We start from the raw sequence: 144179 nt of genomic DNA, 5'->3' as shown, positions 1-144179 counted from the left end.
TTATGGATGAGTAGTATTCCATTGTATATATGTACCACATCTTTATCCATTCATCTGTCGATGGACATTTAGGTTGTTTCCATGCCTTGGCTATTGTGAATAGTGCTGCTATGAATATAGGAGGGCATGTATCTTTTTGAATTATAGTTTTGTCTGGGTATATGCCCAGGAGTGGGATTGCTGGATCATATGGTAATTCTATGTTTAGTTTTCTGAGGAACCTCCATACTGTTTTCCACAGTGGCTACACCAACTTACATTCCCACCAACAGTGTAGGAGCGGGTTCCCTTTTCTCCACATCCGTTCCAGCATTTGTTATTTGTAGACTTTTTAACGACGGCCATTCTGACTGGTGTGAGGTGATACCACATTGTAGTTTTGATTTGCATTTCTCTAATAATTAGTGATGTTGAGCATCTCTTCACGTGCCTATTGGCCTGTATCTCTTCTTTGGAGAAATGCCTCTTCCGGTCTTCTGCCCATTTTTTGATTGGGTTGTTTGTTTTTTTGTTGTTGAGTTGTACGAACTATTTGTATGTTTTGGAAATTAAGCCCTTGTCGGTCGCATCATTTGCAAATATTTTCTCCCATTCTGTAGGTTGTCTTTCGTTTTGTTTATGGTCTCGTTTGCTGTGCAGAAGCTTGTAAGTTTGATTAGGTCCCATTTGTTTATTTTCATTGCCTTGGGAGACTGACCTAAGAAAACATTGGTACAATTTATGTCAGAGAATGTTTTGCCTGTGTTCTCTTCCAGGAGTTTTATGGTGTCGTGTCTTATGTATAACAAACATTTTAGAGGGAAGCTTGATAATATATGGGGGCTACATAGTTTTCCAAAATTATTTTGGGGAATAGTCAAGCAAAAAAAGAAAAGTTCTGAAGACCTCTCTTAAGTATCGGCAGAAGAAATAGAGAAAAAGGGTTTTACTGAAGAGTATTCCAACTCTGAAGGCTAGTAATTTGACACTAGCAGAGAGGAAAGTTAGAAAGAAAGAAGTAAAAAAAAGAAAAAATGACAACCTGGTTCTAACCTGAGGGGGATGTTGTGTGGTTGATGGTATTGCCACCAACCAAGCTCAGAAATACAGGAGATAGAGCAGACACGGGTGGGAGAGAGGACAACAGCTCAATGTGGATTATGCCTTTGGATAAAAGCATGGAAAGAAGCAGTTATTATTTTATGGGGTTAGAGTTTGTTTTGTTTTGGTTTGGATTGGGTGGAGATTTTTCTTTCTATTCACTCTTTTCATTTTATGTGTGTGTGTGTGTGTGTGTGTGCACACAGGTGCACTGAAAGGTTACTTTATGTTGGATTGTTTCTTCATATACAAATTGATGTTTGACTCAGGCTAGTAGTAGAGAAGTTTGTGTGGTGTGATGGAAAAGCAAAGACGGGAAACATGCAGGTATGAAGTATGAATCCCACCTTTGCTACCACTAGCTGAGTGGCCTTGGGCAAGGTACCTTACTTCTCTGAACCTCACTTTCTTTGTGTGTAATATGGTAGTAATAACACCTACTTGAAACAGGATATTAAATGGGATATTTTTCTCATGGAACTGCAACCAAGGACAAAGGGCAACAAGTACCCCCCCACCCCCACACACACATTCTAATAAGAGAGGCTAGATAGATCCAGATAAGTTTGCTTATTTGTTTATGCCAAGTGAGTTATTAAGTCTAGGAGAAGGACTCTAGGATACTAAAGTATAATTTTCAAAACAAACAAAGTACAAGATTACACACATATAAATAGAAGATTACCCGTACAAACTCATTGCTAAAACCCTGGCACTGAGAGAGGGAAGAGCTGGGGAGTGTACCTAAGGCCATGGTAGGCAGAGAGGAAAACAGTCCACCTGACTGACTGTCCCACTGATACCTACATTCCTCCTATCATTGCCCTTGACGGCCGCCAGCCCTCCACACAGCCCCGTGGGCATCTCCAGGGACCTCTGGCCTCCATCTGTCAGATCTATGCAGGTTACTCTGTGCCTGCCTTACGTGTCAGCCATGGCCCCCAGGGGCTGCAGGCTCTCTTTCTGCTCTCTTCCATCACCCAGTCAGAGAGCCACTGAAACTTTTGGGTGCTGTCTCACAGTACTTTGAGGGATGACACTGGGCCTGCTGGAGGCTCCATGAACTTCCCCTGGTCTACTGGCCTCAAAGAGCACACACTGGACATGGAGTTTCTTCCCAAGGCCGAACTCTGGGAATCAACTCACAGGGTCACTTTGCTCTGGGACCACCAAACCTACTGGGGATATTGGTGTCTCCTCTCCAGGTCTGGCCCAGGAAATACAAGGATAGGCTTGGGTTCAGAGTCCTCCCTCGCCTCAACAACCATCACGTGCACAGTCAATTCAAACTCTTGTTTCCTTTCTCTCATTAACAACTCCTTCCCCCAGCCTAGGGCACCTCTGTCTAGTGGGGGTGGGAGATGAGGTGGTACTAGTTGTGGCTGATTTTCTCAAGCTCCTAAAATACCTGAACCCAAGGCTTTTGAAATTAAGAGCTGAGACCTTGCTGCCTTTGTTCTCCAGCTCGTTCCTGACACTCCTCCCCAGTCTGGGGGACAATGCCAGGCTCTGGTCTCAGGCCAACTGGCAAGAGCATTGTGGTGGAAAGAGGTGGACAACCCCAGTTAATACTTCACGTCCTCTTACCACATTCATTTTATATGACATACACCTTAGGTGTGATCTGCGATATTCCAGTTTTCATTAAGACCTGGCTGGCCCAGAGTCTGATTGCATCTGGCCCTGAGTCATCTTCTAGCCGTGGGTCTGCGGTGAAGCTCATCTGAGCACATTAAGGCTAGCTCGGGAGGCCATGGGCACAGACCACAAACCCCTGGCCTGAGACAAGCTGCTTGGCTCCCACTGGGAGTCTCAGAAACCCAAGCCTACTGCACAGCAGGGGAGCAGGAAGGGAGAGTGAGAGCGAGGGGAGGCTGGTCTCCTGTGCTCTGTCCACATCAGGGCAGAAACCCTGCCAGGATCAACAGCCTGGCTCCTGGCAAAGCCTCTGCCAGGCTCCCTCAACACTGTGGTCACCAAAGGCCTGTGTTTTTTCTGAGATGTGGATTTTGAAAATGACCTCCTGAGGTCTGGCAAACAACTGAGTTCTTAGAGGAAAGAGGACAGGGAGGTGACGCCTCGCTCCAAGGGGTTATGAAAGCAGAGCAGGCTGTTACTGCGTGGGAATGGTGCTACAACAGCATCAGTGAACGTTCAGCGTTCACCTCCGTAAGACAAAACTGCAGCCCAGGACGTGGAATCAAGTCACGGAAATGTACACCCCCAAAAGAGACCACTGGAGATGAGTTCTAAAATGCTGTTTCCGCAGTTCAGGGGTCAATACTGTTCCTCAAACCACTTCACCTGGCTCATCTCTGAACTCCTCTGCTTGAGCATGCAAAGTCATTAGCTTACCCTGCCTCCTGCCTCTGCTGAGAGATGTTCTCTTGACTCTTCTTCCTGCCATTTTTCCTACTCTTGGTCTTCTGTCTCCTCTTGCGATCTCCTTTCCTACAGAGGAAGCTGACCTTCACATATACTTTTGACCAATTATGGAGTATCTTACACTCGGTGCATTTAGATCCATGCAAGAGAGCCCCAGCCAGGTCCTGTGCTTTGTGTGCCCTGCCCTGACCGTCCTCTGCTGTGCTCCTCTCCATGCGGTGGAAAGTCTGCAGGGTCAAGGGAGCATGATGACCCAGAGCCCTCAAGCCACCCACAACTCAAACATGGTCCCCAAATTTCCCACCCCATTGGCCCCTGCCAGCTTCTAGAACCCACATCAGCTTCTTCTCTGGGTCCTTCCTCCAATGTTCATAAGGCCCTAGGGGTGGAGGGCAAGGGGAAGGTGTTTGTGAGAAGAACGGATAGAATATGGACACGTGGAATGAGGTGTGCACACCCATGCACATAAGGTCTCTTAAGCAGCCCAGGAGTTGGCTCTCCCTGTGTGTTCTAGGGCAGGACCTTGAGGGCAATGAGAACCCAGACTCCTTCCATGACATTAGGAAGGTATACTTGTCAACTCTGGATGATAGAACATATTTTATTCAATAGCTTTTAGCTTGATTTATAACGTTAAAATGAGATAATACGGTACAGGGCTTCCATTTGTACTCTTGCCCCCGACCTTGTAAACACGAGGGGTGGGCCGGTACTCTTGTATCAGGTGTGGGGTTTGTATCCATCCAGATTTGTCTCCTTTCCTATAAAGACTCATAAACTGTCTTGAAGTAAATTAAAGAATATGTGGAGTGGTTTGGTTGGCCTTGACTGCATGTTAAAAAGCATGAGCAAACCCCAACTAGGGAATTAGATTGGCACATTTTTTCTGCCTCTCCAATCTTTCCAAAGTCAAGATATTCCAAAGGCAACTTTTAAAGGGCTTTTTTTTATACTTTGTTCATTGTGCTTATCTGAATTGTAACTAACTTCACAAGTATGTACTCAAGGAATTTTGTACTATCATGTTGACATTTAAGAAGGATTTGATTAGTTCTAATCCTTCTGATTAGTTCTAACTTCACAAAGGAGGTACATGTATTCTGTACTGTGGAGACTCTGAATGAGCTTCCCTGTACTGGTTGTGAGCTTATCCATTGTTACCTTTAACCCCACAGTGGAAGGTTATTGCTTAGTGTCACTGTGGGAAAAGTGTTTCCTTGACGTGAATTTACACTTGAGTAGAATGATTAAGAAACATTTTTACTGATTTATGAGATGGGCGGTTTGTGAAAACTTATTTTTGCACCACATAGCTCTTTTGAATTGGCAACAATATCATTAAAAAATAAGCAGGCAGACTTTTCAGTCCACAGTGCTATATATGTATGTACTCACTCACACCTACACCCACACACAAACTTGATCTGATTGTTTTGGGTAGGATACACGAAGTTCTAACAATTAAGAAAAAAGTATTTCCTCTAACCCCACAAGCTTCTTTATTCCCCATTCTTGAGATTTACATATTTATATATCTCATATATAAATTTTGAAGGTTCATTCTGAAAGCAGCAAACTTGTCTTTATCTTGACTGGCTTTAGAAAAAGTGAGATAAATTCTTTTCATAGTCCAGGGAAGTTAGTAAAAAGTCAGACAAGCTTATAATTGAATCCTGACCAATCCAGTGACTAACTGCAAAACCTCGGGAAAAAATCCTTAAACTTTCTGAAAGCCTCCTCTGTAAAATGGGAGTAATACCTACCTTATAGAGTTTTCTGAGAATTACATAATGGCAGATGTAAAATACTTGACACGCTGCCTGGCTCATAGCAAAAACTCAATAAATGGTGGATCTATTTGTAATTACCATTTCTTTTTTTATTTGTTCCTGAAATTTACTATCATAGAAGTGTATCAACTCTACAATTTGTCTACCATTTCTTCCAAACAAATATCTGGAGTACTTTTTTCAAAACTGGTAATTTGATAGATTTTCATCATCTCCTGACTTCTTCCTTTGATGAGCATCTTGAAGGTCAGAGCAAATGGCCCGGGGTTAGGGTAAATTCCTTCCTTACACCTACTACTCTGGCCACAGCTTGGGATATAAAAGCACAACCTCAAAACAACAGAAAGATATAAAAAGCTAATAAAAGTTGAGGGAAACTCTCTAGCTTCTAGTGGGTACAATGTGTGCATTTCTAACACAACTGAAACGACACTTTAAACCTAGATTTTAAATGTGTTTGCCTCAGTTCACCAGCTTCTAACAAGCAGCTATTTCCCCCCAAATTAAGGGCAACGTCGCCATCTACTGTTTCCATTTCATAATCACTGAAAAGAAACTGCTTGGTCTTAATGTAAAGCTCGGAAAAGTTTTTTTCCTTATATAACTAATAATGCAGTCTCTATTTCAGCTTCCAGAATAAACTCCGTTTTACAGAGTTTCACTGTTGAAAATCTCTTGTTGGGGCCTGAAGGTGGCTCGATGTTGAGAATGGGTCTTGGATAAATTTAGTTAAATTTCTTTTCCCAAATTTTGTACCATGTGTACCTGTCCTCAAGCCTACACCCTCAATTTAGTTATACTTAAAACTGACGAATGGGTGGCAAATTGTGTGTGGTTTGGTATGTCTGCCTTGAAAATTGTACAGGCAGGGAGCACTGGGAGGTGGGAGAAACCTGAGAAATACTGAGAAGCCAATCGGTGGTTACTGCTCAAAAAGTAGTTACCCTTGCTTGACAGATCCGCGTAAGACCCGGGAAGAGTGGAGTCAGGTATCTAGATCAGCTCTGTGGTGCCCTAGCACCAGATCTTCAACCTGCCCCGCCCCACAGACAGTTGACAGCCATGTCATCTCCTGGGTGTAACTTTTTCCTCTGCCTCTACCATGATTTATTACTGCATACCAACAAACGGCTAATACAGAGCTTTTTGTTAACTGTAAAGTGGTTTTGGAGACAGTTTGTATGAAAGGCACTTTGCAAAATCAAGTCCTAAGTACTTCATGAAGCTGGAGAAAAGGTACCCTTTCCACATTTATGTACATACTTGTCTGGCGTTTTGTTTTTCCATCACCTCACTTGGCCCCGGGAAACACCTTTCATCTTCAAATGGCTCTCTTCCACGCTTCGGTGTTAATTCAGTCTCTGGTGAACTGTTTCTGCCCCTGGGTGTGTTCCTCAGACACCAAGACTGTAAGATTCCTGTGTAATACTCTGGAACGTAACAGTTCATTTTCCACAAACAATAAAATAATATAAAGTGTCTTTACCTCCTACCGGGATAAACTGCACACCCCTCACAGAGAACAAGGACCCCTGTTCACATCCTGGACGGGAAGCAAAATGATTTAGAACAAGTGGAGTTTTGCACGTTTTTGGAAGTGTGTTCGTCTCCACCACCAGACTGGATTCTAGCCCTTAGATTCCAGCTCTTTTTGGGATCATTTCCCTCCTGAAATTGGGATCAAAGTGGACAAAGCCCATGGCCTGGCCAGGGTATACACCCCGGAAGAGGAGGCTTGGTTTACTTTAGTGCAGACAAGGGGCTTTCCAAAACTAAAGTTATTGGGAAAAGCAGAGGGAGAAGGGTTGGAAACCCACCCACACACCCCCCCGGCCCCGCCCCTGCTGTTCATAATCACTCACAGACTGGAGATGTTTAGGAACAGATTAGGTAACCTCAGCTTCTATAGTCCCTCAAGACACGAAGCCACAGAAACCTCACCTCAGATCCTCTGATTCTGGTTTAACTGTAATTATATACACTAATTAGTTTTGGGTTTTTTCCTTACCTTTTGACTCCCTTCACCCATTTCTCCCACCCCTCACCCCACCCCACACTAATAAACGATCTATTCTCTGTTTCTATGAGCCTGTTTTTTTGTTTTGGTTTGGTTTGGTTTGATTTTTTTAGACTCTACATATTGCTATCCCGAGACAATTATAAATTAGGCTCGTAGAGTTTTTTAGACCACATTGCAATTTGTGTTGCAAATCCTGGTTATAGGTTGTTTTCTGCTTGTTTGTTTTCCTTTACTCTACTGAAGCGATTGTCATTATACCCCCCAGAGAAGGGGTCCCCAACCCCCGGGCTGCTGACCAGTACCGGTCCATGGCCTGTTAGGAACAGGGCCGCACAGCAGGAAGTGAGAGGTGGGCGAGCGAGCGAAGCTTCATCTGCCACTCCCCATCGCTCACATTACCCCCTGAACCCACACCCACCACCCACCGGTCCGTGGAAAAATTGTCTTCCACGAAACCGGTCCCTGGTGCCAAAAAGGTTGGGGACCGCTGCCCTAAAGTCAGGAGTTTGGACACATCAATTTCCAGATGAAATTTACTTGATAGTGTGAAGCTCTCTGAGGTTCTCAGCATTTTCTGAGATCTTCTGCTAGACTCCCACCCTGAGTGGGCCATGACCTTTGTCTGCTGTCCCATGTGCCTCTTGAGGCCCTAGAACTGAAACTCATGTTGAGCAGATAGGGAAAATGCCTTCTGGGCACTGTGGTTTCAACTTTTTTGGTTCCCACCTTCACTTAGATATTGGCCCAATAATTCCTTACTATTCAGCATTCTGCTGCTTTTAAAAAATACTTTTTAATATTTTATCATGGAATTTTGCTTTTTTTTTTCGCTGGGAAGGCAGATCCAAATACCTAGCCCACCTTATTAGTTGAAATAGGGACCATTTCAGTTTGAATCAATAGTTGTCATAGTAAACATGAATTTTATAGTGTAACTTTCTTTGCCTAGAAGATAGATATAAACGTTTGACTTGTTTTCACTAGCAAGAAAATAAATTATTAATGCAGTGTATTCAAAGCCACTCCCTTTCCTCCACTGGTTAAGAATTCCTTCTTTGCCAATTCAGTTCCAGGACCTTTAATTTGCAGAATTGAGAGAATGAATGAGGAGGAAGAATGAAAAGGCTTTGGAACATGCTTGAGTGGTTTATATTGGAAAGGGCTTAGAGTTACTGGCAATAGAAAAAGAAAATTAAGAATGTGAGAAAGAAGGGATGAAAAGATAGTCTGTGGGACTGGTCTTGGGGTCAAGTTAAACATGTGGAGGAAGGGGGAATAGAGGCTTCCCAGGTAGCTAACCATCCTCTGAGACAGTAAGAATAAGATATAAAGAAAGATAATCTTAAGAGCTTTTACTGTGCTTTAAGAATGAAGGAGTTCTTGGGACGTCCCTGGTGGTCCAGTGGTTAAAAATCCACCTTCCAGTGCAGGGGACTCAGGCTCAATCCCTGGTCAGGGAACTAAGATTTCACATGCGACAGTGCAACTAAGTCCGTGTGCCGCAACTACAGAGCCCACACGTTCTGTAGCCTGTGCACCACAACTGTAGAGCCCTCATGCCACAACTAGAGAGAAGCCTGCGTGTCGCAACTAAGACCCGGTGCAGCCAAATATAAATAAAGATATTAGAAAACTGTTTAAAAAAAAAAGAATGAAGGACCTCTTAATAACGTTTTGAGAGCTCTCAGAAGAAAATTAGATTGATTCTCTAATAATTTGTTAGATTTCAGAGTGATATTTCTTTGAATGACTCTCTCCATGGAATCTATGTTTACAGAACTGCCTAGCTTTATTCTGATTACATCATGTGCCTTACAAATGTTCATTTTTAACAACCAAATAATGTGGTATAAAATTTAAAAGGCATGATTTATCTAATAATTCCAAAATTTATTGAACATTTAGAATGTTTCTAATTGTTGTTAAAATATTGGAATGAATATCTTTTTTATTAAAAAATACTTCTAGCATGAATGTTCTTTTGTCAAATCTTAACATTTTTTTGACATATTGTTTTAGATGTTTTGTTTTTAAGAAAAAGAAAATTTAATGATATGGTAGAAGGCCCATTCTTGATAAAATACTCCCAGTTCCCTCCAAGAGGTAATCAGTAATGTGAATTTGGTATTATTCCTGGGTTGAATTTATACTTTTAAAAATAGATGTGTGTGTCAAAAAACAATATGCAATATTAGTTAGCATTTAAAATTTTTCATAAATGTCATCCTATTGTATGTAAAACTTTGTTAATATCACATTTTTGAAATTTAGCCATGTTGACACATGTAACTCTAATCCATTTAGATTTTCAGGTAACCAATGTAAATGGCACCTCAAATTTGCTTTAATTTGTATTTCTTTGAATTTGCACTGGAGAGACCATTTTTCCTGGATAAATATTTGCATTTCCTTTCTTGTTATAAACGGGCATTTAAAAATTTTTGAGAGATCTTTATATTGGCTTAGACTTTTGTGATCTTTCAGGAAAATGGCCACTGCTACTTGAACTGAACATTTTTCAATGGCCAAATAGACACTTAATCCACACTCAAGTCCTCAGCTAGAGCAGGCAAGAAACAACTTCTTCTGGATCTTCAAAAGCAGAAACAGAGAGGTGGACACTCCAGTAGAAAAAACTACCACAAAACCACCCTGCATTGTCACTACCGTTGAGGTAAACAGAGCCACAATTTCAGTAAAATGGAATGCAGATTCAATTCATTTTAACAAAATCCACTGAGAATCCATTTGGGGCAGGAACTGTCTGTCCTAAGGCAAGGGGGAAGTAGGAGCTTACACTCTTTGGTGTATGGCAGGAGAAAGAGGAGGATGACCTAGGGAAAATAAAGACAGATGCTTTTTTCTGGTTCCTTTCCCAGCCCCATAAGATAGAAGCGTGATAGAAAGGGAAAGGGAGGAGACCAACTAGGGGCTGGCTACCTCCCCTAGCACTAGTGAAGAAGGGAGTTCCCCAGTGGTGGTAACTGGGGTCTGAGCTGTTCTGACCCATATCCAGCAGTAGCGCTGTCCTCCACAGAACTCTCAGATGACAGCAAGCTGGGAAAGCATTCCAGTTTGGGGGCCTTCCTGGAAGCTTTTTACCCACTTCGTTGAGTGTCACTGTGACATGGGATAGTGATGGTAAGGAGTATATACTGTATTTGCCATCCTGTGGACTGAGCATGGGCTATTTTTCCTACTTCACCTTTCTCCTTTGAATGCTGGACCTCTTCACTTAGTAGATCGTCCCTCTGAATGCCAGCTTGGCCTTCAACTTGGGTTTAACATTTTTATCTCTGCCTTCTCTGCCATCATCCTAAATGGTTCATAGATGAACATGTATCTACACATATTTCTAAATAATACAAAAAGCTTTCTTCTTTGTAATCTTCATATGCAATAATCCGTACTCATAAACAGGATTTTTAGTTCTCAAATAGAGATGGAGTCATTAGAAAATATTTTTAGTTGTAATAGGGGAGGACTCTAATGAATGAGGAATTTCCTAACCCCTCCCTACTACAAATTATTATAAAACAGATTACAGCCCTCCACCTCCATCACTACCACTCCTTTGGGTGAGCCACAAGTAGACCGCATGCCAGTTGTGAACCATGCCCTTAACAGGAGATTTGACGACCAAAATAGTACTGTTGGCACTGCCTACTCACTTTCCATCACTATCCAACATGCACACCTGAATGCACAGATGAATAAGGATGAAAAGAAAATGCATTTATCTTTTAAGTGGAGCTATTTGATTTTGACTCAGTTTAGAGCAAGATGGAGAATTTTGAAATAATTCTTCCCTTTTAAGTTGACACTATTAATGCATATAAGTATGTTTGTCGGCACCCTACTGACGTGTGAAAACATGGTTGAAACAGTTTTTAAGTAAAAAAATAATGACCTACAGCGGAGAGCAATTACAAAGAAATTTTTCAACACTCAAGCCAAGTAATGGACCTTCCTCACTGGCCCTAACTTGGTGTTTAGATACATGCCAAGTACAGCACACACTCTACTTAATTTCCTTTGCTTCAACTTTCATTATAATTGTGTTTCTTTTACAAATGCAATGCCAAATTGGCCTCCTTAGATGTTGGCCTTGCAGTTTAAAGAGTTTGTATAGTTCCTAAGATAGTAAATTATCTACCACAAATATTCCAAACCATTTGGGGGGGGGGTGAGATTTTATTTTCCATACTTTTTAGAATTATGACTTTAAAAAAACGTTTCTGTGGTTGACAAGTAATCATTTTTCCTTAGGGTGGGCACTAGAATTTAATCGTCTCCTGGTTCCAGATATGCCCCTTTACTAAGGTGAAGTCTGGATTAGTCATTTAGCCTTTCAAGCCTCAGTTTCCTTACCTTTAAAATGCAGATGAAAATATCCACTTTGCACACCTCCCAAGGTGAGCAGGGATCAAATAAGGTCATGTAAAAGCTTAAATATATTTCTACATCCCAACCTTTGGGGAAGCCAATTATGGCGTAATCTAGAGAAAAATATTGGTTAGCGTTCTTTCAGTTCCAAGTACTAAAAGTACAATTTAAGCAGGATTAAGGTTAACAAAAATATATTGGTTCAATATGCAAAAATGAACTGAATTTCAAATACTGGCATACCTTGTCTTATCATGCTTCACCTTATTGCACTTTGCAGATACTGCACTTTTTACAAATTGAAGGTTTGTGGCAACACTGAGTTAAACAAGGCTATTGGTGCTATTTTTCCAACAGCATTTGCTCATTTTGTGTCTCTGTGTCGTATTTCAGTAACTTGCAATATTTCAAACTTTTTCAGTATTATTATATCTGATAAGGGATTTGTATCTAAGATACATAAACACTCTTACAACTCAATAATAAAAAGGCAAATACTTCAATTTAAAAATGGGCAAAGGATCCAAGTAGATATTTCTCCTAGAAAGATATATAGTGGCCAATAAACACAAGGAAAGATGCTTGACATCATTATTCACCAGAGAAATGCAAATCAAAACCACAATGAGATATTACTTCACACACCCACTCGTATGGCTAGAATTTAAAAGTCAGATGATAATAAGTGTTGGCAAAGAAATGAGAACACTCACTGCTGATGAGAATGTAAAACAGTGTAGCCACTCTGGAAAACAGTTTGGCAGTTCCTCAAACAATTAAACAGTGTTATCATATAACCCAGCTGTTCCACTCCTAGGTATATATACTCAAAATAAATGAAAACATAAGTCTACCCCAAAACTTGCACATGAATGTTTACAGAAGCATAATTTATAATAAGCAAAATCTGATAACTCAAATATCCATCAACTGATAAGTGGGTTAACAAAATGTGGTATATGTGTACAACGGAATATTATTTCACCATGGAAAGAAATTATACATGCCATAACATGAATTAACCTTGGAAACATTATACTAAGTGAGAAGACACAAAATACCATATATTATATGATTCCATTTATATGAAATAATCATAATGGGCAATTCTATAGAGACAGAAAGGATTCATGGTTTCTTAGGACTGGGGAGAAGGAGCATGATAACTAAAGGGGATGGGGTTTCTTTTTGAAGTGATGAAAATATTCTAAAATTGACTCTGGTGATGGTTGCACATATCTCTCAGTGTACTAAAATCCACTGAATTACACGCTCTAAATGGGTGAATTGTATGGTATCTGAATTATGCCTCAATACAGCTGTTTAAACAAAGATAGTGGCTCACATACTGAACAGTTTAGGGTCCAGACCCACTCTCTCTCCCGTTCACAGCTCTTCCTTCCTCTGTTGGCCTTCACTTGGCGGCAGAGATGATGACCAGTGGCTCCCAGCTGGTCTTTCACCACTATGTTACCCAGTTCAGGCTGCCATAACAAAACACCATAGGCTGGGTGGCTTAAACAACAGAGATTTATTTCTCATGGTTCTGGAGGTTGGGAAGTCAAAGAGAAACGCTTCAGCAGGATTCAGTTCAGGTAAGGACTCTCTCCCTGGCTTACAGATGGTCACTTCCTCTCTGTTTCCTCCCATGGCCTTTCCTCAGTATGTGCATGTGTTGGGGGCTGGGGGGAATGACACATTTTGGTGTCTCTTCTTCTCACAAGGACCCTAATCCTATAGGATTTGATGTCCACCTTTATGACCTCGTTTAAACTTAGTTACTTCCCTAAAGGCCCACTCTCCAAATACACTGGAAGCTAGGGCTCCATCATATGAATTTAGGGGGAGGCACAGGCATTCAGTCCACAAAAACCCCTTTTGCAAGCCCAGGTGAAAGACACACTTTTCACCCAAAGGTGCTAGTGAAACCTACAGCTGCCTGCTATTCGCCCAATTTGGACCATAAGCTTGTTTTTCTAACAATCACTTTGACTAGCCAGGCCAGAGTCAGGTGTCTACCCCAAAAGCCAGGATGGGGTCAGCCCCTCTAAAACAAGACAAGAAAAGAAGGAAATTATAAGTGCTCATCAAAGAAAAGGGGCAAACTGAGGCCAAATAAATGCTAATGCCTACCCCACAGTGCAAGGCTACAAGTCAGAGAGTCTGCATGCCAGGCTTGGGTGGGGCAGAGGCCGTCTGTGTGACCAAGGGCAAGTCATTAAACCTCTCTATGGCCTTAGCATCCCCAGACCAGAGCACTGAAGATAAGGGGAGACAAGACGTTAAAGTCCTTAAGAATCAGAAAATCAGAACTCCCAGAACTGGAGGGTTAGGAGGAAACGTAGTGATGCTCTCACTTGACAAATTTTTCAAAATCTACTATATAAAAGCAGATGTAAGACAGCCTGATATGAGAATCAAAATGTCTTTCACATCACTAGACTTAAGAAATCCATTTGCTAGTTGTAATAATTTTAAGCATGTCACTTCATCTCCCTTGGCCTCACTTTATGAATTAACTCATAATAATAATAATAATAATGGATGTATTAATTAACTAGTTGGGGAGAATCCCTTCACAATGTTTATCAAATCATCACTGTGTACGTTTGAGATATCTTGCAATTTTAGTTGTCAATAATACATCAGTAAAACTGAAATAAAAAAAAACTCATAAAAACTATTCTTGAGATGAAATCTGCAAACGCAACACACTTTACAAATGCAGAGGCAGAAGTGACACATTCACACATAACTCACAGATGAGCCATACAGATATAAGGATATTGGAGTTGCAACATAAGGAAATTTCTCTGGAATGTGACATCTCTAAGGAGAAGAAATTGAGCAGGAAATGCTGCCTTCTTGTAAGTGGTCTCATTAGTGCAAAGCTCTGGACTTAGGTCACAGTTTGGACCCTCGCTACATCATTTTGAGACCTTGTGCCTCTGAGAATCTTCTTCCTTGTCTATAAAATGGGGATGGCAGTGTTCACTTTGGCAGCACATATACTGAAATTGCACGGATACAGAGAAGATTAGCATGGCCCCTGTGCAAGGATGTCAGGAAAACGCCACATTTTTTTATGTATAAACAACAAGCATATATTATACAGCACAGGGAATTACAGACATTATCTTGTAATAACTTTTAATGGTGTATAATCTGTAAAAATACCAAATCACAATGCTGTACACCTGAAACTAAAATTGTAAATCAACTAAACTTCAATTTAAAAAATGGGGATGACGGGGCTTCCCTGGTGGCGCAGTGGTTGAGAGTCTGCCTGCCGGTGCAGGGGACACGGGTTCGAGCCCTGGTCTGGGAAGATCCCACATGCCGCGGAGCAACTAGGCCCGTGCGCCACAACAACTGAGCCTGCGCGTCTGGAGCCTGTGCTCCACAAGAGAGGCCGCGATAGTGAGAGGCCCGCGCACCGCGATGAAGAGTGGCCCCCGCTTGCCGCAACTAGAGAAAGCCCTCGCACAGAAATGAAGACCCAACACAGCCAAAAATAAATAAACTAATTAATTTAAAAAAAATAAAAATAAAAATGGGGATGACAATTCCTACTTAAGATATTCTAAGATTAAATAATGACGTAAAATGCCTGGCATCTAGTGGGTATTCAGTTAATCGAGGTCTTAACCTCCCCTTTCCCTCATCCGCGTGACAACAGCAGCCTTGGGGTTTCCTGCGGTAATTCTACCCCAAATGCTTTCCCAGGCAGGAGTTCAGTTACTCGAAACTGGATGTTACTGAATTCCTCTGCCAGAGTCTACATTAGTCTGAGAAAACCTGGAAACTTTTTCTACTCTGAGAGAGACAGAAATGTGCTAAGAAGAAAACAAGAGTATCTCCTCTGCTCCGGAGGGCAAGACCCTGAACATCCTCCATCCTCAAAAGAGAATGCAAGTATAAACATTGAGGTCACAGACTTTACCGTCCACAGGAGCCACACGGGGGAGCCCCTGTCAGGGCAAACACGGATTCCGCGGCCCCAAGCCCTCCTCTGCGGTCGAGGCGCGCGCTGCTCAGTGAGGTGCGGTCTCCACGCGAGGGCGAAGCGAGCGCTGCCTTGTGGGGCGGGGCCTCCACGTGAGGGTAAGGCGCACGCTGCCACGTGGGGCGGGGTCTCCCCGTGAGCGCGAGGCGCGCGCTGCTCAGTGAGGTGCGGTCTCCACGTGAGGGCGAGGCGCGCGCTGCCTTGTGGGGCGGGGCCTCCACGTGACGGTAAGGCGCACGCTGCCCCGTGGGCGGGGTCTCCCCGTGAGCGCGAGGCGTGCGCTGCTCAGTGAGGTGGGGTCTCCACGTGAGGGCGAGGCGCGCGCTGCCTTGTGGGGCGGGGCCTCCACGTGACGGTAAGGCGCACGCTGCCCCGTGGGCGGGGTCTCCCCGTGAGCGCGAGGCGTGCGCTGCTCAGTGAGGTGGGGTCTCCACGTGAGGGCGAGGCGAGCGCTGCCTTGTGGGGCGGGGTTTCCACGTGAGGGCGAGGCCCGCGCTGCCTCGTGGGGCGGGGTCTTCACGTGCGGGCGAGATCTGCCTTGCCTCTCCTCTAAGCCGCAGAGACCTGACGAGGGTCCCCCCCAGCCTGTCTTCACTCCGCTGTGACTGGCATTTGATAAAACTGAAGTCAAAATAAGGAAGTAAGATGTTTTTAAAACTAGTTAAAGTTGCGTTATTTTCAAGACCCTCCCCCTCCAAATAAGTAAATGGTGAAATTTGAGAACTGTCAAAAAGAAGACCGAAGGGTACTACCTAAGTCATAATTACACTTGTACTAACTGTGAGAAGAGGGCGCAGACAAGGAGAGAGAGAGAGAGAAAGGAACGAGGAGAGGAGGGTGGGCGGGCGGAATTATCAGGGTTTCTTCAGTTGGTCTGCACCAGAGTTGGGCGTGACCCGGGTTAAGCAGGAAAATCCCCCGCTCCATTTAGGACCTCTAAATGGAGGATTATGTCAACCCTCAGTCTTCTGTCTCAGAAAAAGGACCTCTGAAAAGACTGGAGGTTTAACAACAAATGAGGATTTGCTTCAATTTGTGTATTTTTCGATACAAAGTTTTCTCAAAACAGCGGGTACCTGTGGGACCGAATTGTTCAATAATCCTCAAAGAACAAAAGCTACCGACAAAAGCGATTAAAGGGCAGTTGAGATAACAGCCGGTGCCAGGACTTGGCCAAGCGGGTGACTAATTTCTTAAGCCAAGTACTTTGACACCTAACTAAACACTGGCTCCTTTTCCTCCTCGACTTGAGCATTTCACCCCCAGCCCTATCGCCCTCTGTCAGGGTGGGCTGGAGCCCCAGGGCCGCTCCTGACACGCTTTCCCCCAACTTGCTCTTCGTGCCGAGTTTGGGGGGTCAAATCGCCTGGAATCGACCTTTTAAAAATGCCTTAAAGGAGGGCCCCTTCGCCCAGCTGCCCAGCCCCCGGTGTCCTCGGGTGTCCTCCCGCGTTCGTCTCCACTCCCTCCCCTTACACGATTCTACTCCTTCATATTTACTGAGGACCTATTATGTGCCAAGCACTGTGCTAAGTATTAGGGATACAGCCACCAATAACCACTTATTAAATGACCCCTTCTGCAAATAATGATAGCCTAGTGATTAGCATGAAGGAAACGAAATAAATTCTTGAATTGAAATAGTAGTTGTTGCAGGTTAGGTCTCAAGAATTCAAGCATACATCATGCATATCATTACTGTGTAGTTGTTACCACTAGAGCACTAAATCAAATCACCCATTTCAGAAAGCTCCAGTCCTAATAAGGCTCCCGTGCCTGTAATTTCATTCATCCATTCTCCTGTTGTCATCAGCCTTCCTCTCTATATAATTAATTTTTTCACTAATTAATTAATTCCAAAATCCTATATTGAAACCTCCTAGCTGTTCACAACTGAGATAAGCCACTGGAGATACGAAAATGAGTATGTCAGTTAAACTAATAGGGAAATCAAATATATAACAATGCCAGTGGCCCAAGAAAAAAGATGAGAGGGCTGCAGAAGGAGTTTGGCAACTGGTTTCAGAGAAGTTTCACAGAGAAGTTGACTTTTGAGCTGTGTCATAGAGAAAGCAGGATTTTGCCAGTTGGGAAAAGTCATGATTAATATTTACATAACATTTTCTCATTCATAAAGTATGTATAAGAGCATGGGTTTGGGAGGCAGTTGGTCCTCAGACACTTGACAAGACAAGGCATTGATGGCAGATGCTTTTTCACAATGATAAAACAAATTCGTTCAGTTTTTAAATATTTCACCACTCTCACTTAGTTCCAAAAAATGTACTGATACTACAGTATCAGTAAAGAAGTTGGAATGGAGTGGAAAAGAGAAAGGATGTGAAAATCCAGGGGTAGCCCTAATAATTTGAATATGCGCCATATACTCCTAATAGTATTAATACTTCACCTATCAGTCAAGGTTAAATGGAAAACAAAATAAATTACATGGTCCATAGGGTTCATAAGATAAAAAAACCAGTTCTTTTTTTCATCACGCATTTCATTTATTCAGACATTCAGCAACATTAAGTGCCCACTATGTTGTAAGCCCTGCTTAAAGTCACTGCTCCCAGGGTGCTCCCAGAATGGTGTAAAACACAGAGCAAAGCAAGTAACTCCAGTGTAGGTGGTGAGGCTATGGCAGGGGCAAGTGGGTGAGCACAGAGGGGCACAGCAGAGAGGAGGGACCCCTAATGCAGCCTGGTGGCACCAGAGAAAACTTCCCAGAGCAGTTGATTCTGAGCTTCCTCTTGAAGAGGAAGGTCAAGGACAGACCAGCCTGTGAAACTGAGATGTTCAACTGCTTAGAAGCAAAAGCTTTGTGCAGATGGTTAATCTGGCTGGAGTAGAGAGTTAAAGACACAGGACAGTGGGAGCTGAAAATGAACCTAAAGAGGTTCATTTTCAGAATGATGTGATTAATATGAGAGGCAAAGAGACAAATGAGAAACCTGTTGTAATAACGTGAACTATATGATCATTTTGGCCAATCTACAAAGTCCAGGTCTGAGTTAGAGGACTAGAAGAGAATAAAGATTTGGACTTAGTTTTAAGTGGCCTTCGTTTGGGTGTGCTGAAGAACTAGCAAAGAAACAGTGCAAAGGATACAAGTCAGTGGATGTAGCTCTGAGGTGGCCCTCTAGTTCCTCAGGAATGCACCCACCACGTTCAGGGGATATGGAGGGAGAGAGCCTTCGGGAGAGAGGAGCCCAAAAGCGTGGCCCACATCAGTACCCAAGGAAGGGTCCACCTCCTCCAGGTGCGGGAATCATTCCTCTGCCCTGACTTTATAATCCAGAACTCTTTCTTACCATCACGTTAGGATTAGAGCAGGCCTGACGTGAACAGTCTCACAGTGTTGGAAATAGGAACTGATGTCATAGCTAATCTGTTGGTTGGAGAGAGGTAGAAATTTGAGTTGCTTAGGAGGAAAACATGAATAAGATTGGGTGATGGATTATCCTGAGGGGTGAGCAAGAAGATGGAGTCACTCACGGTGCCCTGAGTGGTTGAGTATCGTCTTCTTATTTCTAATTCGGAAGAGATGGGGGAGACGGAGCTCACATCAACTGAACACTGTCCATATGTCACCTGTTTACATATTTTAACTTATTTAAATCTCACAACCCCTCTCTGAAGTGAATAGTATTATCCTTATAGTAGAGTCGAGGAGCAAGGCTTAGAGGGGCTGTGATCACAGTAAATAGCAGAGTCAGGACGGGAACCCGGGTCAGTCTCTCTGGAAAGCCATGTCTACACTTCTATTTCCTCTCACAAGAGGACCTTCCAGTATATTTATACTCAACTTCCCTGAAAAAATACGGTCTCCTGCAGTGAGCAGAAAATAATATTCCTTTCACTGTACTATACTGGTGACTTTCTTCTTCATCATTTTTTTAAGTTCAGGAGATAGCTCTTGTTTATCAGCTATTCCAGTACAACAAGTTCATCCAACAGAACATGTCAGCTCTCTGTGCAACCTGAGCTCATGTGCAGCTTTCTGCCAAGGAGCTAATGTTGTGCCTTGGTTTTAGAAATAGAAGAGTATCTTTGATGTTTTGGAATACTTAAGCCTGTTGGAGATAGGAGCATGACTTTTCCCTTATCTACATCCTGCTATTTGCAAGATAGTGATACCTTTTGGAAACTAACGATTATTTCCATAGATTTGTATCTTAGTGTGTACTTTTCTGGGATTAAGAGGAAAAAAAACTCATATTCCTTGTGGTTTAGGAAGGGGAGAATTAAATGTAGAGCATTGCTTCTCTATTTTTGTTTCTTTAGCCATGACACCTGAGAAAATTAATGGAAGTGATAAATCCAAAAGTGTGTCCCTTCTAAGGATCAGAAACAAATCCAATTGAGAAAGGAGAAAAAAATGTAAAAAAGAAAATGAATATATCAAGTGTATAAAGTTTGAGATTATCAAATCATGCTCGAATTGCTAGAAATTTCAATACATAGGAATAAACATTTAATGAAGGATTATTAAAACTGACACAGCAAGAAATAGAAAACCTAAGTAAACAGTAACTGTGGAATGAAATCAGCATAATTTAAGTGTTGCTTCTAAAGAAGGCTCTAGTCCCAATTGTATTGGTAAATTATTTCAGTGTTCAATAGCTAATTGTCGTGTTGGGTTCCAGACCCTGAATCTTATCTTTAACTCATGTTCTAAACAGCTCCTTTATCTTCCTCCCACATGCACACCTTCCCCTGGACTTGCTCGGCTTCCTGTTTCAATTTCACCATCCACCCGTGGCCCAAGCCAGAAACCTCGATGTCATCCTCACCTCATCCCCTAGTCTCTCCTCCTAACCACACTACATCCTATTGCCTTTAAAAACTCTTTCTCAATATGTTTTCTGAATCTAAACTCTTTCAATTCTTCCTGCTACTCACTTGGTTCAATACCCTCCACTCCCCTGACATCTCTCTCTCGAACTATTGTAATGACCTTCCATCTGATACCGATGCCACCGGTGCCCACTGGCTCCCTCTGCTGTAGGCTGGGGGTAATGTATGTCTTCTCCAGAGAAGTTAATCCTGCACTACACTTGTTAAATCTTTTGGGGGCTTACCATTGCCTGGGCATGGTTCAAGGGTAACAGGGTGAGCTGCTGAGAATTTAGTGCAACATAGTAGGAAAAATCAAACTGCTTTCAATTTCTTTAGAAAAAGTACAGTACTCTGCCTATTTTGGTGAGGGAAGACTCTACTACCATTCTAAATGCATTTCTAAATGGCTATTGCATTTCTAGATACTGTAGGAAAAGCAGAATCTTCTGTGAACTGGAGCCTACTAACTGAGCTTTTCTAAATTTTCCCATGAGGACCATTGTCAGGGAAAGGGGAAGGGAAAGGCTGCTTCTTGTTCTGGGGTTGGGGGAGGCTGACCCCCCAGTGTGGGCAGGGACTGGGGTGGGAGGGGGTTCTGGAGAGATACTTCCCTAAGGAGAAAGGACAAGATGGGTGTGCAAATGGGGTTGCTGCAGACTAGGGAATCAGGAATCCACTGCCAAATACCCTGTGAACAGAAACTTTGAGTCAGGGATGGCTGGGTTGGAAGACAGGGAGGGGAGTGGATATGAAGCATTTGGCTGCAGAGCTTGGAAACCTAGTAAAGCTGTCAGTGGCTTGGGTTTGGCCTGAGAGCTGTTCACCTTTGAATCAACCTCTGGAACCTGGGCAAGCCAGCACCTGGAGAAGGAACCAGCCACTGGTGTAGACCAAAGAGCTGAGGCCCTTCCCTAATTTCCTGGGCTACATAAACCCCAGACTCCAGGGCAAACCCAAAGAAGAGGGCATGGCTCCTGAAAACTAATGAGGTTATTGTAGCCATCAACATACCACCTTTTTACTACAGTTGTTGAACTACTGGGATTGAGTTGTTTTTTTCAGAAGCCATAGAGCACACTATGCAGTGACAGTCTTACCTGAAGAATCAAGTCAAGCCAAGAGAGGCAAAGGAGAGAGAAGGAAAGGTAGAGACAGAACCTTAGAGTCTCTGCTTTTACACAAACTTGAGTCCCTGAACTGAGCTGTCTTCCTGGACTTCTTTTTCTGTTAGTGTGCTTTAGGTTCTATTCCTACCACTGAAGAAGATCTAACATAAAAGGAAAACACTGAGGAATGTGGAAGGGAGGTCATTATCTGAATTCACAGCTGAGGACATGGAAATAAGTGTACCCTGTGGAAGAAACTTAATAGATAAGGCATGAGTAAAGGACAAAGGCCACCATAAAGAAAGGAGGGTTATACTGAGAAGCTGCATTTGTGAAAGGGAGGAATTTCACTCAGAACAGAGATTGTTTGGCAGGAGCAATTAGGTTTTAACAAACTCTCCAGGTGATTCTGATGCACACTAAAGTTTGAGAACCACTCTTCTAGTGAGTGTTTCAATACATAAATACATCTGTGCTTCCCTATCTTCAATTTTCTGAAAAACACCAACTGTGAAATTTATGTCAAGAATGCTAAACTCACAGGTGCATTGATAGTAAACAAAGGATTATCTTTACTGATGGAACAGCCATAGAGAAAGACTACCTGAAAGAGTTAGGTCATACCTCTGAGATTAGTACCACGTAGCTAATAGGAGATGCTGATTAAAATCAACAGATTTTAAAATTCAGGAAAAAAAAACAACAAAAAAAGAAACAACAAAAACACCTAACTTCCATTCTTCACAATTCACTGTTTCCCAGAAGGAAGAATGAATGCAAGACTTTTAGCCATAAAAGCGATCTTTCACAATCCATGAACCTTTCTTGGAGTGTAACTTTCCATCCTACTACCCCCACCCCAATTCCCAAATAGTCCTTGTCATCTTTTAAATGTCTTGACTAGTAACACTTCTAGGAAACTCAAAGGAGTTTTCATGGCTTAAGCAAAAATGTTGTGTGCTTGAAATAAAAATAACCTGTGTTATATTGTTCATACAGATAAACTCTTAAAGCTCATTCCTTTTCAAATTGTGATGACCTCCTTTTAAAAATGGGTTACTTGGGACTTAATTTTAAAAGAGCAAATGCAATCATATCTTACAGTAGTAGTTGTTATATGCCTTATGTGTACTATATGTAAATCAAAAACACACTGCCTCCTTACTTTTAAAAGTTTTTGCTCTGTTATTAGAGATATGAGCTGGATATGAAATTATCCTGTAAACTACTTCCCTTTTTCAGACTAAGTTAATACTTCCAGAATAAAATCTCCACATTTCTCTACCCCCAAAGCTTAATTAGCAGTATTCTAATGAAATTCTGACAAGTACTGAGTCTGGGACGTCTGTTTTTGCATTCAGTATCCATGGATCACTGATCCTATTCTGTGGATCAAACAAGTAAATTTCATTTGTAGCTGTGGGCAGAGTATCTTGCTAATTGGCATTCATATCCCGGAAAAGTGGAACAAAGGATATGTGTTAAAAAGACACCATCATTTTTGGGAGTGAGTTCCTGATCTGTGAAGACAGCAGCCACAAGTAAGGCTGCAGGAGGAGACATATTCAGAAGTCTTCACATTTTCCTCTAAAACAGTAGTTTCTAACTCTTAACCTTGTCTAGCACAAAATTCAGTTGTAGATTCAAGGGGAAAATGGGCTGAAGTTCTTAATGCTACCATTTAATAGCCTACCTAAAACTCCTATGCCACACGTAAAACAGGTCTATAACCATTGCCTCCAGACTCTATAAGGAGACTGAGTTCTTCAGGTATTTTAGTAGTCTACAAAAAAATGTATGTCTAACTGATTAACCCACCAATACCTTTTATGTATCTACTATCTGAACTAGCTAAAAAGTACTTTCTGATGAGTGCATCCTAGGACTTGTGCTGTCTTTACTCAAATAGTTAAACTACCATCTATTTCCTCTGATCCTACAGACATCCTGTTGATACATAAACAAAGACAGAAGTGTATCAAAGCATTTTATTCCCAGTGAAAGAACAAAAAAACCCTGCTGGCTCAAATATGTAATTACACTCCTGTTTTGAAAACCACTGGATGCTCTGATGGTAAATGCCACGTTCATAGCTGCCTTTGAATTCTCTCTTAAACACCCCAAACACATACACAAAGAAGTGAGCAAACTGGCCTGAACAGCAGCTTATTGGAGAATAAGCAAAAAGCAAAGATCATACAATGGACACTTATATTTGTTTCAGATCTATTAGGTAGCCTGTGGCCAATCTATACTTGTAACTGTAATTTGTATTACCTGAGCACACACTTGCTGGGCAGATAAGTATGAGTAGTTTGGAGATGACCAATCTATCCCAGCCATTAAGTTATGGATCAGGCAGCAGTGAATGTATAACGGCGACATCCCTGAAGATGAAAGATCTGTGCTCTAGGCCAACATCCTTCGTTGACATGACCTTGGGAAACTTGCTACAATGCTCCAAGCTAAATAGTAGAAGAGAGAGAAATAGCCATCCTGAACATATAACATACCTACTGTAATGTTCAAATGATAAAGTGAAAATGCTTTGTAAAACTGTAAATTAGCTTTGCCAAAAATCTTAGGAAGAAAAGAATCAGATTATACTCAGGGGCTATGAATCCATTTTAATCTTCTAGTTTCCTCATTCATAACCATGTGATTTAACCAAAAGACAAATAAAGCAGAATTAGAAAAGTTAAATCATTTCCAAAGTATCAAAATGAGCTGCATCTGATATGGCTCAATCTCACTGTCAATATAACTAGTGATTATTCCAAAGGCTTAAGGATAGTGAAAAATTTCAAACAACTTTTCCAAGGCATGAATATTAAAGTAAAAGCCATTTAAAAAGCTCAGACATCCATGAAGTAAATTGTATAAATGTGGTTAAATCACAAAGTTGACATAGATTTATAAAACAGATAAAATATAAGAGTAGACATTAAATTGTTTTAATGAATCCACTTCCTTTATTGCAGTAACCTCTGTACAAAGCAGCAACTGCAATACTCAACAGTAAAACATTAGAAAACCATTTGTGTGACAGTTATAGTACAGTATTATCAAAATATTACATTTTCAAACTTAGTAGATAAACATCCACCAGAGCTCAAATCTTTAAATTATTTTTCCATAGTCTTTAAAAATATGTAATGTCAGAAAGCATAAAAAAAGAATGTAAAAGGAAACCTAAAATACAAATGAAATAATGTAACAAATAAATATTTGATTTAATTAACTGTTAATAATCACCTTAACACCACCATTCTCTAAACCCACTGAATTTTTACCTATAGAAATAATGACCTGTCATATGCCATTATATAATTATGTATTTCCAAGTTATCACCAATGATTAGAACTTAAAAAATTTTGGCATTAAAATAATCAAATTCAGCATAAATAAAATAGAGTAGAATAGCTTCAACACTAGCTAGCATCTCTAAGAATTAATTGCTGAAATTTATTAGAGCACTACAACAACCTTGAAAATTTTGACCTGGTATCTAGTGTTAAGTGAAAGTAATGCATTTTTTTTAAAGTGAAAAGCTTCTTAACATTATTTCACAGACAATATTACCCTCCCCCATTATGCATATTTAGATATATTTTATGTACTTTATACACATATGTATGATGCATGACATTTGGTTCCCGCAGTATAGATCACAACGATGTTTTCCTGAATGAGAAAAAAAAAAAAAAGTATGTGTACCTGTGCACATTTCAAGATAGCAGCACTCAGTTATGCCCTATTAACCATTTTAAAAGTTCAAACATGATATTGTTTACTGAATAATATGACATTTCTACTGTCTTTCCCTCCAAACACTACAAAACCTCCAATAAATGGTACAATGCTATGAGTTATAACATTGGAAAAAACTGTTAGAAAAACAATTACCTCATTCTCTTAACATTCTGAATTTAAAATTATTATCAGATCTCCTTTACGGTGTTAACTTAGTTCATACTCATGCAGCAAAAATATTGCACTACTGAACAACAGTAGTAATTTTATAGATTTCTATCAAGATTCATGAAAACCTACATAAACTCTTCACCAGTGAAACTTATACCAATGAACACACTGAACAGTACTTTAGATGAAATGTTCTCCATTTTCTAACTGAATGATAACTGTGTGAAGTTATATGCCCTTCAAATGATCACCTTTGTTCTCCATGAAACCTGTCTTTCAATCTGTGAACTCATGTTTACTGAAACAAAAAAATTTAATCTGATGAATCTTGATCACTTTAAAATGCAAAAAACCAGCAACGTCATTATAAATACACATATGCATCTGTGTATGCATATACATATACACACACACATACAGATATGTAGATATATTATCCCTTGAAATGTTTCTAGGAAATCCTTCCTTGAATAAAAAATGAAAAACTTCACATTAATAATTGCATATAAAGCTTTTAGTAACAGTACATAATGCACTGTCAAAACGGTACTAGTAGACTATGATGTCAAAACAGACATTTCAAAAGCACAAACTGGCAGTTTTTCTTAACACAAAAGTTTTAAAGTATTAAGAATGGATTAAATTTAAATGTTCAGAATAATCTGTTCAAACCTGAGTATATTAATTAAGACTATGAACTTGACAATTGAATGAATTAAGCCTAAAAACATTTCACTAAGAAACCAGTGGTCCATTTAACCATTCAATGAAACACTAAATATTTTAATTATTTATAAAAAGGATGATACAGTGATATTCCATGTATTTATTGAAATATTCTATTAAACAACAATGCTTTGTCTAATTTTCCTCCAGGAAAGTCTTCTAGCATTTCATAAAAGTCCCTCAGATTTGAGGAAAACTCTAAATTAGGACAGATCTTTTTTCTAATAAATACAAACGATCTTAAAGATTTTTGTCTAAAGAATGACAATATGTGATTTTTCAGCATGATATATAGAAGTACTGGATAAATCTTCAACCTTCCCTAAGGTTTCAAGAAATAATAATCAAATAAGATATAAATAACAGCCAATTAGAGGTTTAAAAAAAAAAAGTCTATTTGGCCTTTTTTCTCCTAGATCTACATTTATACATATTCATGCAAACCTAAACTTGGGGTCACTTTTTGGTTCCCATTTTTTTTCTTGCATTTTCATTAACTCGCCCTAATTCTCCCCTTTAATATCTGACAGACACCTTTACAAAAGTAATAGAAAACATACAGTACTCAACACTAATTGGTCAATGGAAAAAGAAAAGCAGTGTCCATTTTATTTTAAGGTGAAAGAGACTAGAAATAAAAATAGCTGAAGGCAAAGTTTGACATTCTACAAATTTATAAAAGAGGATATAGTGATGAAATTTGGTTAATTTCAGAAGGCACCTCAAGGCTAAAGGCTTTTTGTACTCCTTTCATCAATCAAAAAATAACACACTTTTATTGCTATTCAAGTAGCAAAGGAAAACTTAACTCTCACAAGCTTCATTCCAACAACAAGGAGTCATCATTCACTAAGATAGAGATACGGAATTGACTAAAACTGAAGTCTCCATACACATAGCAATGGAGCAACTTCTCTGTGTGCTTTCAAATTAATGAAATAGTGAAAATAAGTCAGTTTGCCATTGTGATGTTAACGTGTCATTGAAGATTTCAGTGATAGCAGTTACTTCACTAGGCACTGAAGTACCGTCTGGAGGGCTGTCCACTGTGCAGACAGAACATTTAAGAATAGAAGGTAAGGACACTCTGATGATTCCCACGGACTAGGAGAATTGGTGGTAGGTCCTTGGATAGAGCTTCTAACCATGCCATGTAGAGAGCACTAGACACAGCACCTTTTCGTGCAACTGGGAGACTCCTGGTATCAAAAAAAGAAAGGAAATTAGACAATGCATTTAAGTTGAGAAGAATAAAATGTAGTAAGAATTATAAATTAAGTCACAGTAATAGTAACTAAAAATTACTATAGTTACAGAATATTTTTGAGTGCAGGGAAATTCTGCATATAGTATAGTAACTACTATACTCATATATAATTATTCCCATTTTTTTCAAGTTTGAACAAAATATTTCTCAGAAATTTCTTAAGAATAGCAAATAAATATTTCTATAAACCCTAACACATTTGGTATCTAACATTAAACCTCAAATTTCCCCTTAGAATTCTTTTAGGAGAAAGGGACGTTTCTATCTGAATTTTGATAGTGGTAACTATACATGGACAAATGAAATTCAAACATAATTAATTCTACATATTAATGTTCAATTTCTTTTATCTCTCTCTGGACTCTCATTTCCATTTGTAGATAGTGATAGTATGTCCAGTTGCTCCACAGAGTGTCTCCCTCTAGATTTCTATGTTTTAGTAACTTCCATTACAGATACTTAATTATCATCAGCAAAATCTGAAATTTTCTGGTGTATTAAATATTTGTTGTTAATCAAAACAACAATCCTTTGGCATTACTTTATTTCATCATTTGGCATGTTTCAGAGATCTGAGCCTTCTTTACCTATATAAGGGCCCAGGCTCCAGGACTGAGAAAATTTGGGTTCAAGAAGGATCTAGCTAACCTGGTTTAGTGGAGGAAAAGCCAGAGTAAGCATAAACATCGATATTCAATGTGAAGACAATGCGTCTAGATGTAAATTTTGTGTGTGGAAACTTGGTGGGAATTGAGATAGGAACTACTTTTTAAATTTAATCCTCCACGTAACTTGATGGAGTTATTTCTATGAAGAAGCTGCCTGGGATTGACGTTTTAACTTGCAGCCCTCATACCCCACAAATGTTGATGGCTATGCTGCGGTGTTTCCAAAGCTACGGGATTTTTTAAAAGTGCGAAAAAGGATAAAGGAAAAAATCACAGAATAAACTATTATGATAAAGAAGTACTTAGATTCATGCAAGCTTAAGGTTAATATTTTTGTTTTTCTTTCCTCCTATCTTAAATGATTTCTTCATATGCTTAAAGCAAAGTGTATTTAATAAGTTTTTTTCCTCATAACCACAAAGTCATTATGGATGTTATATAGATATATACTTGGTAATAGAAATGAATCCTAATTGAATGATCATAAAATGAATACCCAAGAAAATCTTAGTATAGGTATTACTTACATGACAATGATATTAGCTGTGTTCGAATTTTCCTTTAATAATTCATTTAACCTGATCTGCCGGTATGTCTGAAATGAAACAGAACAAAGTCATTACTAGACCTTTTGAAAACTGGAATTTACCCTGGTTCATAAAGCTATTAAGTAGACAAAAAGAAACCAAAATCAATTTTGGTATAATAAAAATATCTTTTCCCGAATTTTAAAAAAAATTAATGCTTTGCACTATCCAAATATAATTACAACTTAAAGTAGATTTAGTTTACACCACTGGTTCCTCTCATAACCAAACGCAGTTCTTTTTTATTTTTAACATCTTTATTGGAGTATAATTGCTTTACAATGGTGTGTTAGTTTCTGCTTTATAACAAAGTGAATCAGTTATACATATACATACGTTCCCATATCTCTTCCCTCTTGCAACTCCCTCCCTCCCACCCTCCCTATCCTACCCCGCTAGGTGGTCACAAAGCACCGAGCTGATCTCCCTGTGCTATGCGGCTGCTTCCCACTAGCTATCTATTTTACGTTTGGTAGTGTATATATGTCCATGCCACTATCTCACTTTGTCACAGCTTACCCTTCCCCCCTCCCCATATCCTCAAGTCTATTCTCTAGTAGGTCTGTGTCTTTATTCCCGTCTTGCCACTAGGTTCTTCATGGCTTTTTTTTTTTTTTTCCCTTAGATTCCGTATATATGTGTTAGCATACGGTATTTGTTTTTCTCTTTCTGAGTTACTTCACTCTGTATGACAGACTCTAGGTCCATCCACCTCACTACAAATAACTCAATTTTGTTTCTTTTTATGGCTGAGTAATATTCCATTGTATATATGTGCCACATCTTCTTTATCCATTCATCTGTCGGACACTTAGGTTGCTTCCACGTCCTGGCTATTGTAAATAGAGCTGCAATGAACACTGTGGTACTTGACTCTTTCTGAACTTTGGTTTTCTCAGGGTATATGCCCAGTAGTGGGATTGCTGGGACATGTGGTAGTTCTATTTTTAGTTTTTTAAGGAACCTCCATACTGTTCTCCATAGTGGCTGTATCAATTTACATTCCCACCAACAGTGCAGGAGGATTCCCTTTTCTCCACACCCTCTCCAGTATTTATTGTTTGTAGATTTTTTTGATGATGGCCATTCTGACCGGTGTGAGATGATATTTCATTGTAGTTTTGATTTGCATTTCTCTAATGATTAATGATGTTGGGCATCCTTTCACGTGTTTGTTGGCAATCTGTATATCTTCTTTGGAGAAATGTCTATTTAGGTCTTCTGCCCATTTTTGGATTGGGTTGTTTGTTTTTTTGATATTGAGCTGCACGAGCTGCTTGTAAATTCTGGAGATTAATCCTTTGTCAGTTGCTTCATTTGCAAATATTTTCTCCCATTCTGAGGGTTGTCTTTTCGTCTTGTTTATGGTTTCCTTTGCTGTGCAAAAGCTTTTAAGTTTCATTAGGTCCCATTTGTTTATTTTTGTTTTTATTTCCATTTCTCTAGGAGGTGGGTCAAAAGGATCTTGCTGTGATTTATGTCAAAGAGTGTTCTGCCTATGTTTTCCTCTAAGAGTTTGATAGTGTCTGGCCTTACATTTAGGTCTTTAGTCCATTTTGAGTTTATTTTTGTGTATGGTGTTAGGGAGTGCTCTAATTTCATACTTTTACCTGTAGCTGTCCAGTTTTCCCAGCACCACTTACTGAAGAGGCTGTCTTTTCTCCATTGTATATTCTTGCCTCCTTTATCAAAGGTAAGGTGACCATATGTGCGTGGGTTTATCTCGGGGCTTTCTATCCTGTTCCATTGATCTCTATTTCTGTTTTTGTGCCAGTACCATACTGCCTTGATTACTGTAGCTTTGTAGTATAGTCTGAAGTCAGGGAGCTTGATTCCTCCAGCTCCGTTTTTCTTTCTCAAGATTGCTTTGGCTCTTCAGGGTCTTTTGCGTTTCCATACAAATTGTGAAATTTTTTGTTCTAGTTCTGTGAAAAATGCCAGTGGTAGTTTGATACGGATTGCCTTGAATCTGTAGATTGCTTTGGGTAGTAGAGTCATTTTCACAATGTTGATTCTTCCAATCCAAGAACATGGTATATCTCTCCATCTATTTGTATCATCTTTAATTTCTTTCATCAGGGTCTTATAATTTTCTGCATACAAGTCTTTTGTCTCCTTAGGTAGGTTTATTCCTAGGTATTTTACTCTTTTTGTTGCAATGGTAAATGGGAGTGTTTCCTTAATTTCACTTTCAGATTTTTCATCATTAGTGTATAGGAATGCTAGAGATTTCTGTGCATTAATTTTGTATTCTGCTACTTTACCAAATTCATTGATTAGCTCTTGTAGTTTTCTGGTAGCATCTTTAGGATTCTCTATGTATAGTATCATGTCATCTGCAAACAGTGACAGCTTTACTTCTTCTTTTCCAATCTGGATTCCTATTATTCCTTTTTCTTCTCTGATTGCTATGGCTAAAACTTCCAAAACTATGTTGAATAATAGTGGTCAGAGTGGGCAACCTTGTCTTGTTCCTGATCTTAGTGGAAATGGTTTCAATTTTTCACCATTGAGGACGATGTTGGCTGTGGGTTTGTCATATATGGCCTTTATTATGTTGAGGAAAGTTCCCTCTATGCCTACTTTCTGGAGGGTTTTTATCATAAATGGGTGTTGAATTTTGTCAAAAACTTTTTCTGCGTCTATTGAGATGATCATATGGTTTTTCTCCTTCAATTTGTTAATATGGTGTATCACATTGATTGATTTGCGTATACTGAAGAATCCTTGCATTCCTGGCATAAACCCCACTTGATCATGGTGTATGATCCTTTTAATGTCCAACTGCAGTTCTTGATACATATGTCTTAAGTATTTTTTTAAAAAATCACATGGAAGATTAATGAAAAGGAAGCAGGAGAGAAAGAATACCTTGGTCTTATAAAGTTCAAGCTCATTATCTGTTATTCGCCATGGTTCATCTTCTTTCATTTTATCTGCAATATCTTGTTCTTTATCATCTTCATGAAGTCTGTATGGCTCAATCATTTCATCAAAAGCTACAATACTTAGAAAAACAGAATACAGATGATTAACCTTATGCTGAATTACTTAACAGTAAGATCTTAAACACTAAATTATAACTTGAAAAGTTAGTATAATTATAACTTCAGAAGTTAGTGTTTTCCAACTATTGTGCTCCCTTCCATACTCTGACTATAACAATCACTCTGGCAATTTATTTTGAAAATAGCAATAATAGTTTCTCTAACTGATTAGAAATTTAGAACCATATTCATAATAAAAGAACTGCAATTTTAACTGCTAATGCAGGTTTCCTTGTATCTGCCCCTGCTCCTATACCCCAGCCCGCCAACCTAAATAAATTTCATCACATAAGCCAAAATGATCCTGTTAAATAAGTCTAATTGTGTTACTCCTTTACTCAAAACACTCAATTGCTTTCCCAGTTCAAGTACCACTGAAGAGAAGTAGTGTAAGAAAAGGTACTAGAACATTTTGAAGGGAGGAAGGGGCAGATATTAAACATTTAAGATGCAGAATTAAGCTGTAGGTCCAAAGATACTAAATAGGACAAAAGATAGTAGAAGAACATGAACAGCATTCTAATCCTCTATGAATGTGAAAAACTTATTTTTCAGAATCAGTCTCATACAAATCTCCTAGTGTATATTGTTCTATAAGAGAAAAAAAATGTCTCCCTGACTACAACCTTACAGGGTATACCTTACTGTTTTCTACTTAAAATGAATTCTTTATACCAGCTTCATCATATTCAACATATATCTGAGAGTAATTAAAATTATGTACAGTAATATAAATATGTGTAATTATAACAACTTCCATATACCATTTCCAGGTAGAATAGTCCACGAGTCTACTTTTCTTTGACTCTTGAGAATTCTGAATGCAATTACTATAGGCAAATTCTTAGATTTTTTTTTATCCCCTATTTTAGTAAAAAAACAAAATAGTGGAAAGTATTACCCATGTGGAGTAAGGACTGAGTGGTCATAATGAACAATGGAAATTTAAAGAACCATGTGGAATTTCTGTGGCACTAATGATTTTCAAAAACTACTTGTAAATCAGTAATTGAATTCTTCTCTAAATATTAAAAACCCTTTAGACTTACTTCAATATCTGCAATAGGCATGCCAACTATCTGCTAGATTAAAAACAAGTTGACTTCACATGTAACTAACAGCAGGCAAAATCCCCAGGTAATTAGTTTAAGTTAAATGATCTGTTAGGGTGTCTGAGTATGTCATCCATAAGAATCAGAAATTTATACAAAGCAATTAATCCAATAACTTACTTTTCTTTCTTTGGTTTAGTATTAATATCTCCTAAGACCATGATATCAGAGAAGTCTATCCGGAACTTGCTAAGCAAAGTAGCCATCCTAGAACAAAAGCAAGCATTGAGACACATGAAGGATGTATACAGAAGTATTCTTATTCTATTTAGGGCTGAATCTATATGATTTATAGGAAAAGTCTACCAGGTACTAAACAGAGTCCATCTGAATTAACTTACAAAGTAGACATCTAAATGAGTTACTGTTCATTCACAAAGTAGACATCTAAATTCTGAGTAGAAACTTGTGTTGTATTCTTTTGCTTTCTCTGAATCTCTCCTTAGTATCCAATAATGAATGGACAGAGCAAGACATTAATAATGAAATTTGAATGGCAACTAGTTTTTTTAAAGTTAATTTTAGTCAAATTATATTGGTAAGTATATGTATTTCAGTAAAAACTAGTACACAGTTATTTAAAAATTATTTTTGGATTATTCTTCTATCCACAAAGAATGCATATTTCAAGGTCCATCTCTGACTTTTCGGGCAAAACTGAAGCTATAACTGATGGCAGATTAAGTTCACAGCTTTTATTTTTTTTAAACTGGGACAAACATGAAAAGGAGCTCCAATAAGCCTCTAATTTTTCAGTAAATAAATACCTTTTTGGAGGCAGAGTTGGCAATTAAACTTTGGTGGTAACAACAAAAAAGTTGAAACACACATACAGGAAAAGCAATTAACAAAACAGGATTTTATTTTTAATAAAATGAATTTTCTAAATTAAGATAACAGAAAACAAACAAGCTATAGGTTTAACTTTTAAATTACTAGTATTTCTTGCATAATTCATGATTTGAAATGTATAAACACTTAGCTCAACTCCAGTGTAAATCTACTAAGTGCCTAATATGTGTTGTAGGACCCACAAAACTCAAATCTAAGATAAGAAAATAAATATAATTCAAGCCTCAGAATGTAATGATTGGTATCAAGTATATCATGTTTCAGGAAGGGAATGTAACAACTAGAAAGAAACAGGGAAGGCGTTATGAGGAAGGTGACAATAAGTACTGGGGTTTTAAAGAAGTTATTTTAACAGAGAAGGGAGGCAAGTGAAGAACTATTTGTAGTAGACAGATGAGAGCAGGCAAAGAAGTAAAAGTCTGAAATCATATGTTTGTTTAGAGCAGATGCAGAAATGTGAACTGAAGTATAAGGCGTATTTGGGGGAACAGGAGATATAGACAGAAAGGAAACAGGAGGACAGATTGTAAAGGGCCCTGTCGCCTAGACTCTCTATGGTGTATAACAGAGAAGAAGTTAAAAATATTTGGGGCAGAGGCATCACATGATCAAAGCTTTGCTTTCTAAACGTGAAATTGGGAGCAATATGCACGATATATTACAAAATGTTCAGAGATGAGACACAGTGTACTTAGAGAAGCAATGGAACCAGAACTAGAATTGTGACAGGACAGACAGAAATAAGAAAATGGACAATGCCATCCTGCATTTCTGTTGTCTAGAAGTCTACAAAATATAACACATATATGAATATCACTTATGTGTATTTTTTACCCTGATTTTTTTTTTAAAAAGGCTGCTTAACACTTTGATGCTGGAAGTATTTAATAAAGATTTTCTAAAATGTCAATATATTAAAAAATATTACATATAAGTAAAACCAAGAATCTAAACTTAAACGTTAAGACTAAATTAAAGAGAATGAGGTTTTACTTGTTTAACTAGACTTTTCAGCTTCACTACAGAACAGAGCAACATGACATTTTCTGTGTTGTCTAATTGTTATCCCTATCAAATCTATATTGAAATAATGAACTACTACTAGATAAATGCCCATCAATTTAAAACAGACTTACGCTCTCCGGTCATGGTCTATTCTGTTTATTTTTCCACCAATGAATACTCTGATCTTACAATCTTTCCACTTTTTCTTGGTAGTCAGAAGATAAGGTATCAATAAGGTCAAACCTGAATCATAAAAATATAACAAATCCCTTATTAAAACACTAATTTCTCGATTAAGAACTTTTAATTCAAGTTAGTTGCTAAAAACACCTTTATTATAACTCAATATGAAACAAAATTGTTCTTTCAGTCCTTCCTTAATAATTCAGTCAAAAAGCCACTTGGCAGGCCTGAATAAGGAGGGAGGCCCAGTGGAGTCAGGGCCCATGTGAGGAAGGCAAAGAAATGGGATAGTGGCCTGGCAGGGTAGGGAGACTGGTTATATTAGGACTGAGGAAAAGAGAGTATTCACTGAAGCTAACGGGAGCCATGTTTCTCAATGGAATGAGAAACATAAAAAGGCAGAAGCTGGAGTGAACCCTGCAGTGTTGCAATGGAAGTGGTTTCAATCTATACCTGTATATACAAATAAGTGTGTGTGTGTGTGTGTGTGTTTCCTACATCTGTCCACTAACAGGGCCTGGGAGCAGTGACACCCTAGTAGAAACGGGCATATCTAATGCCCTGACCTTTGTTTCTAAATACCATTCTCCACTAAAAGGAATCAAGCCTCTTTGGATAAAGGGTGATTCAAGTGTTGGTGTAGGTAAAGTACAAAACTGAGCCTGGAACGTCTTATTTTATCAGAAAATAAAGAATGATTGGGACATGACAAATGGACACAGAAGTTATCCTAAAGAGGATACTGCTGGCCAAATCTGGGACAACATCAAAACAAACTATGAGAATGAAAAAATCATAATCCACTGAATAAAATAGGAATCCATAAGTCCACGTAGAAGTAAAGAGAAAGCTCCTCTTTATATTTAAACACCAACTAATAAATGAAGAAATGACGGGATTGGAAAAATCATCATTTGGAAACCACAAACACACCACAACAACAGTAACAGCAAGAATAAATTCAGGCAGAAATATCAATGGATGCTAAAGATGGTGCCAAAAATAGCAGTAATGATGGTATATGTGCATAGTCTCAAAGTAACTCCCCATGCCCCAAATATAATCATAAAAGGGGGTAACGATAACTTTTCGGTATATAAACCTGGGGAAAACCACCTTACTCAATGGTCAAAGCTACCTTCACCAGTGATGAGACAAATCAACACTATGTGCCACGTGATAAGACACAGACAGAAGGGCACAGCATCACTTCTGTGATATTTCTACCCACAGAAACTAATTATGATGAATCATTAGACAGCACTCCAAATCAAGTGACATTCTACAAAATGGTCTGTAATATCTAAAAAATAATGTTAAAGTCATGAAGCTCAAGGAAGGACTGAGTAACTTTCAAATTGAAGGATATTGAAGGGACAGGACAACGAAGTGTGATGCCTGATTCTGGAACTAATCCTGTTGCTTTGGGGGACCTGGCTTAACGGGAATGGGGTCAATGAAGAGTATACACCATTTCCTAGTACTACCCCCACAACTTCAGAAAATTTAAACTTCTTAAAAACATGTGTTAGCAACCTTACCTCCATCATCAAAAAGCCACCAGACATCAATAGTGTTCTTTCCCTGTTTTTTCTGAAACTGTGTACTGGCTTCAAGAAGCTTTTGGTCAGCTACATTTAAAGGCACAGCAGGGCCTTTGGATTCTGAAGGATCAAGCAGAAAAATAAGATATTAGGGAGGAGGTAAATATTAAAGTATATTTTGCTAAATTCCCATAGTTCCCTAACTTTTGTATATTCAAATGTTTATAATGTAGATAGTTGTATATATGACATCAATCATAAGGTTATAGTTGTTTACGATTTAAATATACTTTTAAAATGGTTACAGATAAATAATATCTGTACAATACCTAAACTCATCCAAATTATCTTGCCTAATTTCTAATATTTTGAAGCATTCTGAATGAAAGAGAATCATAAAAGCTACTAAAGAAAATTATGATCGCTAGATTTTGATTTTTGAAAAGCTGTTTCAGGCTAACTGGGCAAATTAAGCTTATGCCCGTTCCATGAACATAATTTCTTTTGTAATCTGGTTTCTCAATAATTTAAAGCTCAAAAAAAAATTTAAATGTAACGTTGTTATCTGTAATATAAAAGACAGAAAGAAATGGGAGACATATCAATACAATCATGCAGTTATCACAATGAAACCTCTCAGTCTAAGGAAAAACTCCCTCATCTTTACCTAACTTTTGTCCCCTCAATATGTGAGGCCCAATTCTAAAGCCATATAACCACCACATCTTTCTTTGAACCACAGAAAGACTGTGGGAACTCCTAGGAAGGGCACCCATCTACTGTAGGTCTAAAGAACAATTTATCAAGGGAGTTCCCATTATGTATCCCCAGGAATTACAAAGGAAGAAAAAAAAAATCAGCACTGACTCTGTGAGCAAGCAAATGACTACAATCAAATCCCTACAGCAAATTTTAAAAGCATAAATCCACAGAAGGAAGTCTGATCACTTTTGTAGAATGTCTATCATTCACTTTTCATGCTGCCATGATGTACGCAAAACATGACGAATGATTTTGCATGATGAAATAATATGGCTACCAAACCACACTGCTCCATAACTCTCACCTCTATCTCCTTCTCATAAAATTCATGTACGTTGACATGACTGTATCTCCCAAACGCAGCAGGACTGTGAGAAATATTGTAGTTTTTGAAATGAGAAATATATTAGTATCAAAATTAAGGACTTGGCTGGGTACAACTGATGGTAAAGAATGCAAGTGACACTGTAAATAAACCTATCTCAGTGTCTCTACTTATCATCTAAACCATGCAGTTTAAATTTAAAAATTAAAATACTGACTTTCAGGATTTGAATATTTCTGAAATACTACCATGATTTAAAAGAATTTGTCTTTGATTTAAAAGAATTTGTCTTTGATATATCACCTTTTCCTGGGATAATTTAATGCTTTAGTTGGCCTAATGATAATTTTTCTAATCTGCATTTAATAAAAAACTGTAACATCACCTCACCATGGAAATAAAAACCAAGGTAAAGAAAGAAAATAATAAGACTGGAGTTAAAGAATTAACAGTATGAGAAAAAGGATTAAAATAAAATGATGAAAAATGCCTGCCTTTTTTCAACAGTGGTTGAGTTGGAGTCTTGCCATCCTCTTCCTCATCTAGATTATGTTTAAAAAACACAAAATATAAGTTAATTGCCTTCTTAATAATAAAATAATGAAAATGTAACTAGAACACATTTATAAATAAAACACAGTGTGAAAAATAATTAAGACTGAAGATATTTTCTACACTGAGTGTTCAGGATTTGAAAAAGCAAACATATTTTAGACTCCTCCAGCAGGGCTACTGAGTAACACCCACCCCTAAATTTCATTCCTGTAAAACTGACAAAAACTTTAGAATTTTTAAACTTTTAAACTTTCATACTTGAAATCAGTTTCTCTGGCTTATAGAGTAGAAATATGATATTATAAAACTGATGTTGCAAGTAATACATAAATTTCAAACATGCCATTGCATCACTGTGTAAATGACTGACAAGTAATTTTAGAAACACTTAATAGATATTTGGTATTTGTAAAAATTAATCACCACTTGAAATATTTAGGAGTTTGATCAGAGACAAGAGTCTTTTGGTTTATATAAAATGCCAGGTTATACAGGAGTGATTTTTCAAATACATAAATTTATATATATACATATATGTATATGTATATATATACACATATATACACGTGTGTGTATATGCATGTATATAGCATATGTCGGTCCATTTATATTTACATATCTATAAATATTTCCTAGGGTTAATAGTTTTCCTAATCTGAAATTTTTTTCGTATTCTAAGCTGTACTATTTGTTTAAGGCACATAAAACTCCCAACTTGGACAGGAAAGAGTACACTGCAGTGGGCTCTGAGTCAGACTTCCAGCATTCCAAGATTACCTCTAACCCTTCTTCTAGCTGTGTGACCTTAAGCTAGTTACTTAACTCCTCACTTTCCTCTTTTGTTAAAAGGGTGAACAATACCTACCTCTTAAGGTTGTGTTATATTGCAAGCATTAATGCACACAGCTCAGTGCCTAGCACAAAACACATATTCAAAGGGTACTCTTTCTGTCCCTCTGCATACTGCATGCCTCAATAAGACAGACATACCGAATATAATAACGATACCAGAATGTTTATAATTCTGAAGACGTTTAAAATTATATAAACTTTCCTATATTTTCTATACTAATTTTGAAAATAATTGGCTAAATAGAAAATAAACACAAAATAAAATAAATGCTATTTTTGAATGCTAGTTTTTATGCCTGTTATGGAACAAGAAACATTTCAATTATTACATTTAATTTAATAGTATTAAATATTATTGTTCATATAAAGTAGGTATTTGATATTATCTATCTTTAATGATAATGAAAAACATTTATAAATATAACTATGGACATTCTGTATTCATTTCAAAGAGCTTAGAAATGTCAAGGAAATCTTGACACTGAAAAATGATTTAAACTAAGTTAAAGGCATTTACACTTTTATAATAAAAAGATGAGTAGAAATGTACTGACCCAGTTCCCTACTCTATAAAAATAGACTTCATAAGATTGTGACATACATTAATGAGCTAATGAATGGATAACATCTACTACAATGTAAGAGGAACAGTAGATGCCTGATAAATATATTACTTCTTCTTCTCCTATCACAGTTTTACCTATTAATTCCTAACAGATTCCGTAAAGAAAGGATCTGTTTTAGGCAAGAGAAAAGGACAACAACAACAAATAAGAGGAAATGAAAGAATGTATACCACAAACTAAAAATAAATGCAGGAACATAAGAAGAGTTATCAGAACCAGTTTATAGAATTTTGAGGTGAAATAGAAAAAAAAAATTACAATCAAGCCAGCAAAGAACTGATATGGAAAGTGGGTCTCAACTAAACTCTCAACTACCACTACTCTAAGCAAACAAGGTAAATAAGGAGGAAAGAAAAAGCAACATTAATGCTTCTAAATAATCTAGAAGAGATTTCAGAGATAGGAGTTATCCAAGGTTATCAATTTCAGAAAAAGAATGGTAATTATTTTACAGGAAGCAAAAGTATGATACGGTTTGATGATTTACAGTGCAGATTTTTCTTGTTGCATGTCAGCTGGGAGTAGGACAGATGGAGATACTAGACTGAACAGAGGTAGGAGAGTGAGGGTGGGAGAGTGAGATTTGGAAGTCATTCCTCTTTCCTTCTCATAAACATGACATAGAGATTTGTGGATGAAATTATCCCATAGTCTCAGGAGATTTGGAAATCTGTTTGTGGCTTAAACCACATTAGCCACCAGGAGTATTTATGTCTGTAATTATGGCCCAACAGTTCAGCAGCCAAACGTAAATTGCTCATTTCTTGGGAGGAGACTAAATTGAGGAATAAAATTGCACTTGAGTTTTTACTACATTGTTTTACCTGAACAATACCAGGTACAGTAGATGTAAAAATATTCTGAGTATCTCAGCACATAAACAAAACCCCTGGTATTGAAGTATCTTGATTTACCAAAAAAGTTATGTAAACTAATTTTATAAACCTCATTCCTTTCAGTGTTATCATATGCTATACACACATTACTCCAAAACTACCATGTTTCTTTCCAAGTTCAGATTAATCAATGCTTCAAATTAAAATTAAGTATAAATAAAAACATACAAGAGCATATTAGTATTTAATTAACTGGCATGGTTTCTGTTCTGTGATCTACTTAATACCTTAAAAATAATTAATCATTTGTAGCCATTTTTGAAAGGCATAAATTTTACCTGAGCAACTAGAAATGAACAATACACGTTTGAGAACTGGTTACTTTGTAAGACGTGCCATATAATAAAAACTATTTCTTCCAAAATTAAAACATTACCATTAATAAAATTTCTTGTTTGAATAAAAATTACCTTTATGTGTAATGGATTTTTCACTAGATGGTTTAGAAGTATCTAAATCTGGTTTTTTACTATACTCCACACTTAGTACCACATCCTTGACACCAGGAGATTTCTCTTGTGATGACAGTAATTCTTCTGTAGACATAAAGTATTCAAAATGTTATCTGAATCTTTTAACCAAAGAGGGCATCATGGTATAATATCAATTAAATGACAATTTTAAGCAAAGTTTATAATGATAATGGTAAGTTTATAATGAATAATTTCTTATTATAAACAAATGTGACAATCAATTTTGAAATGACTATTCAACTAAATATCTTTAGCCACAACTAACTGTCAGACATTTGAATTAGGTGATGGGGAATCAGTAATGAGTAAGATGTACAGAACATAAGAATCTGGTAGACAAAAGAATGATGTATAAAATGTGAATCAACTCTACTCTTAAAGTCATTTACGCATGTAAAAAATGTAGAATGTGACAAATGTTCATTACATATAAGATGACAGACAACAGTGAAAAATTATACCCATGACTATAGAGCCAAAACTAGGGGATAGAGTTCTTTCCTAAGCTCATGGTGAAAGTGCCATCTCTATTTTTAAATCACTTTCTTCATTTTCTGTTTTTTGGGAAGGAGTTAGTAAACATTTAGCTTCTACAATAAAAAAGATTTATCATAAAGACAAACATAATATGAAATTGATCTTCTATCCATAATCCTCATCACTAATATGTGTATATTAAGAGAAATAACAATAGAAAGTATGTAAGCCTCGGTGCCAGCACTATGCTAAGAGCTTCACAGGCAGTATCTTCACAATAGCCCTATGAATAAAGATGAGGAAACTGAGGCTTGGAAGTCAACAAATTTGCCCCAGCTACAAAACTACTAAGAGAAAAAGCTGGAATTTTTAAAGCATATCTGACTCTACAGCCTATGCTCTTAAGCCCTGTGCTAAAGCAAATTCCTGTCTCCAAATCTTAATGATGAATAAGGAGGCTTTCAAAACAATTCTTATGATTATAAACACTTGAAAATATTTTCTTGAACTTCCAATCACATTTAAATCTCAGCAAATTAGAGTATATCATTTATTAGCCAAACTGTGATGTTTTTGAGAGTGAAAGGGAACACTACCAATAATTATGCAGAGTTAACAGGTATCCTAAACCAAAATTACTGTTAGAGCATAACAAGCATAATAAATAGTATTTTGCAAGGCCTACTCCAGAGTAAGAAAATGCATTTTCAGCAGGCCATACTTTCGTGTTACATGGATAAAGACCTCAAAGCATTCCTTTCAGAAATGTACAATACCCTTAAAGTGGTGGAGGGAGTGGGAGGATTAGAACAGTTTAAACACATGACCAGATGACGAAAGTTCATTATATGCCTCTCAGCTATTTAGCCTTAGCTAATTTTGATGACCTGGTTAATTAACTGATAAGGATAAAATATTAGGTATGCAAATTTTCTTAAACTTACAGTATTTTTTAAGCTACCAGGAAATCATTAGAGGGTATGGAATTTTCCATAGTTTTTTATAAAGTTGGCAAAAGTGCTAAGTATACTTTAATAGGTTTTAAGCTTAATGAAAAAAAAATTTTTAAAAGCTTAAAAAATTATATAGTTTGAGAGGAGATTAGTGGGTGTTGGGGTTAGAGAACAGGGAAAGAGTATGAATGGAAGCTATAATGCAGTAGCACAAGGGAGATCTTTGTGGTGATGGAACAGCTCTGTATCTTACATGAAACAACATATGTGACAAGTGAAACAGAACCACACACAAGTGTATGTAAAACTGGTGAAATCTGAATAAGGTATGTAAATTGTCCCAATGTCAATTTCCTGGTTTTGATACAGAACTATAGATATGATGTTACCAGTGGGGGAAACTGGAGGAAGGGTACACAAATTTTTGTGAATCTATAATTATTTCAAAATGATAAAGTTAAAAAATATACTTATAGAGTCTTTTCTGAAGAAAGAGTAAATGATATAACAAAGTTTAGTTTTTCATTATTAATATGCCTCTTTCTACAAAGTATATCTTCCATAAACATGAAAATGTCTAAAATGTTTTCCTCTGATTATTTTATTTATCATGTATTTTTATAACTTTGGCCAAACTACAATCATAACTAATGTTTGTTTCACTTAAACTTAGGATTTGAATTGAATTTTATTCTATTAATAATTACTAGCCACCATTCAGGTTGGTACAAAGAGAAAATATAAACTTTGGTAGAGCCAATCAGATCTGATCTTTAAATGCCATACAATAAGTATATGACACATATTAGATGGTAAATATTAAAATTATTAAAGAATTTGTAGAATTATATATAATTTTCTAACAAAGTAATTTATATTTTTAAGATAAAAAATGTATTTCAAACAAGATTTACCTTGTCCTTGAAGATGAGATATATCCAGACCCTCTTTTAGGCGGATAACTACTACTCCGTATTGTATATCAAAGGCGTCACTGTAACAAGAAAAAAATAATAAAAAAATTTTTTAAATCACAAAAATTTCTGTCTGTCTCCTTCTCTATAAAATGAAGGCAATAGTAGATGATCTCTAAATTAACTTTCAGCTTTAAGTATCTGATTCTTATAATATGCTTTAAAAATTACAGTGACATCCATATGTTAGTTTCAAATCCTACACCATTCCTTTTCCCCTTTTCTGTAATACTGCTAAAATCTACTTAAGTGTAGATCTTTATAGTAGTGATATTCTACCTACAGCAGCTGTTTAAAGCAGTAACTGTAGTTTTATCTATCAGAAACAGACCAAAATTATGGAAAAACAACTTTCAATAATCCCATCATAGTTAATCTAGGCTTATACCTTTAAAGCCAAGAGAAATACATGAAGACAAAGAAGACAGGTTCTGAGAATGAGAGCAGGTTGTAGAATATGAAGGGATCCCTTATCATTTATGAAAGAAGGGTGCTTTTCAAGTAATTCAAAAATTTTTACAAAACAGGTTTAAAAGGTAGTCCTAAGGTTATATATGCATTTGCGGACATGTATTCGCATGCCCTTTTAATTTTTTAAAACACAAACAGGAACATCTTATACACAGGTAAAATACATTAAAACCTTGAAGACAACTCTCAAACCAGACTTAAATTCCAGAAACTTTAGTTAAGATCATAAATCATGTAGACCTAAGTTCTTAAATCTACTGAAAGAATTTCCAATTGTAAAACTTCAGGTTGGGGGCTTCCCTGGTGGCGCAGTGGTTGAGAATCTGCCTGCCAATGCAAGGGACACAGGTTCGAGCCCTGGTCTGGGAAGATCCCATATGCCGCAGAGCGACAAGGCCCGTGAGCCACAATTGCTGAGCCTGCGCGTCTGGAGCCCGTGCTCCGCAACAAGAGAGGCCGCGATAGTGAGAGGCCTGTGCACCGCGATGAAGAGTGGCCCCCACTTGCCGCAACTAGAGAAAGCCCTCGCACAGAAACGAAGACCCAACACAATCATAAAATAAATAAATAAATTTTTTAAAAAAACAAAAAAAACAAAAAACTTCAGGTTGTTCCCTGGAGTGGCAACAGGCTTAGATTTTATCCTTTATTATTATTTTTAATTATACAAGTAATCAATATTCATTATATGCATATAAAAATGATACATTAACCTATAGCTAGGCATATAAAAAGAAAAAGCTAAAAACTAATAAAATGATCAAGTTTTTGCTCCTATTGATAAATAGAAGAATGTGTTTATGGTATAATATGTCATTGTAAAAGGTCTTTTGTCATTGTTGTTTTAAATCACAGGGAGACAATTTTGGCCTGATTCTTCTGTTGAACTTTAACCAAGGTCAAGAGAGATTCACTGGAGAAAAAATTAATAGACATGTTAACCTTCCTCTGCTGTACTGTGAAAGATCTAATTAACTATTAGAGAAGAAATAACTACAAGTATTTTAAAAAATAGTTAATAAAGTAATTGAATCAAAATCAATTTCCTTAAAGAAAATCCAGTGAATATAGCTCTTAGTCTACTTCAGACTAAAAGAGCTAAATGTTTTTGCTATAAGGTATGGAAATTTCTATAATCTATATAATTTCTTTAAGCTATAGAAGTTGATTTACAGTTTCAGACCCTCCATACTGTTAATACATACATAGTAAATAAAGTATACCTCAGCTGTTCAAGGTATTTAAAATCACAACCAGAACATAAGTGTCACAAGATAAAAGAGTAAGCAGTATCACTGCTTTAAAATAGCCATCAACGTCTATGGTTCCAGAAACCAGAGAGCAATATTTTACCTATCTTTAAACTGCTGCTTGACATATAATACTTGGATTAATACTGGACTCTCAGAGCAAACATTTACTTCAGTTCCTAAAAGATCAGTGTCAGAAAAGACTCCTTTCTTTCAGTGCTCCCATTATGACAAACTACAACTAATAATGAGTGAATTATTTGCAAAAATGTCACTTTTTCTATTTTCTAGGATAATTACTCCATCTCACTGGTCTTACATCTTCAAATAGAAAAAGCATACTCTTCGGCTCAAGGCCCACATGATGTAGTCTTTCTTTCACAGTCTCCTTCTTTCCCTAATCCCCATGCATACAAAGTACAGACTACAGAATTAGAAAGGGAGAATGAAGTGCTGTTTACGAAAAAGTTAACAAACCCAAAGCCAAAGACCAGTCACAACCTCTGACAAACCAGCAGAGCTTGAATTTTACTAAAAACCATTTAACAATTACTTGGGAAATCTTAACTATCGTATATTTTACTAATGAATACAAAGAGATTTATGAAAGTAAAGTATGAGCTCTGGTTACTTCCACAAAGATGTATCAAGGTAGCTATGAAAACAAAAGCATTATATGTGATACAGGCAAATAATTATATGGTTCTACCAATAGATACAATAGGAGCTCCAGGAAGGGAAATAACTCCAGTGAGTTAAGGATAAACAGATAAAAATTCACAGAGAAATAGGATTTGAATCTGGTACTAGAGTTATTTTGACAAATATAAATTTTTTTTAAAAAATGACAATTTTTATAAAGAAATACTTTATAAGGAGTGAACAGTTCTATTTCATCAGCATCTATGACAAGAAAACTACTCTTCAATCAAGTATGATGTACTAAGAGGGAATCCTTATCCTCTATAAAACAGTGTGAATGAGATAAAGAGATTTGCTAAATAAATACTAGGAATACTAGAAAAAGTACTTTTCAAGATTAAAAACAAAATATGACAAAAATAGAAAGAAATTTTATTCTTTTTATTAAATAACTCAGTTCCAAAACACCTTTGTAATAGATTAAACAGATACGTATCCAAAACTTAATAACATGGATAGATTAAAATCAGAAAGACAAAGTAACAAAAGGATAAGAACTCATTAGATAACCTGTAAGAAGGAAATTAAAGTGATGTAAATCAAAACTAAGCTGTCTTATAAACATCATTGGAAATACCACTGAAAAGTGAATAGTAAACTCAGAACTTAGTACTTCAAGGGGGTGGAAAAGCAAACATATAAGTGCATTTTAAAAAAAGAAATGTAAATAACTTCCAAATGATTATTTTCATTCTTATGCTTCTACTAGAAGAGACTATATGAGAAACAGACTTCAAAAACCAGTGCAAGCTTTCAAAATTAATATTTTCTGAATCAACTAAGTTACTGAATTAAAAGGATACTTACTGAAATAAGTTTATATACATATCCACATCCCTCATATCTGCTTGCAACCAATCTTTCTTAAATCCAAGGACAAGTGTGTTTGGTTTCATACGCCCAAGACCAGCAGCCTAAAACACAGAAAAAATACAACTTTAAAGATATGCCATTCACAAAATGCTTTTTAAATGACAATATCCTAATGGACAGCCTCTAAACATTTTTATTTTTAATGTGTTTTTATAAATTTATTTATTTTATTTATTTATTTTCGGCTGTGTTGAGTCTTCGTTCCTATGCACGGGCTTCCTCTAGTTGCAGCGAGCGGGGGCTACTCTTCGTTGGGGTGCGGGGGCTTCTCACTGCGGTGGCTTCTCTTGTTGTGGAGCACGGGCTCTAGGCGCGTGGGTATTAGTAGTTGTGGCTCGCGGGCTCTAGAGCACAGGCTCAGTAGTTGTGGCGCATGGGCTTAGTTGCTCCACAGCATGTGGGATCTCCCCAGACCAGGGATCAAACCCGTGTCCCCTGCATTAGCAGGTGTATTCTTAACCACTGTGCCACCAGGGAAGTCCTCTTTCATAATATTTTAAAACACACTAAAAATTCTATTCCCAAGGTTGGGTACAGACATAAGATTTTTTCTATTATGGTAAAAGATAAATAAAACAGTTTGCCATTTTAGCCATTTTAAGATGTACAATTCAATGGCATTAATTACATTCACAGTGTTGTACAACCAACCCCACTATCTATTTCCAAAAGTTTCTCATCACCCTAAACAGAAATTCTGTAAACACTAAGTAATAACTACCCATTCTTTCCTCCCTCCAGGCCCTGATAACACCTAATCTACTTTTGTCTCTATGAGTTTGTTTATCCTACATATTTCCTATAAATGGAATCACACAATATTTGTCCCTGTGTCTGGCTTATTTCATTTAGCATAATGTCTTCCAGGTTCATCCATGTTACAGCATCTATCAGAACTGCTTTCCTTTCTATGGCTGAATAATATTCCATTCTATGTGTATACCACATTTTGTCTATCCATTCATCTGTTGATACATGCTTAGGTTGTTTCTATCTTTTGGCTACTGTGAATAATGCTGCAACAAACACTGGCCTACAAATATCTGTGTGACTCCCAGCTTTTAATTTCGTTGGGTATATGCCTAGGAGTAGACTTGCTGGATATACAGTAATTCCTTGTTTAGACTTTTGAGGAACCACTAAGCTGTCTCCCACAGCAGCTGCATCATTTCACACTCCCACCAGCAAGGCAAAGGTTCCAATTTCTCCACGTCCTCAGCAACACTTGTTAGTTCCTGTTTGTTTGTTTACTTAATTACACACATGCTAGTAGTGTAAAATGGTATCTCACTGTAGCTTTGATTTGCATTGCTCTAATGACTAATGATACTGAGCATTTTTTCATGTGCTTATTAGTTATCTTTATTTCTTCTTTGGAGAAATGTTTATTCAAGTTATTAGCCCATTTTTTAATTGGGTTGTCTGTCTTTTTGTTGCTGCTTTAGGAATTCTACGTATGTTTTGAATATTAAACCTTATCAGATATATGATGTAAAAAGATTTTCTTCCATTCTGTAGATTGTCTTTTCACTTTCTTGATAATGTCCTTAGATGCACAAAAGTTTTTAAATGTGATGAAGTCAAATTTGTTTACTTTTTTGTTTTGTTGCTTGTGCTTTTGGTGCCATATCTAAGAATCCATTGCCAAATTCAAGGTCATGAAGATTTACCTCTATGTTTTCTTTGAAGAGCTTTATGGTTTTAGCCCTTATATTTAGATCTTAGATCCATTTTGAATTAATATTTTATGTCATGAGGCCATACTTAAGTTTTTATAGGTGATATACTTAAATCATTTTTTGTGAAAGATTAAATTAATTCAAATACTTACCAAGTGCTGACCATGTGCCAGACACTGTCATAAAGACTCTGGACAATTAGGGAACACAAGAAATAAGCCTAACCATGTAAAGTTTACATTCATTTTCAAAATGTTCTATCCATGCACAAGTTTCTTTCAAAAAATAAGATTATTTTTTCCACTCTACTATAAATAACGCTTTGCCCTCAGGAGACAGATAAAGAATATTTATTTTTATTTTAAAAACTGTTACATAGCAAGGTAGCCACTAACCACACAACATAATTTTGATTTTTTTTGTGTTTTTTGGTAAAAGAAAACCAAGAAATATCTTCAAGTTTTATTGTTTTTTAATGAAGTAAGCTACAAGATGACCAGCAACTTCTTGATGGTACAAAACACTGTCAGAGTTACACCCTTTCTCATCACAAACTTTGGTCACAATCTTATTATAATTAAAAGGTTTTATTTTTGTAAAATTAACAGTAACATTCTGAGGTACTCTGTGCACTTCTGTTTTCAACTTCATTATCATAATAACTTTCCCTTGAATGACTGAGTAAAGAAATTTCACATCTATCAGTCATCCTAAATCCTTTGTAAATTCTAATCAAAGCACCTATTCAGTTAGAAGTAATGTTTTCAGTTTCCATAAAACATCATGTGTTTTAAAGAAATAACATTACTGAAAATATGTCTTCTCTGGAACATATTCCATTTGGCTCATAGAAAATCAGTTCTTCGTGGACTTCCATAATTGAAACTGATATAGCAAAATGCAGTCATCTGAAGCTTATTACAAATAGCTTCAGTTTCAATCAAAACATTCTCACCGTGTTGTTTTTTTGAATCGTGAGCAATGTTTTCTGTGAATCTTCCACCAGAACTTGCTGACAAGAAAGGCATTTAGTTTGTTATAATATTTTTCTGTGTATCATCATAACCATTTTTACTGTAGCAGAAAGAACAACTCTTTCCCCAATAGTATGTGGCTTTTTATTTCTGTCATGACTATTACATAAAAACATTTCCAAACATCATGGTTACCTAATTTAGTTAAGTACTGCCATGAGATTCATATTTAAGAATCACTAACAAGAAATGAAGGAAACAACAGCAAAGATCAATAAAACTAAAAGCTGGTTCTTTGAGAAGATAAACAAAATTGATAAACCATTAGCCAGACTCATCAAAAAAACAGGGAGAAGACTCAAATCAATAGAACTAGAAATGAAAAAGGAAAAGTAACAACTGACACTGCAAAAATACAAAGGATCATGAGAGATTACTACAAGCAACTATATGCCAATAAAATGGACAACCTGGAAGAAATGGACAAATTCTTAGAAAAGCAGAACCTTCCAAGACTGAACCAGGAAGAAATAGAAAATATAAACAGACCACTAACAAGCACTGAAATTGAGACTGTGATTAAAAATCTTCCAACAAGCAAAAGCCCAGGACCAGATAGCTTCACAGGCGAATTCTATCAAATATTTAGAGAAAGCTAAAACCTCTCCTTCTCAAACTCTTCCAAAATGTAAGCAGAGGGAGGAACACTCCCAAACTCATTCTACGAGGCCACCATCACCCTGATACCAAAACCAGACAAAGATGTCACAAAGAAAGAAAACTACAGGCCAATATCACTGATGAAAAAGGTTGCAAAAATCCTCAACAAAATACTAGCAAACAGAATCCAACAGCACAATAAAGGATCATACACCATGATCAAGTGGGATTTATCCCAGGAATGCAAGGATTCTTCAATATACGCAAATCAATCAATGTGATAAACCATATTAACGAACTGAAGGATAAAAACACTATGATCATCTCAATAGATGCAAAAAGAGCTTTCAACAAAATTCAACACCTATTTATGATAAAAACCCTCCAGAAAGTAGGCATAGAGGGAACTTACCTCAACATAATAAAAGCCATATATGACAAACCCCAGCCAACATCGTTCTCAATGGCAAAAAACTGAAAGCATTTCCTCTAAGATCAGGAACAAGACAAGGTTGTCCACTCTTACCATTATTATTCAACACAGCTTTGGAAGTTTTAGCCACAGCAATCAGAGAAGAAAAAGAAATAAAAGGAATCCAAGTCGAAAAAGAAGAAGCAAAACTGTCACTGTTTGCAGAGGACATGATACTATATATAGAGAATCCTAAAGATGCTACCAGAAAACTACTAGAACTAATCAATGAATTTGGTAAAGTAGCAGAATACAAAATTAATGCACAGAAATCTCTAGCATTCCTATACACTAATGATGAAAAATCTGAAAGAGAAATTCAGGAAACACTCCCATTTACCACTGCAACAAAAAGAATAAAATACCTAGGAATAAACTTACCTAAGAAGACAAAAGACCTGTATGCAGAAAACTATAAGACACTGATGAAAGAAATTAAAGACAAGACAAACAGATGGAGAGATATACCACGTTCTTGGATTGGAAGAATCAACATTGTGAAAATGACTCTACTGCCCAAAGCAATCTACAGATTCAATGCAATCCCTATCAAACTACCAATGGCATTTTTCACAGAACTAGAACAAGAAATTCCACAATTTGTATGGAAACATAAAACATCCCGAATAGCCAAAGCAATCTTGAGAAAGAAAAACGGAGCTGGAGGAATCAGGCTCCCTGACTTCAGACTATACTACAAAGCTACAGTAATCAAGACAGTATGGTACTGGCACAAAAACAGAAATAGAGATCAATGGAACAGGATAGAAAGCCCCGAGATAAACCCACGCACATATGGTCACCTTATCTTTGATAAAAGAGGCAAGAATATACAATGGAGAAAAGACAGCCTCTTCAATAAATGGTGCTGGGAAAACTGGACAGCCACATGTAAAACAATGAATACAGAACACTCCCTAACACCATACACAAAAATAAACTCAAAATGGACTAAAGACCTAAATGTAAGGCCAGACACTATAAAACTCTTAGAGGGAAACACAGACAGAACACTCTGACATAAATCACAACAAGATCCTTTTTGACCCACCTCCTAGAGGAATGGAAATAAAAACAAAAATAAACAAATGGGATCTAATGAAACTTAAAAGCTTTTGCACAGCAAAGGAAACCATAAACAAGACGAAAAGACCACCCTCAGAATGGGAGAAAATATTTGCAAACGAAACAACTGACAAAGGATTAATTTCCAAAATTTATAAGCAGCTCATGTGGCTCCATATCAAAAAAACAAACAACCCAATCCAAAAATGGGCAGAAGACCTAAATAGACATTTCTCCAAAGAAGATATACGAATTGCCAACAAATACATGAAAGGATGGTCAATATCACTAATCACTAGATAAATGCAAATCAAAACTACAATGAGGTATCACCTCACACAAGTCAGAATGGCCATCAACAAAAAATCTACAAACAATAAATGCTGGAGAGGGTGTGGAGAAAAGGGAACACTCTCGCACTGTTGGTGGGAATGTAAATTGATACAGCCACTATGGAGAACAGTATGGAGGTTCCTTAAAAAACTAAAAATAGAACTACCATACGTCCCAGCAATCCCACTACTGGGCATATACCCTGAGAAAACCATAATTCAGAAAGAGTCAAGTACCACAATGTTCACTGCAGCTCTATTTACAATAGCCAGGACATGGAAGCAACCTAAGTGTCCATCGACAGATGAATGGATAAAGAAGATGTGGCACATATATACAATGGAATATTACTCAGCCATAAAAAGAAACGAAATTGAGTTATTTGTAGTGAGGTGGATGGACCTAGAGTCTGTCATACAGAGTGAAGTAAGTCAGAAAGAGAAAAACAAATACGGTATGCTAACACATATATATGGAATCAAAAAAAAAAAAAAACGGTTCTGAAGAACCTAGGGGCAGGACAGGAATAAAGACACAGATGTAGAGAATGGACCTGATGACACAGGGAGGGGGAAGGGTAAGCTGGGACGAAGTGAGAGAGTGGCATGGACATATATACACTACCAAATGTAAAATAGATAGCTAGTGGGAAGCAGCCGCATAGCACAGGGAGATCAGCTCGGTGCTTTGTGATCACCTACAGGGGTGTGATAGGGAGGGTGGGAGGGAGACACAAGAGGGAGGAGATATGGGGATATATGTGTACGTATAGCTGATTCACTTTGTTATAAAGCAGAAACTAACACACCATTGTAAAGCAATTATACTCCAATAAAGATGTTAAAAAAAATTGCTTTAGCATATTATGCTAAATCCATTAAAAACAGTCATTAAACGTTACATTAATTAAAGAATGTTGATGACAATGGAAATGTTTATAATAAAATATTGGCTGAAAAAAAAAAGAATCACTGACGAAAGTGCCAAGTTTTGGCTTCATGTTCTAGATGGTTAGTTTTTAAAGTTGAGCTAATAGTGATGGCTTTAAATTATCATTAGTTAATTTAATATCATGGCATTATATATATGTGTGTATATATATTTGGAAAGGGGCTACAGGACTTGGGTATAATTTATATTTTAAATATTCTTATTGGCAATGTTATTTCGGTCTACTTTTTGTTTAGAAAATTAAAAAAAAAATTGCTGTTTACCTCAAAATGTGGCTAATGAAGAAGAGGAAAGGCTTCAGAAATACTCAGCATATATTACAGGATAATTCTAGACTAGCTTTGCTCAGGAAAAAAGGTAGTTATAGCTACACTAAGACTAAATGAGATCTACTTGATTTAAAGGGCATCATGATGTAATCTGAATTTTTTGTAAAAACAATAGTTTTTTGCTAATTTAAAATGAATGTTTAAAATTGGATTGACAATGAAGTGGCTCCTGCCTTTAAAAAAAAAGAAAAGAAAAGAAAAGAAAAATCCATTTAAACAAAGAAGTTAGCAGTGTTAATGTATTACTGCCAAAGGGCTCCATAAGCAAGTTATTGACAAGACTACCTCTCCTTAAAACAGTGAATCTCTAAATAAATGCTTATGATTATAACTAATAACTAGACAAATGAAGGGACAAAGAAATGAAAAGTCAGAATATAAAGTATAGTAAAACAAACCCATCTAAAACAGCACCTCTAGAACTATAAAATAAGTCACTGTATAAAGAAATCAATGTCCAAAAAACTATTTTGACAAAGATTATAAACCTCTAACAGATATAAAGGCATTTGCCACTTTATGTAACAGGTTTCGAGAAGGTTTGAAGGAAAGAGAAGTACACTCAGTGGCAACTTACACTAAAATTTCAGTGATTAGTTCTAAAGAGGCAATTCACCTATCTGTAAGGATATTTTAAACAGTTCCTCAGACAGCTCTGCCACTGGAATAAACCATCTCCTGGGCATCTTTGTAAAGGGAATAGCACTTGCCAGGTTTATAGGGCAGTCTCAAAATGACACTGTTCTATGCATGCACCCTTTGCCCCACACTGGTGAAACTGTCATGACCCTCGGGGGTGAGTATGTTAGGCAGAGGAGAATGAATAAGGGGGATGGTTCCTAACGCTCGGCCAATTTACGATATCATCATTTATACCACAGAAAACCTCGAGGGCAGTGGTTCTCAAAGTGTAGTGCCTGGACTGGACCAGCAGCAGCAGAGTGATCACCGGGAAACCTGTTAGAAATGCGAATTCTTGGGCCTCACCCTAGACCTACTGAATCACTGTAAAGATGGGGCCCAGCAGTCTGTGTTTTAACAAGTCCACCACATGATTCTGATGCAGGCTGAAGTTAAGAACCATTGCTGTAAGTAAATATTTTCATTTCCTTCATAACATTTATTAAATACATAGAGTAGTTATTAAAGTATTCCTATAAACTGCACAAAAGCAAGCAAGATTTACCCACTAGAAACAACCTTATGAGCAGCGGTAGCATTCCGTTTGAAATATTTATATATTTCACATACAAAAGCGAATAAAGTAATAAATAATCATGTATCCACCACTCAGCTTAAGAAAATAAACTTCACAAATACACATCAAGCACCCAATGTGTCCTTTTCAAGATCTCCTTGTATTTTTACTATATATTCCATTATCTAGGCATATATATGTATGAATTTTTAAGTAACATATTTTTAAAAATTTACAATATCTTCATATTACTCATGTTCTTATTTTAACTTGCTAGTTTCCTTAACATTTCTGTCTGAGGTTTATCCTCATTGATATGTATAGTACCTTTTCACCACTATATGGAATTCCATTGCATGATTATGCCACAATTTTCAATAATGTGATTAATGGCTGTTGAAGTTACTTTAATTTCCTTTTCACTGTAAGAAATGAGAGTGCTATGAAACTTCACATAGCCTTCCTCACATGTGTAAAATTTCTCTGTGGAATACACTTAAGAATGGAATGTCTCAGGATATCCACACTTTTCAAAGATGCAGAATACTGCCAGGTTGCTGTCCCAAGTGATTGTCCAGTCTACATTTACTACAGCAGTGCAAAGATTTCCAAGTGCTCTATACCATTTCTAACACTTGGTATTGGCAGACCTGATTCTGATCAATCTGACGGGTATGGAATAAAGCTGTACTGTGGTTTTAATTTTTACTTCTGTCATTTAGATTTCCTCTTCTTTGCATGTCTTTTGCTCTTCTTTTTTCCTCTTATAGATTTAGTATTTCTTTATATATTGTGGACCATATTCTTTTGCTGGTAACATTACCTTCTTTAGGTCTGTGGCTTCATTTTTTGTTTTCATGCTTTCTTTAGAAGCCCAGCTTTATAAATGTTAACTAAAAAATAATTGGTTTCTTCTTCATAATTCAACTTTTTGTGTCTCATTTAAAAACTTCTTCCCTGGGCTTCCCTGGTGGCGCAGTGGTTGAGAATCTGCCTGCCAATGCAGAGAACGCGGGTTCGAGCCCTGGTCTGGGAAGATCCCACATGCCGCGGAGCAACTCGGCCCGTGAGCCACAATTACTGAGCCTGCGCGTCTGGAGCCTGTGCGCGGCAACGAGAGGCCGCGATAGTGAGAGGCCCACGCACCGCGATGAAGAGTGGCCCCCGCTTGCCACAACTAGAGAAAGCCCTCGCACAGAAACGAAGACCCAACACAGCCATACATACATACATACATACATACATACATACATACATAAAAAGAATGTAAGCAGACAAGAATATCATTAAAAAAAAAAAAAAAAAAAAAAAAACTTCTTCCCTAGTCCAAGATCATAAAATTATTCCATTTTCTTGTAAAAGCTTACAAATATTGCCTTTCATGTCTTTAATCTATCTGGAAATGTTTTTTTGTTTGGTCTTTATAAGGATGTGTTATATATTTTTTTCACATAAATAATCAATTATCCCAGCTCATCTTTTCAATGTCACCTCTGTCATGTATTAAATTTCCTATATGAGTGGCTCTATTTCTACTTAGTTGAATTGTCTGTCTCTACTTCAATACCACAATGTCTTAATCACTATAGTTTTATGCTAATAAGGCTTTATATCTGGCGAAGCAATCTCACTCCCACCCCTTATTATTCCTGAGGAATAGCCTAGGCTATTCTTAACCATGTGCTTGTCAAGTTTTAAAAAACACAAAACAGAAAGGGCCCAGTGACAGCACTGAGTCCCCCACCTCTACTGTAACAAAGCAGCTCCACAATCGACACAGTCAATGGGCTTTTGCTTAACCTTTCTTTTGAAGAAAGAGGTTCCTATAAAAATAAGTTGGCAAACACTGTCTCCCTACAACCTTTAACGGTTGAAGAAACTGAGTTTCTGAGAAGTTAAATAACTTGATTGGTCCGAAATCCATAATAAGGAAGTAGCAGTGCTAGCATTTAAACCTAGGACTGATTCCAAATCCCACATTCTGGTTACTAGGACACACACAAAACCGAAAGAGAAGTCTAAGTTTAGCACCAGTAAAATAATAGAAATATAGTAGGGAATTAGAATTTTTAAAAAATTAAATAAGGACTGCCATTACTTAACACAACAGGGAGTGAATGGGAACTATCTTAGGAAAAGGACAGAAATAGGCTAAGATAATTCACAAAGAGGTTCTTCACTGTCAGCCAACACAACAGTATTTCTGTAACTCTCAAATTATACAAATTGTAGTATTTTACTTCAGTAAAGATAGTTTAAAGATTTATGATTTTTATTAATGTGAATAATGAAACCTGGAATAAAAAAGTTTTCGAAAGCTTACACAAAACTAAAATACTGTCATTTGAAAGATGTAACAAATTTACCTGCATCAAATATTGTGCACCCTCTCTCAAATCATCTGCATGTACTGGAGCATAAAAAGCCTTCATTTTCTTTTTAATAAGCCATCGCTGATATTTAGCTTGATCAATGGACATCTCTTTCATAGCTTGTCTTCGAGGGCCCTTTAAGGTAAAAAAATATTAATAATGTCTTTAACTGAAAGGTAATCTATTCCCCTTTTATAAAAATCCTCCTGTTATCTTGGTTTAAACAAGGTGTCTAAACATGGCAGTGGGGTGAGAAGGGAAGTATAATGATAGCGTTTCATTTTCATGTCAGTGAATTCTTTCCAATAAAGATTATGAAAAGACAGTGTTGATGGAACAAAGACACAGAGGGTGCCAGTAGAAGGAAGAAGAGGAGAGGAAGAAACACAGACTTTGAAAAATAAATGTTTTGATACTAGTAAATGAGAGAAATTATAAATTATTGAAAATGGAGAAGAGATTACACAGAGAAAAATAAGAGCCTTCTGTTTTTCTATGGAAAGTTTCCCATCTTGTTTTTTGTTTGTCTCAAATGTCTGAGTTGTTAATTCTCAGAAACCTAGAAGTATCATTACAAGTCAAAGTGAGCTATATAAATACACTTTTTCTTTGTACTTCTGTTAAATGATGAAATGACACAAGAAAGGAAATGAGCTTTTTCAACTTGCCATTGTATTTTGAGCCTTGTAAGCAACACATAAAATGTGTTACATGTTTTACCTAAAATGTATTAAAAAAAATGTAAAAATAAGATTAAAAGTACACCCTAATTATACATGAATAAGACAAGAAAAAGTACAATTTATCTTTCCTAGTAGAAAAATTTCCCCTTTGTAATTTCTTATGCTCAAGACCCCAACCTGAATTGATCTACGTGGAGATAAACTGTGAAACTCCACAGGTCCTGAGTGGAGTCAGTGTCTCAGTGTGTTCTTCCACTACCCTACATACACACACACACGCGCGCGCACATGCACACTCACACGCACGTGCACGAACACTCACTTTGCTACTATACAAGTAGAAGATCAACTCTAGCAGGGGCTGAGATGTAGGGCATATAACACGCATTTCTAGCACCAAAATAAAATGAACAGTAGAGCCTGAGAGATAAGTTAATCTGGCAAAATACTCCTGCAGAAAAGGTGATCCATCATCTAGTAATTGTTTTCAATAGCCAGGATGCCAAAAACAAAAAACTACTTTTGGATGACCGTTTATCCCTATTTTTAATAATTTCCTTACTCATGAATAAAACTAAAATGAATGGGCAATTAAAGGGTTTGAATTTGGAAATTCAGCATTCACTCTACTCTTCTTACATATCAGATACTAGATCTCTACCATGATTTGTCCACCTCCTCCAGCCTCTTTTTTTTTCTGATAAGTATATGTTCCCAGTATTCTCAGGACTTTATGAGATTTATCAGCAAGAAAAAACACATACTGAATTCCATTTAGGTTCCTTAGTTATCGGGAAGTAATTTTTCTTAGCCAAAGCAATATAGTTTGCTAAGACCTACTCAAATTATTTCAAATCTAGAAAGCTCCACAAATTACAAGTGATATACACAGAGTGAAAAATGTTTTAATATAGAAAACAAAACTAGTACTTACCACATGTACGTGACCACAGATCATCAAACCAACATTTTTTGTGAAATCATGAACAAGATGAAGTAAAGCTGGGCGTGAGTTTGGAGCACCTGTCATAACAAGACACTGTGGCCTAATTTAAGATTAAAAAGAAAGAGAAGTTTAGGGTTTTGATAACATGGACATGATTTTAAGTCGCTTCTCTAAGAATATATTATTACACTAGACACTCCTTTATGCAACTGTCCTCAAGACAGGCCACAAGATTCTCACAGAAGATGACATAACTAGGGTTCCTTGGTACGTGAGAAATGCAGAAAAACAAAACCTTCTTTGAACAACCATCATACCAAATGTCCTAAATTAATAGGTAATATTATACATCAAGATTCTGGGAGGCACTACAGAAAGAAATGACCATGCTGGTTAAAAACATGTAACAACTTTTCATCTTATAAAGGAAATAAATATTCCAGTTCTTCCACAGAGTCCACAAAACTTCCTTAGAGCATGGCCTTGCCTTCATGTAAAAAACAGGTCACTTTCCTTCTTAGCTTGATCACATCATACTTACTTCTACTTTGTAATATCAGCCCTCCCTAAGCTAGCTTAATTTTAATGACGTCATATGAGTAAAACCACCTGTGGTGAAGAAAAGGTTTCTATTTGAACTAAAAGTTCTAATTCTAATTAATTATGATGAAAGCCAAAATTGAATTCAATTGCCTTTGCAAACACAAGACAGTGGCAAGACTTTCATGTATTTTTAACTCTTGATTTTTGTTGACGAGAAAGAAAAATCAACCTTGTTTGAGAAAAAAAAATTCAGGTATCCATTTTATAAATTCAAACAGATTCAGAAAAAAAATTTTTTTTTTAAATTTTGATTATTTTTTAAAATTAAGTTTTATTGGAGTATAGTTGCTTTACAATGTTATGTTAGCTTCTACTGCACAGCAAAATGAATCACAACAATGTGTATAATTAAAACAAACTTCAACAAAGAGCAAACAGACTAAAAATTCTGACTTACCTACTAAATTGTTAGGGTAGTCCCTAACTATACTTATAAAATAAGCAGGGAAAGCTGAATAAAGACCTAAAAATGGTACTAACTCATTCAGAATTTTCGCAAGCTATCTGAAAAGCCAGTTCTGCTTGGGGGAATTGCTTTGGGGCAATCGAATACGAAGTCCTCCTCTAAGGCCCAGACTGCTGGTAGTGCAGTCTCTCCACCTGAGCTTTAGCAGGCTACATGGCTCCCCAGCTAAACGCTGCATTTCCTAGCCTTCCTAGCAGCTACAAGTGGCCCTAAGACTGATTTCCAGCCCGTACGATGTCCCTAATTCCTTGTCCTGTCCTTGGAAAAGGAAGCTGGCCACCCTCCATACTTTTTTCCCCTTTCCTGTAAGCTAGGCCGTGGCGGCGGGCGGGGTGGGGGGGGGTGATGTCTTTGACCACATGGACAGAAAAACACATCCTAGGGAATGGCAGACTGACAGATAAAGGAACGTGTAACTTGAATGACCAAGTGAAGCCAATCTACTTACCAGCCATGAATATCCATCTACCTCTGGACTCTCACATAACACTGATATCTATCTTGTTTAGCCACTTAATTTTTTCAGCTTTTTGTTATGGTAGTTTAACCTATTACTAAAATAACCTATTACTGAGGGAAATGAACTTGTAATCCCTATCTTTACTATCAATAAATAGTAAACACACCACAAAGGCATAATTTGGGTGTAATTTTATCATTCCAAAGAAAGGTATAGAACAAAATATATTAGGGATTGCTTCTAGTAACAATGACAGAGTATGAACATCTGCCTTCATCTTTACTCCCTCCTTAAAAGTCTCCATAGTATGATGGGATTTTTTTAAGTCACCAAAAATATGGAGAACAGGATAGGACACAATAGCATTGAAATTTTGAAAGCCAGAAAGCAGATGGAAGAAAAATAAAGGATTTGACAAATCAGGAAAAGGCTAAATTACAAATGAGCATAAGAGAAAACTGTGAAGCCACCTGATTTTATACCTAAGAATCAAAATGCCTAGGACTTAGAGGCAATAGATGTCTCTGGAAATGGCAGGGGTAATATGTTAAAGAAACTAAAATAAGAAGGACTGATTTAAAGTTCGCATAAGAAGCACCTAGATGAACCCAAATGATGTCCATCACTATGATGGGCAGCTGTCCCTGTCCCTCTCCAATCCTGTTAGGCTAGGGCTTATTTGCTAGAGAGACCTCTGGTCTAAGGGCATAAGCAGCTACTTTAAGTAGGGGAGTTAGGAGAACATTTACTATATGCTGAACCCTGAGATCTCTGAGCTGCCTTCCCACTTGGCTCTCAGAACTCTGGTAGCCAGAACTTCATCAACAAGCAGAAGATTAAAAGATTCTTTCTGGGCTTCCCTGGTGGCGCAGTGGTTGAGAGTCTGCCTGCCAATGCAGGGGACACGGGTTCGAGCCCTGGTCTGGGAAGATCCCACATGCCACGGAGCAACTAAGCCCATGAGCCACAACTGCTGAGCTTGCGCGTCCGGAGCCTGTGCTCCGCAACGGGAGAGGCCGCGACAGTGGGTGGCCCGTGCACCGCGATGAAGAGTGGCCCCCACTTGCTGCAACTGGAGAAAGCCCTCGCACAGAAACGAAGACCTAACACAGCCAAAAATAAATAAATTTAAAAAAAAAAAAAAAAAAAAAAGATTCTTTCTGAGAAATCTAATCAGATCAAAATAGAAAACCTTTAAGATGACTTAAATTTCTTAAAGAACCAGCAAAGCCACATTAATCTACATTAAGGGCTTCACTGACAAGCCCCACCCACCAATGCAGAACTTCCCTGGCCCAGGATCACAGATACTTCAGACAACAATAAATCTAAGAACCCAAATTAAAGAGGCAGGAAATAGTGAGAAAGACACTTCAAGGAAATAGAAACTATGAAGTGAAGAAAACAAAATCTTTTGGCAAATTTGGTGAACGCTGAGATAGTGATAAATAGAAATTTAAACAGGAAAAAAAATTTATTGCCTACATAGAAACAAAAAGCCTGTACAGGAAAAAAAAGCAATCATAATTTACTATATGGCTGAGCTCTTGAATCATGCTTAAAATGTCATAATATAAATATCAAGTCTAATATAATCAAAATAATGACATAAAAAATACCCAGGGACGGTGGAGTAAAGGGAAGGGTGCACATGTGTGGTGGGCATACATGTATGAAAGAAATCAGCAGATAACGCCTGAAGTTAAAACTCAAACAATACAACAAGACAAACACTCTTTTTGGGAATATGAAGTAAATATTACACGATTCAGTTAAAAGTGGTTGCCTATGGCATGAGAGAAACAGGGATTTGAGAAGTGGGGCAATTGCTAATTTTCATGACAAACCTAAGTTTTTCCTCTTTAAACTATGTTCATGTATAATTCTGATAAAAATTTTAAAACACTTATTAGAATAACATTTTTTAAAAATTTCCCCATTACTATAATAAGCCAAAGCAATAGTTTTTTATTAATGGCAAATTAACTCTGACTCTTGGTCATACTCTCAGTGCTGGAATACACTTTTTACATAAAGGAATGATTTCTATTTTCTGCCATATTTGGCATCAACTAGTCAAAATGTTCAAAATGTGCTGCATTTAAAGTTTTCCTCCCAGGGCTCTCATTTCTTTTTCTTTTTCCAGTTTCTCTCTACTCCAAAGCTGAAGATCTGTGGTCTCTGGAAAACTTTCATTCTAGAAGAAAGTTGGCGGCAGAGCGGGGGGGGAGAACCCAAAGAGTTAACAAAAAGATATACAAAGATGTTTCTTCCAGGGAGAAATTTGGTAGAGCACTTCTTTTCTGGCACGTATCCCACTCTGGAAGTTTTCTTTAAAAAAGATTTTGCCTTTTGGTTTACTGAAACAAGGAATTTATTTCTGTGATTACTGTGCAGAAGCCAGTGAGAAGTGATTACTCATGACTGCGGAAAGTCACCTGTTCAGAACCAGGCTTACATGAACAGTATGAGAATGGCTGTCTAATTATCTATTGTCTAAAAATGACAAGCCTACTTTTAGTTTGGTATAAGTAATAATATACAATTTCTAAGAATCTATATAAATAAACAATACTCTTGGATTTACAACAGTGCTTTAGTAACTGAATCTCATCAATTATTAGAAGCATGTTAAATTAAGGAATAGTTTTTAAAATGATAACTGATAAACTATTACAAGATAAAATATAAAGTAATTTATTGAAGAAAGTAAGAAATACTCTTCACTCTAAGGCATTGATTCTTTATCACTAAAACTGGTTTCCAGTACCACAATGAGAATGAAGCCACTAACATGAAAATATTTACTGCCTTAGTAAAATTGCAAAAAGGGGATTTTTATGAATTTCATCCTCAGTAGTTATATAACTACTGAGGCCACAGAGGGGAAAAAAAATGGCCACAGAGGGGGAAAAAAACTTTACTTTATGATACCTACTATTTAAAAGTTTTCAAATGAGAGACCGCCAAAACTTTCACAACATTTTTGCAGGGTAGATGATAATTTATCTCTTTGTAAAATTTTGATAACAAGAAACCTCAACTTTATTTTTGAATAAACTGCTCAAATCAAACCAAAACAAGAAACAATACCCTATTCTTTTAGAGAAATTTTCATGAAATATCAGCATATGAAAATGTTACTGAACAATAAAGGAAGAACTGATTGCCACCTAAGACAAAATGTTTCTATGTTACCTTATGACTTACCTGAAGTTTTTCACATGGTCTTCCACTCCAGAAAGACGAATCGAATGCTGCAGTGCATTCAGGTAAGTCAGGGCTTGTGTGGAGGATCCCCAGTTCACATCTGTGGGAAGACAGTATTCAGGCAGCAGCTTAATACCGGTTGTAACAAGTCATCAATAACAAGTACTTTCACATTTAAAAAGTCAATTGCTAAAATAAACTACTGTACTCAGGACTTTCAATAGTTCAAGTTCATGGCATGAAATTAAGACAATGCTAATCTGAACTACAATTACATTTAAAAAAGAAAGTAAAACTTAGAAAAGACTGGGATGATAGGGCTGCAGACACGCTGTGCGTGCAACTCAAAATGAGCCTTTTACAAATAAAGAAAACATTTAAAAATTACTGCTTATAAAGCCAAAGGTCTAAAAGGAAAGAGGCAGATCTATGATTGTTATAAAGTACTATTTATAGTACTGAACAGTTTAAGTTATTTGAACAGGCAAATTTTACCTCTTACTGAATAAAAAAACAGTCTGGACACAAATGATGATTTTAAACATTTGTTACTTTAGAGACTTAATAAGCATATTAGAGAAATAATTGTTTCTGAGATGGTTAAAACAGTATCTTCTTTGCCCATTTCATTTCTAAAGCCACCATTCTAATCCAAAACTTCATTCTCTCATACTTGGACTACAAAATGTAATTACCTGGTTTTTTGTAGGTAACATAAATGTAAAGTCCAAGAACTATCACATACGTTAGCAATGCAGCCCACCAGTTAATGACAAACATCACTATGCAACAAAGAATTGCTCCAAGTAGTGATATCCACATGTTGTAGTATTTGAAGGCAGGGCGCCATCCTAACAATAACAAACAAAATAGATAAATAAAAGTCACTTGGATACCTCATCTGCTTTAGACAGTGGTACATACGTATGCACAAAATAAATTTCTCTGCGGCTGCTACACTAAAAGGTCTTTAAATGTGAACTATAAGGCTAATTATAACAGTGAAGTCATAGACCATTACTGATCACAACATCATGATTCTTGACTGCCATGAAGTGGGCACATCTATTTATGTCCACATTACCCTATCTTACTAGTTCTGTATTCAAAAAATTCCTTACCAAAAAAGTATAAATCAACTTACCCCAGTGAATGCTAAAAACTAGAGAAGATTAAAAAATTAGGTTTCAAATTGAGTACTTAATAGTGTGGTTTTATTTTCTGTGTTTTAGCAGGAGACACATCTATATCCTAATGAATGTATAAAACAATTCAAACAAACTGTTCTTCAGAATCATTAAAAAATTCATCTACTTGCTAGAAAAACTGTGAGTTGACTATAGAAACATACCTTCCCATTTGGGGAAGTATTTATGAATTAATAAGCTCACTCGAAAAACTGTTGAAGACTGTGTTTTAAATTTTCATTCATAGGTAATTCCAGAGCCCAAAATACTATTTTTAAATCATTTCAATAAAACTTATATTCTTTTCTAAAATTAAACTTTTAATTTTGAGATAACTGCAGATTCACACAAAGTTGTAAGAAATAATACACAGAGATTCCGGGGACCCTTTACCTAGTTTCTCCCAATGATAACATCTTGCAAAATGCTATCACGATATCACAACTAAAATATTAATACAGTCAAGATAAGGAAAAGTCCAACACAAGGATCCCTTGTGCTGCCCTTTTATAGCCACACCCATACCCACCTCTAAAATTTATATTCTTAAAGTAAAAACTGAAGCTAAGATGTTTGTGTCCTAAGTTCCCACACTTTATCTTTTCTTTTCTGAGAAACTTTTAGACCCTTAGAAGGAACAGTGCTTTTGTTCCTTATTTCCTGCTCTGATGTCCAATTGCTATCATGGTTTATAACAAAAAGAGATAAAGACCCCTTATATTAGAACTCCACAGAACTCATTGTGTTAAAAATATTCCTGGATAGGTTTATATCATAATAATGTTCTTAGAACTGAAATAGCAATCAGCTAAATAAATAATAAAAACAGAAAAAAGCAAAGTAATTCTTTCACAGTGTCAGAATTTAAAATTAATGCTATTTTAAATTCTTTGAAGACAAGAAACAGGCATTATTTAGCAATAAACTTCATGATAAAGAGATCTTTGAAGACTCAATTTGACTCAACTATAAAGGCAGAGTGAAGCACTAGTGAGCTAATTCTCCACATGCCATCTTTTAAAATGTGTTCAAGTTTTGTTTTCTTGGGACTCCCTAGTGGCGCAGTGGTTAAGAATCCACCTGCCAATGCAGGGGACACAAGTTCGAGCCTTGGTCCAGGAAGATCTCACATGCCGCGGAGCAACTAAGCCTGTGCGCCACCACTACTGAGCCTGCGCTCTAGAGCAAGCGAGCTACAACTACTGAGCCCACGTGCTACAACTACTGAAGCCCACGTGCCTAGAGCCCGTGCTCCGGAACAAGAGAAGCCACTGCAATGAGAAGCTCATGCACCGCAACGAAGAGTAGGCCCTGCTCGCTGCAACTAGAGAAAGCAACAAAGACCCAACACAGCCAAAAATAAATAAATAAAATAAATAAATTTATATATAAAGTTTCATTTTCTCTAAAATCAGACATTACCACATTTACAGAACTTTTAAAAAAACGTAAGTCACCTGGAGATTTTGCAAGTGATGCATGAAATACTGAAAAATTGATCAATGCATACGATGCAAGGAAGAAGTTAGAGATAATTGGAGCAATGACATTCAGTTCAGCTGCAAAAGAAACATGAAGCATATTTAACTGACATATTAGACCTTTTTTTAACTCTTCAAAATTATGAATTATTTCAAACCTTTAGATAACAGCATAATGAATACTCCTACATCCACAAACCAGATTTAATGAATTTTGCCATATATACTTTATATACTTTAATTTTCAGAAATCATACCTGATGTACACAGTAGAAGCCCCCTTTATACTTCAACTCATCAAAGTTGGAATATTCTTTCCAGTGACATTATTTCATTTTACTACACACATATATGGTCCATAAGCATTGTGTAGCACTGTTCTGGGTGTTTTAAAAGTTACGTAAATTATATCATACTATATTATCATTCTGCAATTTGTTATTTTTACATATATTATATTTGAGATTCATCCATATTAATATATGAAAACCAAGTTTATTCACTTTTTTACTACGGAATATTATTCTGCAGCTTCACTCTTCTGTTGATAGGTACTCAGGTTGCTTCCATTTATCACTATTATAATTAATGACACTAAGAATATTCTTATATATGTGAGTTTCTATAGGGTAAAAACCCCTAAAAAGAACTGTTGGATCATAGGAAACTTAACCAAATACATTCTTAAATATCACATGAGAGTTAGTTTCCAGTAGTATAATCAGACTTTTAATAAAAGTCCAAGGTCTTCTTTAGCAGTGAAAGACCCATTAGCTTCCTTACGATCAGAGGCAACAGTACCTAAAAGTAGATCGGCGGAGGTTCTACCTTCATGAAAGACACTGGAATCCTTTTCCTTATGCTATTATCATATTTGTTTTAGGGACAAGAACCTAAGAGTTCCCTCTAGCCCTAATGGAGAATTAGTGATGGTAAGAATTTTAGCAAATATTTAACAAGTGCTATTATTTGCATTATTTTCTAAACACTCTTTCCTTTGATCAAAAAGAAACTAACTTAGTATTGCAGGCAAAGTAACATTTTGTTTATAATTCAGTGTTGACAGCTGATACTATAAATGCACCAAAATCTACATTAGCGTACATTTATAGACTAACCAATTAAGATGAATCCAAGTGCAATTAAGAATGTTAAGATGTAGCCACGAAGAGGTTCATTATTTTTCCCATAACCTTTAGCAAACATCTGGAAAGCTGGGTAGATGTTGTCCTTACATAAGGCCTAATGAAGAAATGTAAACATTAAAATGAAATATATCAAAATAAGACATACAGAACTCCTTATAGTTACAATAGGTTAATCAGGAATGGAACCCAAGTTTCTAATTCTTGGTCCTCTTTCTTTCCCCTCACGCTGCTTCACCTACAAACTGTAAAGGAGATTCAATCATTTCTAGCATCAGAAAGACAGGAGGTTTAGAATACACTGAAGTTTTTATCCATTTTATTCCACCCCAGGCTGAAATTCTTATATGAATAAAGAGTCAAAGGAGCAGGCATACACATAGAAGAAATGTGGAACCTTGAGAAGTATCACAGACGTGTGACCTATTTTAAGAAAACCAAGTCCAAATCCTAGACTCAAAACAAATGAAAATCCTAATTATAAAACATAATCACCTTTCTTAAAACAATACTGAAAATAATTTTAGTAAATATTCTACACCTCTACTGTACTAACTAGCTACAACAAAAAATTAAGAACAAACAAAAAGAACAAAGGAAATTAAGAACAAAGCTGCAGAATCAATATCTCATTTGTTTTAGTAATAAAAAGTATTTTCTATCCAGTATCAGCCGTTTATTTAATGCTCATTAAAGGGAGACAATGTCTATCATTTATTATTATATCCTGAGTACCTAACATAATGTATAGCACATATTAGACATTCAAATATTCATAAAATAAAACATTAATGTTGGCATTATGCTAATAGGAATAAGATACTTTAATTCTTTTGATTTATGGTCTTGGACTATACTTTTTATCCTTGTTAAGACATTATGAAAATTTATGCTAACAGTATGTCCAAAATGAAAAATTCATCACCACTTCCAGAAAGACAACTCAAAAATTACACCCTGAGAGTAGATATAGGCCAAGTGTTTATATATACACATCCACATTCATATGCATAAAATTAAATATGCCACTCTTGATATATGTGTTTGTATATATGTCATATAAATATCAATACATGGGCTTGATAGAAGTAAACAAATAATTTAAAAATATTAAAAATCTCATATTGAAATGTATTACCTTAACTGCCCCTTTAATAAAATTTGTAACGTGAAAATACTTACCTGAAATATTTTGGGCGCACTCACAAGGGATGCTAATGCAGAAGAAAGAGTGGCTGAAAAGATACCTGCAGAAATTAGTGGTGCAAAGCCTGACACCATGCTCATTACCTTAAAAAAGTGACAAAAATGGTAAAATAAGTCTTACATAAAATTCAAAAAAGAACAAAACACTTCATCTTTATTATTCCTATGAAGAACACTAATAGTAATTCTGGGAGAAATCTGATAAAAATAACAGTAGTAAATAGTAATAATGGTTACGTGCATTACAAACTTCTGAAACTGATTTACCACCAGCCCTAAATGTAAAAAAACTTTTTATTTTGTAAAATGTCAAAGGCACACACAATGGCAGAGAGAAGAGCATACTGAACTACAAAGTATCCATCGCTCAGTTTCAACAGGGCCAATCTTTTCATTATTGCGAATTAAACCCCAGATCTCATTTCATGCATAAATGTTTGTGTGTACCTCTAATGCGTAAAAACCTTTAAAAACTGTAACTACAAAGTCACTGTCACAGCTTAAAAACTGGGTAATTCCTTAACAGCATCAAATACCCAATCACATTCAAAATCCCCAAATTATTCCTCTTTTCTTGCTTTTTAAAAGTTTGTTCAAATCAGGATCCACAAAAGGATTACATTTATATTTGGTTGATACATCTCTTAAGTCTTTTTCAATCTACAGGCTCACCCTTTCCTTTACATTTTATGATTTTTATGTCATTTCTCCTAGAGAAACCCCACGCTCTGGATTTTGCCGATAATCTCCACTGCCTTGTTTAACTTGTTCCTCTCACCTCTATTTCTAGTCAACTGGTAGGTAGGTAGATCTAGACAAGTTGATCAAACTGAGGTACAAGTTTTCTGGCAAGAGTATTCCCAGGTGGTCTGATATACTTCTGTCAGGAAGGTTGTTTCCTTTTTTTACTGTTAAGGTAGTAGATTGGTATTGTGGTTATGTTTTTTGTTTGTCTTTAAAGAGTACTTATTTATTAAAGCTAAAAGTAGAAATATCCAGCTGAAAGGATCTAACTCCAGGATTTGCCTCTAAATAATCTAGGAAGTGGGGAGTCATAAATAAAACAAAATTAGCCATGCGCTGATAACTGATGAACTTGGAAAATGTGTATGTTAGGTACATTATATTGCTTTCTCTATCTTCGTACATGTTCAAACATTTCCCTATGATGAAGTTTAAAAAAAAATGGATCACTAACTTAGACGATGAGAAGGCAATCAAATAAATCCAAACAGAGAAGCACTATACAAAATAAATTGCCTGGACTCTTCAAAATGTCAACATCCTGAAAGGTTAAAACAGGCAGGCTGGGAACTCCTCTAGATTAAAGAATTTTAAAATAACTAAAGGCCATGTGTGACACCAGATTGAATCCGGGATCTGAGAAAAATTGATCTGGGACATTACTGGAAGTAGTGAGGAAGTATGAATATGGAATATATATTTAGAGAACAGTATTTCATCAACACTGAATTACTTGGGTGGGAAAATTTACCGTGCTTGTACAGAATGTTTTAAATACTTCAATCTGATTGTCATGTTGTGATGTCTACAATTTATTCTCATATGTTTGAGGAGAAAAATACTATACATATATATATAAAGATAAGGCAAATGGGGCAAAATATAAACTATTAGTAAATACAAATGAAGGGCAGGTACACAGGTTTTCACTGCACTGTTCCTTGTGAACCTTTGAAATCTGTCAAAATATTAAATTGATTTGGAAGAGTTGTTTAATGGATTCAGGTACTGTCAACTTGATCTATGCATTATAAATTTTACCAGTAGTGAATGATGATCACCACCTAGATTCATTACTTCATTAGTGGAGATTTACCTTTCATTTATATTGACCAAGAACATGCCAACTGAGACCAAGGAGATAAGGAAATCAGGTTTTAGGCTGTTTATTATACACTTGCCTATAATTTAATATTAAGCCTGATGTAAAACTAGCTCTGGGCACAATCCCTGGCCATAATACCTAAGTCTGGTTTCATGTATACATAAACCACCTTGTTTCACTTAAATGTCTCTCCCTGCATCTTTCAGAAGATTTAGGTTTAAACCTGAAGAACATATTTAAGAGTTTTAAGAAACATTAGCATTGACTTCTCTGAGAATCTCCGGGAGAAAAAACTCATTGAAAACATGATTTTCTATTCAGCCTTTTAATACCAATTTAGTAGTTACATACACATGATACATTTTTCATAATCACTATTTTTACACAGTTATTATTTAATGCTAGATTACCTAGCATTGCCAAATCTGTCCTTAGGGAAGGATATTATAAAGGATAGATAAGGTGGACCAAGATAAAAATAAGCAGACTTGACTTCTGTTATATATCAGATAATACAAAATTCCATGTCTGTCTGTAATGCCTTCAAAGTTAAGTAAGTACAAAGGCAGGAGGTAAATGAAGAAAAAAGGGGAGAAAAAAGAATATGATACATTGATAGATTAAGCCAAAACTGACACCAGCAACATTACATATAACCGTAACATTTCACCTTTCATGTTTTGAGGAAAAGATTCATTTTCTTTTCTTCCATCACCTCTGAATTAAGATAAATAATGCTCCATGCTTAGCATCTAGAAACTATGCTTCTATGATTTGCCAAGTTTCCTGTTTTGTAGTTATACATTTATCTAATAACCTTTGTGTTTCCCACCATTTTATGGTAAAATATGAGTAGCAAGTAAATGAAAATGCATTCAAATAATAGTAATATCAGTGTTGTCCAAAATATATAGTGGAAACAAAGATGAAAAACAGAAGATGGTCTGGTCTTTAATAAGGAGGGGATAAAAGACAAAAGTCTAATAAAAGGTAAAAAAAAAAGTGGCAAGTAAAACGAATGGTGAGATTTTGTGTGGGGAATGTGTGTGTGTTGACGATTTAGGGTTCAAAAAAATCTTCATGGAACTGGGTTTGAAGAGCAGACAGATTTGGACATATAAAAAGAAAAAGCCAGTGCATTCCAAGCAGAGTGAAGCACCAAATAAAGCAACAGAGTAGGGTAAGCGTGTGCATGTATACATACACAAACACGTAATGACTGGAGTTCAGTCTGGATAGAAGCAGTGGGACTTAAGTTTGGGTATGAAAGGCTTTGACACAGCAAAGAAGCTCACATTTTGTTTATTAAGCAGTGGGGAGTCAAAGGTTTCAGAGGACATTAAAATGTAGAAATAAGAAACATAAAACTAAAGAAAATTAAACATTGAAGAAAAATAAAGTGACCCTATTATATATGCATATATTTATCAACTATATGCAAAACAGCATTATATAGTGTGCCTTTGTATAGATTTCGTGATGGAGTCTCCACTTACATGCTCCTCAGTTATGTTCTATTCACCATTCTTCATTCTCCAAGTGACAAGCAATTGATAATTTTACAGGATTTTCTTTCCATTCTGTATCGCTTTACAAAGTATTTTTTTTTTAAATTTACTTAAATTGGAAAAGCAGCTTTACGTACACCAAACTCTCACACTTTGCTTGAATGAGTCCATACTTAGACTTGATAAAGACAACACACTTTTGTATTTCAAGGCAACAACACACAAATCTGATTGGCATTTTCAGTCACTGGGCAGAGACCAACATCTGTGCCTTTCATACACAGTATCAATGTCCGAATTGGCCTGAATAATTAGCTGGACATGAATACTTTCTTTCATTCCTACGATTTTGCCTAGTCTTATGACTAGAAAAAACAAACTCCTATTACATAATTTAGTTCAATATTTTTAACCACTGAAAGTGCAGTAAATTGCTTGAAACTATACAAAAGAAAATATAAATTATGGCATTAAAAATTTAAGTTATAAAATTTTAATGTAAAATACATAGATTCTACATAAAATGTCTATATAATGTTCTGTAATACATTAAATCCTCAACTATTCTGTTTATTATGTTTACACATTATTGGAGAAACACTAGGAAGCAAAATTTTTATTTTCCACTTTGAATTAGCAGTACCATCTATTCTATAAATTTACCACAGAATATCTTGTTTTAATCTCCTGAATTTATACCTTTGTGTTCTTTTATTTCTAGCATCCTGAGGCTTATCAAGCAACTCTCAAAATATCCTCCAAATTTTAGTGATTCCTTTTCCTCCTCTATCTAAAACCCATAAATTTTACAAAAATTTCATTTCGCTTTCAGTACCTTATAGAGGTAATAATAAAACTGATATTCTCCAAATACTTGAGCAGTAATACTAATCTTTACACAGTTCATACGTTTAATAGTTCACAAACTTTCAAGCATCCATTAATAATTTTATTCTGTTGTTCAAGAGTGGTTTAACACAGCATCACTATATGATAGCCAGATCTAATTAAATAAGACTACTGATACTAATCAATACTTTTTTAAAAGGGCATTCATATATAAAGCAATTATGGAGAAACCTCAAATTAGAAAACTGAACTCACTTCAATTAGTATGGATTTAAATTGCTGAAAATAAAAATGAAATACTTAGATGTAAGTCTAACAAAATATGTACAGGATTGATATTCTGAAAACTACATAATACTTATGAAAGAAGTTAAAGAAGATCTAAATAAATGGAGAAACGTAAGTGTTCATGGGTTGGAACACAACATAGTAAATTTATCAATCCTCCCCAAATTCATGTACAAGTTTAATGCTGTTCCTATCAAAATTCCAACAAGACTTTTTTGTAGATAAACATAGATTATTCTAAAATTTATTTGGAAAAGCAAAGGAACTAAAATAGCTAAAACAATTTTGAAAAAGAATAAAATAGGAGGAATCAAGCTACCTGATTTCAAGACTTACAACCAACTATAGTAATCAAGAAAGTATGGCATTGGTGGAGGGATAGACACAAAGATCAATGGAACACAACAGAGAATCCAAAAATAGACCCAGCACATATGACCATGTGTGAGATGCTTTCTTGCTTTCTGAAACAGTATACTGTATATTATACCCTATGATAAAAGTGTTGCCCTCTGGGGCCCTTTTGCCCCTGAACAGGCTCAGATTTCATTCTTTCATATTTTTCTGTTTGCCCAATTAGTTGCGTACAGTCTTTATTGATATCTGGGTATAAAGTAACAACAATCCTCCCTTCTAAGTTTTTGCTATACTCTGAATGGTCAGAGTTGATAGCAGTCTGACCTCTAGATGAACACAGAATGTCTGTATAATATAAATTTGATACTCACCTGGAAGTTGTTCATTAGGCCATAGGAACAAGGATAGCTTTCGCAAGATGAAAAGTCAAAGTTTAATTTGCAGGCTGCAGAAGTACAGTTTGTTAGCTCTGTTACAATAGTGTCATTAACGTTCCCCGTAGCATCCCGAACAACACAAGAACCTGAAGCACAAGTGACAATGAGGACAAAAAAATCAAACTAATGCTTACATTCATTTCAAAATTATATACTCCCATAAAGAAATTACAGTGCTGACTGTATATACTTGCTTATTATAGCATACATTGTATTTATAATTAAGAAAGGTTTACCTGGAACAGAATTTGGAAAGCATCATGGTCCCCAGTATTAAGAATTATTTGGAATAACATATGATGTACAACTAACAGTAATGACCCTTCCTTAGAGTTTATATATTCTTACTTTTGAAGCACTTTAACATTGCTTTCTCATCATATATGGGGTAAAAATCACAGGCATTACAACAAAAACTAAATAATAAAACAAAAATTAAGTTTTGAAAGGAAGAGTTTTTTTAATGACTAGACAGTCTGTATACAGTTCTTCATTCTTAAATTTCTTCTTCGAAGTTTCAGAGCAGTGTTTGCAAAACCATCTCCTTAAAGGTACTCCTGAAACCACTGGAGGTTGAGGGCAGAACAGAGAGAGCCCTATCTAACCCTAAAGCAGCTATGCTTTTATATTTCATATTTTGATGTTCTCCATCAGAATTGTCTGGGGAAAAAAGGTTCCACTGCTTGAGCTAGTTACACAATTACTAGTGTAGAGGTGATCTTTACTGACTCCGCTACTGAATAACAGGGAGAAAGGGCTACTCCTGTTGCCCTAGTGTAGACAGAATGAAATGAGTACGAGGGCAAGCATTATTGGAGCGTCAGATAAAAACAGAAATGTTTTCCTGCAATAACAAATTATTTCCCATGAAACATAATCAGTTATATCATTTTTTAAATTAAAAGTAAATTTTCCATAGCTAGCTTATGTATAATGTATATAAACAGCGGTCCCCAATTTTTTTGGCACCAGGGACTGGGTTTGCGTAAGATAATTTTTCCATGGACGGAGTGGGGATGGTTAGGGGTGGGGTGGGGTGGTGGTGGATGGTTCAGGCAGTAACGCGGGCAATGGGGAGCGGCAGATGAAGCTTCGCTCTTCACATGCCACTCCCCTCCTGCTGTGCGGCCTGGTTCCTAACGGGCCGCGGACCAGTACTGGTCTGCAACCCGGGGGTTGGGGACCCCTGTATACAAGCATGCTAGAAACTTTTAGGGGAATACAAAAATATTTTGCTAATAAGTTTATAAACCTAATTCATTTTCTTTTTTCAAAATGAATTTCAGGAATTTATGTATGCATTGCAATGATAAATGTAATCGAGTTACTTTTTCAAATGTTAACATAGCCCACCATGATAATATTATTAGCATTTCTAACTCTTGTTTAGTAAAATTTCAAAATTACATTTATGCAAATTAGCAGCTCAGTTTGTAAAAACAGTTCCGTCATTACTTCCCAACACATGATTGAATATATGGCAAAAATAAAAATTTTCTTACTCAAATATATGGAAAATTTATATTCTGTAGTTGATGAATTTGGAGTTTGTGACTCTTCTGATTAGTACTAGACTAAGATTTATTCTTGTAGTATGCTTAAAAATTTTAACTGTAAAACCTGAATTTTAGAATTTAGATATTAAAGACAATGCTTACATTTTAAGAACATATGTTTTCTGGGTAAACGATGTACTTTCATGAATGTGTACTAAATTCAAGACAAGACAGTATCTACAGTCAATGTATGCAAATTATATGTAAAATCAGTAGTTATTAAATTTTTTTCTGTACTATGTTTCAGTTAAGAACCTCCTATTATAAATAGCCTTTTAAAATTATTTATTTATTTGCTTATAAATAAATAAACACGAAAACCCTCTTTGCCATGAAAACAATTTTTTTAAGGAAGTGCCATTATCATATGGTTGGTAACAAAATCTCTGACCTTTGACTTCCTCATCTATAGAAGATTTAGAGACTGGCTGACCACTTAAGTCCTTTCTTCAAGTTCTAAAATGTTATGATTCCATGAATGTATTAAAGTGGCTTAAAACCATTTTCATTAATTTAATAACACTTTTCATTCAATGTAGTATCTCCTGTGCATTGAAATTAGGTTTTATGGTAAAAAATGCCAGGTATTTCTTAATAGCCTTGAAACAATCTTCATACAACAAGATTACGTAAAAATATAAAATAACAGTCATAAACAAAAATATTCCAAAATTTGTAAAGCTCAGAAAGTAAAATGCATTTACTTCTACATACGAATTACATTTTCTGTAAATATATCTCAGTGAAATTTAAGAATCTGCAGATAAGATTTTTACATAACTTTCTAACTTACTAATTAATAGAAATCCTAGAGGAAAAACCTTAGAGCATTTGGTGACTTAGATAATGTCTACAGAATCACCACTAGTTTACTTAAGTATTTTTGAAAATATAAAACTTTGCATCTTTTTATTGAAATATTTCTTAATTTAAAAGTTAGAAATATAATGTCATGAAAATGAATGTTTGTAGTATGTACATCATTAAATTTCTGAAACACATAACAAATGTAAGGTTATTTACCTACAGATACTGCAATTCCTATGTAAACCACCGTAGTAATTAAAATGGCTAAGAGTGTTCCTTTGGGTATGGCTGACTGAGGATCCTAGAAGACAAGAACATTTTTTAAGTCTACCTTTAAAAATAAATATATGTATATCACTTTTTGTATAAAATCGATACAGCACTTTATAATACTTACTGCAAGATCACCTGAGATATTTGCTCCAGCCAGAATACCAGTTGCGGCAGGAAAAAAGATGGCAAACACAGAAAAAAAGGTCTCTTCCTCTCGAAAATCTGGCCCAAAGTTCTCATTAAATATTTCAGCTGTAGAAAACAAAATATTTTTGGCAATTAATGGATAGCAGATTAGACCATGATAATTTAGGTTAAGAATAAGTGTTTATCTAAGACCCGACTTTTCTTCAGTTCAAGTAACTGGTAAATTCTTGAATATTTCCTAATTCAAGTATGTATTGGTGTTTCTCTTTTCTTATATGAGGGAAACGGTTTACATTCAAAATGATTTGACCTGGTTCATGCCCCACTATTTTTTATACCTTACTAATTATGTTTCAAGCACCTCTAACTTGATTGTTATCTCTCCAAGAGGTCAAAGAAGCAAGAAAGCAGGCAGAAGAACAAAAGGGACATAAAACTAACCTGGAACCACTTTTTTCCTTACATCCAGCTTATATTCTATCTATCTGTACAGCTTTCTCTATTTCCTAGTGGTGACTTGTTTGACTTTTGAGGCTATTCATCAGGCATCCAGATAATTTGTAGCTAAGACAAACCAGGTAAAGGTCCTTTCCATTTCAACAATAATGAAAGCTTCAACTAGTCCTGCTGTTTCCATCTATTCTGATAGGCCCTGACACTGAAACAACCAATTAACGGTCATCCATCCATCCATCCATCCATCCAATATTTGCGTATACACCATGTGCCAGGTCCTGTACTGGAGCCATCCAGTATCTCAAAGAACTGAGAGATCCAACAGCAACAAGCTACCTTCATGGAACTTAAGAGTATCAATGAGGAGCTACAAAATAAGTTAAGAAAAAGGTCACTGCAAATAGCAGTAAATGTACTGATGGAAACAGGGTGTTGTGATAAATAATGAAAGAGAGACAATCTAATTCAATGTGGTTACAGAAGGCTAAAGAGATACAACTAAGGAGCTAACACTTAAGCTGAGACTTTATTGAGCAGGAATCAGCCATGTGATGTTCCAGGAGAAAGAGTACACCAGGAATAACCAACAACATGTAGAAAGGCCCTGAGGCAGGAAAAAAGTTTAGCTCTTTTGAAGAACTAAAAGAATGCAGAGCTCTCACAGAACTAAAAGAATGCAAAGCCCTCACAGTAAGGGGGAGATGAAATGAGATGGAAGGGATCAGCAGGGGTGAGATTACACAAAATTTTAATTTTATAGGAGTTTAGATTTTGTCCTATGCCAAGGTGGGCATAGAACCACACAACTGACATGATGCTTATGTGGATGCTGCATGGACAATGGACTGAAAGCATCAGCATCTGAAGCAGGGAGACCAATTAGGAGGTACTGCAGTGGTTCAATCTAGTGATGGGAGAATAATGTACTGATTAGAGAAGGATTAGTAAGTAAGAGGGCAAGTGGAAAACACTGAGATCCTGGTTTCTTTCACTTACTAGGATGAAGAGGTCTGAGAACGGTTAGGTAGGAGGGACATCAAATAAACAATTGAATGCATACCTATATCTGCAGTTTAAAGGAGAGATGCAGGAATAGAAACATGTGAATCTCTTGAGAGCATTTTGAGCCATGAGAAAAGATATTGCCAAAGGAAAGAATACAGTTAGAAGACACAGGACAACACTCTGTGCAACTCTGACATTTAGAGGATGGAAAGAAGAGAAGGGGTAACAGGAGTAATAGATATAGTGACCAGTGAATCAGGTAGAAAAGAACTCACTAGAACACAGTGTCTGACATCAAATAAAACAAGAAAAGTATTTCAAGGAGAATGGGACAACTAAATATAATGTTGCTGAGAGTCAGAAGACTAAAAAACTGCACGCTGTATCTAGCAACATGTTATCATGACCATGACAGACAGAAGCCAGTTAATAGGGGTTGAGAATGAATGAAATAAGACCATATGGTGAAAGTAACATGGGGAATAAGTTACACACAGTCTCAAAGTATCTCTCCACAAACTACTTATTAATTACAAAGAAGAAAGTGGCAACCTAACAATAGATAAAACTCTCAGGTAGCACTTTCACCAAGTCATGAAATTTAACACCATCAGTGATGGGGAAAACTGACATCATGTGAGTCTCCTGATGTGAGGCTCTGAAGACACACTCTTCATGTAGTGTTCTTGGCAAAAGTGAACAAGTGAATCTATGGAAATCAAACAAAACCAACTGGAGGGAGTTTCTAAAAAAACAAATGGCCTGTACTCTTGAAGAGTGTCAATGTAGGGAAAGAAAAATAAAAGGCTGTGGGGTGGAGTCAAGATGGCGGACCAAGAGGATGCGTAAATCATGTATCCGCACAACTAGGGAACCTACCAGGCACCGGTGAGGGACCATGGACACCTAAGGGGACGGGAGGAACCCCCAGTGACCGGCTTGCGGGATCTTGGTTCCCAGGCCGGAGGTCAGGCCCGAGCTCCGGTGGTGGGAGCTCTGAATCCAAACCACTGGACTAACAGGCAACCTCTGATCCCAGGCAATATTAATTAGAGTGAGGCCTCCCGGAGGTCCTAATCTCAGCACCAAGACCCAGCTCTATCCAACTGCCTGCAAACTCCAGTGCTGGATGCCTCAGGCCAAACAACCAGTAAGGCAGGAATACAGCTCCACCCATCAAAAAAAAAAAAAAAAAGAAACGACAAAAAAATATGTTACAGATGAAGGAGCAAGGTAAAAACCTACAAGACCAAATAAATGAAGACGAAATAGGCAACCTACCTGAAAAAAGAATTCAGAGTAATGATAGTAAAGATGACCCAAAATCTCAGAAACAGAATGCAGAAAATACAAGAAACATTTAACAAGGATCTAGAAGAACTAAAGAGGAAACAAACAGTGATGAACAACACAATAACTGAAATTAAAAATACTCTAGAAGGAATCAATAGAATAACTGAGGCAGAAGAACAGATAAGTGAGCTAGAAGATAAAATGGTGGAAATAACTGCCAGGGAGCAGAAAAAAGAAAAAAGAAAGAAAAGAATTGAGGACAGTCTCAGAGGCCGCTGGGAAAACATTAAACACAGCAACATTCAAACTATAAGGGTCCCAGAAAAAGAAGAGAAAAAGAAAGGGTCTGAGAAAATATTTGAAGAGATTATAGTCGAAAACTTCCCTAACATGGGAAAGGAAATAGTCAATCAAGTCCAGGAAGCACAGAGAGTCCCATACAGGATAAACTCAAAGAGAAACATGCCAAGACACATATTAATCAAACAATCAAAAATTAACTACAAAGAAAATATATTAAAAGCAGCAAGGGAAAAGCAACAAATAACATACAAGGGAATCCACATAAGGTTAACTGCTGATCTTTCAGCAGAACCTCTGCAAGCCAGAAAAGGAGTGGCAGGACATATTTAAAGTGATGAAAGGGAAAAACCTACAAACAAGAATACTCTACCCAGCAAGGATCTCATTCAGATTTGATGAAGAAATTAAAACCTTTACAGACAAGCAAAAGTTAACAGAATTCAGCACCACCAAACCAGATTTACAACAAATGCTAAAGGAACTTTTCTAGGCAGGAAACACAAGAGAAGGAAAAGACCTACAAAAACAAAACCAAAACAATTAAGAAATGGTAATAGGAAACTACATATCAATAATTACCTTAAATGTAAAAGGATTCAATGCTCCAACCAAAAGACACAGACTAGCTGAATGGATACAAAAACAAGACCTGTATATATGCTGTCTACAAGAGACCCACTTCAGATCTGGGGACACATACAGACTGAAAGTGAGGGGATAGAAAAAGATATTCCATGCAAATGGAAATCAAAAGAAAGCTAGAGTAGCAATTCTCATATCAGACAAAATAGACTTTAAAATAAAGCCTATTACAAGAGACAAAGAAGGACACTACATAATGATCAAGGGATCAATTCAAGAAGATATAAAAATTGTAAATATTTATGCACCCAACATAGGAGCACCTCAATACATAAGGCAAATACCAACAGCCATAAAAGGGGAAATAGACAGTTAACACAATCCTAGTAGGGGACTTTAACACCCCACTTTCACCAGTGGACTGCTCATCCAAAATGAAAATAAATAAGCAAACACAAGTTTTAAATGACACATTAAAAAAGATGGACTTAATTGATATTTAGAGGACATTCCATCCAAAAACAATGGAATACACTTTCTTCTCAAGAGCTCATGAAACATTCTCCAGGATAGACCATATCTTGGGTCACAAATCAAGCCTTGGTAAATTTAAGAAAACTGAAATCATATCAAGTATCTTTTCTGACCACAATGCTATAAGACTAGATATCAATTGCAGGGAAAAAACTGTTAAAAATACAAACACATGGAGGCTAAACAATACACTACCAAGAGATTACTGAAGAAATCAAAGAGGAAATCAAAAAACTACCTAGAAACAAATGACATTGAAAACACGACAATGCAAAACGTATGGGATGCAGCAAAAGCAGTTCTAAGAGGGAAGTTTATAGCAATACAATCCTACCGCAAGAAACAAGAAACATCTCAAATAAACAACCTAAACTCACACTTAAGCAGTTAGAGAAAGAAGAACAAAAAAACCCCAAAGGTAGCAGAAAGAAAGAGATCATAAAGATCAGATCAGAAATAAATGAAAGATAAATGAAGGAAACAATAGCAAAGATCAATAAAACTAAAAGCCGGTTCTTTGAGAAGATAAACAAAATTGATAAACCATTAGCCAGACTCATCAGGAAAAAAAGGGAGAAGACTCAAATCAACAGAATTAGAAATGAAAAAGGAAAAGTAACAAATGAGACTGCAGAAATACAAAGGATCATGAGAGATTACTACAAGCAACTATATGCCAATAAAATGGACAACCTGAAAGAAATGGATAAATTCTTAAAAATGCACAACCTTCCGAGACTGAACCTGGAAGAAACAGAAAATATGAACAGACGAATCACAAGCACTAAAATTGAGACTCTGATTAAAAATCTTCCAACAAACAAAAGCCCAGGACCAGATGGCTTCACAGGCAAATTCTATCAAACGTTTAGAGAAGAGCTAACACCTATCCTTCTCAAACTCTTCCAAAATACAGCAGAGGGAGGAACACTCCCAAACTCATTCTACAAGGCCACCATCACCCTGGTACCAAAACCAGACAAAGATGTCACAAAGAAAAAGATCTACAGGCCAATATCACTGATGAACATAGATGCAAAAATCCTCAACAAAATACTAGCAAACAGAATCCAACAGCACATTAAAAGGATCATACACCATGATCAAGTGGGATTTATCCCAGGAATGCAAGGATTCTTCAATATAAGAAAATCAATCAATGTGATATATCATATTAACAAATTGAAGGAGAACAACCATATGATCATCTCAACAGAAGCAGAAAAAGCTTTTGACAAAATTCAACACCCATTTATGATAAAAACCCTCCAGAAAGTAGGCACAGAGGGATCTTACCTCAACATGATAAAGGCCATATATGACAAAGCCACAGTTAACATCGTTCTCAATGGTGAAAAAATGAAACCATTTCCATTAAGATCAGGAACAACACACGGTTGCCCACTCTCACCACTATAATTCAACAGAGTTTTGGAAGTTTTAGCTACAGCAATCAGAGAAGAAAAAGAAATAAAAGGAATCCAAATTGGAAAAGAAGAAGTAAAACTGTCACTGTTTACAGATGACATGATAATATACCTAGAGAATCGTAAAGATGCTACCAGAAAACCACTAGAGCTAATCAATGAATGTGGTACAGTAGCGGGATACAAAATTAATGTACAGAAATCTCTTGCATTCCTATACACTGATGAAGAATCTGAAAGAGAAATTAAGGAAACACTCCCAGCTACCATTGCAACCAAAAGAATAAAATACCTAGGAATAAATCTACCTAGGGAGAAAAAAAAACCTGTATGCAGAAAACTATAAGACACTGATGAAAGAAATTAAAGATGATACAAACAGATGGAGAGGTATACCATGTTCTTGGATTGGAAGAATCAATATTGTGAAAATGACTATACTACCCAAAGCAATCTACAGATTCAATGCAATCCCTATCAAACTAACAATGGCATTTTTCACAGTACTAGAACAAAAAATTTCACAATTTGTATGGAAACACAAAAGACCCTGAACAGCCAAAGCAGTCTTGAGAAAGAAAAACGGAGCTGGAGGAATCAGACTCCCTGACTTCAGAATATACTATAAAACTACAGTGATCAAGACAGTATGGTACTGGCATAAAAAGAGAAATACAGATCAATGGAACAGGATAGAAAGCCCCGAGATAAACCCACGCACATATGTTCACCTTATTTTTGAAAAAGGAGGCAAGAATATTCAATGGAGAAAAGACAGCCTCTTCAAGAAGTGGTGCTGGGAAAATTGGAGAGCTACATGTAAATGAATGAAATTAGAACACTCCCTAACACCATACATAAAAATAAACTCAAAATGGATTAAAGACCTAAATGTAATAAGGCCAGACACTATAAAACTCTTAGAGGAAAACATAGGCAGAACACTCTATGACATAAATCAGAAGATCCGTTTTTACCTATCTCCTAGAGAAATGGAAATAAAAACAAAAATAAACAAATGGGACCTAATGAAACTTAAAAGCTTTTGCACAGCAAAGGAAACCATAAACAAACCGAAAAGACAACCCTCAGAATGGGAGAAAATATTTGCAAACGAAGCAACTGACAAAGGATTAAAAATCTCCAAAATTTACAAGCAGCTCATGCAGCTCAATATCGAAAAAACAAACAACGCAATCCAAAAATGCGCAGAAGACCTAAATAGACATTTCTCCAAAGAAGATATACAGGTTGCCAGCAAACACATGAAAGGATACTCAACATCACTAATCATTAGAGAAATGCAGATCAAAACTACAATGAGGTATCACCTCACACCAGTCAGAACGGCCATCATGAAAAAATCTAGAAACAATAAATGCTGGAGAGGGTGTGAAGAAAAGGGAACCCTCTTGCACTGTTGGTGGGAATATAAATTGATACAGCCACTATGCAGAACAGTATGGAGGTTCCTTAAAAAACTAAAAATAGAACTACCATATGACCCAGCAATCCCACTATTGGGCATATACCCTGAGAAAACCATAATTCAAAAAGAGTCATGTACCACAATGTTCATTGCAGCACTATTTACAATAGCCAGGACATGGAAGCAACCTAAGTGTCCACTGATAGATGAATGGATAAAGAAGATGTGGCACATATATACAATGGAATATTATTCAGCCATAAAAAGAAATGAAATTGAGTTATTTGTAGTGAGGTGGATGGACCTAGAGTCTGTCATACAGAGTGAAGTAAGTCAGAAAGAGAAAAACAAATACCGTATGCTAACACATATATATGGAATCTAAAAAAAAAAAAAAAAAAGGTTCTGATTAACCTAGGGGCAGGACAGGAATAAAGATGCAGACGTAGAGAATGGACTTGAGGACACGGGGAGGGGGATGGGTAAGCTGGGACGAAGTGAGAGAGTAGCATGGACATATGCACACTACCAAATGTAAAACAGATAGCTAGTGTGAAGCAGCTGCATAGCACAGAGAGATCAGCTTGGTGCTTTGTGACCACCTAGAAGGGTGGAATTAGGAGGTGGGGAGGGAGGCGCAAGAGGGAGGGGATATCGGGATATATGTATGCATATAGCTGATTCACTTTGTTATACAGCAGAAACTAACACAACATTGTAAAGCAATTATACTCCAATAAAGCTGTTAAAAAAATAAATAAAAAATAAAAGGCTAAGGCACTGTTTCAGATTAAAGGCGATTGAAGATTATGTGAAGAACTAGTTTTAAAAAAAGGAGATTGAAGAGACATGACAAGTGAATGCGATACAGGATCATGGACTGGATCCTGGAACAGGAAAAAAAAACTCTCCACATAACCTTTATAGAAACAGTTGACTTCCCTGGTGGTGCAGTGGTTAAGACTCTGTGCTTCCAATGCAGGGGGCCCGGTTTCGATCCCTGGTCAGGGAGGTAGATCCCACATGCATGCCGCAACTAAGAGTTCACATGCCACAACTAAGGAGCCTGCCTGCCACAACTAAGACCCGGCACAACCAAATAAAAAAAAGGAAAGAAAGAAAGAGCTGGAAAAATTTGTACATGAAAAATGTTATATATAACATTATGCCAAAGTTAAACTTCCTGAACTGTCCTTTTCCTTAGTACACACTTAAGTATTTATAGGTAAGAAGTCATGATTTCTGCAACTTCTCTCAAAAGGTTTAGCAATCATAGTGATAATAATTAGATATATGAGTGATAAAACAAATGTGGCAAAAAGGAACATAAAAGTGTGATTTTTTTTTTTGTGAATGTAGGTAAAGGGTGCAAGGAATTCATTTATTTTTTTATAAATTTATTTATTTTTATTTATTTGTTTTTTGGCTGCGTTGGGTCTTTGTTGCTGCACGTGGGCTCTCTCTAGTTGTGGCAAGAGGGACTACTCTTTATTGCAGTGCGCGCGCTTCTCATTGTGGTGGCTTCTCTTTGTTGTGGAGCACAGGCTCTAGGCACACGGGCTTCAGTAGTTGTGCTTCGCAGGCTCTAGAGCGCAGGCTCAGTAGTTGTGGCGCACGGGTTTAGCTGCTCCTCGGCACGTGGGATCTTCCTGAACCAGGGATCGAACCCTTGTGCCCCGCATTGGCAGGCAGACGCTTAACCACTGCACCACTAGGGAAGCCTCCAAGGAATTTATTGTATTAATTTTTCAAGTTGTCTGTAAGTTTGAATTTTTTTTTGAAATAACAAGCAATAAATGGGAGGTAAGGATGTGAGAAATTTGTCTGTGAAAGGGGCCTGGAAAGTAAGGTGGTAACTGGAGGAGAATAAAAGACCAGAGATAGTATTTTCAAGGATGGGAATTACTAGAGAAAGTATGTAAGCTTATACAGAGCTGACAGTTTTGATGCAGGGAAGCAAGTAAATTACCAAAGGATAAATGCCTTTGAGAAAGTAAAGGAAATGGGATCTAGATCACAGCAGAGGCACCGGTCTTTGGCAAAAGGAAGATATTTCTCATATCAAAAAGGAAAAAGGAGAAGATGAATATCCCTATTAGGTAGTCGTTTGAACTGACAAGTTTATTAACATAACCTGTTCACTGCAGACACTACCTTAATAATAGGAAGGCCAAGCAGTATCAACTGCTAAAAAGGAAAAGTCATATTCCAAAGTATATTTAAATTTATTTACCTCAGATTGAGATAAGCCCAGATATGCTATTTGAATACAATATAAATTATTACTATACTAGATAAGGATGGATCTGAAAAAAAGGAAATGAAAAATATGGCCTAGCAGATATTTACAGATATTTTTAAATCAATTAAAGCCATAAACAGAAAATACATATTAGGAATATTTTTAGAAGTAATCATCTACTATAATTTTAGAAATAAAGGCTGCAAAAACAAATGTTCAAAAATCTATAATGTAAAAATAATTTAAGTAAAAAAAATTCATAATTAGAAGAAATGTCACAAATACAATTTATGAGAGAACGAAATACAGAAAATTATCTAACTAATAATACTAACCTTCACTTCTGGCATGCCTAAAAGACACCTCTTCCCCTAATTCAGGAAATCATGATTAGACATTTAGTGCCTGGTTTCAGAAGTAGGCATAAGCGCTAGTAACCAGAACAGACATCACACTATCAACCCAGGATGAGTAAGTACAAATTATTGCAGGCAGGTGTTCTTGCTTAAGGTAAGAACCTGGAAACAACTCTTATGTGAAAACTGCCCAGCCAAGTCAGTGTCAGACATAGGCCAAATCAGTGCTACTCATATATGTTCCAAGGACGGTGTGGTGTTACCAGTCGGCAATTAGATTAAGGAGCTTACCAGAAGGTAAATCAACTAGGTCTCTAGGATCCAGAATTTAGTCAACTAATTTTTTTCCAGTAAGACTTTCTGAAGGAAGAAGTGCATTGATTTATTGTACATTCTGCATCTTTTCACAAATCTGTATGCGTAGCTCTGGGCTAAACAACTCAGGAGAACTGAAACTAGTCTTTTCCTTCTAGGGCTTCAAGACAAGGAGTTTTTGTCAATTTAAGACAGACACACCTATTACCCTAAGTGATAAGCACCTCTGATGCTACTGCAACTATTCTTTCTGGCTTCCATTCTACCTTGCAGAGATAGGTTCAGAACGGCTGCTCAATGGAGGGAGTGGGGAGAAGAGGAGATGCAGAAAGACACTTTAGGAAACAATAACTGACAAATAAATTTCACCTGTAGTGAAAATTAGATGCAGAATGAAAGAGGTTATGGAAGATAAAAACTGGAAAATTCTCACACAATTAAGAATGTAAACTGTAGAAAAACTTATGTTGCAATTGTACCAAGAAACTAATATTTCTAGTTGCTTTCACAGTCTTAGGCACTTTTAGATTGTTGTGTTTAAATACAACTAAAAGAATGAAAAAGTGATGTTAGAACAAAACTTACAGTTTCAGTAACAAATTCTCCAAATGAGAAGAGAACAAAAGCACTTTTCCTCAGTAGCACTGATTTCTCTACATTCTATCACCTTTTGTTGCTAGTAATCAGAAATGAAAGATGTAAATAAAAGTAATTTTTTTTACTCCAATTACACAACAGACATAGAGGAACCAAACTAAACTGGACTGTCAATTACTGTTAGTCACTACACCAAACTCAATTACATTACAAACTATGTAAAATGTACTAAATTTATTTAACACTAGAATGCTATAATATGCACCTTTAAAAAAACATTCTATCTTTCTTACTTACACTTATAACCAAAGAAACCTTTGGGTTTCTTGCTCTCCAATGGGATAAATGTTCCTATGACGAAATCAGCAATAGCAAGTAGTAGAATCACCAAAAGAACAATCTGAGCCTGAAATTTTAAACGTTAAAAATCAAAATCAAATATATCATGTCTATACATTAATTCAGTTCCACTAGAATATAACTTCCATGAGGGAAAGCTTCTGTCTTGTTTCCCTGGTGCCTCACACAATGCCAAGCACAAAGCAGGTGCTTAATAAATTTTTGTTAAATGAACAATCTTTAAAGAACTATCCAAAATGAATAGCAAAAGTAGGATCAGGCCATATATTTCTGAAATGAATTAAAGATGTGCATGTCCTGCTAACAAATAACACAAACTTTAAAAATATAGAAAAAAAATCACAGTACTTATATTACCTTTACTAAATCCCTCTGACATACCCTATAATTCATTTTTTTCCCACATACTCTGATTACCTCTTAAAATGACTGTTATCTCCAAATCCTCCCTATGTCGCCAAATAGAAAATGACCTTATACGTGAACTTCTTTGAAAATGGCCACTCAGGAACCTTCAAAATCTGAAAATATTACTACACCTTAGAACATTCCTAAAACACAAGGTCTAAAAGTTTGTACATTCAACATTTACAGCTGTTCCAATGATATCACTACTTACTTTTGCCTCCCACTCCATTCCAGCTACTGAGATACCTAAAAGGATCACCACTGTAATGGCTCCAATAATTCGGATATCATTGATTTCATCTATCATAAGTATGGAATGTTCCTACAAAAAGAAAATAATAGGATGAGCAGTATTAGTTCCTTCAGATAAATTCTTCAATTCTTTTTGAAAGTTTTAGAACTATCACAGTGCCTCATATGTAGAAGTTGAATAAATGCCTACTTAAGGAATGAATAGAGAGACCTAGGGAAAAGGAATGAATTACTGTTTACTATTAAGGTATCATTCAAGCAACTGAAGACATCAAAAATATGATCAAATTATTAACACTGCTGTATTTTATACAGACTCAAATATAAGAAAGAATTGCTAACAAGCAAGGAAAAAAATCATAATATGTCTAAGTAGTACTAATAGGATTTTTTAAAGTTACAAAGCTGAAATATATTTTGCATTCATCGTGGTTAGTGAGCTCATTCTTTTAATGGTCTCTTATGTTGCATAAGGAAAAGAGATGAACACACTATCATGCAGCTGTCCAAATCACACCACTCCATTCTAAGAGCAAAATTATTTGTGGCTAAATATCAATGACATCAAAAACATATACTAAATTAAACAATGAATGAATATGAATTCTTAATGATTACATTGCTTTCTTACTTCCTTTGCTCTGTCTCTTTGGCCTACACAGCTAAGGTCAATGCCAATGCAAGAGTCAGTCCTTTCAGATGTCACACTAGTAACATACCACGTACTACAGTAGATGAACAGTTACAACCTAACATGAACAACTACAGGTGTCACTCAAGGTTCCTCTCATTTAATAATATTGAATCCTATTTCACTTGTACTGCTTTAACTACACACATATTAATTACTCTTTTCAAACAAGTTCTCTTCCCAACTCCAGAGCAACATTATCAACCACTTTCTGGCCAGCTCTACTTAGATATACTACTTAGATATACCAAATTAGACATCCAAAACGAAAATGTTCTGCATTCTCTCTCACAGTAAATGGCATTACTATCCATCTAAATCTTCCTTTCTCTTTCTCTAATTTCCCACATCTCATTCATCAAGTCCACTTACTCAACTTTTTAAAAATCTCTCAAATACACCCACATCTCTCCAGCCTCACTGGTCACTGGTTTAATATTAGCCGCCATCTCCTCTCTCAGGACAGCTACAACAACCTTTTAAATGGTCTCCATCTCCCCAGTTGTGATCCCTCAAATACATTCTCTATACTGTGGTCAGATATTTCTTTAGGCCCCAAGTCTGATTATCATGGATCCCCAACTCCAGTCAAGATAAGATACAAATTTAACAGCAAATAAAACCCTTCCTGGCATGATCCTTTTTTCTCCCTCTCATCTTACATCTCTTGCCACTTAGTGCTCCAGCCGTACTGAAATATTCCGTTTTTCTTTTTTTCTTTTTTAACATACCATACTCTACTTCTTCTAGGTCTGTTTCCTTTTCTTCCCTATTCCCCTCATACCATACTTTACCCACTCCTATCTGCCTGCTAATGGCTAGACTCCCTTCCTTGGAAAACCCTGCCTTGACTCTCCTCTGACACCCCACTCCTGGATGGTATACTAAGTCATCCCCCTCGTGTTCCCCCGGCCCCCTACAGTTAGCCATTTCTGACACTCTATAATAAATTTTTTTGTCTATCTCCCATAACTAAATGTCTTGAAAGGCGAGTTTCATGTTCCTTGCTGCTTTCCTAGCATCTTATATGGTAAGAGGCACATAAACCCTCAATAAAGATTTGGGAAACAAATGACTGGAAAAAGGTGAATTACCTTAAGCAACTCCACCACAGTTTCGGCAAATCCAACCACATACATAGCAACTGCAACAGCATTGGCAAAAGCAAAGATCAGGCCAATTGCACCGCCAAATTCTGGCCCTAGACTTCTAGATATTAAATAATATGCTCCTCCTAAAGAAAAGGGAAAAAAACACACCGAAAGTACTAATGTGAGAATTTAGAATGTCAATCCTTTTAATTACACAAGAGTTCACAAAGCACGTGCCACCAGTGAACACAGCAGTTAAACTCACAGGCAAGTGGGTGAGCATATTTTTAGGAAGAAACACCCAGAAAGAATTCTTTACAACCCACTTCATTCATAACAGTTCTGAACATCCAGAGAATTCTCCTCATGTTAAATATAAAATCATCCTGCTATTTAAATCTCTTTCTCTTCTAAAACTTAGATTAAAATGTGTAACAGCCTCTTCCTCATATTCAGAGACACCAAGATCATTTTCCCAATGATTTTCTAAGTAATATTTTTAATCTTAATGTAACATTTAAATTCACAATCGACATGATTCCAGTCACTTAAATTAGTGTGGTAATTTGCTGGTAACGTGAATACTAAGGCAAAAAAGAAAGTATCACAAGAAACTTAAAGAATAGCACATACTGGCACCCTTAACAGGTATATTAATAGTTTGTATTCTAATAAATCCTGCCTAAATGGCAGAGTAGACAAAGACATTAAATAAGCTATATGAAGCAAGTATTTTTCTAACTTAAAAAACAAATCAGTATGATGATTTTGAGTCAGTCTAATGCTTAGTTGAAGTCACTAAGAGCTCTCCTAAAATTCTAATTTACTTCTGGCCTCTAGGTCATAATCAAAACTTAGTTTTAATAATAATGAAGTTACAATAAGTTATATACATTTTCTAGACACTGATGAAGTATTTATTCTTAAGACCATATAATGAAATGCCATTAAACAGCTTAATATTTATTTCTACTGCTTTCCCAGTATAATGAAGACAAACGCAACAACAGATTCTACAATTTAATGAAGTACTAAATGTGCAAACTTTATTTTGGAAATATCTGTAATAGGTTTTGTAGTTAATTTTTATCAAGTTTCTCAAAATATTATGTACTTTAAACCTATCCACCAAAACTTCCTTAGTAATTCACTTTACTAATTAATAATTTTTATCATCTTGAAAATTCTGAAGAAAAAGAATTGCAACCTGACCATTTAGTATTAGTCTCATTTTTTTTATGAGATGAAATGACTTAAAAATTTCCCCCAAATCTTTCTGAACACTAAAAATTCTAATGGACTTATATAATGACAATTTTAATTAATCACAAGGAAAATCCCTGGAATATAATTAATCACAGCCTACATTTAACAAACATGTTTTCAAAATTCATGTAAATTATTTCATTTAATCCCAATACCAATAATGAATTAAGAAAAGTATTATCTATCCCGATTTTATAAATAAGAAAATTAAGTCACAATAAAAGGTTAATTGAAATCAGTCAACCATTCACGTGTTTCAGTAGTTGACAATACAAACTTTAGAATGAGAAATATCACCAAGAGAGCCTATAAAAGCACGGAATTCATTTGTTATGTGTTTAAAGTTTTGATTTTATGAAATTTCAAATCTATTACTAAAAAAATATATCTTCTTTTTTAAATTTATTTATTTAATTTTATTTTATTTTGGCTGCATTGGGCCTTTGTTGCCGTGCACAGGCTTTTGTCTAGTTGCCGCGAGCGGGGGCTACTCTTCGTTGTGGTACGGGGGCTTCTCATCGCGGTGACTTCTCTTGTTGCAGAGCACAGGCTCTAGGCGCGTGGGCTTCAGTAGTTGTGGCACGTGGGCTCAGTAGTTGTGGCTCGTGGACTCTAGAGCGCGGGCTCAGTAGTTGTGGTGCACGGGCTTAGCTGCTCTGCGGCATGTGGGATCTTCCCGGACCAGGGCTCAAACCCGTGTCCCCTGCATTGGCAGGCGGATTCTTAACCACTGCACCACCAGGGAAGCCCCCCAAAAATATCTATATTAAGGGGCATTTAACGTGGGTAAAGATAAATGGGAAGGGAAATATGAATATTCTTTATATGAATAAAGATAATGGGAAGGGAAATGAATATAAGTAACAAATTCTGACATTTCAGAACTATTTAAAAATCTTCTACCAATTGGGATACCTAAACTTAAAATCTAGGACCCAGTTTCATTACTTTTTAAAAGATTTTTATTTTTTTTTAAGAATAAAAAGTTACACATGAAGTATCGTCCTATACTTTAAATTCCTGATAAAAAGCAAAAGTACTCTGCCCTATTTATTCTCACTTCCATTGCTGCATCCTAGAGGTAACCAGTTTTAAGAGCAGCTTTCTCCCCCTTTTTTTCCTTAGTAACAAAATAGATAGTATAAAAGATCTACTACTCTGAAAGACTGGTCTATTTACTAGCATAGAGTGGTATCTTAAATTAAAATTTTTATTAAATTTAAATTTTATTAAACTTTTAACTTAATTCGAGCAAGTACAATTGACTCTTGAATGACACAGGTTTGCACTGTGCAGGTCCACTTATACGTGGATGTTTTTCAACAAATATATTGAAAAACTTTTTGGAGATTTGCAACAATTTGAAAAAACTCACAGACGAATCACACAGCATAGAAATATTGAAAAGATTAAGACAAGGTTACATATGTCATGAAGGCATAAAATATATGTGGATACCAGTCTATCCTTACATAGGTATGAGTTGAGTGATATTTAATATAAAATTAATGTGTTAATTTTCTTAGTGTTTTATGTAACTTTGCTCTCAGAGAATTAATTACTGTTCAGTATGTGCCACATTTCCCCCCACCCCTCCTAATTACAGAAACTGACTATCATCACAGATAAGTGTTTTTTTAAGAATGTTACAATATTTACAATACTGTATTATGAATATGACTGTACTGTTATATGGCATAAAAATTTTACAATGATTCACTCAGTGTATAGGCTAGGCTATCCTGACACAATCGTATCATTATACTGGGTTACAATAAAGCAATCATATTGCTGCCTCTTTGTTATCAATGTATGAATTGTTATACCTGTAAATAAATACAAATTTCTTTTTTCACATTAGCCTCTCTTTTTTTAATGTTTTTTTAATTTCTAATATTTAAAAAAAATTTTTTGTTGGAGGATAGTTGATTTACAATCTTGTGTTAGTTTCAGGTGTACAGCAAAGTGAATCTTTTCATATTTATCTCTAGTGTTAGTAATATGTGTAACATACACTACACACTGTTTTGTATCGTATAAGACAATATTGATGTAGGTAGTGACAGATGATACATCTTGCAAACAGATGATGTAAAACTTATGGGATCAGTACAGTACTGTAAATGTACCTTTTCCTCCCTAGGATTTTCTTAATAACATTTTATTTTCTCTAGCTTACTTTATTGTAAGAATACAGTATATAATACATATATACAAAATATGTGTTAATTGACGGTTTATGTTATCTGCAAGACTTCTGGTCAACAGTCTATTAGTTAAGTTTTGGGGGACTTCAAAGTTATACATGGATTTTCGACTGCACAGGGGTCATCAGCACCTCTAACCTATGTGTTGTTCAAGGGACAACTGTACTATTATCATTCCCATTTACATATATGAAAATTAAAGCTTAGAGAAGTTAAATAACTTGACCAAGGTCATGCAAATAGTAAGGGAAGAAGTAGGCTTAAACTCAGGTCTCTCTGACTTGTGTGCTTACTCGGTACAGTAGGTATAATTAAATTAGCTTTTTTATTATCATTGAATAAGCTGAAGAGTATGAAAAAAATTATGATGAATTAAGAGGCAACAACAGAAAAAATAACTATTCTATTTACAAAAAATCTACTGCTCAAGCAAACATGGGAAGTCAATATGGAAAAAATATCCTCATGGACTCTTATAATTTGGCCATAAAATGCCCTGTCTCCTGAGTGTAGAAGACATCAATGAGTCAGGTACAAGAGATACTTAAGTAGTGACAATACTATATACACTCGGTTCCATTATTACTACACATTGATTTGGGGACACATGCCCCTGAAGCTCTCACTAGATTTCAAATCAACAACCAAAACACTGACTAGGTTAATCAAGAGCCATATGATTACTGGCCATAAAATAAGTACTATAAATTTCAAAAAATTGAAATGAGACAGTATTACTGACCACAACAGTGTTAAATTAAATGTATGGACTTCCCCTAAATATTTCTAAATTATGCAACACACTTTTAAGTAACCCACTAGTAAAAGAATAAACCACAGGGAAATTAAAAAGCATTTTGAATTGAATGATAATGAAAAGAAAACATATCAAAATTAGTGGGATATATCTAAAGCAGGAATTACAGGGAAATTTATAGTTTTAAATTCTTATATTAAAAAAATGAAACTTCAATTAAAAATAAATAAGGTGAAATCAATGATCTAAGCTTCTACATTAAGAAAGCAGAAAAAAGTAAGTAAAACTAAAGTATAAAAAAATAATAAAGAGTTAAAACCACTGATGCAGAAAACAATAAAGAAAAATCAATAAGGCCAAAACAGGCAAACTGCCTGAAAAATCTGCCAAAACTATAACAAGAACAGTAAACTGAAATAATCCTATAGCTATCAAAGAAATTAAATTTGTAATACACACACACACACACACACACACACACACACACACACACACACAACCATAGGCACAGGTAGCTCCACTGCTGAGGAAGAAATAAGATCAATTTTACAAAAACTGTTTCAGAAAACTGAGGATGAAGGAATACTAGCCAACACCCCTTACGAGTTGAGCATAATCCTAACACCAAAACCTGACAAAGTTTATTACAAAAAAAAGAAAATTTTAGACAAATATTCCTCATGATCATAGATTCAAAAATCTTTAACAAAATGTTAGCAAGTAAAAAGTAGCAGAAAGCATAATATCTTTGACCAAATATATCTTTGATCTTTGTGGGGTTTACACCACAAATGCTAGGTTATTAAGATTCAAAATATCATATCACTTGTGATAATAACAGAATAAGAGAAGAAACCCATATAACCATTTCAACAGATGTAGAAAAATCATGACAAAATTCAACATCCATTCATAATAAACACTGTCAGCAATTTAGAAATAGAACTGTCTCAATCTGACAAATGACATCTTCCAAAACTCCATAGTTAACATCTTAATAGTGATATATTGAACTCAATCCCTCTAAAACTGGGAACAGGCAAGGATGTTTATTCTCACTACTTCTATTCACCATGGTATTGGAGGTCCTACCTAATTGAACAGTGTGAAAAAAGAGAGGGAGAGAAAAAGGGAGAGAGGAAAATACTAAAGATTGGAAAGAAAGAGTATAAACCATCTCTGTTCACAGATGACATGACTGTTTATGTTTAGCAAAGTCACAGAATAGAGAACCAAGATATGCAAGTCTATTGCATTTCTATACACAATCATAAAAAAAATGAAAAATGAAATTTACAAATATCATTTACCAGATGAAAAACATGACTGATGGGTAAATTTAACAAAACATGCAAGACCTGTATACTGAAAATATACAACACTACTGAGAGAACCAAAGATCTAAATAAATGGAGAGATATAGCATGTTTAGAGATTGGAAGATTCAATATTGTTAACATGACCATTCTTCCCAAAAAGATTTTTTAAGAGTGAAATTCCAAAGCCCCAGCAAGGCTTTTTGTTTTTGTAGAAACTGATATTGCTAATTCAAAAATTTATATGGAAATACAAAGAACCTAGAAGAGCCAAAACAATTTTGAAAAAGAACAGAGTTGAAAGACTTAGGACTTATAAAGCTAAGCAATCAAAACAGGGTAGTCTTAGAATAACTGGCATAAGAGAATAAACAAACAAATCAGTGGAACAGGATACAATACAGACAATACACAGAAAGCTGATTTTTCAACAACAGTACCAAAACTAATTCAACATGGAATAGAGAGTTGGTTGACCAATGGTGCTGGAAGAAGTGGCTATCTATATGGGGGGGATAAGAGTAGGGGAGAGAAGCACAATCTCTGTCTCACATAATGTGAGGCTATTCATAGTTAAAAATCTAAAAACAAACTATAAAGATTCTAAGGGAAAACATAGGGAAATATCATCACGACCTTGGGATAAGCAAAGATTTCAAGACAGAACAATAAAAGCACTGGTCAATAAATAATATAAATAGATAGATAAATAAATCTGAGAATCTGGGCTCCCTCAAAATGGTAAACGTTTCCTCTTCAAAAGACATGATTTAGAAAACGATAAAAAAAGATGATGCAAGTCACACACTAGGAAAAATATACACAATACATGTTAGACATAAGACTTGTATCCAGAATATATTTTTTAAAACTCCTCCAAATCAGAAACAAAAAGATAACCCACTTTAAAAACTGGCCAAAGATATGAATATATTACAAGATAAGATATACAAGTGGTCACAAGCACATGAAAAGATGCTTATCATCATCATCATTAATCATCAGGGAAATGCAGTGGCGGTAAGACACTATTAAACCTCCGTAAACACAGCTATAATTAGAAAGCTGTAACAAGTGCTGGCAAGAATGTGGAAAAACTGGTAGTCTCATATATTGCTGATGGGAGTATAAAATGGTACGACCACTGTGGAAAATCACTTGGCAGTTTCTTATAAATGAAAAGTATACCTACCCCATGAATCAAGAAGTCATTCCTAGGTAGTGTCCCAAAATGAACAAAAACATACAAAACCACAAAGACTTGTACAAGAATGTTCATGTCAGCTTATTCATAATAACCTCATACTAAAAAATAGCCCAAATGTCCATCAATAGGCACTAAATAAACACATTTCTTACTATTACAAATATTATAGTGATAATATGGAATACTACACAGTAACAAAAATGAACAAACTACTAAAATGGATGTATTCCAAAAACATTATGTTAGGTGAAAGAGATGAGACATAAAAAGAGTACCTTCTATATAATCCAGCCTGGGCTACCAGTGAGGAACTGATTGTCAAGAAACTTTCCAGTGTGATGGAAATATTCCGTATTTTGATTGAGCTAGATGTTACGCAGGTTTACATGCTTATGAAAACTCACAGAACTGTAAACTTAAAATCTGTGCATTTCACTACATGGGAATTTTACTTCAGTAATGCTTATTTAATAAGCTATAAATCAACTGTCAACAACTAAGATTTTTAAAATTGTACCATAGTCAAAATGAGATAGCAGGAGGTAATCATATGTTAGACTTCAAAAGAAGATTTGTGGAAAGGGGCATTATCAGATACAGCTTTCACGAATACTCACAACAACTGACTTCAACTCAAACTACATAGAACCTTTAAAGTAATATGCACAAAGATAAAAAACCCAAACAACTATACGCAGGAAGGTAGGAGCAGTATTTACTAAATTTTGACCAGGGACTCTGGATGTTTGTCTAATAACTATGCCACAAAACAGACATTTCTTAAACCACATGTGGCTCTTAAAAGTTCTCATCACAAAGAAAAAAAATTTTTCCCTTTGGTATCTATAACAGATGATGGATGTTCACTAAACAATGTGGTAATTATTAAAATATATATAAGTCAAGTCATTTTATGCCCTATAAACTTGTACAGTGCTGTATGTCAATTATATCTCAATAAAAATAAAAATAAATCACACATGGCTCAATTTAGCACCGCATGGCTCTATGTGCTAAGATAGACTAAATGTTTCATATTAATGTGAAAAATATTTGAATTTTTAGAAACACTAACAAACCTGTTTAACTCCAAGTTAATTTCTTTTGGACTATTTCATCTTCATTTATTGTAACTAATGCTCACTCTTAGACAAAAGTTGGACAACAAATCTTTTTTTTTTTTTTTAATGAGGATCTTGAATCAGATGCGTATGTTTGATTGATTGATTGATTGATTGATTTTGGCTGTGTTGGGTCTTCGTTTCTGTGCGAGGGCTTTCTCCAGTTGTGGCAAGCGGGGGCCACTCTTCATCGCGATGCGCGGGCCTCTCTCGTTGCGGAGCACAGGCTCCAGACGCGCAGGCTCAGCAGTTGTGGCTCCCGGGCCCAGCCGCTCTGCGGCATGTGGGATCTTCCCAGGCCAGGGCTCGAACCCGTGTCCCCTGCATTAGCAGGCAGATTCTCAACCACTGCGCCACCAGGGAAGCCCTGGACAACAAATCTTACTGTCCATTGTGATGCTGAAAAATCACAGCAAGCATGTGGTCTAGGACATCCTCAGTGAGTCAAGGTTGTGGGTAACAATCTCTGAACAAAACCAAACTTTGACACACATTTTCTATCAAAATGAATTTCTTTCAAAGAGTAGCTTGAAGGCAATTCAATTTAAAATACAAACTACAACTACGAGGTAGAAAAATGAACACATTTAAAATTTAATAAAGTCTGAAAGCTAATAAACTCCAGTTTTAAACAGTTAGTTTTGCGAAGTGACAATGTGATGGTTAATTTTTATGTGTCAATCTGGCTGGGCCCTGGAGCCCAGATATGTGGTCAAACATTATTCTAGATGTTTCTGTGAGGGTGTTGGGCTGAGATTTACATATAAATAATTCTTTCTACCTATGTACACTTCCTATTGGTTCTGTTTCTCTGGAGAACCCAGACTAATACATACACGATACAAGGTAAAATGCAAATCATATACCAACAAAGGTCTTGTATACAAAATATATAAGGAACTCAAAACTCGATAGTAAGAAACCACAATAAAATAAGCTCAATAAATATCCTCCAAAACACTAGGCAAAAGATTTGAGTATAGAAAGAAAACTATTCAGCAATTACTGTTCAGAGTTCATCTGGTAAGATTAGCAAACACTCCAGAATCCTTTATTTGTCAGAGCGGTAAGCTACCTACTTCTGTACACTCACTTAACAGTTTATTCAAAGACACCTTGTATAAAATTCTGAGGAACAACTTTAGGAATGCTATGGGGTGACGATGGATCCAAATGGATTCAACATCCATTTTAGTTATTGTTCTAGGAAATATATCCTAATACCCTGGTTAACAAATACACAATAAGGAATCTGCCTGTTAACATTCAGTAAATTTCCTCTATTCCGTTGCCATTAAGAAGCCAAACAGGAAAAGGCGAAGTGACAAACATAATCTTCAGACCATAATTTGGTACTATGTTATCATTGTGACCGATCACTTGAATACGTTAAACTTTAAAATCAAAGACATGTAGCTCTAATTCTGCAGCAGACAATTCGGGAACCAAGTTAAAGTATTTTTAATCATTAAAGACTGGCAAAATTGAAAGGTCACCAAATGAGTCAAAGAGAAAACCCAAGCCAAATTATTTACAATTACTTGCCAGATTCACGTTTGAGTTACTTGTGGTGCATAAGTAGTGCTTTACTGAACTGAAAACACAATGTTATGCTTAAGTCTAATAACTCATAATACAACAGTTATAGAACTGCTTTTATTCTTTTTTTTTTTTTTTTTTTTTTGTCCACATGGCATGTGGGATCTTAGTTCCCCAACCAGGAATTGAACCAGTGGAAGTAAGGAGTCCTAAGCAGTGGACCGCCAGGGAAGTCCCAACTGTTATAGAACTGCTTTTTACAGCTTCTTCAAACATTTCACTGATCTGAAAAACTACAATTTGAAATAAATTAGCAATAAAAGGAAAGAACTACAGAGCTGAAATCTAATTTACAACTCCTTGGTTGGTAATGATAGGAACTGATAAAGTTATACAATGGGCTAAACAAAAAAATCTGACAATCAATGATAATCTGATTTTTTACCAATACAGAGAGTACTTTCTGTCACTTACAAGATGTAAAAAATGTTAGTTTTTCCTCACTTCCAATGGTTTGGCTTTACCTATATACAAAAGTGAGGAGGTCAATTATTTCAGAGAAAAGAAAAAGATACCAGTATGTGAAGGTAATTCTGACATACTGCAGACATTTTAAAAAGATTTACCAGTAGAATTTGCATAAAATTTAATTTTGTTTAAAAAAAAGTATGTTTCATTTTTGCATAATGCAACATCAATGTTGTATGACATCAGACAATGTATGTCAAAGACCATGGTACCATGCCTAGCAGTTAGATCTAAAAAAATAACTGTCCCTATTATCTGAACATAAGCTCCAAGAAAATAGGGTCTTGTCTGGCTTGCATTGTTACAAACCCAGTGCCTGACACAAAGTGCTCAACAATTATCTGTTGATTGAATGAAATACAAGGAATATAAAAATTTGATCTTAGTCACTTATGCAGATTTCTATTGACTTTAGATTCTCAGAACTGCCCATCACAAATTTGATGTAGCCTGGGCTTTTATGTGAAAGTGCACTGACCTCTGTTTTTAATACTCCAAACCAGAAAGTGGTTAAGAACTGTTCCCTTCTATTGCTCAGTTCATATAATACACTATAATCCAAAAGCATAATTTACATTTCCATCTTATGAAAGGTTGTCTGTGGTTGTCCTCTATTTCATAGATGAGTTGATATTCAGAGGTTAATTATCTGAGAACAGAAGAGACTCTGGTCTGTGAAATCTAGGAAATGCAGACCTGAGTGACAGTGGCTGCTGGCCAGCGCCATCTAAGTTGCAGAACCTGTTGCACACGGTCCAAGGAAATTCTGTAAAATCCAAGATCTCAAGGACACTGGGAGGATTTGCAGAACAGGAAAGAGCTCTGGGCTCCAAGGTGCAATAATCTGTAGAGCCTGAATGTGTCTGCTAGGGCAGGGAGTATGCCAGTGACTCCATCAGCTGGTTGCTGGTGCTCGTTTTATTCTGTAGAGGCAAAGGACCTAGGGGATGGTTCTCTAACCTGCCACCAGTAGCTTTAAATAGCAACCCCCCGTATTACTGTAGTCTAATCAAGACTGAGACTCACAATCTTGTATTTTCTAAGTTTAGACTTTTTTCCCAGAAACCCTGAATGTTTCCGTATTATTTTTATCCTAGACTTCATAATTGGACACTATTACATTTGTTCACAAGTTGACAGTTAATTTATATTTTTTAAAAAACTACACTTTTCTAGATTGGTACCTGTTTAATCTCTAAAATGTACTGTTAAAGCCAACGTTAAGGCTATTTAGTAACATTAAATAGCTGTGGCATAAATCACCCAACACTAGGAAAAGTACACATTTCACACACTTACATGGGGTTGGAAGTACATACCTCACAAAACAAGAATAAATTATTATTCAGTGTTAATAAAAATACATGTCATAATTCAGTTAAGAGTCAAGATAAATAAAACAAATTAAAATGTCAAGCACTACCCTCAAAATAGTTCTCTATATTAATAACTACGCACTCAAGTTTAAAAAAGGGCTCTTCAGACAGAAATTAGTAAAGAGAGCAGCCACAACCTCTCAGCAACATTTTGGGTAAAATACTTCCTTGTTAATGCCCTTAATAGTCAACTTTCAGTCCACAGAAAATTAAGATGGGTCTCCAGACATCTCTGTTCCCGTAGTATTCCTCCATTTCTCCTATCTCTAAGTCTTTGCACGCTGACCCTCCAGATAGCTCTAGCTCTACTGCTCTCCTCTTACGCAGCCCTTTCAAGGAAGGAAGTCAAATTAAGTCCTCAGTGGTTGGGCTAGAGGGCATCCAATGCAGGCACCCTTGGTCCCATACTACTAAAAGATAAAAAGCTTATTGTGAAGAACAGCAAATAAACTGCATCTATACATTAAGTCTCTTAAAGTTTGTTTTAAACTATAATTCCCTCTCTTTATTTTTTGCTCCTTGGAAAATTTTACTGAACAAGGATTCCTTGTTCCAGAGCGATTCCTAGTCTGGCATTTGCTGTCATCATCCTATAGTGTCATTTAATAAGTTCCTCTCTCCCCTGAATACTCTATGCTTCCTGAAGCTATAGGCATGATGTGATTCATATTCGATATTTCACAGGTAGTCTTATTAAGTAAAGCATTTACAAAGTTGGAATAGTCCCCTTTTCTTCTTCACTTATTTTGTAGAATAATTACACAAAGGATAAATCTCTCATCAATTTTTTGCTTACAGTGAGTTCAGGTAAGGAGTTTTCACTCAGAAAACTTGATTTACACTAGATTCTTTATCAATTTTCAAAATAAGTTAGTTCTCTAGCATTCTTCAAAGGTGAAAATGAGATTTGTGTGTGTGTGTGATGTCTGTGAACCTAGGGATTTTATGTTTTCATTTAAATCAGTTACTATTAGTAGTAGTATTGCTGTTCTATCCAAATTTAAGTCTGTGCTAGTTTCTTCAAGTTGGCTCCATGGTCCTTTTGACATGAAACAAGTAGGCTTTGTTACCTTCTTTACTTTTTGATGTGAAAAGATGTCTAGACTTCTCTAGTACATTTCCTATCCAGATCTGGAATCAATGCTTTCTCCAAGGTTCCCTGGTTCCTTTGAATGGAAATACACAATGTGGGCACTAAGGGTGTTCACTGATACTGGGTTGGTCATTTGTTACAGGTGATTTTTGTGGACAGAGCTGAGAAATATATACTTTTGGGATAAAATGTGTGAGTCATACTGATACTTTCAATTTAGAACCATGCATACAGAAAACAATGTAATCTCACCAGTTTTATACCTATATCTACTTTCTCCTTTGTGGAAATACTGTTTTTCCAAGAAACCAAAATAAATCCTGTTAGGGGTCTCCAAGTCTATGAAGCAGATGGAGAGGAGACACAGGGGTTTACATTTATCGCAAGAATCTCCAGGAACTTTCACTGCAGATGATGCAGCTCATTTATTATTCTATAAAGGATCAGCCAGCTTTCTAACATCACTAACTGATCTAAGTGAAAAATGAATGCCTTCTAGCAAAGCTTCAAAGCATTTGGTCATTTCTTTAAATTAATAGCTTTCTCTTTTTCTATAGGTTTCATTATTTCAGCAAATGTATTTACTTTGTCATTTATGAACAAATGATAACAGAAGAATTCCAAATTGTATAATCCAATTTTTTTTTCTCTATAGTTAGTTACTTTGTGAACTATCATTTTGAGGGAACTCAGGCAAAACTGCAACATGTGGTACTTTGCTGGGACACATCTTCATGTACTCCATATTCTCATACTTCCTTGGTGTCCAGGACAGACGACTAGATACAAGTCTCTGAGGTATTCATAAAAATATATGAAAACTACTGGTAGTATTGAAACATGAAATGGCTTTTTAGTCACAATGCAGGAAAATCTATACTTTCCTTAAGTTTGCACTCAACACAGAGAACAGAATGGGGTTTGTGCTGACAGTGGGTCCATGCCCCACTCCCCTTGAGGCTTACAACCTAGATTTGAAGGGCTGAAGACAAGGAGAAATTTTATGATGATTTGCTGATCCTCTCAAATACCTAACACACCATCCCATTTCTCCTCCTATGTCCATTACCCAATAGCAGCAGAATGAAATGAAGCACGGGGCATCCAGTTACACAAGAAACCAAGAATCTCTCAGCACTGTCTGATTAATTGTTGGACATAACCACATCTTGGACCCCAATTTGCTCAACCTGGATTCAGGAACATATAAAACTTCAGCCAGCAGTGATGCATGCTCAGCACAGTCGTAACTATAGATGTGAGCTGCCAGCTTCCCTTAGGGCCGTAGTGGTCTGAATCCTCTGGTATATAAAAAAATATGAAGACGACTGGGGAAAAATGAAAAGCTCAATCTGGTTCTCTCTTTCTCCAAGTACTAATGCAGAAAAAGCAGAAATTGCATGTATATAATGTCAAATACAGATCTGCAAAATAGTTGAGGCAGATGGAACAGGTAGATTCTTTTCTCAGTTGATCTGCTATGATAAATTTACAGGAGCTGGTATACATTTTCTCTTCTTTCTCTTAGGATCTTCTCACTCCAGCTGAATGATGAGTTTTTGTTTGGAAAATGGATTTCTTTTCTTCTTGTTCTCAGGGGTCCCAAGGCCATTATCCTGATGTCCTGGGTGTTCTCCCTGGGGAGAGTAAAACCTCACAAGGCAGGTCTTGTGGGCTCCAATAAAATAGGCCTCAGGGTACCCAGAGAAGAGAGCTAGAGTTGAGGGCATGGATTCAGAGTCCCAGGTGTAACTCACACAAGCTATTAGACCATGAAGAAAGAACTCTGCCTAAGTTTCCTTCAGTGGGGAAGAATGAGGTTACACCTGTACAGTACTGACCAAATGCAGGATGCACACCACTGATCCAAGGGCTGAAGCCTGGGAGAAGGCAACAAGGGGTGCCTTGGTGGAGAAGAAACCTAGTTAGAAGCTCCATTCTTGCTACCAAACACACTGAACACCCTGAACAATCTGAAGCATACATGTTTGTGTATGGAATTTAAAATTTTATATTCAAAATATTAGTTAAAGAGTACTTGATAGAAACTTTCTTGCCTATATAGAACCTGATATGTTGCTTCTTTAAGGTAAAAAATAATTAGAGATATTTTTAAATCTCAATTTATTTAGTGTCAGTAATCCAATGCTGATGATGTAAAAAGACTGAATTTACCTCCTCGTACAAATCCATTAGTAGCTATTGCCGAAGTAGACAATCCTGTGATAGTTGTCACAACAGTGGCCATTATTATTACAAGGACTGACAGACCTTTAGCGAAAAAGAAAAGAGACTTGAGAATACTTACACTCTCATTTAAACCTGCCACATCTAGAACTGGTTAGTCTAAGTACACTGAATTTACATTATAACCTATAAATTATGTTACTTTTATCTCATATTAGATCAAATCAGAATTATGAAAAAAGTGACATTAAGACAACAGTCTGATACAAAGGAGAACATAATGTAGAATGATTCCAACTGCTTGAATTTTATGAGGTTCAGAGACTACACATGCACACAGCCACTTTCCCTATTCATTCTCAAATGAATCAAGCAGTATGTCACTTCACTTACCTATTCCAGCTTGACCCACAATCCATGACAATCTAATAAAGAGCATTACTCCCCAAATGTTTAACATACATCGTACCTAGAAAAAGAGGCCAAGTCACAGATGAAAAGTAATTAAATACACAGTAAATGCTAAACTAGCCAATAGTAGGATAACATACATTTTAAACTATAGAAGGTCCTTGCAAATCTCTTATCCCACCCTTTAACAGTTGTTTTTAAAGAGCTTTATTGAGAGCTTAAATGTGAGCTAATTAAAGTATAAGTATAAGGTAATATATGAGTATATGTGTGTGTATGTACTTTATACACACACATTTATCTGAAGCAGCAGAAGCAAAAGAACAAGAAAGGCACAAGGAATATTTTAAGACTTCAGCCCTAAAAAAAGGAGTTTATGTTCCCCCTTATCAATGCAAGTCAGTGTTTTACTTATTCTTTTATAACGTCTTCACTTCATGATTTCTACAGTGGATTTAAGTATTATGTAATATCTTGTCAACACAAAATGCCAACTGTTCACACATCTTTCGAAAACCTACTCTTTGTAAGACAGCATCCTCAATTTATTTTTACTTTTATTTACTATGCTCGTACATAGAATATAGTCTTCCAAAATAGTAAAATCTAAGAATAGGCAAACAATACAACTCAGAGCTTAAAATACACTCTACTGATTAGACAATAAAATCACTACTAGAACTGGGATGTTTCCCTCTACTTCTCCCCTAAATGTCAATACAACTCTAAATTAGTGCTCCCAAAGTCCCAGTGAGACTCTCTACTCCAGTCAGATCCTTAGTGCCTATTCAAACACAGAAAAAGACACAGTAAACACAGTAAATCTGAACCTTAATCACCTAAACCTGTCTACTGAAGTGATCTCAACACTTATTTCTCCTTTATTCTGTTGCTTGTTAACGTCTATACATTTCTCTTCAAAAGACAATAAGGTAGCAGGAAAGGAAGCAGGCATATTTCAACTGTATTACCTGCCCAGCTTTCTTGATTGTGTTGCTCTCATCAATTTAATAGCTTCATACTTAATTTTTGAAAAGTGACAATATGTGAGATTCAGAAGAGGTTATAAAATATAACTTAGAAGTAATCAAATATAATTTGATTAAATTAATAAATATATTTACTTTACTGAATTTAATACCCACAAGGAAAGGAGGTACAAGTTATTAATTTGGTCCTCCATAACAATCAGATAAAACAGTTTAAAAAAGAGAAAGCATTATCTCGAGAATGATGATATTAGGAAGATTGTATAATAAACAGAAATGTATAACTCTAAAATTAAGTCTATAGGTACATACTAGCACACCCTTGATCCAGCCAAACTTCACAACTCCTTTACTTTCCGCGGTATACGTGACCACAGTCTCTCGGGTTGGTGTACTTTCTTCCCCGTTTGCAAAGCCATCCTCAAAAGGTTCCTGGTTATAAGAGGAAATGTGAATTATGCTTAAGAATTATTTAAAATTTAAAAATCACCTGATAAAAACAAACACCACTAAATACACTTAGTGTATTTACAAGAATCAAGGGTTTCTGAATATTTTACCTGAGGATTGAGAGTTTTAAAAATTTAATTATCATGAAACCCATTTTAATAATTTAAAATTTTAATTACATTTTGGTGGTATCTGGAGAACACAAAGAATACTATTTGCTAAGTATAGGCTAACCAGGTCAGTCAGTTCAGACCTTGTCTCTCCAGCCACAACTTTATATTGCCTGGATGCCACCCTTCCCCTATCTGGACTTCCAGTGTTCACAATATAAAACTCCTCTTCATCACCAGTGAACAGTTTTCCCTTTATAGTCCCTGACAGCAGGACTCCGTGGATCCCAAGATTCACCCCTAACTCCTGCCTTTACTCACTCCTGAGTTCAGTCACTCAGCACTCTTCATTCTTTCCTTTCTAATTCTTCTCAGATTCAGACGTGAACTGGTTGACACAATGCATTTTCACAACTAGTGTTTCCTTCTAAGGCTTTTATGTTTCATGTCTGATTCTCTAATTCTTAGTTTTTCTTCTTTACATTCTCTCTCTCCTTCTCTCCATGGCTCTCAACTTTTGTTCAGTCCCAACACACCCAAGGCACATGACAAACTTCCAAACCAGTGGCAGTGCCTTAAACAGATCGTGAAGGGTGGAAGGGTGTTGGGAAATAGAAAATGTTCTAGATCTAGAATCCTGTCCCTAACACTAGCCCCATAGTTCTTCCTCTACCCATATCTCAACAGCAGGGAACAAAGTACAGCTATATTTCAAACATTCATTCTTTAAATGAAAAAGAGCCAACTAAATTAATTATAATTTAATCCTGAACACTGTGATCTAGATATCCTACAATACTTTTTTAAGAAATCATTTTCAGTGGTTATACCCTCTACTGAATTCTGAATATAATTTTTTTCATAGAAATGAGCTGCAGCAAGTTCTGTGTTACAACAGAGAAAAAACTATGTAATAATCCAAACTTCCTTTTTTTCTTTGACTTCTGTTAGCCAAGTAGACTCATTTAATTCTCTTAATGCATTATTGCTATATGGCTTTTCAAAGTGCTATCAACCTAGATCAGCTCTTATATTCCATATTTTTATAATGTACCTACTGCAAATTCTTAGATTTTTAAGCAATAGAAGAAACAGTATAATAAGTTAGATGCAGTAAATTCTTTAAGTATATTTTTTGAAATTATTTTGCCTAGGCTCTTTTAAATAATCAAATTTTAAACTAATCTCCACGTTTACACTAAAAGACAAAGCTATAACTTCAACTACATGAAATACATGGAAAATAACTCATTTTAAAATTACTAAGAACTTAAAAATGAACTTTAATGTTGACTAATTCTGATAGTTCACAAACTTTAAAAAACAGATCCTAAGAGAAATAAATCATAATAATTTCCCTTACAGCAGTTTCATAACTACTGTCTACTGTATCAAATGATTACTGTACTTTAAAAAGGATGCCCCAGGCTTATGGCATATAAAACACTTCATAAAAATTCTGTAATCACCCCAATCTTCTATACTTTTTAAAACAGCCTTATTGAGCTCTTATTCACATACTCACCCATTTAAAGTGCGTATTTCAATGATTTTTAGTATATTCACAAAGTTGTACAATTATCACCACAGTCAATTTTAGAACATTTCCATCATCCCAAAAGAAGCTCCACGCCCATGAGCAGTCACTCCCCATTTCCGCTTTTCTGAAGCTCTTGGCAATTACTTACTTTCTATCTCTATGGATTTGCTCTTCTGATATTTCATATAAATGGAATAATGCAATCATACAACATGTGGCCTTTGTGTGTGGCTTCTTTTCCTTAGCATAACATTTTCAAGGTTCATCCATGTTATAGTACATATCACTCTTTTTTATTGCCAAATAATATTCTGTTGTATGGATATACCCCATTTTAAAATCTGTTCATCAGCTGATGAACATTTGGGCCTATTCTACATTTTAGCTATTATGAATAATGCTGCTGTGAATATCTGTGCACAAGTTTTTGTGTAGACATGTGTTTTTCATTTATCTTGGGTATATACCTAGAAGAATTGCTGGGCCATGAAATACTTTTTGCAATGACTATTTCTGGTCGTCTTTCCCACCTCTTCTTTTGTATCCGTCTGCAGACTGTCACTCCTCATTTTAGTCCATGTGTCTATTTTTATCCCTCTTTCGTGCTTAGAATTTGGTATAAACATGGAAACCAGTAATAGTTAAATGTGTTAGAAATACGTACAAACAGGAAAAAATGTAACCAGGGGCCTGCGTAGCTCAGCAACCCACTTTGGCTTTACGTCCACTGTTGTTTATGTTCTATACAGTAGGACATCACTGATGAATTCCCCCAACGCTGCCCCCAAAAAAGAAAAAAAGAGAATTGATGGCTCAACTGTTCAATTATTCAAATAAAGCCAGAACAAAAATGTTTGCCTATTAACTCAATCAACTTTAAAGTAGACAGAAGTTCCTTAGATTTCACTCTAGGATATTTGGTGCTCTTCAGTTATAAAATAACATAAAATATTATATAACCTGCAAGTATTACAAGAAAATATAATGCCTATAATAATACACAAAAAAATACAATGCCTATAATTATACACAGAGAGATATTTCTATTCCCATCTCTATTAAAAGAAAACTGAAGATGTGTGTACTTAATAGGCTACTTTCTCCAAGGCTAAATTCTGATGTGCGTGTCCTTTTAATAATTCAGAAGCAGGCAGGCGTCTTAAAATTTTTGCTGTATTTATTAGAATTCCACCTGAAAGTTGAAGATCTAGCAATAATTATACCAGTTTCCACTATACTATGAACAACTATATTCAAAAAACACAGTAAGATTTTTCTGCGTGTATAACATATTTTAAAACAAAGATGAATCCAAATAAAATTTAAGTTTAACTTCCTTACCATGTTCCAACAGCCCTATTTTAAAAAGTGTTATTTATCTTTAAAATACAATTCAAAAATTAAAATCAATTGAATATGTTATTTTTTATATTTCAATCAATAGATTTAAGTAAAATAAAATTGGGTTTATAATTATATTTATTTCCTGAAATAACAGGAAACCAAGGTAGAATACATTTTGTTTCTATAAATACATTAGTTTCAGAGAAATAAGGAAATTGTTGAGTATGGCATTTTGTCTACACACACAAACACACACATACAAAATATTGTATACAAATCTTATTACCAGGAAAATTTCAGATATACAATTATGAACTATAAATTATACTGATAGAAAAGTACAAAAATAAAATCTTCAATCTATCTACCATTTTCAGAGAAATAATGGGTTTGTGTTTTTTACTGTTTTTCACATAATGAATACAATGTCAAAAATAACAACATGAGTTTTTGGATAACACCATATTAAATGAGGTGGAACAAACTAATTTAAATTTATTTGGGGAAATAATCTTTCAAGAAGTAGCACTGTGAACCTGAGTGTACAAAGCAAGGATTAAGACTGGGCATGAGGGACTTCGCTGGTGGTGCAGTAGTTAAGAATCCGCCTGCCAATGCACGGCACACGGGTTCGAGCCCTGGTACGGGAAGATCCCACATGCCGAGGAACAACTAAGCCCGTGTGCCACAACTACTTAGCCTGCGCTCTAGAGGCTTGCGAGCCACAACTACTAAAGCCCACGCGCGTAGAGCCCATGCTCCGCAACAAGAGAAGCTACCGCAATGAGAAGCCCGTGCACCGCAACGAAGAGTAGCCCCTGCTCGCCACCACTACAGAAAGCCCGCGCGCAGCAAGAAAGACCCAATGCAGCCAAAAATAAACTAAAAAAAAAAAAAAAAAAGACTGGGCATGAGAACAAGAGTGGGGAAGAGAGGAAGAGACAGAGGAATCAATGGAAAACACAGAGAGGTAGACCCTCAGTAACTGGAAGGATTTCTTAATGAAACAAATAGAGATACTAATAAATTATATCAGTCTAAAAAGAAAATGATTAATTCAGTTGGACATACTGTATTTGAAGAGCCATGAAACAATTAGAGTTCCACCAGGCTGTTAAAAAATTCATGACTGGAAATTAGGAGAGGGGCCAGGGATAAAGAGCTAGTGGGTGAAGCTATGGAAAAAGAATGAAAAGAGAAACTTAGGGAAAGAAAACCTGAGTAGCTGAGCATTTTTCTGAGAATACAGAAAATAAAAGAATGAAAGGGAACTCTGGTTTCCATGGTCATTTATTTCTTTGCAGGGAGTAGAGAAAAGGAGAATTTCTGCACCGTGGATACTCTCCCTTGTATATTCAAATTTCTACCTCAACTTGATCATTCTTTGTCCTCTAACCATAGTTATCTTTTTGCTGCACACCACACACCCCACCTCCAAATGTCCAGCCAAACGTGCTGAAATACTACCCCACGTTCAACAAGGCACACTAACCTGGCTTCACCATGCCGCAACACTGGAATAGTTTTAAGACATTCAAGGACTTCTCTGCTACCAAATCTAATAAATCTAATGTACAGTTTTTAGTCCCTGTCTCAAAGGACTTTTGAAACAGCTCATGATACTGTTGACAACTCCCTCTTTCTTCAAACTTTTTTTGAAATACCACTCTTTTAGCCTCTTCCAGCCAGCAGTTAAATGGTAAGAGTCCATTCAATACTTGGTCTTAGACCCATCTCTTTTTTTCACTCTCTCTGTTTCTCCTATGGTCATCTCACCAAACCTGTAGCTTTAAACACCATCTGTATGTGATAAGTAATAAGTGACAGCTCCCATACTTTTCCAGATCAGACCTCCCCTCTCAATATCAGCCCTGTGTATAAAATACTGATGTTGCCACTTTTATAGTTCATTACTTTTACTACTCCAATTCTTACCAAATAAGAAAAAAGAAATTGTCAGTGTACTACAAACAACTTTCCTCTAAATGAAAAGGAGAGGGAAACAGTTTCTCTTTTTTGGATTAGTTTTTAATTCTTAAAGGTTTCAGTGGACACTTAAATATCAAAAAAGGTATCTGATCAGAAAGATGGTACATTCTAGACTCACAGACTTAGAGAACGAACTTATGGTTACCGGTGGGGGCGGGGGGAAGGGGAGAGGGGAGGGATGGATTGGAAGTGTGGGAGTGACTTGTACACCCTGCTATATTTAAAACAGATAACCAACAAGGACCTACTGTATAGCACAAGGAACACTGATCAATATTCTGTAGTAACATAAATGGGAAATGAATTTGAAAAGAATAGATACATGTATAACTGGATCACTGTGCTATATGCCTGAAACTAACACAACATTGTTAATCAACTATGCTCCAATATAAAAATTTCTTAAATAAAATTAAAAAAACAACTTTCCATCAAAAAAATAAAGTTCTTAATAATTAAAATCCTTTATAATGTAAATTGATTTTAGATTTATTCTGTAATACACATCTTAAAATTTTAGTTTTTCAGTTTCCAATACCCAAAAATTAACTTGTTTTGAATTCACTGATTTAAATTACCCTTTACATATCAAAGGTCATAACTCATACTCTGCTTGACCTAAAAAAAAAAATACAACTGAAACACAAAGGCTAGGCTTATTGATGATTTCTCAGTAAAAAAAATTCTTAAAAAATCAAGCTATTGTTTCTTCCCTAACACCAGAATTTTCTTCAGTATTTTAGAGACAACCTAGGATGAAGACAGATTTCTTTTTAAAGTGATAAACAACAATAAAGCTTTAGGAAAAAATACTTACCCAAGCTTTTAAAAAATTACAATTAGAAACCTTAACACTGCTTTCACTGGCTCTGTAACCTAGAGTACAGTATTGTCTTCTGTGTACATCCTCATCATGGGCACACCAACACACTTTTCATTGATAAATGCTTTAGGTACACATTACACTAAAATGGCAGTTATTTTCTTTCTTCAGACATCCCAGTTACTAAGTCCACAAGACTATCATCTCAAGTATACAAAGTAGTGTACATGGCCTTTGCGACATCACTGGACAAGGATGTTAATACCCATGAAAGATGATTGTGCAGTGCTCAGAATGATTTATGATCATGTTTTTTCCAAAGTTGAATAAAGGTGGTTATCATTGTACAAAGAAAAATCAAGACTGTCTAGACAGTGCAACTTTTGAATACAGTTAGAATATAATAAAACACATTTCTGGCAAAGCCTATTACCAAATATATTCATTTTTATACAAATTTATTCTTTTTACAGTTAAACTAGTAAAGACTTGGCAAAAGTATCTTAGCTCAGCAATTTCAGGCCATAGTAGGCAAAAGACAGTAACCTACATAATTTTTTAAAATTTGGGAGGAGGGGAAAATGTTTGGGCTTTTATTTTGGCTTACTGGTGCTTTAAAGAACAACTGAGCAAAGCTGTACCAAACTATCTCTTTAGGTCTATGGCTGCTACAATATTGTTTCCAGGTAGACTTAAGGATGCTCAAATATGGACACTTTTTGAAGAGGGAAATGTTCCAGTCCCTTAAAATAACTTCTGATATTTTTCTGTTACTTGAAGATTCTACAGTTGCAAAAAGCAGTTTCTGAGCATAAACCACAACCACATCCTTCCACTCATTCATTAAACAAATATTTATTAATCAGTTTTATCAAGAACCATGCTAGGGACTTTTCAGCCCTCCCAGAGTTGGTATTTTTATAGTAGAGGCTAGAGATGACAGGTAGGTTTTCTATCTTCTATCTAGGGCATTTTCTACTATACCAAGAAGCCTCTATTAGTTGTTTAATCCAGTCAAAAAAAAAAAAAAAAAAAAAACGGTTGATACCTCTTTTCAAGTCACAGCCTCTCTGTGACAGTTTCCTAATCTGTAAAATGGAGATAATAATCCCTGCCCACCTGTACCATTTCCTTGGAGTCTCAAGACTGTAAATAAAGATCAATGTGTTACAGCCACACAGAGCAGCTGAGGTTTCTCGGGCTTGACTATCAAGCCAACTGATACAGCTTGATTATAATACAGCAATTTAAGTTTCAGTGCCATGTTAGAAATGTAAGAGGGTGACTCACAGTTACACACTTCAAAAGGATTAGTAGGAAAATTATTCCTAGATGGCCTGGCTTTTCAATGCCCAGCCACTTCTCAACAAGAACAAGATTACATACTCAGTTGACCCTATCAGAGCAAAGGCAGCATTTTCCCTGAGGCTGTACCTGCTCTCAGTACCCAGTCAATGCTGCTCCTGTGGCACCTTCTGGGAAGCTCAAACCCAAATATATTCATTTTTTATGAATGTTATAAAAAGGTCCTCCATGTTATACGGAGGACCAAAACCCATGCCAGTGAGCATCCCTTAACTCCTCTTGCAACTAAGGGTACTCCTCCTTTTGTCCCCACACTGCATCTCTGAAACATATCTTGCATTAAATCTTGGTCATGTTTTATGGATCCATTATGAATCCATGCTTCTGTGTTAAGGTTCATTTATTTAGAGAAACAAAATTTTCTTTTTTTTTTTCTTCTTTTTTTTCTTTTTGGCTGTGTTGAGTCTTTGTTGCTGCGTGCGAGCTTTCTCTAGTTGTGGCGAGCAGGGGCTACTCTTCGTTGTGGTGCACTGGCTTCTCATTGTGGTGACTTCCCTTGTTGCAGAGCACAGGCTCTAGGCATGCGGGCTCAGTAGGTGTGGCTCGCGGGCTCTAGAGTGCAGGCTCAGTAGTTGTGGCACAAGGGCTCAGCTGCTCCGCGGCACGTGGGATCTTCCCGGACCAGGGCTCGAACCTGGGTCCCCTGCATTGGCAAGCAGATTCTTAACCACTGCACCACCAGGGAAGTCCATAGGGAAACAAAATTTTCTATTAGCATTATCTCTGCAACTAGAAAGTGGTTATTAAACTAATACATTAACTTACATAGTTAATGTGAGGATTGTGTAAGATAAGGTATTCGTTTACATAAAAAAACAAAGCTAAAATTATTGAAGATGAAGAAAGCTGCAAAGGAATAAAGATAGGATATAATATGAGATGGCTTTATTTTTTCAATATGACAAAATTATATGCACTGGCTAATCATTTTCTGGCTGCCACAAAATATGCGTCAAACAATCATTTACCCTGCCAAATGAAGACTAGGGAACTATACTGCATCCTAGCATTTTGATCTATGAAATAAAATTTGGATCCCAATCACAACTGATGTTACTTTTTACACAGTAAATCAACCTTACCAAATAATCTTAAGCAATAGAAAAAAAAAAACTACCTGAACTGGAAAACAATGTCGGGGGGGCAGATAATAGCTTATAAAATTTTGCATGCATTTAACAACTACTTACTTAGAAGATGCTGTGTACAGGGTAGTAGCTATGGTAGAAAACAGAGAAATTTTTAAATATACAGAACTGTCTACCCTCATTCAAGTTATCCGATTTCAAATTATTCTGGCAGACCATATCATCTAAATGCTAAAAATTTCTGTTAATTACAACTACCAAAAAGGTCACAAGTTCAACATGAAGGGTGATCACACATAAATAGAACTGAAACAATAATTCATTCCAGAAGTTTTCAATTCTCCCCAATTAATATTTGTACTAAAGGAAAAACAAGATGGAAAAGCCTATTTAGCAGTGTAACAATCTGCCTTAGTAGTTAAATACACTTTACTTCCATCTTTTTCTGAGCAATTCTCTTACTAGTTCCTATAACTACAAACACACTTGGAAAATATAACAGGGAAAAGGATGATTTTTTTCTCCATGACTTTTAAAGAGTTTGACTCTGGATAAGAATTGATGTATAGGTTAGGCAATAATTTGGTTTTGCATGTTTGGGGTAAGGTGAACCCTGGCATAGAATCCAACCCAATTCAAGTTTATTGTGATGTACACAAGATTTTTTGTGCTAAGTAATATTGCAAGATACATCAGAATAGTAGTTTTTCTACGGTCAAGAAACAAAAGTTTCATACAAAATACAGTTGTACATAATCTAGGTTTGGCTATCCAGGACTCATGGGGTAAAATAAGAATTCGTAGTACAGGAGACCCTCAGAATCTCTCTGGCTTCCTTTAATTACAGCCAACATTTACTGAAAGCCCACTGTGTTCCAGACGCTTCCCTAAATGCTTTCACACCCTGTTTCCCTGAACTGGTACATCTTTGAGAGACAGATCTAATCTCCACTTAACAAATGTGCGAACAGTCTTTTGACAGGTTAACTTACCCCTAACCATGTAGCTATTAATGTGGCAAGGCAGAGAATCTTCTAAATGGTAGAATTCCACATATTACAGTGAGCCACGGTGAATTATTTTAAGTTACCTATTTTGGGCAAGGAGACATTAGACAAATCACCCAACTTAAGAAACTGTCCTGCTCAAACTTCCCAATTCCTCAGCTGTTTTCACTCTTTACCTTGCTTCATCCTTCCCTCCTTCCTCTGCTTCCAAATCTATAGAAGCTAAGGGTTTCTGACACAGTCCTCATAAAAATGAGAGCAGAAGTTCTGCGCGGTGTATGACACCAGAGGGTATTTTTTAAAATCTCTTTGCTCTTTGTAGAAATTCCCCCAGGGTCTACAGTGTGTGTGAAACTCTTTGCCCTACAGGACTGTTACAGACAGCTGGATCAGACCTCCTACGGAGGAGAAACAATTGCTAGTGTACAGATATAACCCACCTGGAATATAAACATATTAAAATGTTTAATATGAAATTGTGTCCTAAATAGAGTTATACGAGTTATTTAACTTTAGGAGCTTATTTGGAGGCTATGGTGGTAGACAGGGTAGTTAAAACAGACCAATAAATCGTTCAGTTTCTATGTTACCTAGAATTTTCTTTTTCCAATTAAAAACGGACATTAGCAGTGCAAGCTAGCCACTCCTTTTGATCAAATGCTCTGGGTCATACTAGGTTCCTTCTTCCCGTACATGCTTTACCATTGCAACCTCTTCACCCCTTGGTCCACTTACACATCCATGCCCTTTCAGGAAGGCTTGAAAAAGAAAATTATCCACACAGAATTCTTGAGATTTGTCATCAATGTTTTATTACCACACATAGTAAGATTTGACATGATTAAAGAAAAAGTAAATATTAGTCTGTTTTAGAAGTCTCTGTATTTTTCCAATCATACACCACTTTATTATTTCTATTAATTTTCCTTGAAGTTTTTATACACCTTCAAAATCCTATCCTTTAAGTTAGAAAATTACTGAAAGAGTTCTATCAAATATTTAATTTGATATAATACTGCTTTATTGCTGAAATGTTGATTTTAAAGTATTTTCTCCTGGGGGACTTTTTGCTTGCCATTCCCTGTCTTTAACACACTTTGAAGATGGCTGGCTCCTCAAACTGTAGGTCTTAGCTCAAGTGTAGCCTCCTTCCCAGACCACCCAACATATAGTTTCTTCTCAGCAGTGCCCCTTTTTTCTTCTTCATAGCATATATCACACCCAGTATTTTTTTTTTATTCAGCTCTTGTAATCTATGTACCTACCTCCACTCCTTCAATATGTATTAAAATGGAAGGTTCACAAGGGTACAGACCTCTCCCTGTCATTTTTAATCAAAGACATAGTGAATGAATATGGAGTCTTTATGGGCAATCCCTGTTTTCCAAATAATGTCCTGAAATAGTAACAAGTAAAATTTTAAGTGTCTGCTCCTGAGTCAGATCCAAGTTCAAAATCTAGCTCTGCTATCACTAGCTATGTGAACTCTGGCAAGTTAACACCTCTGGCCCTCAGTTTCCACATCTGTAAAATGGAGATAATATTACCTATCCCATAGTGTTTGAGAAGATAAAGTGAGAAAATATCATGATTGTATAGAACACAAAAACTCTCATACACTGCTGGTGGGAATATAAATTGGTACACAACTTTGGGAAAGAAGTTTGGGCATTATCTTCTTAAGCTGAAAAAAATGCATACCTTTTAACCCAGCAATTCTACTCCTAGATATATCCCTATAGATAAACAACACTTAAATGAAGTAGGACACTTATATTAAAATGTTCATATCAGCATTGCTAAAAATTGCCAAGGACCAGAAACAGTCTCAAACATCCACAACTACAGAATTGTAGCATTTCATATAATGGAAGATAATTAGCAATACAAATGAATGAATTATAAATATACACAAACATAACAGTGAGCAAAAGATGACAGATAAAAAAGTACTGTATGATTGATTCCATATAAAGTTTTAAAGCAGGCAAAACTAGACTAATGGTCTTCCAGAATCCATAAAGGTGACAAAAACAAACAAACAAAATACCAAGACCGAGACCCAAATAAATGATCACCATTAAGTCAGGACAGTGGCTACTTTTGGCACAGGGAGATCAGAATGGGGTGCACAGAGGGTTTCTGGAGTGCCAGCAATGTTCTATTCCTTGATCTGGGTGGTGATCACTTGATTAAGTTATTCATTTAGGCTTTATATTTTTTTTCTCTGCTATATACCACAATTCTAAAAAGACCTTTAGGGCTTCCCTGGTGGCGCAGTGGTTAAGAATATGCCTGCCACTGCAGGGGACACGGGTTCCAGCCCTGGTCCGGGAAGATCCCACATGCCGCGGAGCAACTAAGCCCCATGTGCCACAAGTACTGAGCCTGTGCTCTGGAGCCCACGAGCCACAACTACTGAAGCCCGTGTGCCTAGAGCCCGAGCTCCGCAACAAGAGAGGCCACTGCAATGAGAAGCCTGCGCACCACAACAAAGAGTAGCCCCCGCTCACTGCAACTAGAGAAAGCCCACGCAGTAACAAAGACCCAACAGAGCCAAAAATAAAATAAAAATTTAAAAATAAATAAATAAATAAAACCATAGGGAAAATGTCTAAAAAAATAAAATAAAAAGACTTTAAAAGATTAAAAAAGAAAATGTATTAACTGCTTGGTACATTGTCTGACATTAACAGGGTAAGCAGTTGATAAATTTTGGCTATTATTATAAACAACAAAAAAGTGATTATTTCAACTGCCCATGGGGTGAGTTTAAATAACTGGATGTTGAACAAATACACAAAAATAAGTACTGCAAAACATTATTAATCTAGACTCTACTACACTGCTTCCTATAATACTGGCAGTTTAAGATTACCTCTGGAAGAATAAACAAAAACACTGACCTATACATAGAAATATGGCATCTCCATTCTGAATGGTGGCAAAAGATTTATTACCTACACCATCAACAAGTCAATAGGATATAGCGTGAAGAACCTGGCTTTGAGGACCAATGATCACACTACTAGAAATCTTTTGTTACTTCTCTAGTGCTAAAAATGTGTTTAATAAATGAGAGCTTCCTCCCTGTGCTGTTTGCTTTGGTGGCAACTGATAAGCACATCATAGCAACACTAGCTAGGGTTAATATTAGATTGCACAGTAGGAGAACAGAAGCAAAACTTCTGGGCCTAGCTTTATTTAAGCAAATTAAATCACTGTTACTGACAGCCAGAGGAGTGGGGAATCTTCATTTCAGGGCACAGTTAGTATAAAAGAATTCACTGCTTTCTTTACAAGCAGCTTATTATTGATTTAAAAAAAAACCCAAAATTACACTTCAAAAAAGTGAAAGTTCACCAAAGAATGGTATTTAAATCCTAAAAACAAACTTCTGAACTAAAGTATCCATCAGGATACTTTAGATAAAAATTTCTCATACAGTTTAATAGCATCTTCTTAATACCAAAGTAAGCTAAAGTGTTAAATTAATATTATGAAACAAAGCCAAATCAGTAACTAAAAATGGATGCATACATATGCAAATTTAGATGCCAAAGTGGCTGGGCTAATTCTAACCATTTTTTCATTAAGTACTAGCCAATTATATCACCCCGAAGCTACCAACATTTCCTATCCGTGCTGTCGGTGATTGGTGTATTCAGTGTAATGCTCCCCATACAGACTATGCTCTCAAAACAAAGTATTGTTTTACAGGAATCCAATCTGCTCTGGTTAACAATGGTCTATTAATATCCAGTGGCATTAATGCAAAGCTCAAAACTCAAGTGCCACAGATAAAAGTGGATGCTGTGACCATGTGACTTTACAATGAACCAAGTCAGAACTGCTGATTGCAGTCAAAGAATTCAGTCCTCTACCTAGCCTATCATGTTCAAGACTGAGTTACAACAAAATGCATTATGCATAGCATAATTTATACATTATTTCAAATCCCACACAACTTGCTAATGTCAACAAATAGCTTAAAAACATTTTAATTCAAGTTACCAGAAAACTTATATTATTAAGTGATACTGGAAGGTGTAACTGTGTCATTTACATTTCAAATTGTTTTATTTTTAAAATAAGGAGAACCAAAAGTTGTCAAAGATATAAATATATGACTTACAATATCCTAAATGGGTAAAGTATTAGAAAAGCAATATACATGGAGAAACACACGATAACAAAAACTACATTTAGCACATGGTATGCACTTGGTAGTTCATGTATTTCTCACAGGAATATGTGCTATTTCTCACTATGAATTATCATCTTTCCCATTTTCTGTAGAAGGAAACTGAGAATCTGAAGTGGCAAGTTCTTTTTCTGAAGGTCACACAAGCATTAAGCGGAAAGGCCAAGATTTAAACCCCTGACTGACAGCTAAACTATCTATGTATGGAATAAAAACTAGGACAGATTGAAAAAAAGCAAAGACCAGAAAGGAAATACTCTTAGATAGATACAGCTGCACTGAGTTTGCTTTCTTTTTCAACTGAGAGCACTTCCCCAAGTGTGTGTAACTTGGATGGCTTCAAGTGAAGCCTTCCTAGCTTGAAATATTAGAAAAGAGAGCCCAAGAGCCAAAAGAGGAACTAGAAATTAAGTGGGAATCTCTAGATAAAAAAACAGAATGATAGCGAGGGTAAGCCCCAAATCTCAGGTGACCACTAAATCACACAGGTACAGGGGAGGATCTGCACCACACACATACACACACACACACCCCCACAAAGAGACAGGCTAAAAAAGCAGCAGCTGAAAACACAGGACACAACAGAGATATCAGGTACTGCATAGTGGGGAAAGAGAACTCAGTGTGCAGTTTGAATCTAGGCAACTTAAGTACCTGTTAGAACAAAAAACAATAATCCTTACGAGAATACTGAAAAAAACAACTACAATGTGTTCTCTACATACAAGTCTAGTCTTTAACCCAAAATATTACTGAACAGGAAAATATAACCCATAATCAAGAAAAAAAGTCATTAGACATTAACTCCAAGTGGGCCCAGATGTTAGATATGGGAGACAAAGACTTCAAAATATATATAATGAATATATTAAAAGACTAAAGGTAAGTACGGTATCAGTGAGTAACAGATGGAATCTCAACAGAGCAATGGAAGCTATATTTTAAAAATTAGAGATTCTTAATCTGAAAATCAAAATTAAAAATTCATTAGATGGATTCAACAGCAGAGTGGAAATGGCTGGAGGAAGCAGTGAAACCCATTAACTTACAGATACAAGAAATTTAAACCGAAAAAGGATCCACACAAAGAGAAAAGCCCCTATGTACAAATTCCTGAAAGCCAAAGGTAAAGAATATATCTTGAAAGCAACCACAGAAAACCAATGTATCATATACAGATGAGCAATGGTATGATTAATGGCTGTCTTATCAGAAACAATGGTGGGCAGAAGACACTGGAAGTGCATACTCAAACCACTGAAAGAAGAAAACCCTGGCAACCAGGAAACTGACATCCAGAAAAACTATCCTTCAAAAGTGAAGTAAAGACATCTTCAGATAATAAAAACAAAGAATTTTGTTGCCAGTTGACCTCCCTTACAACAACTACTCAAGGAAGGGAAATAGTATCAGATGGCAACACAGATCTACAAGAAGAAATGGAAGAAAAAAAAAAAAGGAAATAAAACACCATATAAGCATTCTTTCCTCTTTTTTTAAAAGTCGTAGGACTTTTGTTGAAAACAAAAAGTACAACACTGTATTGCTGGGTTTGTAATTTACATGATGACCAAAGTACGAAGAAAAGTATTCTGTTTTAAGGTTCCTATATTTTAGCTGGAAAAATTCAATATTCTCTGTAAGTGGAACAACCACTGAAATAATAATGCAAAGAGATATATAACAAGAAAGTAAACAGAATTAAAATGGATATTAAAAAAGATCTGATTAGCATAGAAGATGGCAGGAAAAGAGGATGAGAGGAACAAAAACGGGTACGAAAACCAACAAATAGCAAAATACCATGCCTAATAACAGCCAAATCACAATAAATGTAAATGAACTAAAGAGTCTGAAGAGAAAATGCAAGTTATGGTACACATATCATATGGTACATGTATGAGAGTATCATAAAAACATTCACTTAAATAGAAGATTACTATGGGTGACATAGGAAACTGATTACTTATGATTAGTTATTTAATGCTAGGTGGGAAGAGTAGGATATAAAATCATAATTTTTACATGTATATAAAAATGCAAAAGTGTTAAGGATTTGAGGTCTTTAACTTTCTCTGTTTTTCAAACATCCTATATTATCTTCTCTTCATAATGATACGGTAATAAACATTTTAAATAAACAAAGTACAATGAAACCCTTGGAGTAAATTTTTAAAGTGTTGGTTCTGAAAAGGACTAATACTGAGCCTCTTAAAATGTGATACTCTAGGATGACATGAGACTGAAATTTTCCAAAAATGTGTAGTTGGCTGACTCTTTTTGTACTGAGATTTAAAACACCATGGTTACTTTGTACCAGCACTATGCTAGATGGAGATACTGTGACAACCAAAACTCAGGTCCTGTCTCTGCGTCTACTCAAGAGCTATTCTAGACTGCTATTTTCTGCTTTTTATGATTTTCTTATTTTCTATCTGTATAACATGCTGGTCATCTTTGAATCCACCTCTGCCAGTGTTCATTTTCCCTTCTAATCTGCCCTCGTTCTGAAAACCAGAAGGCCATATTTGTTATAACTGTGTATAAAGTTTAACTATGTAGTCCCCAAGTGCAGGTGTGCTGAACCCTTTTAAATGAGGCCTTTTTGTTGTTATTGTTGCTGCTTTGCTTAATTACTGAATCAGCTTTGTTTCTAATCAGCAAATCTGCCAAATAATTGGGACTGAAATAGGTGAAACGATAATTTTTCAAGTCCTACAAGCCAAATCTATTATTTCTGGAAATTTACAGGTAAGCCAGTACTAAGAATAATTTATCATAAAGCTTAACTTCTAAAATAGTATAGCCTGATTATTTATGTCTGAAACCATTAGGTTCTATAAAAGAGAGGTAATATCTCACTCCAGCTATTCCATGTGAACTCATCAGGATTCAGACTTACCAGTTAGTACTTGTGTGTCTGACTTCCCTACAGGATTTGTCCTAGCACCTCACATGTGAGCTTTCATTAACATGTCTATGTTTAAATCCAGCATCTACCACTCACTGGCTGTGAGACTTAGGCAAGTTGCTATTAGCCTCTGAGTTTGTCTATCTGTAAACTAACTGGTTTGGAAGATTACTGTGCACAGACTACAGACTGCTCCTGAAACATGACAGATGTTGAATAACTGGTAACATTATACAATTCATTATACAGTTATCTAAGGGTTAAATCCAGATCTTTGATAGGTTCCTACAGTAGGATGGTTCAAAACTGACAATCAGCATATCAAAACAAACAAACAAAGCAACAAAAAACCCCACAGCTATGTACTACTGTCATTAATGATAACCAAAGTCTGTCTAGGACATTGGTTCTGAAACCTGGCTCTCTGGGAATCACCAGGAAAGCTTTTTTAAAATGGCATGTATATTCTTTGGGAGAGAGGAATCTGTAATTTTTCTCCAGGTAATTCTTTTAGAAATTTGGGAATCACTGGTCCAAAAGAAAAGGGAGACAAAGAGCTAGTTTCAAAGAGATGCAGCCTTACCAAGTATTAGTTAAGTGCTTAGGCAAACCACAACCTTGCAAAATATGACTGCTACTCTAAGACCTTCTGAAAACCCATCTCCTCCAAAGATAGATTTGAAGACCAAATACAGATACATGAGTTAAGAGTGCTTTGGAAACTTAACACTTTATACAATATTAAGAAATTCTTCACAGCCTTTCCAATATTAAAGACCCTTTCCAATACTAAAGATCTCCATTCTCAGAAAGAGATAAATTCCAGTGATTCAAAACGAATGTTTCATTGAGGGCCTAATATGTTTAGACAACTTTATTTAAGGAAGGATCTCATGCAAAATTAGAGAAAATTTGACTGTTTAATAATTTTAAACTAGTGCTGACTATTTAACATGGAAGAAAAGGAAGGGAGAAATCCAAGAAAGGAGGAATGAGGGAAGGGAAAAGTTCCTTTAAATATCACTTCCCCTGACAGCACTGGCTAACTGATTTCTCTGTGATGAGGGAAATGTTCTGTATCTTCACTGTCCAGTATGGTAGCCACTAGCCAACATGTGGGTATTGAGCACTTAAAATTTGGCTCAAGTAAATGCATTTTCAACTTTAATTTATACTTAGTTTAGGGACTTCCCTGGCGGTCCAGTGGTTAAGAATCTGCCTTCCAATGCAGGGGACATGGGTTCAATCCCTGGTCAGGGAACTAAGATCCCACATGCCGCAGGGCAACTAAGCCCACACACCACAACTAAAGAGCCCACATGCCTCAACTACAGAGCCCATGCGCTCTGGAACCCACGCGCCACAACTACAGAGCCCACACGCTCCGGAGCCCATGCGCCACAACTACTGAGCTGGTGCTCTGGAGCCCACGCACCGCAACGAGAGAGAAGTCTGCACGCTGCAATGAAAGATCCCGTGTGCTGCAACTAAGACCCAATGCAGCCAAAAATAATAAATAAATATTAAAAAAATAAAAAATAAAAAAATTTAGTTTAACAGCCAAATGTGACTAGTGGTTATAGTATTGAAAAGTGCAACCCTAGAACATTTAAACATTTACATTACACTTTTGGGAGATACAGACAAGAAAAGCAGAAGAAATTTAAAAAAAAAAACTTACTTTGATTCCATTTATAAGAAACCTTGTTATACTTAAATTTTTTAAAAAATATTTTTCTGTTGGGAAAAGATCTATCCATACAGTGAAACTGAGGGGTCCAAATATTTTCTACTTTATCTTCAATGAACTAAAACACAACTGCCATGGGAATTAAAACCAAAATAGCAAGAACTTACAGAGTATTAAACTGTAGGACATTGGAATTAACATCAACTGGGAGTCAAAATGGTTGCTGCAAGTTCCAACCATGGCTCTGCCAGTTACGGGTCTTATGATTTTGGACAGGTTACTTAGTTCTTTTGTGTCTTAAATTCCAAATGTTCAAACTGGGGCCATCTGCCTGTCAAATGTCCTTTAGAGGTTCTAGATGACAATATAAGGTACATAAAAGACTTTAAGATTCTTCTGTACTACAATAATTTATAAAGAATAGTTCTATTATTCAACGTGTATTGATTGAGGGTCTACTATGTAGTAGGGACATAATGATAAACAGTCACAGACATAGTCTGCTTCTCATGGAGCTTGAAGTCGACTGAAGTTTACTCAAACAACCACCTTAACAAACATACTCCCAACTAACTGAAATAAGGGCTAGAAGAGAAAAGAGGTTTGTCCTAGACTGGTCAGGAAATAAAGATTGAAGTGAAATATTAAGACTGAAAAGTTATCAGTGTGGTATGGGGGAGAAGGGAGGAAGAATTCATGGATAGTATTACATACAAAGGCACTATGGCCAGAGAAGTACTGTGCCATTGAGAAACTGAAACACTAAAGAAGAGGCAGGCCAGAGCTAGACAATGCAGGGCTAATTTTAAGCCAAGGAATAACATGATCAATTTTGTTTTAAAAAGATCACTCCAGGGCTTCCCTGGTGGCGCAGTGGTTGAGAATCTGCCTGCTAATGCAGGGGACACGGGTTCGAGCCCTGGTCTGGGAAGATCCCACATGCCACGGAGCAGCTGGGCCCGTGAGCCACAATTGCTGAGCCTGCGCGTCTGGAGCCTGTGCCCCGCGACGGGAGCGGCCGCGATAGAGAAAGGCCCGCGCACCGCGATGAAGAGCGGTCCCCGCACCGCGATGAAGAGTGGCCCCCGCTTGCCGCAACTGGAGAAAGCCCTCGCACGAACCGAAGACCCAACACAGCCAAAAATAAATAAATAAATAAATAAATAAATAAGAAAATCCTTTTAAAAAAAAAAAAAAAAAAAAAAAAAGATCACTCCAGGCACAATAGTAATAGGAGGGCATAGTGAATAGGGGAAAGCAGAGAAGGCTACTGGAGAGATATGCTACAGACTGCTCTAGGATGGTAGCAGTGAGGATGAAAATAATATTTAGGAAATAAAAGTGATATAAAGAACTTGGTGATGAACTGGATGTAGAGAGGTGAGAAAAAGTGTCAAGGATGACTCAGTTTTCTCACTTGTGCAATATGATGAATGGTGGTACCATTCACAGAGACACAGGGCACACTGGAAGAGGACCTGGGTGGTTTTGTTTTCAGAGGCAGAGGAAGAAAAATCTTAAGTTTGTGAGTGTGGGGTGTCTTTTAGAAAGGAAGCAAAAACGTCCAGCAGGCTCTGGATGCCCAGAACTCACAAACGGGGTATTAGTAGGTGACAAAATTTGGGGAGCAATTAGCCTACAGGTGATATAGACAGGGGATATACAGAGAGAGAAGACAGCAGAGGAAGAAGGAAAGCCAGAATCAAGCCTAGAGGATGGCCAGTTTAGAGACAAAGGAAAATGCAGAAGACACTGGGCTGAAAGAGCCAGAGAGAAAGAAGGAAAACTAAAGGAGAGAGTGGTGTTACAGAAGCCAAGGAAGTATCAGGAAGACTTCAAAAGAATATCAAATGCTGCTGGAAGGTTGAATGCTGCTGAGAAAAAAGGTTTGCTGGAATTGGTGATAAGGATGGAGGAGGTCACTGGTGACTTTAATAAGAACTGTTTAGGTGAGGGGCTTCCCTGGTGGTGCAGTGGTTAAGAATCTGCCTGCCAATGCAGGGAACACGGGTTCAAGCCCTGGTCTGGGAAGATCCCACATGCCACGGAGCAACTAAGCCCGTGTGCCACAACTACTGAGCCTGCGCTCTGGAGCCCGTGAGCCACAACTACTGAGCCCATGTGCCACAACTACTGAGCCTGCGTTCTAGAGCCCGTGCTCCGCAACAAGAGAAGCCACCGCAATGAGAAGCCCGCACACCACAAAGAAGAGTAGTCCCCAGTCTCCGCAACTAGAGAAAGCACTCGCACAGCAACGAAGACCCAATGCAGTCAAAAATAAATAAATAAAATAAATAAATAAATAAAAAACTATTTAGGTGAAACGATGGGGTAAAAGTCATGCTACAGCAGATGATCAGGGTCCTCATAGGTCCTTTAAGTCTTCCTCCACTGGAGTACAATAAAGCCTGCTCTACCAAGCTACCTACCCGCAAAAAAGCTCCAAAGTGCCTCGCACACTAAACTCTGTTAGAAGCTACATCATTGAAGGAACCAATTCATACCAGCCCAACAAAGAACCATCCAGAGGTTTCTAGTATTCTTACCCTAGATGAATAGCTAATTTGTCAGTGTTCAGGAACAGCATAGTGAAAACTTAAGGCAGAGAAATTTCTGAGCCCAAGGGTACTATGACTACACCAGCCACAATCAGCTTCTGCAGAGAGACAAGATTCCACTAAGCTATGTTTGCCTTTCAGACTTCCCCCTTCTTCTAATCAGAAATCCCCAAGTCCTCCATGGGCTCCAAGTTTTTCATAATAGCTTTAAGAAAGCACTATTACAGGTTCTAGTGAAAAATGGAAGAATCATAAATCCAATGGCAGATGATAAATTTCATATTTAATGAGAAACCATTGATATATTTTTAACTTCAGTATTTAAGTAGTTTTCCTTGTCCATTCCTCACTCTCTCACTTTGTGGAGTCAACCCACTAGTTCCCTACCCCTTTATACTCTATTTGAAAAACTACCGGTTCTCATGGTTTTACCTGAAATTTGTAGCATAAAAGCACATTTTTATACTACAAATTAAAACCCATTTTCTTAGGTTCTATTATTTCACAAACCAGTAGCTGCAATTTTATAAGTGTTTGCCCCATTGTAGAACTAATTTGTAGAATGAAACCCAACTCGAGTCCACCTCCCAAACTTGCTCTTCCCAGTCTCCCACCTCTTCATAAATATCGACTCCATTCTCAACAGGGGAAAACCCCCCACCCAAACAGTCACCAAATCCCAACAATTCCACCTTTTAAACATATCCAGCATCTAAACACCTGTCATTGTATCAAACACTATCACCTTCATAAAAGTCATCATTATCTTAACTAAAACACTGCAATAGGCTTCTAACTTGTTTCCCAGCTTCCACTCTTACCCCCTTACAGGATACTCTCCACACAGCATGAGAGTGATATTTTAAAAATGTAAGTCAGGTCATGTCAAGTCTGTGCTCAAAGCTCTCCATGATTCCCTACATCACTCAGGGTAAAACCCCAAGTCTTCATCACGATCTACCAAGTTCTACACTGTTTGTTTTTCACTATTGCTCTAACCTCCTCGCCTATGACTCTCCTGCTAGCCACTCCAGTCTTGCTGGCCCTCTTGTTTCTCAGTCATGCCAAGCATACCCCAGGCACACTGCCATCTCAAGGTCTTGGTGTTTGCAGTCCTCTGCCTAGTGTTCTTCCCCTCAGGTGTTTTCACGGTGTTTTCAGTCCCGTCTAGTGTCTGCTCATGTACCAGAGTGGGCTTCTCCAACTCCCCCAGAATAACACCACCCCAGCTATCAGCATCTATCCACCTTTCGGTTTCCTCACGGCAGTTACATCTGACCTATCTGTTTACTCTCTCCTACTGCTAGAATGAAAGCTCCACAATTCTGTTGTGCTCACTGCTGTAACCCCAGCACTCAGAACAGGGCTATTATTGATGCTCTATCAAGATTTGTTGAATAACTAAATTCATATTCATTTCACTTCAGCATGGAGCCAATTTGATTAGTGCTACAGACGTTACAAACACGTATGAAACATGTAATCAAAAATTAGTGAAAACAAACACACTCAGTACATAAGAACCTAGAAACGCTCTTTTGGTCCTTCAAATTCTGGCCTAACAAGATTGGGAATGTGACTATGAACACAAACACACATAGAGAAGACACTGATTACGATAGCAGCGTACAGATTTTTTGCCAGATTTTAAATCCCCAAATTTATCTTTCCTTCTCCCCAGGCAGTTAGTTGGTATATACTTGGAGAATGTGTACAGTCTTACAGGTAAATCAGACTTCAGCTCTGGTGTCATGGGTTTAGAGGGTGGGGCCCCTGGCAAAATTGTGAAACAGTGCAAGTTTGTGCCCTGAACAAATATTTCTGATCAAGGTCCCACCTTTACTCATTCCTGGACCTACTCTATTCCTTATCCCCAGGGATGTGACCCATTCTGGTTCCCCCAGGGCGACCTTCAAAGACTCAACCTCTGTACTGACATGATTAGTAGTGTGTGGAATTTCTTGTCCAAGACTCAGCACAGCCCATTTAGAGCAGCAGCTACACTTGTTTAGTGTTTTAAAGTCCCTGTTAAGTGGGAGGAACTGCCCACCCTGATACACTCGATAAAGGAATCTTTATTAACTACCTATTCTCTGTCTGGAGATGAATGAGACACCAGCTCAGATCCTAGTGAAAGAGACAGTCATATTAGTCAGTAATTACATTATCACAAGAATTCCTCCTCTTTTCTCTCAGTTATGTAACCATTCTACTCTCAGGAGGTCAAGATAGAAGAGTGATGTCGGCAACCCCCAACATGTCCCCCTCAACATCCCTGCCATCTCAGAGCAGGTCCAGGGGATAGGGAGAAAGAAGAAATAACAAGAAAGAGGAGCTACTATGTCCTGGCATTAATAAGTAAAACCTGGGTGTGAATGCCAGCTGTACCACTTCCTGTTGAGAGTGGCATTAAGCAATTTCTTCACTTTTTATGACCCCATTTTATCATGAGTAAAATGTGTATAAGACTTATTTCTTAGGAATTAAATGAAAAAACCAACAAGTTCAGTGAAACATAAGACACTTGATATAGCTGTTCCCTTGACCTTTCCCTTTTTATTAATGAGAGAGGCTAAAAGAGAGAGGCCACATACAAAGATTTGACATACCACCAGCAAAAGGCTCCAAACCTTGGCCTACGGACAACTCTGCAATGGTAATGCAATCTTTTCAAACTACTTTAAAACTGCTTCTAATCCAGTAGGAGCTATTATGGATTCTCCACCACATACTTTTCCACATTTGATAATCATGCTTTCCATCATACATGTTGAAGTTGTCTATCAAACACTTATTTGTTTACCCCCCACTTTTTACTTTCTTCTTGTAGGGGCAGGAATCACTACTTCGGTTATATTCTTTGAAATACTTAAAAAAAAAAAATCAATTACTGGCATATCTCTGAAGACTTTGTGCCTTCTTTAAAACACTTTTCTCTCAGCTTCCCTGACACTGCTCTCCTGGCTATTTCTCACCAGCCTAACAGCTCCTTCTTAACTTCCTTTGCTAGTGTTGCCACAATCTCTCGTAGACTTTTAGACATTCCCCAGGCCCAATCCCAGACCCTGTTTCTGTTCTCTTATTTACCCACTCTCCCCAAGTAATTTCATGCATGACTTTAGATGATAAACACATAAATATATATACACGTACATATGTATGTAAATATATATGTATATACACATACACACATATATTTCATATACATATAAAATATATTCTGCCCCTTCGCCCTCAAAATGACTCTTGGACTAAGATATCTTGCAGGCTACTCAAAAGCATTCTTTCTTTCCTCCCCGATCTATAGTCCTTCTCCAGCTTTTCCCATCTTAGGCAAAGTACCAACCATCTATTCAGCTGCTCAAGTCCAAAAGCTGGGAATCAGCTTCTCGTTCACTCCCACATCCAATCCACCTACATCCCACTCATTCTGCCCCCAATCCTTATTATCTGTAAGGAGACCACAGTAAAAGCTGCTTCCATTCTCACCCTTCTCCATCCAGCAATCAAAAGGTGTCAAAACAAAACAGACCAGGTTGCTACCTCACACAAAACTCAATAACTTCCCACTACCTTTATAATAAAATCTCATACTGGCCTCCTTATAGTTCTTTGGACATACCACTCTCTCACCTCACTATCTTCACAGATTTTGGTCCTTTGGCCTGGAATACTGTTCTGCCCTATCATCAACTTAGCCTTCAGGTTTCAGCTTCAATGTCATACTTTGTATACCCATCACACAGACGACTGTTTAAAAATGGATAAGTTTATGCTGTATTTTCTTGCTTTTGCACCTTTAAAATAATAAGGTGCTTTCATTTTGCACTCTAAGTTAAGAGTTGTTTATTACTTTATTTGGTAATATCTAATTACAGTTAAAAAAAAAAAAAAAAAAAAGGCCTCCCCAACCCACCCCACTTAAAATTAGGTCCTATTATATCCTCACCAGCATTCTAACCCTTCTCTTTCATAGCACTGGAAAAAAAAAAAAAGTTTGTAACTAGGTTATTTGTGCAACCATTTGGTTAATGTATGCCTAGAGTATGACAGAGTCAGTATCTGTTTTGCTAATCACCGCATCATCCCGCAGTGCCACAGCCAGGTGGCCCTCACCTAACAAACTCTTCTCCCCAGTAAATATTCGATAAATGGAGAACTCATGGGTCCTAGCCCTAGAATGGCTGCATAATATAGCAAGACGCACCATGGTTATTTAACTATTCCCCTTCAGTTGGATTCTAGGCAAAATACTTTAAAAAGTCACAGTGCTGGGCAAAGAAAGGAATTCACGTAGAAGACACTATAGTCCTTTCCCCCAACAAGTTTCTGGAGTGCTTTTCTTCTACTTCTTTTGTTCTTCCATAGTTCCTAGCACAAAGTTAGATCCATGGTAGATATTTAAGCATTCAGTGGCCCAAGCAGACTACATGACAGTCAATCAAGAGCTAAGATTAAATGTTATAGAATTCTAAATATTATGATTTCACCTAGAGCTACAAGCATTAGAAAAGGTTTTAAGGAGTAAGAGTCAATCTAAAAAGTGAAGAACAACTTTTGGGAATCTAGCCAACCTATACTATCAGCCCTCCCCTGCCCTCCTTCAACATTGGTTTATCTATAGCCAGATTTGTACTCCTTAACATGACACATCTCTTTAATCCATTCGCTCAATTCTAAACAAAATTATCTTCAAGAGGAGGTTCTATGCTTATTTAACCTAATAAACCTTTTTCGCTGCCCATAAAGGGCCCAAATGGTAAAAGGTAAAAAACTACAAAGAATTCATTACACTACATGCTGCACAAATGAAAATCTGAACATAACATTTTAGATACTACATTCACTGAAAAAATGCAGAAATTAAGAGAATCTAAAACTGAAGTCCTAAAGTTTAACGATGTATTTTCTTAAGGGCCAATATAAGATTGAAATGGTAACTATACTAGCTATTATTTTGCAAGCGCTGAACATGGGCCTTTGCATACATTTTTTCCCCCTAATCTTCAAAATAACTCTGAAAGGTGAGGAAGCTGAGGCTGAGAAGCTAGGTGACTTCTTCAACTACTATACATCTAAACAATACAGGTGTTCTTTTTTATATACTGCGAACTGACCAAAAACACCAAACAAAAACCTGAAAATTTGGAGAACTGGAAGGGCTTTGTTATTGACAGAATTTAATTTAAAATAACAAAAACTTTCCTAGGAAGCATACAAGATCAAGGTATATAATATCCTTCAATAAAAAAAGCTTTTAAGACTTACGGGTAAATACAGACTGTTTTACTACTAAACTACAGGGCTTTGGTGAAATAAATCTGAAAATATCTATATAATATTTTCAATAATAAAAATGCTCTAAAAAGGAAATTACCAGCTATATAATCTGCTTTATGAGAATTTTTAGTTTTGAAAGGAAAATATAATAGATTTGAAAGAAACTACAGGAATATGAATAAAATAAGTGTTTTAAAAATCGTTTTTCTGGGCTTCCCTGGTGGCGCAGTGGTTGAGAATCTGCCTGCCAATGCAGGGGACACGGGTTCGAGCCCTGGTCTGGGAAGATCCCACATGCCGCGGAGCAACTGGGCCCGTGAGACACAACTACTGAGCCTGCGCGTCTGGAGCCTGTGCTCCGCAACAAGAGAGGCCGTGATGGTGAGAGGCCCGCGCACCGCGATGAAGAGTGGCCCCCGCTCGCCGCAACTAGATAAAGCCCTCGCACAGAAACTAAGACCCAACACAGCCAAAAATAAATAAATAAACTTATTAAAAAAAAAAAAAAGAAAAAAAAATCGTTTTTCTTCTGATATGACAAAATACCATAACAGAATGAAAGGAGTAGTACTACCCAAAGCTAAATGATGTCAGGCTTTTAAACAATCAATAAGCTGTAAGGGTTGGGACCTCGGCAATTATTTCAATGAATGTTATGAATGTTACATTTTCAAACACTGGGGCAAGTACAGTCTTGTATGAAATGACTGTATGAAGTCAAATAATCATATCCAAAAGAAATTACATACTTTCTGTATTTAAACTTTCCAACACTTCGAGCGTGTCAACCTATATGGTGCTAACTCTGCATTCACAAAATTCCATCAATGTATTCATTATACACTTGTAAAGGCAGACTTCAAGTAATCCCAAATCATAAAAAATTATTAATCAAATCTCAAAAGCATCAATGTCATCTCAAAAGAACGATTTTGTACCCTGAAAAAATACAAGTTGTATGCGGCCATAAAAGACAGAATTACAGAAATCAATAGAGTTTATAGGGATGGTTTTCTGTTCACCAAGTATAACTACTTACACAAGACCCCAGAAGGTCTTTCTGGACATCCTCCACAGAAAAAACAATTCTATTTCTCTCTCCCTCTCTCTTAGACTCTGCCCCCCGCCTTTTTGATGTAACCCTCTTCCAAAAGGTTTACATTATAAAAAGTGGATTTATGCCATTATCAGGAAGAGCTTGTCCCAAGACTTAAGATTTCTATATCTTTGCACATTCAAGATTGCAGGAATTGAGCTTTAATAATTCATACACCACAAACACACCCTGCTAAGATTTTCCCTTCAAATACTAATGTTCCCACTCTTGGGACCCCTAACGGGTGTACATAACCCACACAACAACAACCTCTAAAAAAAGACACGGATGGTAGGTGCTCTCCACTCCCTCCTGAGAAACGTCCTCACCACCTAAACCTCCTGCACATTCCCTTCTCGGGGCCTAAAAGTACAACTGTCATTCAGAGGGATGGTAATTGTTAAGCGTGGGTGAGGGGAAAAAAAGCATACACAAGATATATAACTGGATGGGGGAGATTGTTAAATGCAGCCTCTCCGGTATCACGTAACTAGCCTAAACCGCTGCCAACTTTTAAGAGATTAAGTTACATTCCTCTGCAATTCCACCCTTGACAGCTGAATCCAGAGATGCCAGCGAGTCGTGCACGTCCATTCACGCCGCCTCACCAGAGGAGAGCCGGCAGCTACATCCCGCGGTCAGCGCGGACCAGCGGCTGGGGAGGAGTGGGGGCTGGCGAGAGGGCTGCAGAGAGGGCCGGGAGAGCTCACCTTTTCTAGCTCATCGTGGAGCTCCGCCAGGCTGGGCCGGAGGAGCTTCTCGCCCAGCTGCGCTGCCGTGTGCCGGTAGTAGTCGATCCTGGGCACGGCGTCCATAGTGTTGTGGCCAAAGGTGCGCAAGTAGTAGGTGTTGGTGTGGGTGTCATAGTAGTAGTGCTGGTGGTGCCCACTGCCGCCGCCGCCGCCCGAGTGCAGGCTGCTCCCCTCGCTCAGCACTGTGTCCCCGCCGTTCTGGAAGTTCACGTTGGGCCCGTCGCCTCCGATCCCCACTGCATCCGACATGCTCTCGTCTGCCGAAGAAGAGGCAGCCGGGTCCACGAAGTTCACGCGGAAGCGGCCCTTGGCTTCCTCGCTGCCCTTGGCTAGCCCGCTTTCGCCGCTGGCTTTCCCGTCCGCGGGGGTCTCCTTGGCCCCCGCCCCAGCGTTAACCGCCGCCGCCGCCGCAGCCGCCCGCCCGGCATTCTCGGAAACCAGATCCACCTGGAAGCGGCTCTGGCTCGGGGTGGGCCCCAGGGGTCTGCCCAGCCCGTCACCGGCCGCCGCGGCGCCCTCCCCGCGGACCCCGCCGCCGCCCCGGCTCGCAGTCGCAGCATCCTCCGGCACCAAGGGCACGGCCGTGCCGGGCAGGTCCATCCCAGCGGCGGCCAGCGCGGCGGCTGGAGGCATCTCCCCGACCCCCGCCAGCCTCGCGGCGCCGGAGGAGGGCGCCGTGGGCCCCGGCTCCATCGCCGCCCGACGCTCGGCGGACCCGGAGAGCCTGGCGGACCTGGCGGGCTGCACACCCTCCGCGCCCCCGGCCGGCGGTGGTTGCTGCCGCAACGCCAGGTGAGGGAGTCGCTCTCCAAGCCGCGCACGCGCCGCCGCTAGCCCGGGCCGGCACGAACGCCTCCGGCAGCCGAGTCTGCGCGCGAGTGCGGCGGGCGCGGGGCGGGCCCCGCTGTTTAAAGCCTCGGCGGGGCCGCGGCGGTGGTGGCTCCCGCTGCAGCACGCGGGAGGCGGGGCCCGCGGCTCCTCCGCCCCTCAGCCCGCCCACCCGCGGTCCCGCAGTGGCGCGCGGCGGAGGCTCCCTCGGCTCTCGGCCAATCCCGGCTCCTGCGCTACCACACGCAGGGATCGCGTCCAGCCCGTCCACGCCGGGCCTCGGGCAGCATGAGCAACGCGATCCGGGAGCGGCCAAGCGCCGCCTCGCCGCCGTCGCCGGGAAGATCTCTGCGCCGCTACCTCCTCTTCCGTCGCCCTCCTCCCACCCCCCCACCTCCTTCCCCCGCCCGGCTCTGCGGCGAAGAGGAGCGGGGGGCCCCCGGCCTCCTTGCTCTCTCCCCGCCCCTGGGGCAGCGCGTCAGTGGGCCGACAGCACAGGCCACGGCAGACCAGGCTGCGGACGGTGCCCGGCCCACCCGGCCAGAGAAGGGGCGCGCGGGCCCTGCCTCGGCTCACGCCGATTGCTGATGCTCCGGCGGCGGCTCCGGAGGCAGTCGCCCGCTCGCTTTTTTTTTTCCTTTTTTTTTTTTTTTTAAGTTCTAAGCTCTCAATATGGGGCCGAGCCGGCGAGATCTCGCGAGATGCTGCAGGGCTACCGGGCCGCTTCCCCTGCGGCACGTGGTACCCGAGGCGATGCAGGAGCGGCGGGCGGCCCTGAGCTCCTGCGGGTGATGCCGGGGGTTTCCCGTCCGGACCGCAGGTGCTTCCGGAGTTGCGGGCAAGGTGCGCCCCCCGGGGAGGCGCGGCCCCGGCGAGGCCTGCTCGGAGCTCTGGCCCGCCGCGACTCCCCTCACTCACTCCAGGCCTGAGCCTAGAGGGAGGCAAGATTTCTTCTGTGCTGCCTTTGAGGTGTTTACCTGCCTGGCAGCGTTAGATTTGCATAACCAGATATTAATTCCAGTCGTGATGCATTGGGTGTGTCCACATTTCCTATGACACCTTCATTTTAAAAGCTGTGATGTTTGAAGGTGAGAAGGGAGCCTAGTTGTGATACCATATTGTTTCAAGACGATTTTTAACTGGAGGCATTTGCAAAAAACAGAAATGAATACACTGAGAGCAATAACTAACTGTGGAGCACTAACCGGGAAGTTTCGACGTGGTTTAAGTTGTGAAGACTTCCGCTATTTCAAGTAAAACAGAAAGGTACTTCTCCTGTGCAGGCCTATTTTCTCTTCTGTAAAAAATAGGGGAATATAATTACTTTGCAATTTTCTTAGCGGTAGAATCCCATTTTTAACCTAAATTCTACCCACAACCCTACATAAACAGATAACCATGAATGGCTTCTTCCATCACTTGTCTTTTAGTTTTGTATTGATGTTTACGTAATTTTTAATTTTATTTATGGGGATAAACACATCCTTTGCTGAATCCTGAAAGCATGATCAAAGAGAGGCAGAGTTTGCGGAACTGTTTGGAAATACCGTGAAGAAAGCTGCAGCCAGGCAATTTTCAAAAAATTGTACTATCCGTGATTTTATTTGACATTCACAACTTTTCGTCTCAGTTTATTATCTCTGTTGTAAAGATAGAGGAAGGAACCGCTCTTGGATCATGGAACCACAGTTTTTAAAGTCCCTCATGAGCTGTAGTAATATTAGCAGAAAACTAGAAGAAGCCAGAACAAGCAGGTGGTCCTTTAGGCAGTACAGTTTCTACTACAAGATTGCTGCCTTAGTAGCTGATGCGTGTGGTACCTTTTAGCTCCAGAGCTAACTTGGTGGCTGTGGGTATTCAACATTCATTGATCTAAACAAATAGTAAGCACCTACTATGAGGTGCTCTGTGTTACGGGGATACAGCAATGAGCAAAACAGACAATCCCTTCTCTCGTGGAGCTCATAGTCTAGCGAGAAAGGCAATAAACAAGATAAATAGGTAAAATATGTAGCATGCTAGTAGTGAGTGCTAAGGAAAGGGGAATGGGATATGTGTGTAAGATGGAGGTGGTAAAATTTTTCATAGGATGACCCCAGTGAGAAGGTGACATTTGAGTGCGGAAATGAGTGATGCAAATACTTGGGAAAAGAGTGTTCCAAGCAGAGGAAAAGCAAAGGCCTGAAGGTGAGAGCATGCCCGAAATGTTGATGGAATTGCATGTAGGCCAATGTGGCTGAAGCTGCTTAAGGGATGGGGAGAATCAAAGGTCAGAGAGTTTAGGGGTTGGGGACATGACAGTCCAGAATGTATAGCATCTCTTTGGCTTTTACTCTGAGTGGGATGGTATATTAGCTTGGGCTGCCTTCTCACTGTGTCCTCACATGGTAGAAAGGGAACTGTGATGTCTCTTCTTCTATAGGGCATCATTTCTATCTGATCAGGGCTCCACCCTTATGACGTCATTTAACGTTAATCACCTCATTAAAGGCAATATCTTCAATACAGTCACATGGGTTAGCGCTTCAACATAAGGATTTTGGGGAGACACAGTACAGTCCCTAGCAATGGCAAGTTATTGGAGGGTCTGAGTAGAGGAATGACATGATTTGATGATGTATAAAGGATCAGTCTAGCTACCTTGTTGTAAATACAGAAGTGGGTAAGCAGTGGTGACAGAAAAAAGCAAGGGGATGTGTTAAGAGGTATTGCTGCAATCTGGGAAGTAAAGGTGTGGCTTTGACTACTGTGTGTAGCAGTGGAAATGGGAGGAAAGTGGTCAAGCTCTGGAGTGGCGGCAATAGAATTTGCTGATGGATGTGGAGTATTGAAGAGAATCCAAGAGTTTGGGCCTGAGCAACTGGAAGAATGGTATTGCTATTTTTTGAGATGGAGAAGATGGTGAATGGAGCAGGCTTGTGTTGGAGGAATATCATGAGCTCAAGCGGATATGTCTGTTGGAGGAAACAAAGAAATGTATAGTAATAACAAATAGTAGTCACTCATAAACATGTGATTGCAAACCGAGAAGTTCTGGGACAGAGAGGAATATGGTACAATGAGAATGCAAAAGAAAGGGACCAAACTTAGTCAGGGAGGAAGTGACTTTTCAGTGAGCTCTGAAGGATGACTAGGATTAAACTATAACTTTCATAGGGGTTTGAGAAAAGGGAAATATGGCGAGCAACAGGCCTCTTGGAATGAACATGGCCAGTTTGGTTAAAGAATAGGGATTAAGGGACAAGAGTAATAAAAGATGAGTCTATTCTAAAAGCCCTATAAAACCTATAAAATGGGTTTCCAGGAAGATTTGGGGTGGGGAGCACAAATGATCAGATTTACATTTACTAAAAGTCTCTCTAGTTGTTATATTGCGGGCAGAAGATTGGAGAGGAACAAGAATAAGTATGGAAAGACGGGATACAATTTCAGTAATCTAGGCATGAGATGATAGTAATAATAGTAGCTAACATTTATAGGGAATTTATGTCCTGTATACTGTGCTAAACTCTACGTTCATAGTCATATTTAATTCTTACAGCAACACTATGAAGAACATCATAGTATTATTCCTATTTTTACAGATGAAAATCTTGGTTAAGGAAAAGAGTTTAAGAAACTTGTCTGAGGTCACTCAGCCAAAACCAAGATTTAAATCCAGGGAGATTTCTCCACTAATCAACTATAGGAGTTTGGATTATGGGGGATGCAGGGAAATGAGGAAGGGGAAAAATTTGAGCGATATGGTACTTAAGACGTAACTCAGAGAACTTGGAAACGGATTGAAGGAATGAGGGAAAATGAAGGATAACTTGAGTTTTCAAACGTGTTCACCTGGAGTTAGATGGCAGTGACATTAGTGAGGAAGAACATTCTAAAGCTAGGTTTGAAGATGAATATGAGAAATCTGGTCTGGGGCATTTTGGGCTTTGAGACATCCAAGTGGAAAATTAAGAAACATTTGGCTACATGGGTCTTGTGCTCAAAAAAGAAGTTTGTATGAGAATTCAAATGTGAGGGTTTTCTGCAAATAGATGATAGTAACTGACACCATGGGCACGAATACGGTCACTCAGTAAGATGGACTAGAGCAACACTGTGCAATAGAATGATGGAAGTATTCTGTATCAGTGTGGCCCAATACAATAGCCATGAACCACTTGTGGGTTTTGAGCCCTTGAAATGCCTAGGGCAATTGAACTGAATTTTTAAATTCTATTAAGTTTATTAAACAGCCCCATGGGCTAGTGGCTTCCATATAAAATAGCATAGATATAGAGTTCAAAAGAAGGCCTAGGGCCCAGACTTGTGTGATTCCAACCTTTGATGACTAGATTAAAGAAGCGGCCTGAGATATGAGAAGAAAACCAGATGAAGGCATTTGCGAAGTAGGATCAGCTGTGTTAAATTGGGCCAAGAGGTGGAAAAAGATGAGAGGTGAATATATATTGAATTTAGTAACATGTATTAGCCAACATAATGAGAGGGTAATGAGAGAGGGACCAAGGGCTCCAGGAGATAGAATCAAAGTACGCATGTGAAACTTGTAGAAATACTGTCAGGAGAAGTCTCGTGTAGTTCACTGCTAGCAAACATTTATCAGATTTACCGGTTGTCAAGTTAGAGACTAACTTTGAGGAGAACAGACTTGTTGTAAGGGCCGTGATGGAGGAGTAACCCAGGCATTTTGTTCATCTTCCCCTTTTGCCAGGAAGTCGGTCTGGCCATGTATGTACCAATGTCCTTACTATGTATTGAATGTACTCAGAATTTTAGGACTAGAAGGGACTTAGGATGTTGTTCCAAGCTTCTCATTTCACAAATGTTAAAATGTCCTAAAAGGAGATAAAAATTAGGTTAGACCTGCAACTCTTCACATCTTGCACCATTAGAGCATGTGAGGTACAAAACCTTGTGCAGCTTTTTTTTTTTTAATTAATTAATTTATTTATTTTTTGGCTGTGTTGGGTCTTCGTTTCTGTGCGAGGGCTTTCTCTAGTTGCGGCAAGCGGGGGCCCCTCTTCATCGCGGTCCGCAGGCCTCTCACTATCGTGGCCTCTCTTGTTGCGGAGCACAGGCTCCAGACGCGCAGGCTCAGTAGTTGTGGCTCACGGGCTCAGTTGCTCCGCGGCACGTGGTATCTTCCCAGACCAGGGCTCGAACCCGTGTCCCCTGCATTGGTAGGCAGATTCTCAACCACTGCGCCACCAGGGAAGCCCCCTTGTGGAGCTCTAAAGTCACAGTTTTTATTTATCTTTTTTTTACACTGAGTTTTAGTTAGACGTGCTTACTGTGCTCACATTCTACCTGGTTATGGTTTCCCATTTTTACTAGCTAGCAATCAGCATACAGGTTAGGTCAATGGTATTTCCCTTGAGAAATAAAGTGATTATCATGGAAAAAAAAAAGTTACCCTAGAGAAGCTTGTGTATGCTGTAAATGTTACAATTTTGTTTTGTTATCTAAGTCTGATCATATTCTTCTTAAATTGAAAATATAAAGATTTTAAAGTCAGTCATAGAATTAAACATTAATCAAAATCTGACTTGCTTTTTATCTAAATAACATTTAAATTAGTACTTGTAAATTATGTCTTTCAGAAAACATAGCCCAAGATTTTACTGAATCGAAATCTTTTACGTTTTGTTTATCCAAGCAGTAAATTCATGACAAATGCGTTTAAAGTAAACACAATCTCTTTTCTCATTCCCTACCTCCACCTACACATGTGTTTGTCATAAAGCTAATCAAGGAAATCACTAAAATTTTGTATTGGAAAAGTTATTTGTGTCTGCACTGATTTACTTCTAATTCTGCAGGCTGTGAACATTTGCAATAAAGTTCAAAATTGTTATCAAATATTAATATGTCAAATAAATACTTTTACAAAATAGCTAAATGATTACAATCATGGTCTCCGTAGCCAAACTACCTGGATTTGAATCTCAGCTTCACTAGTTACTTACTAGTCATGTGACATGGGCTAGTGTGACCTCTGTGCCTCAGTTTCCTCATCTGTGAAATAGGGATAATGATGGTAGCTAACTCATAGAGTTATGAGGATTACATTAATTACTATCTATAAGGTGCTTAGGACAGTGCCTGATACATGGTAAGCCCTAATATATATAAACATTAAAAAATTATTTGAAGCATTTAATGTTTTATTGAAATTTTTAAAAAATGGCTCTAAGGCTAAACTTTTAAATTGTATCTTTTTTGGGGAGTGTGTCCTGTTTAGTTTTAAATTTTGCTTTTCATTTTGATTTTGAGAAGCTTTTAAATGATTTTTGAGTAGCATGTAAGCTGTCTTTTTCTGTTACAGATTTGGGGTTTTTTAAGCAGTTGTTAGTATCATTATTTTGCTGCCACTTAATTTGGTTTTTTTTAATCTTTTCTTTTTAATATTTAGTTATTTGGTTGCGTGGGGTCTTAGTCGCAGCAGGTGGGCTCCTTAGTTGTGGCTCACAGGCTCCTCAGTTGCAGCATGTGGGCTTCTCAGTTGCAGCACGTGGGCTCCTTAGTTGCGGCACATGGGCTCCTTAGTTGCGGCACATGGGCTCCTTAGTTGTGGCACATGGGCTCCTTAGTTGCACTGCCACTTAATTTGGAAGATGGAACAGCAGCCCAGACTGAGGATTTCTTTTCTATTCACCTTAAATCCATTTTTCCCTCCTACTGTGCCCTTTAAAACTAATGGTTTGTTACTAAAACTATTATGCACTAAATGTATGTTACATACTAAAGTATGCTATAGGAATGTTTTGTCTGTATTTCACTATACTTTCCCAAAAATAAAGATTAAAAATACACACACCAACACTTTAACAAAACACACAGGCCTTAAGAATTAAATTGCACCCTCTTTATGGAGTCAAATATTGTAATGTACCCCATAACTAAATTACATACCTTCATTTTCTTCACTTTTTTTTTTTTTTTTGTCTTTTTTGGTCACACCATGCAGTGTGTGGGATCTTAGTTCCCTGACCAGGGACTGAACCTGCGCCATTGGCAGTGAAAGTGCAGAGTCCTAACCACTGGACCACCAGGGAGTTCCCTACATTTTCTTCACTCTGAATGAAAAATCTCTAACTTTTTATCCTCTATTATATTCCTTAATGATTACTCCAGTTTTTCGCTTTCAAAAAGCCACAAGTATAATTGAGATATGTTTTTGTAATTGTGTAAGATTCCTGAAATTCAAAGTCATAAATATAGAAGGGATCTTAAAGGATTATATAGTAAACCCCTATACTGAGGAACAGAGTACTTGTTCTGCCTTTGACATTTAAAAAAACAAACTTTTTTTCCTTTAGTATAGTAACACATGCTCATGGTTACAAGTCCTTACAGCTATAGTATTAAACATGTAATAAATGCTCAAATACTTATTTAAGAACAGTATATTCTTCCTAGTGGCTAAACTAAACTATTCTTCTAACAATTCAGATTTTTTGCTTCATGTCCTATTCTTCACAGGTTATGGAAACCCATAAATTGTAAGGTTATTTTTGGTTTTATTTTCTAAATTATTTCCTCTTGCACGTCATTATAGAGCCCAATTTCTAGGTACGTAATTATTTTTATTACTTTTCTCTGGGATCTTTCCAAGTAATTTAATCTTCCTTATATGTGGGCCAAAACTATTAAATTCAATATTCCACTTAAAAAAACAACAGGGAATTCCTTGGTGGTCCAGTGAGTAAGACTCCGCGCTTCCAACGCAGGGGGCCTGGGTTCGATCCTCTGTTGGGGAGCTAGATCCCACATGCATGCCGCAACTAAGAGTTCGCATGGCGCAACTAAGAAGTCTGCATGCTGCAACTAAGAAGTCCGCCTGCTGCAAATAAAAGATCCTGCATGCCGCAACTAAAAGATCCCGCATGCCTCAACTAAAACATGGCACAAGGAAAATCCCACATGCCACAGCTGAGACCCAGCGCAGCCAAAATTAAAAAAACAAAACAAAACAGAAAAAACAACAGATGATTATAAAGTTAAGGACAGACTTTTACTGTTCAAGTAATTATTTTTTCTTGAAACTGGGCAACCACATCTGACTTCGAAGATGGCCCTGAGTAACAACTTTACTGATAAGTCAAAAAATGTTTCTTGTTTTTTAAGAGTTTTGAACTGAAAGTCCACCACTATTTCAACCAATTTCTAAAGACATAAAGTTCCAGAATATAAATTTAAAAATCCACATTTATGAGGTCAATTAATTAGATTTTTATATTTTTCTAATTATAAAGGTTAACACATGTTTAATAAAGAAGTCATAGGGGGCTTCCCTGGTGGCGCAGTGGTTGAGAATCTGCCTGCTAATGCAGGGGACACGGGTTCGAGCCCTGGTCTGGGAAGATACCACATGCCACGGAGCAACTGAGCCCGTGAGCCACAACTAGTGAGCCTGCGCGTCTGGAGCCTGTGCTCCGCAACAAGAGAGGCCGCGATAGTGAGAGGCCCGCGCACTGCAATGAAGAGTGGCCCCCCGCTTGCCGCAACTAGAGAAAGCCCTCGCACAGAAACGAAGACCCAACATAGCAATCAATCAATCAATCAATCAATCTTTAAAAAAAAAAAGAAAAGTCATAGGAAAAATCAAAGGGAAATAGTACTTATAAGGCCATCACCCTAAAATAGCATTTACCTTTTGCTTTTTGATATTACAAAAAGATTTATTATATATTTTGTTTTGTAATTTTTAAAACGTACCAGTAACATGAACATCTTTCTGTATATATAATTATCTTGCAAACGCATGATACCTAATGGCTTCATAATATTGCATTATTTGGATTTTCCATAATTTACTGAATCTATCACCTATTTTTTTTAATGTTTAGTTTATTTCCTTCCTTTATAAATATAGCAAGCAATGTTGCATTGAATATCTTTGTGAATATAATTTTTTTATAATTGATTATTTCCTTAGGCTAAGTTCCTAGAAGTGAAATTTCAGGGTATATGTATTTTTAAAACTTTCGGCATACATTGCAAAATTGATTTTCAGAAAGGTTATATCGGTTTATTCTTCTATTAGCTTTGTATTTGAGTGCCTGTCTCCCACCATCCTTAGAAATTCTGAGAAAGATCCTTCTTAATCTTTGTCAGTCTCATTAGCAAGGTTTAATTTTCAGATCATCAGTTGCTAGTGAGGGTGAACTTTTAAAAGTTTATTCATCATTTACATATCATTATTTCTGAATTGCCTGTTGATATCTATAATAGACATATTCTGTATCCTAGAAGTCTGGCTTCCATTCTGCCTTGTTTTGGTAATAGCGTACAAATGTTTTTTTGGTGGGGTGTGGGTATGGCCTCTCTGCAGTGTTGGAAGGACAGAACATTGGAGGACCTTGACTGCCCCAGCCCAATTGTGAGCACATGACCAAATGTGCCAGTCTGGTTCTCCTAAGAGTTTTGAATTTTGCGGGGTGTGGTGCAAAGTCAGAAAGTAAGTCCGGTTGCCGGGTCTGTTAGCTGCTCGTACTTCACTGCCTGCCTAACTAGAGAACTGCGTTGCCTATGGGCAGCTGAAGGGTGGAGTGGAGAAAGGGACAAAACAAAGGCCTTTGCCCCTCCTTGTGAC

At 37.0% G+C, this 144179-nt stretch overlaps 1 protein-coding gene and 1 pseudogene across 2 annotated transcripts; one reads left to right on the top strand and one right to left on the bottom strand.

The window, feature by feature from the left end:
• The first annotated feature begins 14648 nt into the window (after positions 1–14648).
• LOC114238653 (U6 spliceosomal RNA) lies at positions 14649–14746 on the top strand (annotated as a pseudogene).
• A 9818-nt stretch (positions 14747–24564) lies between these two features.
• On the bottom strand, positions 24565–134951 carry SLC12A2 (solute carrier family 12 member 2). 2 transcript variants are annotated; one of them, XM_007188581.2, is made up of 27 exons: positions 133715–134951; positions 105862–105981; positions 104543–104618; positions 104138–104233; positions 89556–89695; positions 87730–87840; positions 87048–87156; positions 76189–76316; positions 76008–76092; positions 73363–73514; positions 68117–68224; positions 66908–67031; positions 65766–65867; positions 63817–63972; positions 63122–63221; positions 58371–58482; positions 56748–56888; positions 46655–46761; positions 43365–43444; positions 40958–41083; positions 38113–38160; positions 36529–36651; positions 34936–35047; positions 33068–33154; positions 31660–31795; positions 28729–28796; positions 24565–27465 (listed from the first exon to the last, which is right to left on the bottom strand). In XM_007188581.2, the coding sequence occupies exons 1-27, from the start codon at positions 134447–134449 to the stop codon at positions 27330–27332; spliced, it is 3618 nt and encodes a 1205-aa protein (XP_007188643.2). In that variant the 5' UTR covers positions 134450–134951; the 3' UTR covers positions 24565–27329. The 2 variants fall into 2 exon arrangements, with proteins under 2 accessions (XP_007188643.2, XP_057396677.1); XM_057540694.1 differs by lacking the exon at positions 38113–38160.
• Positions 134952–144179: the final 9228 nt, after the last annotated feature.

This window comes from Balaenoptera acutorostrata, chromosome 2, assembly GCF_949987535.1.
Source record: "Balaenoptera acutorostrata chromosome 2, mBalAcu1.1, whole genome shotgun sequence".
NCBI classification, from domain to species: domain Eukaryota; kingdom Metazoa; phylum Chordata; class Mammalia; order Artiodactyla; family Balaenopteridae; genus Balaenoptera; species Balaenoptera acutorostrata.
This window is presented reverse-complemented; position numbering and strand designations above follow the sequence as displayed.

Excerpts from the sequence above, each read along its gene's own strand:
- SLC12A2 (XM_007188581.2), bottom strand. The coding sequence starts at position 134,449 with ATGGAGCCGGGGCCCACGGCGCCCTCCTCCGGCGCCGCGAGGCTGGCG. Across the intron at positions 87,841-89,555 it reads CTGTGGTGGAGTTGCTTAAG|GAACATTCCATACTTATGAT; the intron begins GTAATTCACCTT and ends TTCTTTTTGTAG. Across the intron at positions 36,652-38,112 it reads TCAACCACTGTTGAAAAAAG|AATCCAAAGGCCCTGCTGTG; the intron begins GCAGGCATTTTT and ends TTGATCCTTCAG.